The sequence below is a fragment of the Microcaecilia unicolor genome, chromosome 4, assembly GCF_901765095.1.
Source record: "Microcaecilia unicolor chromosome 4, aMicUni1.1, whole genome shotgun sequence".
Taxonomy (NCBI): Eukaryota; Metazoa; Chordata; class Amphibia; order Gymnophiona; family Siphonopidae; genus Microcaecilia; species Microcaecilia unicolor.
Window position 1 is genome coordinate 168,344,219 of NC_044034.1, and position 127,088 is coordinate 168,471,306.

Below are 127,088 nucleotides of genomic sequence, written 5' to 3' on the forward strand. Positions count from 1 at the left end.
CTACCATTAGTAACTAGGGAAAAAAATCTCTCTCAGTCCGATTTGAGGTTATCGGAAACGGACGACATCTTAATTCATTTGTTTTACTTCCTTCGTTCCTCATTGAGAAAGAAATGCTGTAAAGATGAAAGATGGAAAAAAAACAGTATGTATGAGAAATAGTCTAAAGACCACAAATGTTATTTTATTGTTGTTAGTGTATAGTTTTCTTGAGCTTAACTAAGCAGGTATCTGAATACAATCATCAACAGCAATGAAACCTACACAGAGCAGTGGGCCAAGCGGTGAAAAGCTTTGTAAAGCCATCCGCTTCCCAGACCTATGAAAGGAGAGCACCCGGAAATGTGGAGGTGTAATAATATTGCAAATTCAATAATTGTCACATTCCTCCATGTTTGTGTTTGTTTTCTCACTGCAGCTTTTCTATGTCTTCTGCAGCTTGCTTGTTTACTATGTTTCTGCAATTTCCCGTGTCTAGTGTTTTTACAATATGGGACAAAATTCTATAGCCCTGACGTTGAAGAGGCAACGCAGAACAATTCCATCCCTATGGCAAAAAATGTTGAAAATAATTTCTGTGGAAAATTAGCATAAATAAATCATAGTGATTTTTTTTAACAATACTTCAGTGATTTGCTAATAAACCAAATTGATAAAAGCAGGACTTACTGTGGCTGCTGCTGATGACTTGGATTAAATATTCTTACTGTGGTGCTGTTAAGTGAAAAATGACAGATTAAAACTCAGTTGGGTCAGAGAATGGGAACTAGAACAGCTATAAAATAAAGAGTTTGACTAACTTGGAGTTCATTAGGACTTTATGGGTTTGGGATTTAGGGAAAAACAAGCATTGTGGTATTTCGGTCTTGTTAGTTTCTTTTTCTCCTGCAGCTGAAGCTAAGAAAAATGGGTACTCCCTTCCACAATCAGACTAGGTGCAGATGATCTCAGTAACTCCAATGTTGCTGTAACGGACTAGGAGACAGACTGCTGAAGACATAGTTAAGGAATGATAGAATAAGCAGGGTTGATAGTTATTGGAAATGTACAAACGGGGTGAGCAATGAGCAGATGGATAATTACTGTATTATTGGAAGCATAGACAACTTAGGTTGAGGAATGATAGGAGGGAGAAATTCATAATTCATGTGGATTTAAGTTCTTGCCTTTCCAAATCTGAGCTCAAAGGGAGTTACAATCAAGTACAGGAGCTATTTCTGTGCTCCAGAGAGCTTATTATCCAAGTTTGTTCCTGAGACAATGGAGGTTTATGTGGCTTTACCCAAGGCTACAAAGAGGATCAATGGGAGAAACAGGAATTGAGCCTTGGCCTCCCTTGCTCCCAATTCAGTCTAATAAACAATTTGTTTAGTAGTAGTTTTCTTATATTGTGTGTAGAGACCCATACTATTATTTCTAAGGAATATATTTCACATAATGAGCAACTTCAATGAATTTAGCTAGCATGTTTTACTAAATAGTGTAACCATTGGGATTAATGGAACTGTTTGTGTGATTGTAAATACCTAGTGTACCTGAATGTAACACAGCTTGATCTACTGCTGAAAAAGGTGTCAGGTCAGCCTAATCCAAATCAATAAAATTGAGGAAAAAAGATCTCCGATGCTTTCAAACAGCCAATTCTTTGAACTCTGGCTTTTATGGATTCAAATGTCCATCACTGGTCGTAAAAAGCCTCCCCTATTATAGAACAGCAGTATTTCATAATTTTCGACTGTTCCTTAATGTCTTCTCAGAACTTCAGTATATATTGGCATTCAATAGGAAGGCTAGATATTCGTTATGATTAAAAGAGATTGTCATTCAATCCAAGTAATATTTGTAATTGTTCAAGCTTAGATTCTCTAGATATATTCTATATTTTCTAGTGATGAACCATGCAACCATTGGACTTTGTTGTTCTTAAGTGTTGCTGAGTTGGTGTCAACTCATGGTGACCCTGTGGATAGTTGTCCTGAACTGGGTTCCATCTTTATTCAGGCAGCAAATTGTTAATAGAGTGGCATCCAAAGTTGCTGTTATTGTTTTGATCCATTGCATTTATGGTCTTCTTCTTTTGGACATTAGACCAGTATTGATTAATAGGATATATAATGATGTCCTAAGAAGACATTAAGGGATTAGTTAAAAATGAATGAGATACTGGTATTTTATAATAAATGAGGTCTGCCTTCACTAGAAAGACTATATATTCAATATGGTTTAAACGTCTGTGGTTAAAACAAAATCCCAGGCTGGACCACATTTTTGTGAGTGGAGTGATAAGTATAATGGTCCCTTAAGCCCAAGGCCTCCCAGCATCAGCTGGTCCCGTCCCTGCATCTGTTCCCAGACACTGCAGAAGCACCTAATTGCTGGATCATTGCTGTCATTCTATACCTGGGGTGTGTCCCCATCAAGAGAAAAAGGGGGTTATATATGAAACCCAAAATGGTTTGTAAAACATTTGGAATTTTTCTTAGACTTTTAGAGCAGTGGTTCTTAAACCTTTCTGGGGCACACCAAGATAGTTTGGTTTTCAGAACATCTAAAATAAATATGCATGAGATTGTATTTAATGGGAAGGGAACTAGGACTTGATATACTGCCTTTCTGTGGTAGTTTACAACTACATTCAAAGCGGTTTACATACAGGTACTTATTTTGTACCTGGGGCAATGGAGGGTTAAGTGGCTTGCCCACAGTCACAAGGAGCTGCAGTGGGAATCAAAACTCAGTTCCCCAGGATCAAAGTCTGCTGCACTAACCACTAGGCTACTCCTCCACTGGAGGCAGTACATGCAAATCTCTCTCATGCATATTCACTGTAGCTATCTGGAACATCTAGACAACTGGAAGTCCCTCAGCACAAGCTTGGCACCACTGTTCCAGGGGCGTAGCTACGGGTGGGCCTGGCGAGGATACCGTAACAGCATTATACTGACCTGAGGCAGGAGGTTTTGGCCTCTGAAAGCTCACTGAAAAGGGTGTTAGGCTATTAAATAAATTTTCTGAAATCTGATGCACTGAAAAGCAGCACTTTACCCTGTGTGACAAATGCATCTGATTAGCGTGACTAAATTTTGCTGGGGGAGGGGGGTAGAGAGAAAATTTTGTGCCCACCCACTTTGGGTTCAGGCCCATCCAAAATTGGCAGTATGGCTATGCCACTGCACTGTTCTAGAGGTTTCATAAAGTCTCAAGTGTTAGCATCCCTGCTCTAAAGTTTCCTAAATTCGGCAGTCAGCATCTGAGTCAGGTTTTATTAATACTAATTCCTGTTTCAAACAGGTAAGCAAAATGTTTCTCATCTGTGTATGAGGAAACTTTACCCTGTAGTTTTTGAGTACAGTTACCGGAAATACAAACATATTTTGCAGTGATAACTAAGAAATACACAGTACTTTTCAACAGCTCAGTGTTCTGAATACAGATGTTTCTATCTGATCTCTGGGAAACCCAATTAGTGCAGCAGGGATTTGATCCTGGTGAACTGGGTTCAGTTCCCATTGCAGCTCCTTGTGACTCTGGTCAAGTCACTTAACCCTCCACTGTCCCAGGTACAAAATAAGTACCCGTATATAATATGTAAACTGATTTGATTGTAACCACAGAAATGCGATATATCAAGGCCCATCCCCTTTCCCTTCTATAGAAAAACAGAGGGTGTGCAAAGTGCTTTTCCAATTGGGATTAATTGGGTTTCCATTTCAAAATGTTATAGTAGGAAAGATATTTACTGCTTCTGCAGCAAGCAGTATCATTCTGCTATCTCTTGGTTATGTCATTTGTGCATGGAGCAGTATTGCACTTGTCCTTCTGGGGCCTTTCAGTTTCTATCTTATTCTATCTTATTGGCACACTCACGGAAGAAATATCTGGATTCATAGAGGGAATTCTGAAACCTCTCGTACACAAAACTAACAGCTTCATACAAGACACCACAGACTTTCTGAATAAATTGAAAAATATCAAGCAACTACCACCTAACACCCTTCTGGTCACGATGGATGTAGAATCACTATACAGCAACATTCCACATGCGGATGGCATAGCTGCATGTGGAAGACTCCTAAAAAAATCCACACTGGACCATCAATACTCACCAGAAACTATTACAAAATTAATCAAATTCATCTTAACTCACAACTACTTTCACTTTAACAATGATATCTATCTGCAAATAATGGGCACTGCGATGGGCACCAGGACAGCACCCCAATATGCCAACCTTTTTATGGCTGAGCTGGAAGAGACATTTCTGCATACACACCAGACCAAACCTCTAAAATACTACCGGTACTTCGATGACATTTTTATGATTTGGACGGAGGGTGAAGAAACTCTGAAACAATTTTATTCTGCATTCAATACATACCATCCTACAATCAGATTCAAAATTGACTACTCCCCAGAAAAAGTCAATTTTTTGGACACCATGGTCTCAATCAGTGATGGCTGTATACAAACATCTATATACAAGAAACCCACAGACAGATGTAGCTACCTCCACAACTCCAGCTTCCATCCTTCACATACAAAAAGATCCATCATTTACAGCCAAGCCACAAGATACCACCGTATCTGCTCTAACCCAGGGGACAGAGACAGACACCTTAAAACCCTGACTGAATCCTTCAAACAGAAGGGCTACAACCCCAAAATAATCTCCAAGAATATTGCCTCCTCCCTCAAAACACCCAGGGAGAATCTGCTACAGTACAAAAAGAAAAAATCCACAGACAGAATCCCGCTTGTAGTGACATACAATCCAGAGCTGGAAAAACTGAGGAAAATCATAAGAGATCTACAACCTATACTCCAGGAGGATGAATTACTGAAAGAGATATTCCCATCCCCACCAGTACTGGCCTTCCGACAGCCTCCCAATTTAAAACACAAGCTAATCAGAAGTAAACTTCCTTCACAGACTGAAAAGGAACAGAAGGGCACACTTCCCTGTAATTTATCCAGTTGCAAACTATGCCAAAATATTTCACAGGACCCAAAGTCATCCACAAAGGAAAGATATTCAACATAAAGGGATCTTTCACTTGCTCATCTTCCAATGTGGTATATATCATTCAGTGTAAAAAATGTAACGAAGGATGCTATATTGGAGAAACAGGCCAGATGCTTAAGACAAGATTCAATTACATAGACATCATATGAACAATACTGGTGCCAGCAGGGTTCCCACGCCTGTTGGTCAACATTTTACAGGACCAGGACACTGTACCAGTGATTTCACAGTGAGAATCCTCAAAGGTAACTTTAAAACCATACAAGAATGTAAGACCTTTGAAGTCAGAATGATTGAATATTTTAACACCCAACAGAAAGGACTTAACAAGGATCTGGGGTTCCTAGCCCATTATAAACCATAAAGCTGTATGTCTCTGTTGATCACCCTCCCCTCACCTATCCACACCCACCCTGTTAGAATATCAATGATATGCTTTGATGTCCCCATGCATACTTCCTACCCACCCCCCTCCTCCCACCCTGTCAGACTGTCATAGTAATGCTTGAATGTTTTCACTTATATACACTGTCAGCCAGCACATTTGCTTATTTCCGATCTGAGGAAGAAGAGCAACCTTCGAAAGCTAATCAAGAAATGTATTAAGTTATGTCCAATAAAAAAGGTATCATCTTATTTTCTTTTCCATGTTTTATTTTGTTTGATTTCTATTGATAACCTTAAGAGTGGACTAACACGGCTACCACACTCCTCTATCTTATTCTTGAATCGTTGCTTACCCAGAATTCAGTAACTCACCTCTGACTTCAAGTTTACACTCAACTTCAGCTTCCCCATGCTCATTCACAGCTTTACAGGTGTAAGTGCCTCCATCAAAGGGGCTGGGCTTCCGGATCTCCAGGGTCACCACCCCCTGTTTGCTAAACATGCGATACTTAGCTTCTCTCGAAAGATCCATTTTATTCTTATACCAGAAGATTCTTGGCTGTGGAATGTGGACAAGACCACAGGTTTAGCAGGGGGAACTATGCTCCTAGACTGGCATGGTGGGAAGCTTCTGTTGCTAAAGCTGGGGCACATAATTCAATCTTTAGCACAAAATTCACTGTAGCTATCTGGAACATCTAGACAACTGGAAGTCCCTCAGCACAAGCTCCGAGTCTGCTCGTTCCCTCCCTGCTGCTCCCTCTGCCCCGGAACAGCAGGGAGGGAATGAGCGGACTCGCTAACAGGCACGCGGCCCCCCCCCCCCCCCAGCGGCGTGCACCCGGGGCGGACCGCCCCCACTGCCCCCCCCTTGGTACACCACTGTATTATTCAATACATATTTTTGATATTGCTCGACTCTTTTTGCTTAATTTGATTATATTATACTTTGTTTTTTTTACCCTAGGGTTTTATGTTGGACATATTGTAGCATGTGCTTCTTTTATTTATCATTTTTATTATCTTTTTTGATTTTAAATAAGGGCATTATTAGTCACACATTTCTTATGATATTATGTATCTTATATAAATGTTATGGACTACAAAGTAATTTATATATTTAATTTATTTTTATTTATTTATAAATTGATTATATCTCTCTGATTGTATGCATACTGTAACATTTATTTTATTATTCTGATGTTTTATGCTATCAGCTTATATTGTCATGGTTTATTATTATTATGGGGTTTTGTTTTATTATCATAGTGTTTTGTGTGATCAGCCTAGCTTTTGTTTTTTATTTATTATATGTGTTTTTAATTGTTATATTATTGTCTGATTTGTTTTGTAGCCCCTGATGCAGCCCAGTTGGACGAAACATGACCTGTGTCGGGCTTGCTATTTTAGATTACCTATTTTCCATTAAATTTTGGTTTTATCTGCACTGATCTGCTTTGTTGTTTTCCAAATCTGGTGCTTACACATGTAATTACTGGTAATTAATATATACAAGCTGCTGAGTGATGCCACTCTTATTCTGAGCACATTGCTTCATAAAATGAATGTTCCCAGTGCACTTATAGGGAAATAGACATCTATTTCCTGGTATGTTTATATGTATTTTTACAAAAGGCTCAACATTCAGCATAGTCTTTTATAAAATACTGGGGGAATTGTGACTGTTCTGACCCAGAGGTCTCTATTCCTACTTTGATGCCCTATACAAAATAGGGCTTCAGGTTTTCAGGTTACCTGTATGTCTGTATATAAGAATATAAAATTTAGAAACACATATATTGGAGGGAAATCTATAAACACTGCTCAAAATTCAGCACTGGAAAAAAATCAGCGCTAAGTGTGATTCTGTAAAGAGTGTGCACCCTTTATAGAATTCTGCTTAGCACCAATTCCTGTGTCTAACTTTAGGTACCAGTCTTACACATACTGCAACATGGTGGTGTAAATGCTGGCATCCAAGTTAGGTACACTGAGGCCATATTCTATAAGTACGTGTGCAACTTTCTGGAATGCCCATGGCCACTCTCCTGTTTGATTTACATGCTAGTACAGTTAGGCACCATTCCTTATACACTAACGCACAGCCAGATGTGTGCACAAAATTTATAGAGTGCCAATTAACTTCAATAATTGGTATTTAGCACCCAATTAGTGACAGTTAAGGGCTTGTGACTCAATTAATTTGGGCATGCATTTTGAATACATGTGTAAATTTGAGTGTGCAAATCTGAGTGCAATATATGAAGGTGGTATTATATATTCACATGCACAATACAGCAGCAGAATTGGGTCTCCTTGTGTAACTTAAGATTCTTGCACAAAATGCAGCTCAGGTGGGATCTTCTGTATCTTAGTGCTCTCGTGTATTATGTAGCTTAAAGTGAAGACTAGTCACGTACCTTGGGACATCCACGTACAGCACAGCTCAGAGTGACATTATATCCTGACACCACTGATCGGTCCACTAGTGGGTGGGTGAACTTTGGTGACTCTGCAAAGTTGTGCTCTGTATAGTTAGGTGGTTTATAGATCATTCCTGAAGATCAAAATGAGAGATCAATGAATTTGTTAAAAAAACACCTTCTTCACTGGAAAAGTGCAGATTCAAGAATATAGCTGTCATATGCATTCATCCAGAAGGAAACCAAACATACTTTCATGTTCCTGAACTGCTTTGCTTTGTACCTTATTCATATACACACTGAGCTTTATATTCAAAAGTGTTCAAAAGCACTTAAATATTCAGTGGTGCTGCCAACTGAATCCATGCTTTTGTAAAAATAATTTGCATGGATTTGAATGGATAATTTTCGCCATATAAACTGTTAGATGGACAAGACTTATCCATCTAAAAGGGGCTGGGATTTGGCAGGGCCGCTGAGAGAGGGGAGTGTGTGTGTGTGTGGGGGGGGGGGAGCAAAATTCCCTAGGCCTCCAAGGGGGGCCTGGCGCCGGGGTCTCTCTCTCTCTCTCTCATTCTCTACTGCTCCTGATGGGACCCGAGTGATTGTGTCTCGAGGAGCAGGAGAGAGAAAACTCTGGCACCGGCTGGGGAAGACCCGGAGAAGCAGACGCTGCAGGTCTTCCTCCAGTGCTCCTCTTCTGCCCATTGCTTTTCTTCTCAGGCGCGCATGCTCGGTTTTGAAACCGAGCATGCCCTTAGAGAAAAAGCAGCCGCAGGGGCAGGCAATCAGCAGAGTGAAGAGTTGGAGCTGGAGGAAGATGTCTTCAGCTGGCGGGGCCTCGGGATCCCTGCCAGCCAAAGTATTTGAAATTTTGATTTGCGGCAGTGATCGGGGGGGGGGGGGGGGGGAGCAGCAATCTGGGGGAGGTGGCAGTGGCAATGATCATGGGGGTGTGGGGCCCTATCTTGGGCCTGGCAGTGGCAATTCAGTCTCTCGCTGGCCCTGGGATTTGGGTCATTCCAGGGGTGGTGCCACTTGTTGGGCAGACTGGAAAACTCTTTTTATTGGAAAAAACTAAAAACAAATAACATACAAATCAAAAACAAGCCCCTAGCTATACACGGTCCTCCTATCTATGTACACCCCCTCCCCCTCCTCAATAGTACAGTGGATCTGTTTATTAGAAAGACCAAAGAAAAAACCGGACATGCAAATCAAACCCCAGGCTCCTAGCTAGACATGGTCTGCCTATCTATGTACACCCCCTCCTCAATAATACAATGGATCAACCCCCCCCCCCCGACCCCCCACAACCCCTTCAGACAACTGGAACACAATCCCCTGGGAAGCATGTCCCCTCATGGCGGCTTAAGCCTCACGTGTCTCCACCACCTCGAAGCCACCCCCACCCCTTTTTCTACCCTTTCCCACTTCGCCGCTTCCTGCACCGCCCTTACCACATCCCAGCTGACTACCTCCGCCGGCCGGACCTCCTGGTACAGGGACACCCTGCAGCGCGCCATCCAGAGGCAGTACCGCAATATCACCGAAATCAGAAAGCGTGTTACCGGATCCCCGCGTCCCTCTCCACCCTCTGGGCCATACACCCAGTCCGCATAGCTGTAGTTGCGGAAACTGGGGATCTGCAGCAACGAGGAAACCCGGTCAGAGACCTGGACTGTAAATGGGCACCTCACCAGGAAATGCTCCATCGTCTCTTCAGTTCCAGCACATTCCTCCCGTGGGCACCCTCTATCCCGCACATTGCGATATTTCAAATTTCCTCGGACGTACAGTCTACCGTGAAAGGACAGCCACGCCAGGTCTTTATACTTCACCGGGATGCGGTTCGAAGCAATCAACCGTAACCCCTGCTGCATCCGTGGGGCCGGTGCGTCCCTCAGCGCCAGAGGAGCTGAGAACACCTGCGCCCGTACTCTGTCCATCCAGACCCCCCGTTGTCCTGCCTTCACCTCCCCCACCGTCAGCCCCCACACCCTCACCAATTTCACTAGGGTCTTGCAATAACTCACCCCCCCCGGAGCCCCCCTTCGCAGTGCCACTACCCTCCCCCCCTCCCGCCATAGGTCCCAATATCTCGGCCACCACTGCAGGACACTCCTAGCCCACCCCGGTGGCTCCCGCCCTACCGCCCTCCCCAGATTGAACTGCAGGAACAAAGCGCTGAAAAACAGGACTGGGTTTATCATGCCCACCCCCCCTCCCTCCTAGGCAGATAGGTAACATTCCGTTTACCGGATTCGTCCTGTTTGCCCCAGAGCAGCCGGAAGAACACCCCATACAAGGCTGTGTACCGGCTCTCCGGCAGCAGGCAGATGTAACTGACGAACAGAAACAAAGGAACTAAGTGTGCCTTGATGAGCTGTACCCCGCTCCCCCATGGTCATTTTCCACCCCTTCCATCTATCCACCCTCCCCTTCACTTCTTGGAGACACCTATCCCAGTTGTAGAGCCTATAATCCCCCTTCTCGAAGTATATTCCCAAGACCCGTATACGTTCCACAGCTGTAGGAAACCTACCTCCCAACTCAAATTGCAGCCCCTGATCCCCAACCCACAGGCTATTGGACTTTGAAAATTGACCTGCGACGCTGTTGCCTGCGAGTATTCCTGGATCAGGTTCTGCAATCTACCTCCCTCCCTCTGGTCCGCTACCCACACTGTAACGTCATCTGCATACGCCACGACCCTTAACTGGTTATTGTCCCCCACCTCCACCCCTTCCAGCCCCTCCGCCCCCCCCTTCTCCAGCCGTCTTATAAAAGGGTCGATGGCGTATGCATACAACAGCGGGCTGAGTGGGCACCCCTGTCGGACCCCCTCCCCCACCTCAAACCCCTGCCCTCTCCACCCGTTAACCAGGGGAAAACACCCCGCATGCCGATAGAGTAGCTGTAATTGCTCTATCCAACCCTTCGGAAACCCATAGCGCTCCAGAATGCTCCATAGGACACCCCACTGCACTCTATCAAACGCTTTTTCCTGGTCGAGTGTTACCAACAGCCTACCATGCCCTCCCACTCTACTGCGTTCTACCCCCTCCCGCACCCACGCTGCAGCTTCCAAGACCCCTCTCCCTTTAACCCCACATGCTTGCGAGGCTGCTAGCAAATCCCCAGACACCTGCCTCATTCTCTGGAATAGCATTCGCGCAAAGATTTTTCGATCCGTATTAAGCAGTGCTATAGGCCGCCAGTTGGCCAGCATCGCCGGGTCCTTCCCCTTACTTAGTAGGATAAGAGCCGCCTCTGTCAAGGAACTAGGCAAGGAACCCTCCAACTGGGCTGCCCCCCATACCCTCACCAGGATCGGCACCAGCTGCTCCTTAAAGGCCTGGTAGAACTCAGTTGTTAGCCCATCCGGCCCCGGCGAGGTCTTCCTGTGGAGCGCCCCGATGGCTTCCTCCACCTCCTGTTCTGTCCACGGGTTCAAGAGGGCCTGAAGCTGGGGTCCCCCGTGACCTATCCCCGGGGTTCCTTCCACATAACACTCCATCTGCTCCATATCAATCTGCTGGGCTGAAAGGAACGCCGCAAAGTGGTCCCTCACTGCCCCCAGAATCCCCTCCTTGGTGTCCTGCAGGACCCCCTGTGCATCCCGCACCCCCTCCATCACCCTGCGCGCCCTCCGCTCCCGGCAGCATGCGAAGGGGTCCGGGCTACACATTTTCCCGAAGTCCCGCTCATACCCCAAGGAGGTGTAGCGGTTTGTACTGTACCTGCTCCAGGAGTGCTTGGAGATCATGTATTTCTTCCTCCCTCCCCCCTTGTGAAATCAATGTGTCCCTCTTTTTCTTTATTGCCATGCCCAACTTTGTCCTTTCCCTCCCCTCCCTTCTCGCCTGTCTGAGAAAGAATCCCCGCGTTCGTCTTTTCACTGTATCCCACCACTCCCCCAATGACTGAAATGCCCCCTGCACTGACACCTGATCTTCCAAAAAACCGGCGGTACTTCCTCCCGCACCTGCTCGCTACCTAACCACTTTAAATTTAGTTGCCATAACCCCTCCCTGGCCTCTGCGCTGCCGCCCCCCCACCTGAAGGAGGACCATGTGGTGGTCTGAAAAGTCCACGTCCACGGTTCGTGGACCCCCCAGACAAACCCCCTTCTTTACCAGGAATCTATCGATTCTACTTTTACACTGCCCTCGAAAGAACGTGAACCCCTCCTGTTCCTCACAGAAGGCCACATGCGCGTCTACCAGCTCCGCCTCCCGCATGATCCCTGCCAGCCTCACCCCGTCATAGCCCACCTGTACCGATCGTCCCCCACTATCCTTTTTCCGCAATATGGTGTTAAATCTCCCCCCCAGACTACTTGGCGCGAAGTGTATAGGTAGGGCTTGATCTTCCCAAAGAGGAGCACCCTTTCCTTCTTGCTTTGGGGCCCGTACACATTCACCACCCTCAGTGCTCTATCCTCCCAAATCGCATCCACAACAAGACATCTCCCCACCCCCAGCTCCACCACTCGCTGAATATTCACCCGGTGGGACTTAAATAAGATCCCCACCCCACCATACCTCTCCCCCGCCAACCCCCACACCGAGGGACCCCACTTCCAGGCCCGCCTTGCCCGCCTGATCACCTCAATGGACCGCAGCCGAGTCTCCTGGAGCAGGAAGCAATCTGCTTGGACCCTCGCGAACCAGTCATACGCTAAACCCTGCTTCTTCGGAGAGGCGATGCTGGCCACATTCAGCGTGGCAAATGTCAACACTAAGCCTGCCATCCTCATTGCGAGTCACGGGTCTGCTCACTCCCAACTTCTTTCCTTATCTCCTGGGATACCCCCTTCTTACCCTGAAGCAGGTCCTCTGCTATGCGGTCTACATCATCCCCTGCCAGATCCCCCTCCCCCCCCCGCAGCCGTCCTGTCTGCACCTTACCCCCCCCTCCCCTTTCTTCCTTCCTTTCTTCTTTGCTCTATCCGGACCCACCCCCTGATCCCTCCCTCTCCCCTCTTCACCCCCGCCCCCTACCTCCTCCTCCGAGTCCTCCACCTCCCCCAAGTCCTCCAAGTCCTCCAGATCCTCCTCTAGCTCCACTCTGTCCCCCCAAGCCTGCACTTGGGCCTTCACCACCTGCCCGGCCCCCTCAGCTTTCCTCTTACTCCCCTTTCCCCTCCCTCCCTCCCTTCCCTCTTCCTCCTCCCTCACCCCTCCCCTCCCCCAGAGCCTTCCCGCCCTTCTTCCTACCACCAGTACCCTCCTCCAGTGCTTCCTCATATTTCCGTTGCCCTCCCCAATCCCCCCTGCCGCCCCCTCTTCCTCCATTAACTCCACCTCTTCTCCTTCCCCCTGTTCTTCCTCCTCCCTCCAACCTCCCTATCCTCCTCCTCCTCCTCCAACACCTGAAATCTGTTCCCCCCCCTCTTCCCCTGCAGCGACCCCTCCCTGCCCACCCCTACTTTCCCCCCCCTCCGAAACTTCCCTTTCCTCTGTGGCACTTGTACCCACTCCCCCTCTCCCCCCTGCTCCACTCCTGACCCAGCCCCCTGCCGCCCCCCCTCCTGCATCCCCTCCTTCTCCCCCCCTTGCCCCTCCCTGCCTATCACCCCCTGCCCTATCCCCTCCTCCATTACCCCCCCTCCACGTCCCTTCCCCCACATATCCCACTCGTTATGGGCCGCCCTAGGGCAGTTCCGATATGCATGGCCTAACCCGCCGCAGAGGTTGCACCTGATCGCGGTGCAGTCCTCTGTGGCATGCTGATCCCCGCATCTTCCACACTTTACCACTGGGCATGACATGCTGAAGTGCCTAAACGAACCACATCTGAAGCACTGCCGCGGCTGCCCCTTGTAAAAGCACAGTATCCGTTTCACGACCGATAAAGGCAGCCGAAGGAATGTGCTGGACCACATGGCTCTCCTGTCCTCAATTTGACCAGGCTCCCCAACCTCCTGCCCAAACCCTGCTTGGATCCGGTAACTTTGCAAGTGGGGATCTCAGCTCCGCGTACCTTCTGTAGCCAGTAGGCTAAATCTGCCCCAGAGATAGACTCATTTCTCACGAGCAGGGTGATCTGCACCAGGTCCGGCTTGCTGACTGGAATGGCCCTGAGGTCCCGCCACTCCCCCTTTCCCCTCACCCCCCTCGTACCTTTCCCAGAATATTTCCATCCCACTCTGGTCATGAAGCTCAAGTCATATTCTGGGATGTTGATGTGGTGTATACACGCGTAAAAGTCCTCGGGTATAAACCCCATCCCCATCACCAGCCTCAAGACCCGATCCTGGAGGGCATTGCCCCCTCCCCTATCCATTTCAGCTGTACCACATTTCGCCGCTTAGGCAGCTGTCCACCCCTGTCCCCGCTCCCCCCCAACCCCTCCCTGGGCCCTCAAAACCACCCGATCTCCCCCCCTCCCTCCTTCCCCCTCCCTGGACTACTTGCCGCAAAGGACTTGGACCCCAGCCCCCACCGCCCCCCCCTCCACACTTGTTCCAGCCCTTCCCTCTGCCTCCCCCCCGTCTGTCCCTCTGCCCCTCCCCTCATCCCTCTCCCTTCCTCAATATCCACCGCCCCCTCCCCCTCCCGTTGTCCCCGTCCCCTTCCCTCTCAGACAACATCAGCAACGTCCATATCAGTTTCTGCGGCTTGGGCTGCCTCCAACTGATTGTCCTGCCATCACCACTTCCTGGAACGTCCCTGCTCGTCCCTGCCACTGCAGGCCCAGCCTCTGGGCTAATCGCCTCCTCTCCTCTGTCTCCTGGCGATACTCTGGCACCTGCCCAGTCAGGTCTGCAGCTGGCGATAACCAGACTCCCTGCTCGCTCTGCCCCCGAACTCCCTCCAACCTCCGGCACCAGGGCGAAGCCTCCGAACTCCGCCGCTCCCCTTGGCTCCTCGCTCCCAGCCGTCCTGCTGGCAGGTCCTGCTCCACCACCCGCTGCACATCTGTTAGACTTGCCATGTCCACTTCTGTAGTCAACGAAAAGTCTCTCAACATCGGGTTACTTCCCCCTTGCTTCTGGTGCAGTCCCCTCCTGCGTTCTCTCCCAATGGCTGGCGCTTCCCGGGGGCATGGCTTGTCTGTTCCTGATTCCGCCACAGGGCTGTCTTGGTTAGCACCCCCGATTTCACCTCTTGTAATGGGACAGCTGGTCAAATGAGCCTCCCACTGCTGCTGCCCGCTCCTATTCCCTCTCTCCGACCCCTCTCCTGTAACCGCCAGCTACTCCATGCTCAGGGAAGACCTCCCCTGCTCCCGGACTTCGTGGGCGGGCTTCTCCAGATGCCATGCTGCTTCGGTTTCCACTTCAGTCATTGCAGACCCGGCCAAAAATACCGGAGTCTGCCTCTGCTGACCCTTTTCCAACAGGGCCTCCTTCACGGCAACTGTCTCTGCTGTTTGCACAACTGCAGGTAAGCCCTCTGAGACTTCGACCACCACCTCTGTAGAAAACAGGCTGCTACCTGCGTCTCCCTCTGCTGCCTCCATTATCTGGAGTTTTGAAAAGTTACTGAGTTCTGTCCTCCCCTCCACAGGTAGGATCTCTACTCCAGCCCCCACCTCAGAGCCATGTCCTGCCGCTGCCTCCTTATCCTCTGGCTGCTGGGTAAGTGCTCTAGACTGTGTTGCCAACTGTCTCATGTATTTTAAAGTGGGGTCACCTCTGAACCCAGACAACTCTTTTGAGTCTAATGCTGCTGAAGACACTGAAGCTTGCTGCAACTGTAGTGTTCCTGAACCCCCAGACTGAGGTATTGAAGCCATCCTTTCTCGGTTAACAGAGAGCTCCCTCAAAGGATTCACAGAGCCCTTTTTTAAACAGTTCAACAAGTGTTCTTTTTTCCCCAACAACTTTGATATCCGGGCTTCCTCTTTAACATACATTTGTCTGTGCTCCGCTGGGGCAAATTTACACATAGTTCTTGCCATTTTCAGACGTTTTCCTAGCTCCACTACTTCTTTTTCCACCAGCTTAATTCGTCTTACAATATTTACCACACTACTTGCTGGATCATCAGGGTCATAGCTCACTTCAAGGAACTCCTCATCTGACGATCCATTCTCCTCACTCTCACTCTCAGCTGCCTCCAGCAAAGGCTTCTGGCAAACTTCCATCGCCTCTTCCTTCTCCCTTCCTTGGAAGCGCCCTTCTGGGGCCTGTACTATCTTCCTCCCCCCTCCACTGTCTTCTCGCTTACCTTCCGCAAGCTGGGCCATGGAGGGGGAAATGCTCTGGTGGCCTCCACTGGGCTGCTTCTCCCTTCGGTCCACTGGACTTCCTTTCCCTTCTCCCGGTAGTCAAACCAGGGAGAGAGCCACTCCTTTCGGCCTTCTGGTCCCGGGCCCCAGGAGGCCCCATAGCCTGGGACTTTCCTGAGGCCTTCTCCCCAGGGACCCTCCTCATCTTTGGGGAGGGAGCTAGGTCTCACTCCCTTTCCACTGGAAGTCAGCAGAGCTCACTAAAACACCTCCTTCCTCCTCAGCAGACTGGATGGACCGTGCGGGTCTTTTTCTGCCGTCATCTACTATGTTACTATGTTACTAAATAACTTATTCGTTTAAGTGCAGAAATAGCAGGTATAACTTCAAACATCTAACTTGGATATTTCAATATACATATATATTCAGTGTTGCTGCCTAAATGGAAAGCACTGCTGAATATACTTATAATTTGAAATGATATTTTCAATTTATATGTTCACTATATTGACCTAATTGAATTTAGCATGTAAACACACCCTTAAATTTTATTCTCATAATATACGTATTGTATATTTGGCCATATGAACAGGAAGTGTATCAAACTTAGGGGTCCTTTTACTAAGCAGCAGTAAACACTAACATTTGCTTACCGTGTGGGAAAATGCATTACCACGGGGTGACCTCTGGCGTCCCATGGTAGTGTTGGTATCTGCACATGCAACCCATGCGCTAAAAATACTTTCCTTTATATATATATATATATATATATATATATATATATATATATATATATATATATATATATTATTAGGATTTATTTACCGCCTTTTGAAGGAATTCACTCAAGGCAGTGTACAGCAAGAATTAGTCAAACATAACCAATAGACAGTTACAGCAGTAAAAATATTCAAACAACACAAAGTATAGCATAGTATGCTACATTACAATGCCAACATAATACGCAATAAACATTTTAACAGACATCATAATGTATAAGCAAAGTTGGAACATAAGATAGAGATATATGTATAGGAAGTTTTAGAATGTTCTGAGGATTCTATGAGGTTGGATGTAAGATATTTTATTTATTTTTGTTACATTTGTACCCCCACGCTTTCCCAGTCATGGCAGGCTCAATGCGGTGGGAATTGAACTCAGTTCCCCAGGACCAAAGTCTACCACCCTAACCACTAGGCCACTCCTCCACTCCACGGAAAAAAACATCTAGACTTCTAAAAGAGTAGGCTCCAAGAGCAGCCCACTAGTAAAACCAAAATGTTATGGCTAGGCAGTGGCGTAGGAAGGGGGGGGTGGTCCGCCCCGGGTGCACGCCGCTGGGGGGTGTCGGCTCCGTGCTGGTGCACTGCCCTTTCTGCCCCGGAACAGGTTACTTCCTGTTCCGGGACAGAGAGAGCAGTGAACCAGGCAGCGCGGAGCCGACACACCCAGCAACGTGCAGTCGGGGCGGATCGGCCCTCCCGCCCATCCCTCGCCCCAGGTATGCGCTCGGGGGGGGGGGGGGTGCGCTCAAGCGGGAGGAGGGTGCGCCGTGCTGCACCCGGGGGGGGGGGGGTGCGCAGCGACGACCCGCCCCGGGTGTCAGCTCCCCTCGCTACGGCTCTGTGGCTAGGATCAACTTTAACCACTTTTCCTAGTAAAGTAGGAATCTTTCTCTCCCTATTGAATCCACATTAAACATTCTGGGTGTAACTATAGATGCCACACTGTCTCTGGAACCTCAGGTTAAACTTTTAAGAAGAAAAATCTTTTGGGAGCCCAATTTTGTACAATTAGATATTTCAAAAGCAATAATAGAAGCCTGTATAATCACCTAGTTAGATTAATGTAATGTGATCTTTGCAGGTTGCCCTGAGAAAATAAGAAAATAGCTACAGATAAGCAAAATGTTTCAGCTAGATTTATCTTCAATGCAAGTAAATTTGATTCAGCTGCCCCATTGCTAAAGTCCTTACGTTGGTTGCCAATACAAGCTCATTCATTATTTAAATTGTGTTTGCTGGTGTTTAGAATTTTTTATGGTTTGGCACCATCTTATCCTAGCTTCTAGCTTTCTTGTCGTTGCCATGTAGGACACAATTGACGGGCATAATCAAAAGGGAGGCCCAAGTTTTTCTGAGGACGTCCTCGCAGAATGTCCACATGAAGGGGCGAGGAAACCCATATTATCGAAACAAGATGGACGTCCATCTTTCTTTTCGATAATACGGTCGGGGACGCACAATTCTGGAAATGTAGGTTGACCTTAGAGATGGTCATCCTTAGACTTGGTTGTTTCTGATTTTTGGCGATAATGGAAACTGAGGATGCCCATCTCAGAAACAACCAAATCCAAGCCATTTGGTCGTGGGAGGAGCCAGCATTCATAGTGCACTGGTCTCCCTCACATGCCAGGGGGTGAAGGGGGGCACCTAGATGTGGGTACAGTGGGTTTCTGGTGGGTTTTGGAGGGCTCACATTTACCACCACAAGTGTAACAGGTAGGGGGGGATGGGCCTGGGTCTGCCTGTCTGACGTGCACTGCACCTACTAAAACTGCTCCAGGGACCTGCATATTGCTGCAATGGACCTGAGTATGATATTTGAGGCTGGCAAAAAATATTTTTAAAATTCTTTTTGAGGGTGGGAGGGGGTTAGTGACCACTGGGAAGTAAGGGAGGTCATCTTCGATTCCCTCCGGTGGTCATCTAGTCAGTTCGGGCACCTTTTCGTGGCTTGGTTGTAACAAAAAAGGACCAAGTAAAGTCGTCCAAGTGCTCGTCAGGGACGCCCTTCTTTTTTCGATTATGGGTCAAGGACACCCATATGTTAGGCATGCTCAAGTCCCGTCTTCGCTATGCCTCCGATACGCCCCTGGGAACTTTGGTCGTCCCCGCGACAGAAAGCAGTTGGGGATGCCCAAAATCGGCTTTCCATTATACCGATTTGGGCGACCTTGTGAGAAGGATGCCCATCTTGCGATTTGTGTCAAAAGATGGGCGTCCTTCTCTTTTGAAAATAAGCCTGAATGTAATCAACTGACTTTGCATTTTCCTTCTGCACCAAATATCAAACACAAAATTTGTTTTCTTAAAAGTGATGAAGATTTTGGAACTCCTTACTCTTAACTCTTAGATCAATTTCTGATAATATGAGCTTCAGAAAACAGCTAAAACTTACTTGTTTAAATGATAAGTTGATAATTAATCTTCTCTTTAATTTAATTTTATCTCACTTGGTTTACTTTCTTTAATGTATTTCCCAGGAATCTGCCTGCTTGGTCTTATTGTAAACTGCATTGAACCACTTGTTCTGTCATTTTGTGGTACATAAGTTATTATATTATATGGGGGATTCCTGGAGAGTAGATGTGTAGGAGGCCCCTGCTCTGTTGGGGATTTGTCCTTGCAAGTGATTTGTGGAAGCTGAAGGGACACAATGGATCAATATATCTGAAAAGTAGGGGGGGGGGGGATAACAGTCAATGTTCCCTCTACGGTGCACAGGAGTCCATCTGCATTCCTACCATCAGGAGTGGTGCAAAAGTATCACAGTTTCAATCACAGGGGTCAAGCAGATCCCCTGGGAGTCCCAAAGGACTTGTCTACCATTCCTGACTGAAATTATATTTCTATACCTTTCCCGATGGCAGGAATGGGTGGAGGAATCCCATGCACCTTAGAGGGAACATTGCCAGCAGTCAAGTGGAAGAGTTTTGGATCAACCAGAAAAAGATAGAGGATCTAAGGAATCAGATTCATAATATATTTAGGTATCGTAGGGAGAGTAGAAGCCTGGAAGTTATTTCTGTCATCTAGGATTATGGGAGTTTAGCCATGAGGGAAAATCCCAAAATGAAGTTGTTTTGCTATTTTAATGAACAACCATGTTAGACACAACACTTTATTGCAGATCATTACCCTCTACCAAGTTTTGCCAGAGGAAACAGTTTTGGAACAACAAGCTCTGGTGGTGTTAAACTGCAAAACTGATCCCTAGTCCCGTGGGCCTTGAAGAAATTGTATTTCCCTAGTGGAGAAACCAAGGAGCTGGCCAGTGCTCTGGAGTGCCCCCAAGTCTCCTTGTGTAACTTGAGATTCTTGCACAAAATGCAGCTCAGATGGGGTCTTCTGTACCTTAGAGCTCTTTTTTTTTTTGTTACATTTGTACCCCGTGCTTTCCCACTCATGGCAGGCTCAATACGGCTTAGATGGGGCAATGGAGGGTTAAGTGACTTGTCCAGAGTCACAAGGAGCTGCCTGTGCCTGAAGTGGGAATTAAACTCAGTTCCTCAGGACCAAAGTCCACCACCCTAACCACTAGGCCACTCCTGTATTACATTATCTTACAGCAAAGAGAAGTCAAGGGAGTGAAATATCTATAGAAATTTTATTGTCCTTAGATTTAAATGATTTTGAACCTCTGTTACCAAACCATGCTAGTGGCCTTTTATGAGCTAGAGGCTGACATTTCTTTTGTTTATGGGAAGCATCTTTTCATCCACATTTGCAACATGTCTCATAGTATTTGGAAGAATGGATAATCCCTTTACGTCCAGAAATGGAGTTGTATCATCTCAATGACTGCTATTGGTTGTTCCACATCTACAGTAAATTAACTTGTGATAACTATGCAGCATGCATTTGCTTATTAATAAACCCATGGCAAGAAAGAAATTTTGTTTAGAATAAAGGTTAAGACTTGCTCCCCTATTTACTAAGTAGCACGGCAATGCCGACACAGTCCATTCAAAGTGAATGGGTTGTGTCAGCATTAGTGCATGGCAGCTGCAAGCGCGGCTTAGTAAACAGGGGGTTGGTTACATAATCAGGCCTTTTTACTGCCGTCTATTGTTGTATGATCTGTACTTGTTAATTTAGGGTGGGAGTGGATGGGTTATTTTTTTTTTATCTATTACTTTACTGATTGTATTTATATGGTTGACTGTTTTATTGTAATTTGCTTCAGGAGGTATGTAATCAAATCAAATAAAAATACAAAATTTGATGGGCTTGATGAATTTCAGTTTAGTTGTTTTCATGGTGAAAAGACTCTGAAATGCACATTGATTACATTACACTGTCCCATTTATTACATGGAGGTGGAGGTGGTAAACTCTATTTCTTATGCAGACTACAGCAGAAAGCTCAGAGGTTGGTAAGGAGAAAATAGTTGCTCTATATGGAAAAAGGTCCAGCTCTAGTTCTTTAATGGATTTTGGGGTTTCTTTCTGTGTGATGCGTTTCTATTTCTGGTGTGTAAATGCCTATTGACCAGAAAGATGGTATATAATATTCAGACTTTGAAAATTAGCTCTGAATAAAGGAAGGATGCTGCTTCCTGTATGGATCCATTTATGGAACAATCTATAAAGCTAATCTATCACCCCATCTTCCTATTTGTCTATCTCTACTGAGTGTTTTTTTAATCACTGTTCTCTCACCTGTTTTTTTCTTTTGTTATTATTTATGCAATTTTTCAACAACAATTTACAAGATATCAAGAAATAAAAATACAGGAGAAATATCCAATTAAAATAAGAAACAATCATGAAGATCTCCTATGTCCACATTATAGGTGGAAGAACCAAAAATGAAGAAACCAAATCTTATTCTAGAATAGAGCTATAGCACACACAGAGCCCACCCCACTAAAGAAATAAAAAATTGCTCAATTACCCCCTCCCTCCACACACCTGTCTTTTGGATGTATGCACTGTTCTTAGCAGTTGTAGGAGACTCGCTTAGGCCACACATGTTCTCACTGAAGACACGGAAAAAGTATTCATTGCCCATTATCAGCTCTGACGCAATGCAGTGTGTGCGCCGATAATGATCGTAAACTGTGAACCACTCCTGTAATGAGAATAAAGATGTGAAAGAGAAATCAATTTAAAAGGAGCCTGGCTGACAGAGCCACACTTACTTCCAGTCTCTGTATATCTGTCTCTCCCCTTCTCTCTCCTGCTCTCTGTCTATGTCTCCATTTTTTCCTCATCTTATTCCTGCTTTCTCTGGTCTCTTCTGCTCTTTGTATGTCTGTCTCTCCTGCTGCCTGTCTATCTCTCCCATTCTTTGTCTCCTGCTTTCTGTACCTCTCTGTCTCTCTATAGTTGGGGTTCCAGTCAAGTTTTCAGGATATCCACAATGAATATGCTTGAGATAAATTTGCATGTGCTACCTCTATTGTATGCAAATCTATCTCATGCATATTAACTGTGAGTAACCTGAAACCTGACTGACTGGTGTGTCCCAAGGATTAGGTTGAGAACCCTTGTCTACAGCAGTCCAATATATATTGTTTTCCTCTCTGCCAGAGCTGACTTAACCATTAGGCAGACAAGGTGGTTCACTAGGGTAGTACCTTCTGGGTGGTGGCAAAGAGCAGTATATTCAAAGCAAAATAATAGGACCTGACAGACACCAAGGAATCAGCCCATACCTGTCAGATTGCCTAGGGGTGGAGGGAGTTTGTGATGCTGTTATTGAGATGACATCAGAATTTGAATATTCTTTTGTTATGGTAAGCAGTAAGAGGGAATGTCATATTTTGCTGTGAGTCAATTGTTGGGGGGAGATTATGGTGCTCATTTTCATAGTAGCCTATGTAACTTTGTAAGTCTATGTGCTTTGAAAATGAGCCTCCATGTGTACAGAATTGGAGGTGCAAGATTTCTGATCCATATAGTTCTGGATCTCAAACTACACTGCCACATCATTTTGTAAAATAGCTTTAAGAGTCTTTTTGCTGATGGGTTGAAGCTGTCCAGTTGCTTCTTTCTTGCATGGAAGGCCTTCAAGTTTCATAAACTTTCAGATGCAGTAAGTGTGAGACCCAGATACGTACATTATCTTTGATGTGTTGTATTTCTTGGATATGTAGGAAAAGCAACATTTGGAAGGTTGTGATGTAGATGTATGCCAATAGGCAGGTATAAATTAAATAAATGAAATTAAATAAAACATAGGGACTAGTCATCCGCACACAAAGGGCATTTAATCTTAGCCCTCTTAGTATCCTGAAATTAAGTCAACAATTTCTTCACAGTACTGGAGAGATCCAACTGCTGATGTTAGATTATATTCTTGTTTCACTCCCTCCTTGCTGAAGTTGTGTGCAAATTGGTCTTCTTTACCTTCATCTAATAGGTAAATACATAGATTTAATCATACATGGCCCCCTAATGACAATGTGTAGTACTTTGAGGTGAAGGTCTCCAGGAAACTCCAGGACTCAGTTTTCCTCATTTTATTTTCAGTGTCTGTAAGGTTAAGAGGCGGACTATGATACCCTTATGTGCCGTGGGACTGACACGGATCCCTCTACAAACATTGGAATTAGTGGCACCCCCAGATTTGTAACCTTGGTGCATTATGTCTTCTGACCATGTCTCAGCAAAATCCCCAGATGGCAGAATTCTGTTAATTTTACAGAGGATTCCTGGACCTGCCCAGTAGATTATTAGCTTTTCATTCAGTGTCCTGTCACTCCTGTAAGAATTAAAGATACTGCATACTGGGTCAGCACAGCATCCTGTCTCTGACAGTGGTCAGTCTGGGTTACTTGGAAGTACCTAGCAGATCCTAATAGGAAAGTCAGTTCCACATTGTTCACTCATTTTCTGTCTCTCTCTTTCCCCATCTCCCCACTTTTTTTTTCCCTTCCTTCCTTTTTATTTTCCCATTCTTCTCTCTACCCTCTCTCATTCTCCCTTCAGTCTGCTTTTATCTCACCATAGTTTTTTATCAGCCTTCTGGATGGTGTAACCAGTGATTTTGGAGTTTCCATCATCTTGGGGTGGGGTCCACTCCAGGGCCACATTAAACCCCCAAACCTCTACAATTTCACTGTCTGAGGAGGTCCGGGCTTGTCTGCCAAGAAAACAAATGATATATCACTCATAAAATGCCTGGTAAATTTAACCCTTACTCTAACCTAGGGCTTCTCAAACCTGTCCTACGGTCCCCGCAGCCAGCCAGGTGTTTAGGAGATCCACAATGAATATGCTTGAGATAGAATGGAAGCAATGCATGCAGATGTTTCTCATGCGGATTCACTATCCCCAGGACAGGTTTGAGAAGCCGTAATTTAATCCAACCCAATCCATCCCTCTGGGAGAGGACAGCATTCCTAGGGATACAGAAAATCCTATATAATAAAACTCACCCTCAACGTTCTGAGGACACTGACGTCACTGTCAGGTCCTCCGGGCACTTCCTTCCGGTTCGAAGCCTTCATGGTGGTGAAGCCACCAAAAACACTGTGTTAGGACCCGCCCTCGCGTCAAACGTGATGACGTCGAGGGCGGAGCAATGGCGTCAGTGGCTTGCCGAGGTCCGCAACAATGGCGGTCAGTGCCTTCAGAACGCCGAAGGGGTGAGTAGGGAGGGGGGGAGGTTCGGAAGGAAACCGTGCTAGCGCCCATTTCATTTGCGCAAGAATGGGCATCTTTTACTAGTGTCAGAATAAAAGGCAACTGCTAAGGTTTATCAAAATCATAACAGAATTGTTATACCAGTGCAAAGATTCAACTCTGTGCTTGTGAGATCCTTGCTGCTATAATCTTTCTAGTAGTTGCACCACTAGCCTCGAAGAATAATGTAATTCTAGTCTAGGATTTACATTCTCTGCTCCTGAACACAGAGGAAAACGTGTGCCAGCACTCCTTCAGCTCTAAGGAAGCATCACACCAGGACTCATTCTCAGGGTTAAAAACTGAAGATAGTGCATACAAATTTATCTCATGTACATTCATTGTAGATAGCCTGAGAACTTGACTGGCTGGGGTGTCCAAAGGACTGGGTTGAGAACCCCTGTCACAGAGAAAACCTGGTGCCAAGACTCACACATGCTTTCCACCCCCCAAAATAGACAAAACCTTGTCCTAAGACTCACATTCCCAACCCCTGAGATAAGGGGAAACCGAGCCTAGAAGCAGCACCAGGGCTCATGCACTCCACCTCTGAGCTCAGAGAAAACCTCATGTTAGGACACTCGCTTCCAACCCCTTACCCACAATTCGAATGGTGACTGACGCTGTGTCATCCATATTCTCTATCTGTATCTTCATATCATACTTCCCAGAGTCACGACGCTCAGCTTTACGAATAAAAAAGATGGTGTCCATGTCACTGTTCCTGATTCCCACCTGTTTGGGATCTATTGGACCTCCATCTTTTGTCCAAGTGACCTGAGGCCTTGGTTTTCCCTGCAAGAGAACATCACAGATATTTGTGGTGCTTTTCTACATTTTATCCTTTGGCAATTTCTGACAGTCCCCATCCCCAGACAGCTCGAGTAGTTCAGTGAATTTTACCAAAGCAGAGAAATGGAGGGCCACATCCTTTAAGACAAAATACTGACTTCTTCCCTCCTTTCCTGGGTACACTTTGGAGCGTGATCAGCCTCAACAGATACCGTGTTTCCCTGAAAATAAGACACTGTCTTATATTAATTTTGCCCCCCAAAATGCACTAGGTCTTATTTTCAGGGGCTGTCTTATTTTCGGGGAAACATCGGGGTTGGATCGGGGTTAGGCCCGCCCGCCCTCCGTCGCTCCCGGAACTAACCTTAAACGCCTCCTTTCACCTTCGCAGCAAGCAGCAGCAGGGCAGGCCACTCCTTCCTTCCATGTCCCGCCCTCGCCTGACATAACGTCCACGAGGGCGGGGCACGGAAGGAAGGAGAGGTCTGCCCTGCTGCTGCTTGCTGCGAAGGTGAAAGGTGGCATTTAAGGTTAGTTCCGGGACCGACGGAGGGTGGGTGGTGGGGGGGGCCGCCTGGGGGCAGCCTTGTCCGGCTCTCGGCGGCCCTGCTTTCAAACAAAAATTTGCTAGGTCTTACTTTCGGGGGAGGCCTTATATCTAGCAATTCAGGAAAACCTCTACTAGGTCTTATTTTCGGGGGATGTCTTACTTTCGGGGAAACAGGGTAGGAAGGTCAAATGGCTTGAACTACTGGGCTGGCCCAGCACAAATAAATTCTAATAAATCAATACATTGTATCTTTTAATTCATACACACCCAACATGCAACATGTAGAAAGCAACATCCAGCATATACTCAGAGAGTAATTTATAACAGGTTGCTTGGTCAATAGGGTGGGAAGGCATCAATTTTTAGTCTATTCCATAAGGACACAGATACCTATAGAATATTAGCACAGATCCTATAGAAATTGCCCCTAGATGAAGGTGTGGACACTATGCCTGCTTGCAAAAAGGTGGCGTGGAGGAGTGGCCTAGTGGTTAGGGTGGTGGACTTTGGTCCTGGGGAACTGAGGAACTGAGTTCCATTCCCACTTCAGGCACAGGCAGCTCCTTATGACTCTGGGCAAGTCACTTAACCCTCCATTGCCCCATGTAAGTCACATTGAGCCTGCCATGAGTGGGAAAGCGCGGGGTACAAATGTAACAAAAATAAATAAAATAAATGTATGTATGTGTAATAGGTATTATTATTATTATTAGCATTTGTATAGCGCTACCAGACGCACGCAGCGCTGAACACCTGATACAAAGAGACAGTCCCTGCTCAAAAGAGCTTACAATCTAAGTATTTTATAGAAAATGAACATGAATTATGACTCTGCCCACAATCCACCTAAACGCTATCTTTGAGCATGCCAACTGTGCACTTACATGCTGGTTTGTTTTACATGTGAAAATAGTTTCTAAAATTAGCATCACAGTGTGCAACACACCCAGAAACATACATTCTAGAACACACAATGCACTCGTGAATATGCAGGAGCATGCAGTGTAGGATTCACTTGCAGGCAGAGGAAAAACAAGACTGGATCATGTACCTGGAATGGAATAATGTTCACTGTCCCCTACTCTCTTTACTAACTTCTGTCTCAAGTAACGAGGCAGCCAGATCTTAGGATGTTCTAAGAAAAAGCAGAAAACTTATGAATCCCTTCAACTCATGTCCTGTACTGCAGCAGGAGTGAGACGTATGAATTCATGCAGCTCCAAAAACTACACTGCAGTAGGGACCAAGACATGTGAATTTATGCTGTTCCATGTGCTACACTGCCACATGGAGGGAGATGTATGAATTCATGCAGTTCCACATACTACACTGCAGCACAGAGTGAGATCTGTGAATTCATGCAGTTCCATGTGCTTCTCTGCAACATGATCAGAAGAGTGGAATCACTCTCATTAGTGACACAGTTGTGTGCATGGAAATAGAATTTAACAAACGAGGAACAGAGAGAGAGAAGCATGGAATTGCTCTCATAAAAGCACTTGGTCCGGCGAAAAAATGTGGAATCACTTGTTAGTGACCAGTTAGGGGAGAGGTGTGCAATTTCTCTAAACATGACTGTCAGCAATCGTAGGTAGGATTATAGGTATGAGATCTCTTGTGAGTGGCCTGACTGGGATGGCAGTGTAGGATTCCTCTCAGTGACTGGATAGGATCAGAGATGTAGGATCTCTTTGGATAGTGACTGGACAGAGGGAGCAGTATAGGATCTCTCAGCCAGCAGCGTAGAAAGGATGAAGTGTTATGGTAGAGAAGTGAAGCACTCACGTATTATTTCACGAATTGTTATGGCTTCTTTGAGTAGTGTGGTTCACTGCTTCCTGCTGCGTTCACAGCTCGGATGCGGAAATTCAACTTTTCACCTGTGTTCAGGTCACGGATCTGTACTGAGGTGCGATCTGTCAGTTCTTGCAGAGCTGGAACCCACTCAGAGGCTGCACAAAACAACAGATCATTGGAAATAAATAGATGTTGTTCAGGAGGAATGGTCTCTGAGGTGCCTGTAGCAGTGCAAGAGTTATTCCTGGAAGGATGTTTCATATATTTTTATTACCACTCAGCAGATTGTTGAATTGTCTAGGTCTGAAATTATATTGTACATAGATGATATTCAATTTCTGATTGAAATTGATAAATCAGTAGAGGATGCGTTTCAAATGCTAAGACTTTACTTGAATGCAGTGAATCAATGGCTACACAGAAGTCACTTAAAACTCAGCATTACAAAAAAACCAAATACTTTTATTGACTAGTCATCAGTGTGAAGATGTATCTGGATATTTTGTGTTAAAGGGCTTAACTGTTTCCTACTATTAATACAATCTGGAATTTACGGGTTATTTTTTGATTCTTCTCTATCTATGAAACCACAAGTTACTAAAATGGTAAGGAAAGTATTTTTCAAGCTGAAGTGATCGGAAGATTATGCTCTCCAATATTAGGTTGGTTGTTCAAGGTGTGGTAAAATGCCATGCTTCGACTACTGTAATGGTTTATTGGTGGCATAGGCGCCAACTTCATGGGTACTGTGGGTGCTCGAGCACCCCCAATATTTGAAACCCATCAGTCATCCAACGGCACATCCAAAGTTCCCGTTCCAACGTCCCCAGCCCGACTTACCCGCCCTCTCTCCATCAACAGCCCTCCTTGCCTTCCTGCCATCCAGCCAGCACTTAAAACTCATTTTACCTGAAGAAGTCGTGATGGCAGTGAAAGAAGCAGAGCAGAGCAGGCTCACCTTCAGCCTTCCCCTTCCCTCTCAGCGTCCCGCCCTTGCAGAAACAGGAAATGAGGGCGGGACGCTGAGAGGGAAGGGGAAGGTGAAGGCGAGCTTGCTCTGCTTTCACTGCTGACACGACTTCTTCAGGTAAAATGAGTTTTAAGCGCTGGCTGGGCGGCAGGAAGGCAAGGAGGGCTGTTCAGGGAGAAGATGGCAGGTAGGGTGTTGGGCTGGGGGGTGGAACTGGAACTCGGGGGGCATGTGGGGTTTGGGGCGTCACTGGACATGGAGGGGAGGGCATGGGAGAGAGGAGAAATCACTGGACATGGATGGGAGGAGAGGGCAGAGGAGAATCGCTGGACATGGATGAGAGGGAGGGGGAGAGAGGAGAAATTGCTAGACATGGAGGGGAGAGCAGGGGAGAGAGGAGAATTGCTGGATATGGATGGGGAGAAGGCAGGGGAGAGAGGAGAGTTGCTGGACATGAATGGATGGAGGGGAGGGCAGGGGAGAGAGGAGAGTTGCTGTACATGGATGCAGGGGAGGGCAGGAGAAATGCTGGATGGAGGAGAGGGAAGACAGGAAGGACATGCACATGGATGGAGGGGAGGGGAGAGAGGAGAAATGCTGGACATGGAGTGAAGGAAAGACAGAGGAAGTAGATGCACATGGAGGGGAGAGGAGAAATGGTGGACATTGATGGAGGGGAGGGAAGACAGGAGGAGATGTACATGGATGGAGGGAAGAGAGGAGAAATGGTGGACATGGATGGAGGGGAGGGAAGAGAGGAAGTGAGATGAACATGGATAGAGGGGAGGAGAGAGAGGAAAATGGTGGACATGGATGGAGGAGAGGGAAGAGAGAGGAAGGAGATGCATATGGATGGAAGGGAGTGAAGAAAGTGGAAGGAGATGCATACTGACGGAGATGAGGGAAAGGGAAAACACTACACATGGATGGAGAAAATAGATGCTGGATGGAAAGGGGGAAGAGAGGAGGCAGATGCTGGATGGAAAGGGGAGAGAGAGAGAGGGTAGACGCTGATGGAAAGGGGGAGAGAGAGAGTTGATTGAAAAGAAGAAACAAGAGACTGGGACCAACACAAATAGAAACAGTAAACGGCCAGACCACAAGGTAGGAAAAAATTAATTTTATTTTAGTTTAGGATAAAGTAGTGTGGTAGCTGTGTTAATAAATACAGAAAATGGAAGTAAGGTGATCTCTTTATTGGACTAATTTTAATACATTTTTGACTAATGTTTGGAGACCACCCTCCTTTCTCATGTCAGAACAGAATACTATCCTGACCTAAGGAAAGAAGTTTTGGCCTTTGAAAGCTAATTGAAAAATGTATTTAGTCCAATAAAATGATATTATCATATTTCCATTTTTTTTTTTTTATTTGTATTTGTTAACCTATAGTATAGTGATTGAAAAATGTCAGTTTTTGAAATTTGCATCTCTTTATTTGCACAGTACAGGGGGACTGAGGGGCGGACTGTTCAGGGAAGAAGTCCTGGTGCAGGTTGCAGGCAGCCTACGAGTGGCGCTGCCACTGCCCAGGTGAAGACTGCAGCAGACAGGATTTTAAGGTACGGTGGGGTGGGGGGGAGGGAAACACACTGCCCGTAACAAATAAATAAATAAATAAAATTTCAGCACTCCCAATCATTTTGAAAAGTTCGCTCCTATGATTGGTGGGACTGAATAAAAATGTGTTGAAAGTTTTACAAATAGTTCAAAACACTGCAGCAAGAATTGTCTTAGGTTTTTCACGGTATTGCAACATCAGACCTGTACTGAAAGAATTTAATTGGTTTCCGATAGAACAACGAATTATATTCAAAATCTTATTATTGGTGTTTAAGGTGCTAAATAATCTGGTTTCTCCCATCATTGCTACAACATTGTGAATTTATCATCCTAACAGGACACTTAGGGCTTCTTTTACAAAGCCGCACTAGCGATTCCCATGCTGCAAATGAGAGGAAGCCCATAGGAACTGAATGGGCTTCCTCTCATTTGTTGCACTGAGAATCAGTAGCGTGGCTTTGTAAAAGAGGCTCTTAGGTCATCTAACTTGAATCTACTGGAAAGACTATATATTAAAATCATTAAAGTTGAAGAAAATGGGTCTAAGATGAATGTTTTTTGGACAGAATGAGCTAAATGTCCCAATTCTGACTTGGACATTTTTTCAAAACTGACATCCACATGTTTGACTCAGAAGGGGATAGGTGCTCAAGAACCTTTGTTACCCCCAAAAGACAGAATGTCACTCAAGAAGGATCCCACACACAGGCAGAGGAAGAGTGTGCAATATTATAGTGCTTATTCAAGACAGAATACTACCTCAAAGCCTAGTACTTGTTTTGCACATAAGTTCAGTAAAGAGCAGTGGCCAACTGAGGTGGGGGCCTCAGACGGCAGTCTTTATGGAGCGGCATTGTTCCCCTTTCCTTCCTCAACTCCTCTCCCCAGCCTACATTCTTTTTTGTTTTTCAAACGTCATCGTTGGCAGCAATCCCCATACACTGCTCTGCCACCGGCAAGGATGTTTCCTCTGTACTGTGGGCCACCTCTCCGACATAATTTCCTGTTTCCTTGGAGGTGGGCCACAGTACAGAGGAGATGCTGGTGCCAGCGGCAGGACAGTTTAAGGGGATCACTGCTGATGCCTTTTGAAAACAACAGCAAAAAAAAAGATGGTAGGCTTGGGGAGGGGGATTGAGGAAGGAAGGAAGGATGGAAGGGGGGGGGAGATGCCAGACTGTGACCAGAATGGGGAGGAGTTGGCAGAGAGAGAGTGTGGAAAGATATTGGACTTGGGGGGGGGGGGAGTGCGATGCCAGGGGGGGAGGGGTGCCATCTCATCCTGCCTCAGCGGCAGACTGCCTTAGGCCACCCCTGGTAAACAGAGTTGAAGCAATTAATATCCATCTTTGAGTTATTCTGTTGAGGGTCTTCTAAGCCAGGATCTTGAAGGCAAAATTCTTCTCCTCAGAGAAAACCTGCTATGCTGGAGAAGAATGTGTATACTGAGAGTAAAGTGGAGAGAGGACTGAGCAGAAATAAGTACTCTGTTGAGGCCCTGGGTTGCAATTCCAGCAATGGACCACTGTCTTAATGAGGACAAAGTTTAATATATATTTACAGGATCACTCTAGGAGGGGTAGCATTGGGATGGTCATCATTGAGTTTAATGATCAAAATTGCAGGGGGAGAAGGAAGCAAAAGGCTTGAAAATTACATGAGGTTGCGCATGGCTGAAAAGTTGCTTAGAGCATCTCATATTCTTGCACCAGCCCTGGGCGGATGCTTGGGATGCCTTTCTGTATTGAAGAAGGAGGAGGTCTGTGTGAGCAATATTTTTTGTGGTTTTGATTTGTGTGTTTCTACAGGTGAGTCTGAGAAAGAGACACACACATTGAGAACTTGTACTCACATCCCTCCTTACAGTACTCCACGCTATAGCCATCCAGCCCCACAGCTCCAATGCGTTCTGGGGGTCTCCACTTCAGGGTGATGCTGGTGTCAGAAATATCTTCCACAGTCAGGTTAGTTGGTTCACTTGGTGGAGCTAAACAAGTGATATACATTAGTACCTTCAGCAGGCCAAAGCAATCACAAATACAGTCAGGGGTTAGCAGCAGAGCAGGGCTGACAGCATGAACAATGATCACATCAGCAAGGGTAGGGTGAAAGAAACAGCTGAGAGTTAGGAAGGGTTCCTGCAACCCTAGCAGATATAAAGCTGAACCTCAAAAGCCCCACTCTAAATTAAACTGGCTATTTGACCAAACATGTGCAGACTCATCTAAAACCTGCCCTACGGTTTTGTGTAAGCCACATTGAGCCTACAACTAGTGGGAAAATGTGGGCTATAAATGTGTTAAATAAATAAATAAATAAAAACTATTCATTGTGGATAGTCTGAAAACTGATCTGAGGTGTAAAGTGAGCATATCACAATGAAAGTATCTGATCATTCAGAGTTTCATGTAATCCTACTTCTTGTCCTTCCTTCTTTTCTATGAGCACATCTTAGTCGGACGAGTCGGAGAAACTTATTGACTTCACGGTAAACCTGGAGGACGTAATGGGGCACTTCAGCAAACTGAAGAGTAGCAAATCTCCTGGACCGGATGGTATTCATCCTAGAGTACTGATAGAACTGAAAAATGAGCTTGCGGAGCTACTGCTAGTGATATGCAATTTATCCTTAAAATCGAGCGTGGTACCGGAAGATTGGAGGGTGGCCAATGTAACACCCATTTTTAAAAAGGTTCCAGGGGAGATCTGGGAAATTATAGACCGGTGAGTCTGACGTCAGTGGGGGAAAATGGTTGAGGCTATTAAAAAACAAAATTACAGAGCACATCCGAGTACATGGATTACTGAGACCGAGTCAGCACGGCTTTTGGGTGGGGAAATCTTGCCTGACCAATTTACTTCAATTCTTTGAAGGAGTAAACAAACATGTGGACAAAGGGGAACCGGTTGATATTGTGTATCTGGATTTTCAAAAGGCGTTTGACAAGGTACCACATGAAAGGCTACAGAGGAAATTGGAGGGTCATGGGATAAGAGGAAAAGTCCTATTGTGGATTAAAAACTGGTTGAAGGATAGGAAACAGAGAGTGGGGTTAAATGGGCAGTATTCACAATGGAGAAGGGTAGTTAGTGGGGTTCCTCAGGGGTCTGTGCTAGGACCGCTGCTTTTTAATATTTATAAATAACTTAGAGATGGGAGTAACTAGCGAGGTAATTAAATTTGCTGATGACACAAAGTTATTCAAAGTCGTTAACTCGCGACAGGATTGTGAAAAATTACAGAAGGACCTTACGAGACTGGGAGACTGGGCGGCTAGATGGCAGATGACATTTAATGTGAACAATTGCAAGGTGATGCATGTGGGAAAAAAGAACCCGAATTATAGTACATCATACAAGGTTCCATGTTAGGAGTTACAGACCAAGAAAGGGATCTGGGTGTTGTCGTCGATAATACACTGAAACCTTCTGCTCAGTGTGCTGCTGTGGCTCGGAAAGCGAATAGAATGTTGGGTATTATTAGGAAAGGTATGGAAAACAGGTGTGAGGATGTTATAATGCCGTTATATCGCTCCATGGTGCGACCACACCTTGAGTATTGTGTTCAATTCTGGTCGCCGCATCTCAAGAAAGATATAGTGGAACTGGAAAAGGTGCAGCGAAGGGCGACTAAAATGATAGCGGGGATGAGACGACTTCCCTATGAAGAAAGACTAAGGAAGCTAGGGCTTTTCAGCTTGGCGAAGAGACGGCTGAGGGGAGACATGATAGAGGTATATAAAATAATGAGTGGAGTGGAACAGGTGGATGTGAAGCGTCTGTTCACGCTTTCCAAAAATACTAGGACTAGGGGGCATGCGATGAAACTACAGTGTAGTAAATTTAAAACAAATCGGAGAAAATGTTTCTTCACCCAACGAGTAATTAAACTCTGGAATTCGTTGCCGGAGAGCATGGTGAAGGCGGTTAGCTTGGCTGAGTTTAAAAAGGGGTTAGACGGTTTCCTAAAGGACAAGTCCATAAACCGCTACTAAATGGACTTGGGAAAAATCCAAAATCCCAGGAATAACATGTATAGAATGTTTGTACATTTGGGAAGCTTGCCAGGTGCCCTTGGCCTGGATTGGCCGCTGTCGTGGATAGGATGCTGGGCTCGATGGACCCTTGGTCTTTTCCCAGTGTGGCATTACTTATGTACATATGTCTTTACGTGCAGGGCCCTCACAAGGGATAGGCAAGCTCTCCATCTTTCTTGAAAAATCCATTCTCCTTCACCCTTACCCAGCAGGTTTCAGGAAGGGCCATAGTATAGAAATGCTACTGGTTATCCATGACATAATCAGGACTGCTCTGGATTAATACACCTTGTAGTGGTAGTGGTGGTTTCCCTGGACCTTCCTTCAGCATTTGATCTTGCAGATCACAATCTCCTTCTCAAATGGTTACACACATTATTGGCATCACTGGTACAGTTTTTAAATGGTGTCATAATTATCTCTCTAACAGAAATCAGCTGACTCACTGACATTCTCTTCTATCTTTCTTCTGCAATCACGGGTTCCACAAGGTTTAATTTTGGCACCCAGTCTCATCAATATCTTTCTTGCCCCACTTCTTACACTAATCCAATCCAACAACTGCATACCATTCTGCTATGCAGACATTCAGATTCTTTACCATTTTAGTTCTGATCACTCAGACCTCTCTGATCTCATGTAAGTTTCTACCTGGCTATGTGATCATCTCCTGTTCCTTAACACAAGTAAATATGAGGCTATTCACTTCCCAAATCCCTATGCAGTTACTACATTCCCCTCTCATTGAGAGCCATCCTCTATCTGTTAGAGACTCTATCAAAATTCTTTATGTAATCTTTGACAGCCATCTCACCTTCAAACTTCAGATTGGCTCTATTCTTCGCATTCCCTTTTGTTCTTCACCATATTTGTGCTGTCAGATCCATCCTCTCTTCTTCTGCCATTTGTTCCCTTCTTCTCAGTCTAAGTAATTCCCCACCTCAACTATTGCAACTCACTTTATGTAGGCCTGCTGCTCTACTCTCTTAAATGACTCAAACTCATTCAGTCTACCGCTGTTCGCTTGCTTTGTAAATCCAAACCTTTGGACTAATTACCCTGCTTCTTTGCTCTGAACACTGGCTACCACTTTCCTCACACATTCAATTTAAAATCTTAATCTTAGTATTCAAGGGCCATCTCTCCTCGCTCCTGATTACATGATCTGTTTGTTCACCCCCCCCCCCACTCCTGCCCCCGTACCAACACAGGACAACTTGCGCTTCCACCACCATCAGTCATCTGACTTAATATCAACTGTGCCTCTGCCATCAGCTATGTGGGTCCTAAACTTTGGAATGCTCTCATTCCAACTTCGCCTCAAAGCCTCCTAGCTCAGATTCAAGATTACACTCAAACTCATCCTATTCACTCAAGCATTGCCTAAAGTCCAATAAAGAGTCCCAAAATTTCTTCACGGCTACACTTTTCACTGCTATCTCTTCTGAATTTCCCCTCCCTTTCTATGTCTATTTCCATTACCTATCATCTTTCCTGGGCTTTGCCTTAGCCAAGCTTTACTTTAGTAGATTATTGTAAACTGCATAGAAACCAGAAATAGCCCTTTTGGCATAGCAAGACTTTTAAGTAAGTAAGTAAGTAAGTAAGTAAGTAAGTAAGTAAGTAAATAGATATCCAGCTTCATGCTGCCCACTAGACTAGAGTCATTGTGCAAGTCTGCAAGCACAAGATCACGGTGCTAAAAGTAACTTTTGCCATGGTCATCATTTAGTTAATGTGAGCCCAGACTCTGTAGACTGTTAGGATAAGGAGAGATGGGTAGAATAACACAGCCAGTGAGACTAGACTGTAATACTACCAGAACTAACCACACAACACAACCAAAGAGAACAGACTGGTAATATTATCACAACTAAACACATACAACCAATGAGAGCAGACTGGTGATATTATCACAACTAAACACAAAACATCCAATGAAATCAGATTACTGATACTACCAGAACTAACCACACAACACAGCCAATGAGAGCAGACTAATGATGTTATCACAACTAACCACTCAACACATCCAACCGCTCTGAAAGGTTTCTCGAGGGTGATCAATCAAGTATAAAATAAATCTGGAAACGGAAACTTGCAATGAAATCAGATTATGGATATTATCAGAACTAACCACACAACACAGCCAATGAGAGCAGACTGGTGAAATTATCACACCTAATCACACAACACAGCCAATGAGAGCAGACTAATGATATTATCACAGTCAACCACAAAACACATCCAATGAAACCAAACAAATAATTTTATCAGAACTAACCATGTAACACAGCCGATGAGACCAGACGGATAATATTATTACAGCTATTTCAATTCCCACATTAATGTAGTTTATTTATTTACAGCATTTATATCCCACAATTTTCCACCCATGGGCAGGTCCAATGTGGCTTGCAACAATCTACATAAAAACACAGCATGTCAGGGGTCAAACAATTAATGTCCTAGAAGTATAATGGGGAAAAAGGCAAAGTGAGGTAAAGTAAAAGAGAAACAGCAGCGGTGAGTAATGTGACACCGGGGTAAGACAGATCAGAAGGTAGAGATGCCTGGCAGGAGTGAGGCATACGCTTTGCCAAATAGAAAGGTCTTGAGGTGCTTTTTGAAAGTAGGGTGATCAGTAGTAAGTTTCACCAGTTTAGGCAGTTCATTCCAGAGATGAGCACTAGAGTAGGAGAAAGTTGATGCAAAGGTGCTTTTGTATTTAAGTTCATTATATACTGGGTAATGGAGGTTTAAACCAGCTAATAAAACTGTTTCATTTAAAAATAAGCCAAGCAACAGTGAAAATCCTGTTTCAAGTCACATTTTTACTGCTTTTCTTTTTCCCCCTTTTTGCTCTCTCTCTCTCTTTATATAAAGCATTTGAGACCAGTGGCATAGCCAAGGGTGGGCCTGGGTGGGCCCAGGCCCACCCACTTTGAGCTCAGGCCCACTCAGTAGCAACACACCTATGATGTGGCTGGCAGGGATCCCCAAGCTCCACCAGCCGAAAACTCCCAACAACTGTCCCTCCTGCATACCTTGTAAATAGAAGATCTTGGCTTGCAGCGAGCAGCGACTGATACATACTGTTCACACCAGCCCCACAGCCTTCCCTTTGATGTATTCCTGCCTATATGGAAACAGGAAGTTGCATCAGAGAGAAGGCTGTGGAGTCAACATGAGCAGTGTGTATTAGTTGCTGTTAGCTGCCGGTGAAAATCTGTTATTTAAAAGGTATGCAGGGAAGGGGGGATGTTTGAGAGACCATATCACATGCAGAGAGAGAGCGGGAGAGATGAAATCACTCGTGGGACAGGGTGGAATTCTGCCCACCTATCTTGGACCCAGGCTCCACCCAAATTGGGTGTCTGGCTATGCCCCTGTTTGAGACTACTCCACTGCGCTTTGCTTGTTGGGAAGCTGTTGGGATCAAATATTTATACCAACATTTTAATGGAAGAGAGGAAGGTTAAACCATTTGCGGACTTGCAGTTATCCTATTCTCTGCCTAATGCTGAGTGCTTTGCATATTCCAGCTTGTCATTATGTCTGAAGTTTGCCATGGAGGATTTATGGAGATTGTACAAGAGACTGTTATAAAGGCTTTGACACTGGGCTCTCAGAATCGAGTTCCCTTGGCTTTCCATCATAAATACCTCCAGTACCTCCTTGGAAAAGCTCGACTATGACCCATCTGGCCAGGTGATGGTCGGAGGACTTATCGTTTGAGCTTTCTGGAGCTCAGCTGCAAGTCAGTGTTCAGAGCACTCAACAGAGACTAAGCAGTGCATCTCTTTGGGATCTGCAGTACTGCTTTGCTCTCCGCCTGTGCATCTCACTGGTCCGGGCACACAAAGCAGCCTTTAATATGACTGGCATCTGTTCCAAATGTAACCATATTCCTGCAGCTCTTGAACACATGTTCTGGACTTGTCTGCTTATTCAATTTTGGAGTCAGGTGCTGTGCAATGTCTCAGTGCAGTGGGGCCCTTACTATTCCACAGCATCCTTCTTTGTTGTTTGCAGCATCCAGACTTTCTAGATTCCTCCCACAAGGCCTCAGAGGGTAATGTCATTTGGACCTGATGGTGAAGCGGGCCATTCTACTTTATTGGAGAGAAGCCATGGCCCCCATTTGGGCGACTTGGAGAGTCAATATGATCTCTTTGCTTTCAGTGGAGCACTTGGGGGTTCAAGACATTTATCTGTGTAAGGGAGTGATTCCAGAGGATCTGGAGCAGTTTTTGGCTACTTTGCAACCTGTAGCCCATAGCAGACTACTGAATAAGCGGAGTGTGCAGTTGTAGTTATGGGGGAGGGAGGGGGGTTTGCCAATTACATGACTAATTTTGGGTGTTGACCATGTTTGCTGGGATTATTAGATGAAAAGTTTGACAGTTTGGATGTGTGTTTTTGGTTTACTCTCAATAAAAATTATTAAACATAAAGCATTTGAACTGTTAGTTTTCTGCTTCTTCTCCTCTGGTGCATTTTGCTTCTTTGCTCCATTTCCAAAGCCCTGAACATTGTGAGACCCTCTATATTCTTTTGCGGGTCATCTCGTTGACTTCTGGTAGTGAATCCTTCAGCCCTGTGGGTACCTGAGCTGCCTAGGTTGGTCATGCTGTCTACACCTGAGATGCTTAGACACTCTGCTGCTGATCATTCACAGCACACGCCCTGCCAGGGACCGAAAATGATCTGATTGCTGGACACAGAACAGCACTCGGAGGGGCACTGGCCTGTGCGTATCCCAAACCCCTGCACTAGACTTGCAGTTACAATTGACTATGAATGATTTGAAAATCTCCTATTCCTCCTTTCAGGACTATCTTATGTTACATCAACTAAGTGGGCTCAGCCCCACAAGATTTCAATTTTCTCCATAATCAGAAACATCACATTCAGAAACCTATCGGGCACATATGATCCGGTAAGTTATCAGGATTTTGATTTAGGGGACAAAAAGCAAGGGATAATGATATCATTCTTGAATGTTATCAGGTCTTTCTCAGGCTATATTTTATGTAGGAATTCAGTTTTGGCACCATATAAGGTACATAAGTACATAAGCACGCCATGCTGGGAAAAGACCAAATGTCCATCAAGCCCCAGCACTCTGTCTCTGACAGCGGCCCAATCCAGGCCCCAAGAACCCTGGCAAAACCCCCAAATCAATGGATTTTTTCCTTCAGGAATCTGTCCAGACCCCCTTTAAATTCAGCAAGGCCAGCTGCCGTCACTACCTTCTCCGGCAATGAGTTCCAGAGTCTAACCACGCGCTGAGTAAAGAAAAAACTTTCTCTGATTTGTTTTAAACCTACCACATTCTAATTTCATCTCAGAAAATCATCCAAATGTTTGCAGGTTACAAAGAATGACCCTCAGATTAACAAAGGGGCACAAGGACTGGTGTCCAGACTATGGTTATATACATTAGAAAAAAAAAGGCAATCAAAGGGAATTTAATTACATTGTACAAATTTATCAGTGAATCCCTTAACAGGTGTCATACATAATGGGACCGATGAGGGTAACCTTGCATTAAAGCCATGTGCTAAAGCTCAGTGCAGTTCCTAAAGCAAATATAAAACATAATTTTGCTTCCCAGTTCCATGGCCAAAGAATATGCAAGTAAGCTGCACACAGAAAATGTGTACAAAGTTTTAATGCACACCCATAGGTGCATATGCTGGAATGCTCTTCTGTGCAATAAATATTAATACTCATTCTAAGCAGAAATATTATTGGATTATATTATACTGTCAGCAATCCAGACTGAATTAAATTTGTGCCTAGCTTTCGAGATTTATGTTCCCTTCATTAGGTCAGTGAAACATGATCTAGGCATTAAAGCTTTCTGGATATATTCCAGAGGAGAAAGAAATTGGCAGTGGTTAACATGATTATACTCGTAGGCAGTGTTTCCCAAGTTGGTCCTGGGTTTTCAGGATATCCACAATGAATATGTATGAGATTGATTTGCCTATATGGCCTCCATTGTATGCAAATATCTTTTCATGCATATTCATGTGGGATATCTTGAAAACCTGACTGGCAAGAGGGTTCTTCAGGACCAGCATGTGAAAACACTGCTCTAGGGAGCAGTTCAACCAGGGAATTAATTTGTTCACTATATTTAGGGTCAGAAAATAATTAGTTTACTGAACTGAGAACTGAGTGAAGATGCATAATGCATTTAAAAAATATTTGTTTCTATTGTAAAAAGAAGACATTTGTTAGATAGACGCATTTGTTAGGTGGTAGAGGAAGGTGGATCTTTTTTTAACTTAACTAGGAGGTAATGGTGCTCTCCTAGGGGACATTTATTGGCCATATAATGATGTACCATTTTTCCTCAGGTGCTCTATTACCCTTCTAGATCTTCATCTGAGTCATGGTTGCTCTGTCGATAAGAGTGTGGAATAGTTTGGAATGTTGGTAATTGTGTAATGAACGAGCCCATCCTGAAACTCACCGATTGGCACGAAAGGCAATGAAGGCTGACTGGGTCGAGACATGCCAATGGCATTCACAGCATAAACTCTCAATCTCATAAACCACTCCTTCAATCATTCGCTTTGCCTCTGTAAGAGAGCTCAGTTAGGAGATCAAAGTTGAGGCGCCATCCATCTATAGCTCTTCTTTTTCTTTCTCTCCATGATGTAACCTGCATATGGAAAGGTCAACAAAGGTCACTGGAAGACACCAGGAGTGAATTGATTGAATGAAATTAGCACAGTACTGACAATATAAAGATAAACTTGAGGGTACCCCCAAAGACAGAGCTTTGTCTCTTTGGTAAGTCCCAGGTTCTTCTATCAGGCTACAAGCACAACCATCAAACATCTTGACCCCATGAGCTTAAAAGTGAGATTTCATCTGTTGGATTAGCTGGAATGAGATCTAGCTCTTTGGTGTAGATAGTATAGGATCAAGCCCAGTTCCTTGATGTTGATTAAGCAGGATGCAGTTTTGTTTCTGATGAAGAGAATATGGGAACGTGTCTCTCTAATGGGGATGTGACTTGTTTATCAGACATGGACAGAACAGGATGGAGTCCTGTCTTTGATGGGATCGAGAGAAGAATTTGACCTGTCCCTCTCCGACTGATGGGATTACACTTGCTTGGAATGGAAGGATTGTCTTGCTCATATGATAGGATGATGTCTGAGATGAGAGTAGTGAGATTGAATCTATTTTTGGAGAACAGAAATGGACACATTCATCTGTTTGTGATAGAATATAATTTGTTTTCTCTGGTATGAATGGGGATAGATTTCTAAGTAGATGGGATGGGTCTGGAATTTGTTTCTCTTCATGTAGATATGGGAGGGGTGGCTGTTGTTTCTCTGATAGGGATGGGATGGATAACTTCTACCTTCCAGATGTGAAAGAGGCACCATGCTGTGGTTGGTCTCTGATAAGGATAGAGTGGAATAAGTTACAGATTCTCACTTACAGAGATTAGATCACCAATAGGCAAGAATGGTGTCTCTTTCCTTGATATACATAAGGCAGGATGGGAGTCTTTCTAATGACAGTACAGAAAGGCAGAGTCAGTCTCTTTGATATGATGGGATGGATGGAAAGAGTCTTGATATGGGCAGGGCAGCATGGAGTATATACTGAAGTTTATGTGGATGAGAGTTGTCTCTTTGATATAGGATGGAGTAGTATTGGAGTCTATTTTTTTTCATGTGGATGGGCTCTGTTCCTTTGATGTAGATGGGGTAGGATGCATCTTAGTATCAAAAACTCACAAAAGTATTTTCAATGACTGTCACCCAGAATTTTTTGGCCTCCATCATATTTTGGTGGCTCCCCACTGTACAGTGCAGTAATCTTCTCCTATGTTCAGGATCACAGGAGCCTCTGGAGGATCAGGAACATCTGGAACCAACATATACAGAGAAGACAGTTGTGACAAATCATAGCTGTAGAGAGAAAAGATCACTATAGTCCTGGATCTGATAATTATACATGATACATCTTTCTCATCAAGTGACGTGTGAGTCTGATGCATCGATTGCACAGGGATTTCGCTTAATTTAATTTGATCATCATGTCTATTCCGCCTCCTTTAGACATCAAGCTCAAGATGGATCACAGAATAAATAAATTCCATATTACAAGTCATACAAATGCAATATAAAGTAAAACAAAAAATATAAAAGTTAAATTAATCCTGCCAAAATGACATAGAACTGCCAAAAGTAAGCATTGATAATCCTTCCATAAAGAATTTAAAAACTTTAATTGAAATAGGCTAAACCGTATTCAATACAATTTTTTGAAATAAATATGCATTTACTAAAATCCCCAAAATCATATAAGTAGTTTCCTGCCTGATCAGAGAAGGGAGATCATTCCATTCTTTTATTTTCCAGAAGGCTATTCTATCTGATGTTTTCTTAAAATGATAGCTGCTAGAAGGAGGAAATATTAATTTATTTAACTGTGCAGTCCTTGTTGATCTAATGCACACATGTAATGGAAACATGTTAAAGCTTTGCCTTAAACAAAATACAAGCTTCAGTTGACAATTAATGTAGTTGAATTAAAAATGATGTGGCCGTCTCCCAGCTGCATTCCCTTAAAACACAACTTTTGTAAAACCCCAAGTCTCTTTAGCACTTTCTTTGGTAAACTCAGACATCAAGGACTAGATTCAGCAAATGGCACCCAAATTTGGGCACTGAAAAAAATGGGTGCTGAGCACTGTTCTATAAATGACACTCTGAGTTGGGCATCCTTTATAGTTAAAGCAATTTTTTACTGAGTGATGACAAAAATCCAAGACAACACTAAACAGCAAAAGGTACAACAGTGTACATGACTGCAAACAAGACATAACAAAAGCACTCATTTATAAGAATAACCCTCCCCCCCAAAGAGAAACTCTCCCACCACCTCTCCCTCCTCCCATCCTTCAATTTTGGGTGTGAAGATTTATACCAACTGAAACCTGGTGTAAATCCTCATGCCCAAATTAGGCATGGATCTCCCATATTCTCTAATACTGTGAACATCTTAAGTGACCACCCCGACCCACCCATGTCCCTCTAATGGCCACACCCCTTTCAGCTGAGTGCTGAAAAATGTGTGTTTGCATCTTTACAGAATAGCAAGACATTTATGTAAATTCAAATTATTGCCATCTAGCTGCAATAATTATTATCACCCAATTATTGGTGCTAATTGGCTTCATTACTCGATTAAACTGTGTGTACAAATTGGGCACATGCACAAATTTGCATACACAATTTTGAGCACCATTATGAATTTGGGGGCAAATGTTACAATAGCCCAAAGTGGTAGTATCATCCATACTTAACAAGTCTTTAATTTGTCTAATAAGCCAAAGTTTTGTAAAATATTTTCTTCACTGTATATCAACATGGATTTCCATGTTTAAGCAGAATCAAGTGTGACCCCCCCTCTCTGATTTTTCAACACTCAGCAAGATGAATCTCACACACATAACTTATGGATTAACACTAGATAAAATTTTATCTTTTTGTGCATTCCAAAGCAAAATTCATCTTACATGGGTTCAGCATCAAGTGGTTCATACTATCTACTGAATACAGCAAATCAAAGTTATGGTCCAAAGAACTTGACAGGGAACCAGGTTAACAATATAATCTGCATAAGAATAAAACAATATGCCTAACTCCTGTCAATCCCTCCCAAAATGTACTCAAGAAAAGGTTTATTAAATTACTAAGGGACACCGAAGAAGCCTGGGGAGCTCCCATCCCAAACATCCAGGAAGAACTGACCTCCTGCTCCACTTTACTCTGCATGCATGTATGATTTTTTCAGAAAGCCAGAGAAGCATTCCTATAATGCTTAGTTCACTTAATTAAATTGAAGATGGATGACCAACCTATCTTACATTAAAATCGCCTGTCCCCCTTACAATGACTTTGACAGTGATATCTGCCTGTGTCTTCTCCTGCTGGGTTCTGCACCACTACAGTGTATGTGCCTTCGTCTTGCTTCTCAGCTCCTTCAATGATGAAGACACAGTGGTCTTTGAATGTTTCCACGCGAACTCTTCCTTCTAGCTCTGAGATCACCTAAGTACAGTAACACAGAGATGAAATGGAAATGGTGCTAGCTATAGCTCGACTCTGAAGTCTATCAAACAAGAGAAACAAGTCTCTAGCATTCCTGTGCTAAACTGCTGCCACCTTGAGCTGCTTCCTGCTCTATAATCTGTCTTCTCTTGTAGAAACCTAGTACATGGAGAACAGAAAAAAGGAAAGAAGAGGGCAGGCCAGAAGTAGGCGAAGGACTACAGGGGTTTTGCTGGATCAGTCCTAGCAAAGAAGGTCCCAAAAACACACAGGCAAGTGGTCCGTAAGATCCAGGCAGCAAAAAAGAAGAGCAGACTCCTGTGATAAAATAAACAGAATTTATTATATGTAGATAAATATAAAACAAACACTCACTTTCTTCTAACCACCCAGCTATGGCCATGTTTCGCCCTTTCAAGGCCCTGCATCAGGGGCTTAACATAAAACCAGCAGGAGCAAATCTGTTTTATTTTATCAAGTGAGTCTGCTCTTATTTTTTTTTACAGTCCTAGCAAAGGCAGGAGTGCACTGGGAAATAAGCAAGCAGTGAAGAGGTAGAAAAATATTACTGTTTTTGAAATGGTGTTTATATGTGTGTGTGCATATGTGGTCTGTGTCTTTTACCAAGTGTGCCTAATTGCAAGTGATGTAGGCAATCTGTGTATGCATGTGTCTGTTGGTGCAAGTGATCTGTGAGCGCAAGGGCACAGAACACCTTTTAGTTACCTGATGCTGTGTGGGGGCAAAATGATGAACAAACCATGATCCCAGTGGCCCACCCCATTCCACTGCCTATATGTATGGCTCCATGATGGAGGCTATCTGTGTATGTGTATGTCCGTGATGCAGGATAGTCTGTGTGTATATGCATTCATGATGAATGTGGTCTGGGTTTAAAAGCAGAGGGTTATGGATTACCTGTGGGTACTTTTATCTGGGAAAATGAGAGCAATCTACCCAAGTAAATCACTAGCTGATTAAAAACCCTGAAAACTGCCCTCTATGGGGGTCACCTTTGCAAAGCGTTTTCCAGGTCTAAAGCATTCTTTTCATGTGAAAACTGGCTCATGCAAAACTATGAATATGGTGTTTCTAGAGGTCGTAGCCTAGATGGATCAAGGTTAGTTTTACAAAGTATGAATGTGATTACAAAACATAGGGGGACAATTTGTATGTGGGCGCCTTCATTTAGTGCCTCAATGTGAGCGGTGAGAGCCTAATCTATAATAGCGCCTGGGCACCCAGACTCTGTTCTAAAATACTAGTGAACCTGGTATTGGCATCATTACATTTATGTGCCGTCATAGAGCTGGTGTAACTATGGGTGCCTAAATATGGCAGGAACTGGGAGCCCTGCCCAGTAGCGAACCAAGGGTGGGGTGGTGGGGGCAGTCTGCCCCAGGGCGCAGGCAGCAAAGGGGTGTTGCGAGCAGGTGCACGGCTGTCAGCTCTGCCGATTCGCCTGTCCCCCTCTAACATTACTTCTTGTTGCGGGGCAGAGGACCGACAGAACCGACAGAACCGACAGCTGCGCACCTGTTCTGCGCACCTTTTAGCTTGGAGAAAACAAGGAAAGGTCAGATGATGCACCTCAGGGTGGTGACACACTGGGGGGGGGGGGGGGGGGAACGGCAACCTGTCCTGGGCGGCAAACAAGCTAGTAGCGCCACTGGTCCTGCCCATTACCCTGATATGCTCTGCCCATGCGTATCCCTCCCTTGCATTTATGTGCTATGCCACTTACATGCACCCTGCAAGCACTTAGGCATGTAGTGTATGTTTACCCACAACTGTGCTAGTATAGTATCTGAAGGCGACGAAACAGTGTGACAAGCGATGGCCGTAGCTAGAAGGTTGCTAGGATGTATAGAGAGAGGTGTGACCAGCAGAAGAAAAGAGATTTTGATGCCCCTGTACAAGTCGTTGGTGAGGCCACATCTGGAGTATTGTGTTCAGTTTTGGAGGCCGTATCTTGCTAAGGATGTAAAAGAATTGAAGCGGTGCAAAGAAAAGCTACGAAAATGGTATGGATTTGTGTTACAAGACGTATGTGGAGAGACTTGCACACCTGAACATGTATATCCTGGAGGAGAGGAGAAACAGGGGTGATATGATACAGACGTTCAAATATTTGAAAGGTATAAATCTGCAAATGAACCTTTTCTGGAGATGGGAAGGTGGTAAAACGAAAGGACATGAAATGAGATTGAAGGGGGGCAGACTCAAGAAAAATGTCAGGAAGTATTTTTTCACGGACGAGAGTGGTGGATACTTGGAATGCCCTCCTGTGGGAGGTGGTGGAGATGAAAACGGTAACGGAATTAAAAAATGCGTGGGATAAACATAAAGGAATCCTGTTCAGAAGGAATGGATCCTCAGAAGCTTAGCCCGAGTTTGGGTGGCAGAGCCGGTGGGGGGAGGCGGGGCTGGTGGTTGGGAGGTGGGCCTTGTTCTGGGCAGACTTCTACGGTCTGTGCCCTGAAAATGGCAGAAACAAATCAAGGTCAGGTGTACACATAAAGTAGCACATATGAGTTTAAATTGTTGGCCAGACTAGATGGACCGTGCAGGTCTTTTTCTGCCGTCATCTACTATGTTACGTGGGCAAGGGATGAGTAAATGCAGGCACCCAGTTATAGAACTGCCCTTATAGGGTACATGCACACCTGGGGCTCCTTCTGGAAGCCTATTTTATAAAATAGGACTCAGCCACCTTTTAATAAAATGTATGTCAAGGTCAAAGTAGAGATCAATTTATTTTCATATACTGCAAAGTCATAACAGGAGATCTAAGTGGTTTAAAACAGTGTTTCTCAAGTTGGTCCTGGAATACACCCCTGCAAGTCAGGTTTTCAGGATATCCACAATGAATATGTATGTGATTCATTTGCATACACTGCTTCCATTGTATGTAAATCTGTTTCATGCATATTTATTGTGTGGATATCCTGAAAACTTGACTGGCAGGGGAGTATTCCAGGACAGACTTGGAAAACACTGGTTTACAATACAACAAATAAAATGGGGGAGGGGGGGGAAGCAAAAGAAAAAGACAAAACAAGACAAAAGACATGGAAGGAAAATACAACAGGAAAATAAGATTACAATCTATTCCAAAAAGGGAAAAGACAGGATGGAAAAAACAGCTGTCGGCTAAAAGTTTAGGGCCCAAATTATGTAAACTGAAATTAAGGAAAAGCCTGCATTAAAAATGAGACTTAAGGATTTCTTTTTGAAAGTCTGGAAAGAGGGCTCTGTCCTAAGGAAAAAGAGGAAGATTGTTTTAGAATGTAGGGGTGATAACACTAAATCAAGTTTGTCTAAGAGCATCAAGCCAAATATGGTGATGGGAGGGAACAGTGTTGGCAAGGAGAATGGTTTTTGGAGCATTGTTGTAAACCACTGTGATATCTCACTGAAGGATGGTATAGAATGTATTCAATAAACACAAACATATATGGGATAAATACTTAATACACAGAGCTATTAATCATGACAGAGAATGTGTGGTTACCTGTACGTGTTTATTTCTGTGTGGTGTAGTGTGTAGATGTGTTAATTTTTTGTGATCTGGACTTCTCTTTCTGGTAGGTTGTATGTTTATTTTTGTGTAGTTCATTGTGCGGTATGTATATGTACTTCTATTGTGTGTGTGTGTGTGTTTCTGTGTATAGTATGTGTGAGTGCATTTGTTTTCTTCTCTGTGTTGGATGTTGTATATAGAGGCCCGTAAGAATTTCAGAGGCCTCTAGTAGCTCTACCTTATTGGACTTTTACTTATAATAACCCTACACAGAGCCACCGAGAGACCCAGCCGGGCCCGGTGCAGGACCAGACCACTGTACCCCCCTCACTCGGGCCACCGCCGTCACTGCCTCACTGCCTCACTGCCCCCCACACTTGGACTGCCACCGCCCACCCCCTTACTGACTGCTACTGTCCTCTGCTCCTTTCTGCGCATGCCGCCCAGGACCTGGATGATTGCATTAATGCAATATTGCGTTAATACAATCATCTTGGTCCTGGGGGCATACAGCAAGAGCAGGAGAGAGACCAACCTCTTTTGAAGACAGACATTGTCCCGGAAGCAGGCAGGAAGAAGTTTGCCTGCACCAGGCCTGGGGCCCCCTTGGATGTCGGGCCTGGGAAATTTTGCCCCCCCCCCCCCCTCAGCGGCCCTGACCGTACAGTTTCTGGAGCAAGGTGCTGGCTCTCCTTCCAGGGATTGACAATGGTAGGCGAAGATAAATCTTGTAGGGAAACTATGCTGGTATAAAAACCCAGCACAATTCCATTCCTTTGTCTTTGGCTCCTGCTTCCCTAGCCATTGCACCACTACTGTAAAGGACAGAGGGACTCTGGCTGACATACCCACTGTATCTGGAGGTTGCAGTAACAGAGCCTATAAAACTGCTGCACTTGCCACAGGTGGAAGCTGAAATGGGAACCAACCCACCCCAGGTCATTCCAAGGAGAAAAGGAGAAGTGCTGAAAGATCAAGCCTGAGGAACAGGAAGAGACCAGAGAAGATTGCCCAGAGATCTACAAGGATAAAGAAACTCAGTAGCAGAGTCCTATCTGGGGAAGTATACACCAGAAAAAGACATTCAGCACTATTTAACTGACCAGGAACTGCTCCTGGTTGGTTAAATAGCATGTAACCCAATGAGCGCTAATATTTAGCTCGAGATAGCCAGTTATCTTTGCTGAGCATTAACGCTTAGCACATAGGGCTAGATTCTATATATGGCACCTGAAAATTTTGCATGGAAAAAAATAACACCTAGGAGTATTCTGCAAAGCATGCCTATATTTTATAGACTACACCTAAATTTCCCTGAGGTTTATAGAATATGTCGAGCACCCGTCCATGTGGCTAAATTTAGTCGCGGGCAATTACACCAAGTAAAATTTGGTGTAAATGCTGATGCCTAAATAAGGCACGGACCGGGTGTATTCTATAACAACGTGCATAGATTTTAGAAACGCCCACGACCCACCCATTCCACGCTCATAGCCATGCCTCCTTTTCAACTATGTGACTTAGAATTTACACACATCACGTTATAAAATATGGATAGACTGTTGTGCTTGTAAATTATAATTAATGCCAATTAGTGTCAATAACTGCTTGTTAATTGGCAATTATCAGTGCTGATTGACTTGTTAACTAATTAAGTTGCATGCACAAATCCAGAATACAATTGGATTTGTGCGTGCAACTTTGCCCACGTTATACAGAATCCAGGGGATAGTGCCTAACTGGCTATACTGCGCAATATAATTGGCTAGTCACAAATGTTCAGCACTTCACCGGCTAAGTGTAGCACCCAAATCATACTGCCTAAATAGCAGTCCTATGTTTGGCCACAATAAACTTAACTGGCCAGCGTTGAATATTAACTTGGCCAGTAAGTTTAAGGCAGCCAATAAACCTGGATATTCAATGCCATTCACCAGAAATGGCCTTCATTGAATATCTGGCCTCAGCATACTTAGCCAGTCTGCCTCCTGTGGGCTGAATATCAGCCAAATTGTGTCTAAAGGCTCAGGGAACTCTGAAGAAACTTTCAAAGAATGGACAGAAAAACTTCCCTCTGGGCTGTGGTGTAGCCACAGGGGGGCCTTGGAGGCCTGGGCTGCCTGACTTTGGGCTTGGCCTCTCCAAACTGCAGTACCCTTAATGGCTGGCGGGGATGCCGAAGCCCTGACTTCTGATGAAGTCTGTAGCCTGAACCTCCCATGGTGTGAGGAAGTTAGTGGCATGCTTTCTAGCTGCTGACGCTGGCCCTCCTTGTGCATACTTAATTTGTGTGCATGAACTGGGCATGTGTGAGGAGTGCTGTTGGCAGCTGGAAAGCATGCCACTGACATCTTCAAACCAGGGGAGGTTTGGGGTGTGGAGCTCTTCAGCTGGTGGGCTTGGGAATCCCCACCAGCAAAGGTAACATTTTTAATGGTAGGGGGGGGGGGGGGAGAGGAGAGAGATCATAGAGGAATGTTCAGTTCCCCAGTCCACCTCAGGGCCTCCAAAACATGGGCTGCTGGCTTTGTCCCTGCTCTGGGGAAGGACCCCTAGAGAGAGCAAAACTCTAGAGGGGCTTTTATCAGAAACCTCTATTCAGACTGAGTATCCATAAGGAAACCTAAGATAGACTGCATGTGTTGGAAACCATTTTTCTACCTTTGCCGGTATATAGTTGATGCAGTGAAATTGTGTGGTGTACTTTTGTTTCTGTGGTTCTGTACATTATTCATAATTTGATGTTGCTGCAACATGAGTTTCAGTAATATAAAGGCAATGCATAAGCCAGGAACTTACTTTATTACTGCTACTCAGACTGTCCTCTTTACTTGGATCTGAAGGGTCTCCACATCTGGACACTGCACTTCCACCCTATATCAGTAAAATATGATTGAGATTGAGCGGAGAAGAGCAGACCAATTGAGTCAGGCTCTGAGGTGCAGAGGCATGAGGAAGGTGTGACAGATGAACATGGACGACACGAGTGATGGAAAGAGGCTGATAGGTGGGTGAGGGTGACAGAGAACTGTGATGGACAGATAGGACTGCGATACCACAAAATGTTAAATTTCAGAGAAGAGTAACTGACAGATGCTAGAGTGCATTGTGTGTAGTGAAATAAAGTGTCATTACTAGAGCAAGATGGAGCTAAGTGACTAGAGAGAGACAAAAAAGTGGTGGAGGTGTGCGCTTGAGATCAGAATGAGAGGGGTAAGATGAAAAAATGTGACCACGGTAACACAGAGACATGTGATGGGGTAAAATTGGGGGACACAGTTTGGATATGCTACAGACATTTGATCGAGGAGAAGATGGAGAAGAGTGACTGCAATCAGATAAAGGTGACTAGTTGGTAAGGATAAGGTGAAAAGATGTGTTTAGTGCAAGATGAAAACAGTGATTGGACTGTGGATGCAGTCCTGAGGTAAGATGGAAAGGTGTGGTTGGAGTAAATTGAAGACATGGGTTTGAGATTAAGTAGGAAAGGTGTGGCAGGGGAAGGGTGGAGATAATTAAATTACCATGATCATTAAAGTTGCTTAATAATAATGCAATTGTTAGTCTTACATGGTTTGAGCTTTCTATATTTTGGGAAAATTGTGATCATTTTTTGATAATTCTTCTGGCAGTTTGGAATTTTGGGGTAACTAAAGCGTTATCAGATCCATCAGAGTTAAAGAAAAAAAAACGATTCAGCAGAACAGCAATCCCTGGAACTCTGAGGCCCTGGATCTTCTGAGAAAAGCCTGTAGAAGAGCTGAGAGATTATGGAGAAAGTCCAAGGACCAGTCTCATTACACGCTTTGGTGCTCTAATATTAGGAAATATAAGAATGCATTATCACTGGCTAAAGTTGACTATTATGATCAGAAGATACAGCAATCAGATAACTCTTTAAAAAGAATTATTCAAGATTTTTAACAAGCTAATGTGTACAGATACTATTGTCTCTGTTCCTCGGAGCTTACAACTATCTGCGGATAGTTTAGCTAATTTATTTCAGATTAAAGTAAATAGAATTAGACAAAGTTTTAATCTAAGTTCAGGGGATTGCGTTGAGTTTTGCCTTATGGCACCTGTCAAGGTCATTAATCTTCCTGGAGATAGATTCTGGGATTGTTTTTCTATGATTTCTTTTGATACTGTTACTAATTTATTGAAAATGCTCTTTAAGAAGTCTTGTGGTCTGGATAATTGCCCATATTATTTATTGCAGACAGTTCCTGCAAACATACCTCACTGTTTACTAAGCCACATGGCAATGCCGACGCAGCTCATTCAAAATGAATGGGCTGTGTTGGTATTAGCGCATGGCAGCCACAAGTATGGCTTAGTAAACAGGAGGGTTAGTGTCATGGCTGACAGTGTTGATTAGTTCATTACTGGCTGTTACCCTGACTTCATCTCAGAGGTAATTCTTACACCTATACCAAAATCATTTGGCACTGATTTGACCATAGTTTTATTTATTTATTTGTATTTTGCTCACACCTTTTTCAGTAGTAGCTCAAGGTGAGTTACAGGTACACTGGGTATTTCTCTGTCCTAGGAGGGCTCACAATCTAATTTTGTACCAGAGGCAACGGAGGGTTAAGTGATTTGTCCAAGATCACAAGGAGTAGCAGTGGGATTTGAACCGGCCACTTCTGGATATCAAGATTGGTGCTCTAACCATTAGGCCACTCCTCCACTCCTTTATATTACCATTCAGCCCTAAATGGGGACAGATCTCCCAACACCACCAGTTACTAAGTTATTCTAACCTATACTGAGATTCTGTACCACTATGCTCACCACTCTGTCCTATACATCTCTGCTACAACACGCCCAGTTGTCTCACTTCTACTTCTCTGTCACCCTGCAGCTTACCCTCACACTCATGTTATACTGTGCCCCATTTCTCCATTTTAAATTTGCTGCCAAACCTTCACATTCCAGGTACATCATGCCCCACCTCCGCAGTCTACACTAACTTCTCTCTCTCTGTGCAACACCATGCCCCACTTCTCCATACATCACACACAGCCCTGCATACCAAGCACACTGCTGTTGACTGTATGTTTCCTGTAACCTAAAAGGGTGGGGATCAGCTGCATATTCAGTTCCCTATTCCCAGCCCTAAGACCCTAGCAGCTGGCAGTTATGGGAAGGCTCAAAGTTTCCGTTGTTATAGTTGATAATGATAGGTCGGTAGCAGCATAGGCGGTCAGTGGCCCACCTGTCTGGGGAGGCTAAAAGGGGTGGGGTCAGGGATAGTACCAGGGGCGGTCCCTACAACCATAATTGTCTGACAACACACAGAATAAAGAGTAAGAAAAAGAGGAGGGAAGATGTTGGATCAGTGTGCAGAGATGCTAGGGGTAGTCTATTCCAAAGTGTGAAAAGTACCTCCTAATAAGTGAGATTCAAGATTAGCAGTGAGGGTTTTCTTGCAGTGCTTTGGTGTATACAATTTGTCATGGTGGAAAAGAGACTGAGTCCTAAGGAAAGGTTGCTGATTATTGACAAGCAATGCCTTCATGTGCATGTAAAAATAGATTTATATATCATAAATGATATATCATATTTTAAACTCAATTATTTCAAGCGCTTACCAACAACACTAAACCACATGCACATCTATGGAAAAAATCAGCATCAGATCCTGCAAAATATTCTAGAACTGTGTCTGACGTTATGACAAATTAAAATAAATTAAAGTGTTGATGTCACCTCAGTAAGGCCAACACACAATCCCTCCACTGCAAAACACTATGCACAAACTTGTGCAAACACACATTCAGATCCTTACTGTACCATAACAGCACTAACTCCCAGGATTCAAAGAGCAACAACCTTATGCATGAAAAGGCAGCTGTAAATATTACACTGGGTAGGCCCTAATACATCAATACACCACCCAATGAGAAAACAGAACAAACAGGACCGCAACAAGATTTCTACATAGATACATGCTAGCAGAATACCGCACCTTGGTCACATATGCAAAACACAGACAGACCCTCAACAATATGAAACTAGGAACCACAGATCAGTAATAGGGATATGAAAGCAAAAACACTGAACTGGAAACCTCATGAAATCACACTCTGCATACAGCAATACTACAGACATAGAAACTAAAATCCAAACGATCAGAATGCACATTTTTAAAAACTACTATAACAAAACAGCGAGGATGACCTAGAAAGGATGAGTGCAAAAAACTTGTAGTGGACATTAATAAAGCACATTTTGTTCAACTAGAAGTACATTTCAAAGTGCAAACATCCAATGATTGCAAAACTGTGGTCTCAATAGGAAGACTAAACATGGTGGAGGCAGGGCCCAGCATTGTTATCACCCACACATTGTGTGCTCCCTGGCACAGGGACAGCCACCAAACAGCGCATTTGCTTCATTTGCTCTATTGAAGTTCATGAACGTGTGACATCGAGATTTTCAATTGGAATATATGAATCTTAACGCTGACATTTTTGCTGAAATACAGCCATGTTGAGTCTCTGATCTCCAATTGAGACCCTGTTCTGCAATCATTGGATGTTTGCACTTTATGACCACATGATTGTGGACTTATGTGCATTAATAAAGAACAAATTTTCAACTAAAAGTTTTTGGCTTTCATCCTTGGATTACCCTGACTCTAAGTCATCCACCCTGTTTTTTTCATATTGATTTTGTGATGACTTTGTTCTTCTTGTTTTGTCTACATTTTCAAAAGCTAACATATTCCAATTAATAAATTCTAAATAAAATACTTTTTCTACCATTGTCTAAGCATTTCATTTTTCTATTTATTTTAGTCCCAGGGTCTCTTTCCAGTTTTTCTGTTTTTTTTTCCTGTCTTTGCAGGGTCTTCTGCCCATTTGACATTTCCTCTCTCTCCATGTCAACCATTCTTCTTCCATCTGCATCCCTAGCTGTCCTGTCCAGTATCTCCCCTCTGTGTCCCTGTCCCTATCCCTTCCTAAGTTCAGAAACTGCCCTCTTAGTGTTCTTATCCTCTCCTATGTTCAGCATTTCCCCTTTGTGTGCCTACCTTGACCTGTCCTGCATTTCCCCCGTGTCCCTCTCCCTCTCCCTGTGATCAGCAATTTGCCCCTGTGTCCCTAATTCCCCCACTCTCCATGTACAGCATTGCCCCTGTGTGTCCCTATCCCCTCTCTGACCAGCATTGCCCTACTGTGTCCCTGTCCCTATGCTCCCTGCCTGCTCAGCATCTCTTTTCTGTTTCTGTGACTCTACACTTTCTCCTGCATCCCCTACTCTGGGGCCAATGTCTCTCCCTCTCAATTTCCACCACCCCTTCACAGTCCAGTATTTCTCCCTCCTGCATCCAGTGTCTCTCCCCCTCTTTTCCATCTAGCATCGTTTTGCCTCTGTTTCCTTCCCCCAGTCCATCTCTCTCTCTCTTTTTCTCTCTCCCCCCCCCCCCCCCCCCCGCTGGGCAACCTGACTCCACTCTCCCTCCTAAGTTCAGCACCTCTTCCAATCTGTCCCTCCTCCTACTCTTGGGCCAGTGTCTGTCCCTCTCTCTTCCATTCAATCCAGCATCTTTCCCTGTCTCTTCTCCCCTAGTCCAGCCTTTTTTCCTGTCTCTTCTCCACCCCGGTCCATCAGAGCAGCACTTGCATATCTCTCTCTCCCTCGCCCTCCCACCCACCCTGTTTCCAGTCTCTCCCTAGTCCCAGTCTCCCCTCCCCCTCCCCCCAAAGAAGCAGTTCCACACTGGCCTGCAATGTGCAGTGCTACTGGTAGCAGTTTGCACTCTAGTGATTGCAGCAGATCTGCTTCGAGGACTTAGCCTTCTTCTTCTGATGTGTCCTGTCCTTGTGGAAGCAGGAAGTTGCACCAAAGGAGGCGAGACGTATCATGGGGGAAGGCCGCGTCCCAGAGGCAGGCCAGTTGCGATCGTTAGAGTGTCGACCATTACAGTGTGTGAGAGTTGGGGGTGGGGGAGGGAACACAGCAGTGCAGAAATCCAAAGAAGATGACAGGTCTCACAGGGTGCAGCACTAATGGATTCTTGCTCTATCTTTCCTGTTGTGTTGTGCTGCATGGTACCGTGAGGAGGCTTGCCAGGTCTGCTTGCGGCTGGGGAGGCTTAGCCTCCCCAAGCCTCTTATACTGGGTGCTTATGGGTAGCAGGTATTCCCTGGCTAGCCAAATTGTTGGAGTTTATAGTTTGTCAACAATTTCATGACTTTATCTTTACTAATGACTCGTCACATTATTCTCAGCATGGATTTTGCTTATTGCACAGTACAGAATCATTATTACTGATTTTGACTACTGAGATTAAGGATATTTTTAATAGGGGTGGACAGGTAATTCTCTTACAGTTTGATATATCAGCGGCCTTTGGATGCCATAGACCACTCACTGATGCTTTACATGCTTAGAGAACTAGGTGTTTCTGGTAAGGTGATTTGAGGAATTTCTGAGGAAAAGATCATAAGATTCTGAAGTATGGGACTGTTTCAGCATCTTGGTCGCCTGGTTGTGGGTTCCCACATAGGTTACCTCTCTCCCCCTTATTATTTAATGTTTATATGAAACTGCTAGGCGATATTCTGACTTCTCTAGGTATTCGAGCCATGTCTTAGGCTGATGACATATTCCTTCTTTGTCTTGCACTGGACACTTTTAGAATACTAGAGAAATGTTGATTAAGAATATTTTTTTAGTTGATTCCTGAGCTGATAAGATTTTTAAAAAACTTAATAGACAGAAGACTAAGGGGCCCTTTTACTACGCTGTGGTAAAAGGAGCCTTATGGTGTTCTCGGTGCATGGATTTGCTGTGCACGGAGGCCCCTTTTACCACAGCGGGGTTTTTGTGAAAAAAAGGAAGTGGCAATTATCAGTGCTGATTGGCTTGTTACATAATTAAATTGTGTGTACAAATCCAGAATATTACAGGATTTACATGCGCAATTTCAGTTAAGCTATATGGAATCACGGGGGTAACGGGAAATCTGGATGTAATGGTCCCTAACTGTAGTACTGGAAAATCATATAGGTCAAATTTCAGAAGGTTTCTCTGCTGATTGGCTAAAATTGTTCATCCCAATTCACAGCGGTGCAGAAATCTAGCCACTCAATGGGCCACAGCCCACCCAGGGCTAGCCGCGATTATGCCCCTGCCTGGAGCAGGCTTTTGATTTAGCCCATCAGTGCTCTTGTACTCACTTCCTAAATTTAGGTGGACAAGTCCAACTTCACCAATAGCTGGCTTACAATATATAGATGGACAAATTTTGTTGTGATAGTTTTAGGAAAATTTTTTAGCTGCAAATAAGGAGGCAGATTTATGAATGTGCAGGATTTCTCATGTTCGTAAAATTCTGTTACTGGGATGGCTGAAGAAAGTTTACTTGTTCTTTTTGCAAAAATGGCCTATTTTTTCTAAATTGGAGCAGCTCCTAGGGGGGATTCTATAAATGGCGCTCAAAAATGGGCACCGGAAAATTTTGGCACTAAGTGCTATGCTGAAAAGTGTGCGTGCCCTTTATAGAATAGTGCTTAGTATTGGTTTCTGCACTCAACTTTGAGCACCAGACTTAACGCCTGCCAAAAACTGGTATAAATCCTGGTGCCCAAGCTGGGCACAGAGATCCATTATTCTATAACACTGCATGCATCTTTTTGGAATGTCCATGACCTACCCATGCCCTCCCATGGCCACACCCCTTTTTGAGTTGCACACTATGGGATTTAGACACCCAGTGTTATAGAATGGCACAAAGCCAATGTGCACAAATCCAAATTGATGCCAATTAACATCAATTATTGATTGTTAGCATCCAAATATTGATGGTTCACAGCTTTATAGCCAGTTACATTGTGTGTGTATTTCGGCAATGTGTCTAAATTTGGCCACCCAAATCTGAATGCTATATATAGAATTGGGGGTGGGGGGAAGGGGTAGTGGGCTTTGTGCAAATGATTACTACCAAGCAGATCTGGAATTTGCAAATGTTTTTGCATAAGTGGGCTATAATTGAAAGAACCATGAAACAGAGAATTTTTTACATTTGGGGGTGTTTTATGTTTTTTTTTATTTTTTAATTTACTCTCTTTTGCAAAAAGAATTTAACAATTTAGTACATCAGTTAGGTTCTGTGAAAAATTCAACTAAAGCTAACTGGATCAAATTATCTGGTTATCATTGCTGCTCAATAGCTTACTGAAAATTGATTCCATGCCTCTTAGCTATATTTCACCACCAGATAGTCACGGCTTCAAACTGTAATTACAGTTCTTTGCTGGAAACCCACCTCCTTCCTGCTGCTGACCATGGTTTCTGAACACACTGCTTTATTACCTTATCTCCTTTATTCCAGACCACAGTGGGTGCTGGATCTCCAGAGATGGGCACTTCCAGACGCAGCTTATTTCCAGCCACCACAGTAATAACATCATCTGTCTTTGACATGCAGTCCAGGTTAATCTTTGGAGGTTCTGCAGAGGGAGAAGGTAGAGAATATTTAAATATTAACCCCCAAATTCTATAAATGGTGCCTTAAGTTGTGCGCACTAATTTGGCCACACGGCAAATTGCACGCACAACTTAATTAACAAGTCAATCAGTGCCGATAATTGATACTTAACCAATTAGCAGCACTAATTGGCTTTAATTAGAATTTACACGCACAACTTTCTAGGTGTATTCTATAACACAGTGCACGTAAATTGTAATGCACACGGTCAAAACGGGGCATGGTCATGGGTGTGGAATGGGCGGATTGTGGGTGTTTCAAAAAAATTATGCGCACTAATATAGAATACACCTGATCTGCGCCTAACTTACGCATAGGTATTTAGACCTGGTTTAGGTGGCCTAAGTGGGTACACCTAAATTTTAGTCACAAGAATGGTGCGTGAGCATATTCTATAAACTACGCCAGCATCATACAACCTTGTAAATGTAATTGAATCAATGTAATCTCTAACAACTGTTAAATGTAAGCCACATTGAACCAAAACTCATTTTTTGATAATTGTGGGATACAAGTATGAATGAATGACTGACTGAATGAATAAATAAATAAATAAATAAATAAATAAATAAATACCTAACTTTAGGCATAGTTTATAGAACCACGCTAACCACGTGGTTTTACAGCACCAATTTTAAGGCACCATATATAGTAGGTTTTCTCTGTTTCTGGAGGGCTCACCATACAATATAAAGGGGTTTAGATAGGATTTGTACCTGGGTCCCTTTATGTGAAGTCCTCTGCACTACGCTGTCCCTCTGTACTGCTAGGATGTCTGTGTGGCCAGATTACTAAGAATGCTGCCAGACAGAAGTCTCTATGGCTTGTTTTTCTTCATTTTTCCCTGGACCTTTTTTCCCCCCAAAAATGGTACAGATGGACATGTTGAGCATGAAAACATCTAACTCAAAGCCATAATCGAACCAGAAATGTAGACGTTTTTCTGGTTCGATTATGGCTGTGAGCTAGACATTTTTTTGAGACGTTTTAGGCAAAAGTCTCAATTCGGACCTAGACATATTGAAAATGCCCCTCTATCTCTCTAGTGCAACATCATCCCTTTGCCATCTATCTCTATTATGTTTCCTCTCTTTTTTTTTAATCATCTACCATCTCTATTCTCTCTCAGTCATTGCTCTATCATTGCTATTCTCTGTCATCTATCTACTTTGTCTATATCTATTCCCATCTGCCTCTATCATATCTATCTTTCTATTATTTACTGATCTATCAGTTTCTCTATGATATTTTACCATCTCTCTTTAAGTCCATCATCTATGTATGATCTATCAGTTTCTTTATTATTTATTGTCTGTCTACATCTGAATGTCTCTGTCTACATCTCTCTCTAATCTAGTAGCTATTTGCACTTACATATGACCACTCAAGTACACACATCACACCTATGCATTTGTGTACACTGAAATAGACAGATGAGCATATTCTCACTATAAGAGACATATACATGACACTTCATTGCATGCAAATAAAATAGGATCTTGGATTTGTTACCATGTCTTGGAACAAAATCAATCTTCACCTCTGGAAAAGAAGAAGAATTTCACTAATCAGATCTGAGACAGAACTATCAATATCACAAAAAGCACTCAAAGACACTAGTGACTCAAGGAACGTTCACAGATCTACCAATGGCTCAGAGGGCACCTGGAGATACACCAGTGACTCAAAGGTCATTCAGAGACCTGCCAATGTCTAAGGAGTCACTCAAAGGTCTACACATTGTCCAGAGATTACTCAGAAACAAGCCAAAAGAAAGTTTCCAGCAGAAAGATCATATATATTGGGAGGTTTTTGGCAACAGGCTCACAGGTATTGGTGGGTTCCCAGGTCAGAGTTTACAGGAACAGAGTTATCAGTTATAGGAGGATCACTAGCTTAGGGCTTATATGGATCCCAGAGCTTATAGAGACTAACACATTTGATAGGGACTCTAGATGTCATACACTCACCCATAAACTTGAGTTTGGCAGAGAGGTTGAAGGCAAATCCATCAGGGATGAAAGAGTAATCCCCTTCATCGTTAGGTGTGACATCATCAATAGTCAGTTTGTGAATTCTGAAAAATAAAATGTAACATCTCCTTTGACCTCTGTGAAGAATAAGAGGCAACCCTCAAGATTCCTCAAAAGACCTATTAGTGACAGCTCAGGCTTTACTCAGATGCATCTTTCCTGATGAGAAAATATAATAATGTCTTCAAAGTTTAGGCCTATTAAAAAAATGTATTATAGGCCAGAACGGCTTTTCAAAATAGGGTGGAAGAAGTCTTCAAATTGCATAAAATGTGTGGAAACAGTACAGACTTTCTTGGTGTGGCAATGTGAGTCTAAATATATAGATATTAGATTAGAATGATATTGCATTAATCATTAATAAAAGATTTACAGTGCAAAAATTCCTGTTACTCTAAGCATGATACAGTTCATAGTAGTGGGAAGGAGGAAGAATGTCAAGAAGGATTATCAAAGATTGTAATTAGATCTTGGTTTACTTTGTTTTGTTGCTGTAAAGCTCTGTAAAGGTACAAATACATTCAAATTACAAAATATAAAAATAAAGAGTATTAAAGGTGAGCTGTTAGCAAGCAACATTCATCTCCTCCATCAAAAAACATACCTTCGCTTCCTCTGACACTGCAGTCCCACGCAAAGAGCAATACAGCTCCAGAAGAGGATATCTCTCAGATTTTGAGAGGGGAAAGGAGAGGAGAGGCTGATGTGTTGCTCGATTTAAGCGGACACATGAGCTGACTGCTCTATACAGCTCCAAAACAGAGGAAATCAAAGCCAGAGTGGGTTTTGCTGGGCACTGCTGACCACTCAAAACTTGCCTGAAATATCTGACAATCAGTCAACTATTCCACAATTCTCCATCTTTTCAGGGCTAAGAAGGCATAAAGCTCACCCACCTATGCCAGACAAAACAGTAAGAGGCCAGGCCACAATGTTGGTCCTGACGCTGCATGAGTTACAAACACTGAAAGACGTGGAGGGGCATAATTGAATGGGGTGCCCATGTTTTCCTGAGGGCGTCCTCGCAGGACGTCCCTGCGAAGGGCGGGGAAACCTGTATTATCGAAACAAGATGGGCGGCCATCTTTCGTTTCAATAATACGGTCGGGGACGCCCAAATCTCCACATTTAGGTCGACCTTAGAGATGGTCGACATAAATGTTGAGATGGTCGTCCCCGGTTTTCGGCGATAATGTAAACCGAGGACGCCCATCTCAAAAACGCCCAAATCCAACTCATTTGGTTGTGGAAGGAACCAGCATTTGTACTGCACTGGTCCCCCTGACATGCCAGTACCCAAACCAGGCACCCTAGGGGGCACTGCAGTGGACTAACTGATACACTAACTGAATGGAAAAAAGCCCTTCCCTTACCGATCCCTTAGCGATTTGGAAAGGAACGGGCATGCAAGAAGGAAATCACATGCAAATGAGCTGCTCACTGCTAGCTCATTTGCACGCGATTTATTTTCTTCCTAAGGATGGGAAGCCAGTGCAGAGCAGCAAGCGTTATGCATGGCTGCTCTGCGCATGCCAAAGATGGCTTCATACATGCAGACAAGCTGCATGTATAATAGCCGTCTACAACCTTAAATAAATTGCCGTCTATAACCTTAAAAAAAGATATGTCCAGGTGAAAATGTCCAAGTGCTTGTCAGGGATGTCTTTTATTTTTTTTTGAGTATGGGTGAAGGACTTCCAAATTTTAGGCACCTTTGCTATGCCTCTGTCCCTGTGACAGGCAGTTGAGGGTGTCCCAAATGTGGATGTTTCTGTGAGAAGGACATCCATGCCTTTGTTAAGCCTCTGACATCCCTTTATTTGGATTTTGGATCACAAGTAGCAGCAGTGGGATTTGAACCAGCCACCTCTGGATTGCAAGACCAGTGCTCTAACCACTAGGCCACTCCTCCACTCCACTCCCTTGAAATTTGGCCGACCCTGTGTGTGTGTGTGGGAGGGGGGAGGGCAGTTCAGGATGTCCAAAATGTTTGAAAGAATGACGTCCATGCCTTTGCTATGCCTCCGCTGACACACACACCTCCCCCCACCAGGGACCTGCATACTGCTGCAATGGACCTGAGGATGATATTTGAGGCTGGCAAAAAAAGTTTTAAAATTGTTTTTTACAGGGTGGGAGGGGGTTATTCACCACTGGAAGAGTCAGGGGAGGTCATCCCCTATTCCCTCCGGTGGTCATCTGGTCAGTTCGGACACCTTTTTGAGGCTTGGTCGTAACAAAAAATGGACCAAGTAAAGTCGGCCAAGTGCTCGTCAGGGACGCCCTTCTTTTTTCCATTATCACTCGAGGATGTCCATCTGTTAGGCACGCCCCAGTCCCACCTTCACTATGCCTCCGACACGCCCCCGGGAACTTTGGTTGTCCCCGCGATGGGAAGCAGTTGGGGATGCCCAAAATCGGCTTTCGATTATGCAGATTTGGGTGACCCTGAGAGAAGGACGCCCATCTCCCGATTTGTGTCGAAAGATGGGCGCCCTTCTCTTTCGAAAATAAGCCTGATAATGACTTTGCAGTTCAAGGCTATTAAAGGGGTCAAGAGAGAGTTAGAAAACCTAACTGCTCAGTTTCCCGTATTGTAACAGCGAATCATTGATCTTGATAACAAAACAGCAAAGCTTTAGATAGTGGTGCAGCTTATGGAAATGAATGCTTCTGCCATTCAGAAAGTGCAATTAGACATCAAAGACCCTTCCAACTGTAATGGAAGTAACAAGGTTCAAATACTTGTCATCCCTGAAGGAGCAAACAGGTCAAACATGATGGAATTCTTGGAAAGTTTGCTCCTGGCCCTGGGCCTTCTCAATTCTACTTTTGCTGGACCACTGGAAAGCAAAAGGACTCAATGCGTCCCCTATCATCTGATTTCTAACATTTTAAATTTTGTTATATAACCTGGTTGGAGATCGCAATGATTACCATCTCTCTTCATATTTTCTTATCCTGTTATACATAGCTTAGTGAATTCAACAGATGTTTCCCTCCTTCAGCTTTTACCTTACAACCTCTCAAATTCCAAAGCTTCTATCTCCGCCTCCATCTTTTTCTCCTCCAGCTTTTTCTTTCACCTCCCTTTGTCTTTCTCCCACCCTCAGGAATATGCCTGAATTTAACACTGGCTTCCAGTGTTTCTACTTAAGAAGAAATATTCCATGTATTGATAATCCAAAGAGTGTTGCCTTCAGTGCAAGAGCATGAAGATGTTCTGGGCAGAAGACAAAAACTTTTTTAAGATGAAGGAGATGTGGTTAATTCTGTGCATGTGGCAAGGGTTGTGATGTGTACAGCAGAAAGGATGCAGTAGTAGTTTAGAGGGTGAAAGTAGCACATCAGAGAAGTATTTAGTGTGAGAAGACAGCAAGAAGTCTGGGACTCACCTGCCGATATGACTAATCGTTATTCTATCATTGGGGATCACTTCCACACCATTTTTAACCCAGATGCCCTTCACATTTTCATCTGAGACTTCACACTTGAAGACAGCCTGTTCACGAGCTTTCACAGTCAGATCTGCTATATTCTGTAGAACTTCCAGCTTCTTCTCTGTATTCAGAAAAACAAACATCATCAGCTGCTATACCGACTTATATTACTACCACTATATACTATATATCTCTCATCCACTACACACAGATTTATATCACTCACTGCTGGTATACAGATCTCTCTCATAGCAGGTATATGAATCACTGGTGGTACAAAGACTTCTATCACTCACTGTATACAGATCTCTGGCACTGCTGTTATATAGATCTCTCACATAGATCTTATTATGAGCTTTGGTCAGCCACTGTATACAGGCTGCAACATAGACGTTGGCACTGCTGCTGCATGGACCTTTGTCACCCAGTTCTATCTCTGATGGCATATGAATCTCTCATAGATGGCACATGGACCTCTGTTATAACCTGTGTACAGACCTGAGTCACAGTTACCTCACAGACCTGTATCACAGCCATTACATGGATCTAATAACAAGTTGCATATACAGAGACCAATAGATCTTCTAGCAGAGATGATCAGGGTCTCTAGACATTTGGGATTCTCTGTCCTGTTTCTTCCTTTTCCTGTCTAGTATGTTATTCACCCTCCCACCTTCAAAGCTCCTCACCTTGCACCAGAAGCTCTGCGACTGACTCCCCACCATTGGTTTTCACAGTATAATGCCCGCAATCCTCCTTAGTGGTGTTATTAATTATAAGATAATGTTTCTTCCCATCCTTCTTGAACCGATACTTGAAGGTCTCCTCCCGAGTTAGTTCTACTCCATCCTTCTCCCTGAAAGTCAACCAGCAATGTTTTCCATGTCATTATTTCATCTTTTAACACAAAGGAGACAAAAATGTTAGGGAGAAGAAAGGTGTCAAAAAAGCTCCTGAAGGAGAGGATTTGAGAGAAGTATGATAAGAGAGGAGACCTCAAAGAGTTCTGAGAGAGGGGACCTCAGAGAGGAACTTGGGAAGAAGAGCTATGAGAAAGGAGGTTTAAGAGAAGATTAGTATGAGAGGAGTTGTGGAAGGGGGCACTTAAGAGAGGAGTTCTGAGAGAGGGTACCCAAGAGAGGAGCTATCAGAGAGAAGTTCTGAAAGAGGGTGCCCAAGAGAGGAGATGTGAGAGAGGGTTCATGAGAGAGGGGATCTTAGAAAGGTGATCTGATAGGGTTTTTTTTTTTAAATGAAGGTAAAAGGTAATAGGATTTGATGAACTATCTTTCTGTGGTACAATCAAAGTGGTTTACATTTATTATATGAAGGGAATCTAAGAGAGGGGCTCTGGGAGAAAAAATAATGAACTTATTTGCTTGGTTTTATATACCTGGAAACCAAGGCATGTGATGGGATATCACAGTTGTAAAGAATATGCACCTCTTGCACCATTTTGTCAGTTTTCTAAAATTTGGTGGACTCTAATGTCATTTCCAAGAGAAATGCAGACACATCCTTCCTTTCCTACCCAGCTTTTGCTGCAAGATCTTGGGATTGACACGTGGGTTGAGAACTCTCTTAGGGTTCATATAAACCAGCAAAAATACTCGGGAGCTCTGAGCCAGATCTGCTGCACTGTTGAGTTATTTTACATCTTTGAGTTCTCCACGGAGATGGCACTGCAAGCCCATTGGAACACATCCTACCTTCAGTACTGCTACGCTATTTCTGCTGCTGCTGGATTTGTGATTGTGTTACCTCCGTACCTTGTAGCACAAATTTTTTTTTTTATAAGTAATAAACAGAAAAAGATATTCTGTCATTCTTCTAGCTCCTTTAAATCCATTTTTCCTGCTCATAGTGGATGCCATGCAGCACTGTGTACATGTATAAACTCAACCTACAAACTTTCAGGAAAGGGGTAAAACATATGCTGTTCCCAACATAATGCCACCATCTTCTAATTGACCTATATCTCGCTCTTCTGTATTTGCATACTACTATTGATTATTTCTATAGTAATACTAGACTTTCACAGTGCTGTACACATTATATACAAGAAAAAGATCTAGGTGTTGTTGTAGTTAATACGCTGAAATCTTCTGCTCAGTGCGTAGCGATGGCCAAAAAAAGCAAACAGGATGCTAGAAATTATTAGGAAAGGGGTGGTGAATAAGACCGAAAATACTATAATGCCTTTGAAATCATTCCATGGTGCATCCGCACCTTGAGTATTGCGTTCAGTTCTGGTCACCATATCTCAAAAAAGTTATAGCAGAATTAAAAAAGGTTCAAAGACGAGTGACCAAAATGATACAGGGGATGGAACTCCTCTCGTATGAGGAAAGGCTAAAGAGGTTAGGGCTCTTCAGCTTGGAAAAGAGATGGATGAGGGGGGATGTGATTGAGGTCTACAAAATCCTGAGTGCTGTTGGACGAGTAGAAGTAGATCGATTCTTACTGTTCCAAAGTAGAAAGATTAGGGGACACTCGAGGAAGTTACATGGAATTCTTTTAAAACAAATAGGAGGAAATATTTTTTCACTCAATGAATAGTTAAGCTTGGAACTCTTTCCTGGAGGATGTGGCAACAGCAGTTAGTGTAAGGTTTGGACAAATTCCTGGAGGAAAAGTCCATAATCTGCTATTGAGACAGACATGGGAAGCAACTGCTTGCCCTGGGATTTGTAGTATGGAGTGTTGCCACGATTTGGGTTTCTGCCAAGTAATAGTGATCTGGCTTGGCCACTGTTGTGAAAACAGGATACTGGCTAGATGGACCATTGGTCTGACCCAGTATGGCTACTCTTAGGTACTTCTTTGTCCCTAGAGGGCTCACAATCTAAGGTTTTTGTACCTGTGGCAATGGAGGGTTGAGTGACCTTGCCCAAGGTCATAAGAGATACAGTGGAATCAAATCCAGGTTGCCACAGTCACTGCACTAACCATTAGGCTACTCCTCCACACAACTGCCTCTACTTCTCTATTGTATATATTATATTTGATGTAGTCCATACCCATCTGAACTGGATTAACTGCTCACACCTCTTTACTGTATCCTTTTTTGAAAAATTTACATTGGCTCCCCTGTAAAGCCACGGTGGAATATAAACTTCAGACTCTGATCATTTGAAAAAGACATTTAACACAACTATACTTGGAAAAGGAGCAGAACTCTGGGAATTCTCTGCCTCTGGGAACTAGATTGACAATGGACTATATGAGGTTTTGATGCTCAGTGAAAACTTGACTTTTTCAGAAATACTTGGATATTGATTTCTGTCCTTGGGAACTGAATTATGTCTGGATCTTGTATTGTTATATTTTGAATTGATTGTATCTGGATCATGTAGAAATCATCAGGCCTTTTTATTTGATTGTATCTCTTTTAGATTGATTGTTCTCCGCCTAGAACTTAATGGTGAAGCGGATTATAAATGCTGAAGTTAAATTAAATTGTATCAAGCTTCTCTGTACTCTGTCTAACATCTTGACAGAATGTCACCAAATCCTCCTCCTATTGTATTAACACTTTTCTCTGTACTCTTTACATCATTTTGTATTGTACTAATGTTCTCATTACTCTGTATACCATCTTGAATGAGGTTTCACTCAAGAAGGAGACATATAAAACATTACATACATACATAAATAAATACATTATATATTTCCAATTGTGAAATGTATGCTCAGCTGCAGCTGTCCTTTCCAGTACCAGCACATTTTATGAGCACTCACACCCAGTGTTCAGATTGTAATGTGAAACTAATGGTTGTTCACAGGTGCTCAATGCTGTCCCTGCTCCAAATAATAAGTGTGAAAACACGATATGTGTACACTGACTCCTGACAGTAAACATCCAGCACACACCACAGAGCCAATACTGTTTCACTAGAAAGCCAGGCTCAGATCCAGAGCAGAGACTGAGCTAAAACACTGCAGATGTTCAGACAGTTGGAGTAGCAACGGGGAGGGTGTTCACCAACAAAATAAAATGCTGAACTCAGTTTTTGTGCATAAACAAACTATAATTGATCGATTCGGATTTTGGCTCTTGCCTTTTAAGTTGTAGCTCAAGGTGAGTTTGTTCAGCTACAGTAGGTATTAATGTCCAATCCTTGTCTTTTGATTTTCCCTAGTTGGGCTTTAATAAAAGACCAGAAGGGACCTTTGCTCCAGATCACAAGACCTTGGACAGACCCTTTGCCATAGGGCTTAGAATATAAGTGTTGGGCGGGGTTGTAAGGGGGTTTGTTCACCAGCTCCTGGTGATGTAGCACACTTAGTAGTTTTCCTTTCCCTGTATTCTTTTCTTTCCTATTGTTTATTGGTGTTCTTTTTGTATACATTTTTGATTTTATGTATTGTACTCTGCTTTGGTGGATTTGTCTTTTAAAGCAATTAATCAAATAAACAGAACTTGAACTTGTCTAGAAAGTAATAGAAATTTCAGGGGGAATTCATATCCAAGCTCAAGGACAAAAATTGAATCAACCAACTTCTTATCATTTCTATAGCACTTCTAGATGTATGCGGTGCTGTACATATTATATGCAGGTACTTTTTTTGTCCCTAATGGGCTCACAAATCTAAGGGTTTTTTTTTTAACCTGGGGTAATGGAGAGTTTAGGGCTTCTTTTAGAAAGCCAGGCTACCGATTCTAGGTGTGGCAAATGAGAGTAAGCCCATTCAATTTCTATGGGCTTCCTCTCATTTGCTGTGCGGAAATCACTAGTTCGGCTTTATAAAAGAAGCCCTAAGTGACTTGCCCTGGGCTATAAAGAGCTGTAGGGGGAACTGAATTCAGTTCCTCAGGATCCCAACCCACTGCACTAAACATTAGGCTATTCCAAGAAACTGGGCCTCCCCCTACCCCAAGTAGGATCTAGAAACTGAATCATTTTAGACTTGCTTTCTTAGCCTACTGTCTGCTGAGACCTGATCAGTGGCATTCCTGACAGTGAAGGCTTTGTTGTTAATTTCCAGTCCTAGTCAATGGTCAGTGTAATACCAGCATCATTGGTTTCAGAGCCAAGAGTTCCTACCTTATTGCTTCTACCGTATTCTCTGAAAATGGCTCTCACTTGGTTATTTAGTTATTTCAACAGCATCTGTAACAGAAAGAGAAAGGTCTTACCATTTCACAAGTGCTCCATCTTCTGAAACCTCACATTCAAACTCTGCTCTGTCTCCCACCGTCACCAACTGGTCCTCCAAGGGGCGAGTCACCAGGATAGGGGGCTCTGAGAAGGAACACAGTCTGTGGTTACATCTTTATCTCTCCTCTGCCTCAGCCTCCTTTACCTCACCTGACATTGTGTTAGGCATCGATTGCAAAGCCAAAGAGACAATATAGGGCTCTCCAAACCAATGGTTATATTTTCAAGTAAAGAAGAAATCACTAATAATGGAGGATTTAGTCATTTCTTTTGGATTCTAGAATCAGAATGTTAACATGTGACTAGTTTCCTACGCATGTGGAATTTCACCAGTGGCCCTGGTCCTATATCTGAAGATTCTGATTCATAGTTGTAGTAATCACCATATAGCTGTGGCACTCTCACTCATGAATGTGACCTTACCTGGACTCCTCACCTTAAATGAGTGTGGCCCCTCATTTAAGGATGCACTCATAGGAATTGCAAAGTGTCCCTTCACTAAAGGTTTTGATTCTTGGTCTATGAATGGCCCTTTCCTCAGCCGTGGTTCTTGCTCATCATAGGTATAGCCCCCTTCCAGGGTTATAGCCCTTTAAAAATATCTGTAGTTCCTATAAGTAAATCCCACTCTAATAATGGTTGATGAAAGGATGATAGAGCATGGAGGGCTTGTTGATAATGCTGGAGAAGAATGGAATGGTGATAGGGATGTGGAGGTGTAGTAGACAGTAGCATAGTGGTGGGGGTGAACTACTAGGCCTCATGGTAACCTACCTCTTACAAAGAGTTCAGTGATGCTCTTCTCATCACCAATGACACACTGGTAGGCTGCATCTTCGGCAAGGGAGCAATGGTTAATTGTCAAAATCCGCTTGTTGCCAATACTCTCAAAAATGTATCTAAAAAAAGAATATTTCAGCAGTGTCATTCACTACTCTTTATAGACAGAAGGCAAAAAGTGGTCCCAACCCAATTCCTCAGTCATCTGGGGAGGGATACAAAAGACTTTCAGATGGCACTCCTCTTTCATTATGAAACAGAGGCAATTTTGGAACAGCAGAACCTCACTATTGTAAGACAAACTTGGAAGTTTTGAATAATGCCCATTCCCCAGTGTGGGGCAGGGAGATCTCTGGGACAGCAGTTCCTTCATCCTTCCCCAATGTGGGGCCAAAGATTCTGACAATAGCAGCCTTCTAGTGTGAAAAAGGAGGATTAAAAATGACTTACTTGCTGAAGAGATGTTCAATAACATCCAATCCAAATCCACAGTAGGCAGAGAAACAAAAATAGAATAGAAAAAACAACAACAATGATGTTATTTACAAGGGGCAAATGTTGAAAACTGTTGTGAAATTTTGCAGTATGTTTGTGAATCAAGCCACTGACAACCATTATCTCATAATAAACTCATCATAAGCAGGATCTCATACCAAACTCATCAAAACCAATATTGCAGAATGCACTCCTTAAATCCATAGCTAACATCTCATCAACACATCATACCAGCTTATTTTATTTAAAACATCTTAATCAATATCCTATAACACTTAATAGCCACAATTTCATATCAAACATATCACACGTCCACTCATAGCTGATGTCTAATAAGCAGAACACTACCACATTCAAGCCTAGTCTGAAGGCACATTTTACCAGCCACAATATAAATCACTCTTTCCTCTGTGATCTTTAATCACCTCTGCTCTCATAAGTCCCCCTCGCCCCCCATTTAATCCCTTTGGGCAGAGACTTCCTGCCAATCTTAATGTTATCTTATTTTTGTCATATCTATATTTGCTTTGTTCAACAACTCATATATTATTAGCACTATATAAACTATAATAGTAGTAGTAACACATTGTCACCAACACCTCATAATCAACTTATAACAAACACAGCAGCCAAAATAAGGCCAGCCTTAATGGACATGCATCTTGTTTTAGTTTAAGAATGTTCCATACTTTTCTGTATCCTTCAGTTAAACTGACTTGATTTTGTCTTTCTCACCTTCTCTCAAGTAGCTTTTTTCCTTCCTTTCTTTGTTGCTATTTACCTGCCACTCACTTGGATCTCCTGTCCATTCTTCAACCACTTCACCTCTGCATCAGGGTTGGCAAGCTCCACGACTAGCTTGATCTTCTGGCCCTTATCCACCTGATAAGCTGGGTCTAACTTCTTGAGAAAGGCTGAATACACAAAACACTGTCTTACCAAAATGGTTAAGGAAGTAATGTTTTGACCCATGTGTCATTTCTTCTCTTGCTGTGGGGATGCAGTCTCTCTTTTTCTATGGCTGTGCCTGCCTTTTTTCTTCCCTTTTTGTGTTCATATTGATTTTCTTCATTCTCTCTTCCCTTTTTATTTCCTTCTGCACTCTTTTCTATTTCTCTCTATTTCATTTTATCTGTTTTTCCTAATTTCTCTTTCTGTTCTCTTTTTGCAGTTCTCTGCATAAGGAGCACACAGAATGACAGTTCACACCGGTACTCCATCCCCTCACCTCTTCTAAATGGTCACCTAGCTTGAAATGTCATTCACAACAGCCTTGCCGTGACCCTGACCATCCAGTGCTTGCCATCTCTGACAGTCTAGCCCTTGCCTCTTTCAAAGATATACCCTGTGCCTTGGTACCATCTCTCTCCCTCTAGTTACGGCCTGTATATGTGAAGCAGATTACTCATCCTAGGCTGGAGACCCAGTTCTCTCATTGAAAGTATCAAAGTAATATAAAAAACAGTCTTAAATGGTAGAGAGAGGGGTCCTGATGCCACCCCATAGCAAGAAGGCCTGCAACTCATGCACTTTAGCTGTTTAAGATGTAACATTTGATATTATCCCTCTCTCTTTCTCTCATTGCAACTGGCCACAATGGTGATTTTCTGCCGGGTTTTGCTAAGCTGCTGACTTGGAACTCTTAACTTAACTAGCTCAATCTAGCTTTTATCCACTTGATAAATTAGCCCTTTCCCGGTCTTGCTCCTACTTTCCAGCTTTCCTCTTCTTCTTACCCCGTCACCCTCCTGTGAGCATTGATGGGTTTGATTTCTGTTGCTGCTGCTGCTCAATTATTAGCTATAGATGAGCTGAGGAAAGGGAGGAAGCTGGAAGAGAATGAAGAATGAGGGGTGGAAGAGCTGGGGTACTGTGCCATGTTAGGCTCAGCTTCATTTTCTTCATTGGAACTCCCCCACTGGCCCAGACCTGGTATCCTTATTTAATTTTTTTTTTAATTACCATTGACCATGTAAAAATTGATAACTGGCATCAAACCTGTGCTTTTCTTTTCCTCTTTTTTTCATCTTCTTGAGGCGCTTCAGCATGCCCCGCAGGTCTGTGATACCATACTGGAAAGCTATCTTCTCATACTCTGAGGCAGGAGCTTTGCGAAGGATTTCCCAAACATCGATGTCAGGTGCTGTTTCAGTCTTCACCTCCCTGCATCCAAAATGAAGTAGTTGAGGATATTGAAGAAGAAAGGAAGGAAGTTCTGGATTCAAACTCCCTTAATGCAAGTGTGGAGAGATTTGGTTTGATTTAGCATAAGAAGACAGGATGGGATAGGATCTAGGATAAAACTAGAAATCTCTTTTATAAGGATAGGGTCCTGCATCCCAACATTGATCATTTAGAAGTGAGGCAATACTGTGAGGATGAATCTTGGAGGCTCCACTATATCTCCAGATGTATCTTCATATAGATGCTTCCCAGAATTCAAAGATAAACATGTAAAAGCCTAAGACATTTGATAGAAACAGAAAAGCGAAAAGCTACTTTTGACTCTATATTAGATGGGTACTACTAAGACTTCAGAAATGGTATGTTCTAGTTTAAAGGACTTCATGGATTCTCTAAGGGGTTTATAATTTTTGACTCTGCTTATCTATTTTCCCTTCTATGGCATTCTAGTTTCTGTGCTGAACCACACAACCATTGGTCTCCTAAATATAGTAATGATCACCACTGAAGATACTGGGAAAGACAGGGAGCTTTTAATTCTAGGGAGTTAAACATTTTTTAGGGAGATAAGGCTTGCAAGAATGGGACATACATATATTAGAGGTTGAATCTCATAGACATGTAAAGAAAAGGGGAGAGAGAAAGAGGGGAAGAAAAAGGGACTGGTATAAGCTTACCTATGTACACTACGCAGGAAACTGCTGGACTTGCAAATGCATCAAAGAGGCATTCAGAAAAACATGCAGCAGCAGCAGCAACAGTATAAGCAGGAAACACAGCACAGATTAATGCACTGAAATTGTCATCATTATCATTACCAAGGACAAGAAGTACAACACATGCGAATGCATTGCAAGAATCATCATGATTCATGAACATCCCCATTATTAGCAGCAAAGAGAAAAATAAACACTGCAAGGCAAGTTCCTGGAATGCAAAGATCACCATAATACACATCATCTACCATATCTTTGCCATCAGCATCATCTCATTACTGTGAGCAATGTATTACAATAGCAGCAGCAGCAGCAGCAGCAGCACAGGCAAGCAAGGGGCAAGATACATTATTCAATATAAGAGCCAGCATCATCAACAAAGGCAAAACAAAGAGCAAGCAAGATTATTGCAAGGTTATCACAATACAGGCAAGAGGTAGAGCAAGTCAAATTACTGAAATGCTATCATCCAGTTTATTACACCACAGGCAAAAGACACAGCAAATCAGATTACTGTAAGGTTATCACACCAGAAGCAAGAGACAGAGCAAGCCAGATTACTGTAACACTATCATCAAGGTTATCACACCACAGACAACAGGCAGAGCAAGCAAATTATTGCAAGGTTATCATACCACAGGCAAGAGGCCAGATTACTGCAAGGTTATCATCAAGATGATTATATCACAGACAAGAGCAGAAAACACCAGATTACTGCAACTCTGTCATCAAGGTTATCATATCACAGGCAAGAGTCAGAGCAAGTGAGATTCGTACACAGAAGGGTTTCCATTTCTATCACCATTACTTAAGGCATGAAACCCAGCAAGGCAGGATAATACAACAGAAATATCATCAGTATTATTATATTAATTGTCATGGAGTTAAAAGATTTATTTCATGTTGATCAGCCTGAATTTGGGCCTCAGGAGAAAAATTATTACTACAGTCATTAGTCATACTCTTCATTCTCTTTACTACTGGAGATGAGAAATACAAAAAAGGTTCTTGCTTTTCACTAGTATCATTTTTCAGAGGGCAACCATGTCATTTAATTGTCAATAGACCTTTTCTGAAACGCTGATTGATGTTTTCAACAGATGTGAGAGAACTAAAATTAGTCATTGCATCCTTTAAGATAAATGTCTCCTGAACTACCACTTCTGATTGTCTGTCAACTGTCCCCTCCTGTTCAGTGTCTTTTTCACCATGACACGGTCTAAGCTACCATCCCTCTTTCCTATTCATCTGCTGGGAGATACAGAAAAAATATTGCACAAATGATTCTAAACTCTTGAGAACTGTGACTTTCATTCCCACCCTCTACCCCTTTCAGTGTCTTGCTTTCCTATTTCATGCACAATACGCTGATAAGAGAAGACAGTCTTACTCTCTGCCCCAGGCATCATAATTGAAGTAAGCACCGGATTCATACAGTAGATGGATAAAAGAAACAGGTGAAAAAGTAAAAAGAAACATAGAAAGAGATAGAAAAGGAACAAGAAGGAAAGGAATATGTTCAAAAGAAAAAAAAATGAAAATGAAAAGGAAATAAAATAAAGAAGTGTCAGTATGTATGATTGTAGAAATACTGGACAAGAATGTTACAGTTCCTCAAATTTGTAGGGAATGATGAAGGAGTGCCGGCTAGGAGGAGAGCTGAATGTGAGGGGAGTTGCAGAAAAAGGTGAAGAAGTGCAAGCTCTGGAAAAGCAATAGGGAATGTTGGGGGAATGCTGGCTGCTGGGGGGAGCTGTAAGGAATAGTGGAGAAGTGCAGATTGTAGGGAGAACCGTCGGGAATGGTAGATGATCTTTGGCTATAGGGAGGAGCTGTAGGGAATGGTGGAGGAGTGCTGGCTGTTGAGGGAGCAATAGGGAATGGTTGAGGAGCACTGGTTGCAGAAAGGAACTGTAGGGCATAGTGGAGGAGGAACTCTAAGGAATAGTGCAGGAACGCTTTCTGTAGGGGGGAGCTGGAGGGAATGGTAAAGGAGTGCAGGCTGTAGGGGGGATCTGGAGGAGCACTAGCTGTGGGGGAGTTGTAGGGAATGGTGGAGGAGCACTGGCTGTGGAGAGGAGCTGTAGGGAATAGGGAAAGGTGAAGGAGCACAGGCTGTAGGGGAGAGCTGTGGGGAATGGTGGGTGATCTCTGGCTGTAGGAGGGTAGCTGTAGGGAATGGTAGAGATGTTCTGGCTATAGGGAATGATGGAGGAGTGCTGGATTATGGAGAGAAGTTGTAGGATGTGATGGAGGTGCACTAGCTGTAGGGAATGGGGAAGGAACACTGATTGTGGGGAAGCTGTAGGGAATGGTGGAAGTGCATTTACTTTGAAAGAAGCCATAGGAAGCAATGATGAAATGCTGATATGGGATACTGATAACCGAACACCACCACTCACCTTTTCTTCAATAAGGCACTAAAGTCTAGTTCCCCTGCCTCTTCATGAGCATCTCCACTGCAGACAGAAAGAGCACCAATTAGTTGGTAAGGTGGATATGATAGGATGATCAGCTTTCTAATGTTATTTTTTACAGCATTTGGAGACCAATGTTTCTACTAATCTGAGCAGGAGCTATTTGACTTCCTTGGAGCTGCTTCAGCTGTCTTACAGTTTGCACTGTGCAGAACCAGCAGGTCCCTCAAGACTATGGGGTTTAGTTCAAACTGCAAAGCAGCCAAAGTTCTTTTAGTGGTGTAGAAGGGAGTCATAGGTTTCCCAAGCTGGTTAACAGGAACATTGCTTGGGACATATAATAAATTCCTAGGGAAATCATTGGATTGGATATATTGTTTCAATAATTAAAACAATCCCAAAGGATCACTTTCCTTTCCTCACACAGGACAATTGGTTACCCTAAAATAAGAGTGTTCCCCCATTTATTTATTTATTAGGATTTATTTATCGCCTTTTTGAAGGAATTCACTCAAGGTGGTGTAGAGTAAGAGTAAATCAACATGAGCAATACACTACTACAGCAGTAAAAATATTCAAATAGCAATACAAGTATGGCATAATATACTACTTACAATGTCAACACAATACGTAATAGAACATTTTAATTGACAGTGCAGGGTTGCCAGCGAGTTGGCTCAGTAGAAATGTTCAGAGCCTGGGTTTGACTCCTGGTTCACCTTTGAGCTGGGAATATGCAGAAGTTGCATTTATGGCCCCTACTAGTGAAAAGAACAGTCTCAGCCATTTCATAACAGTGCCATCTACTGGTTGGCCTTAGGATGCATGCAGATTGACTCTAAAGGGAATGTGGTCTATGGTCTGTAGCCATCACTATAATGGTTAGGCTAATGGGATATTATAAAAATAAAAGAAACTCCCAGAATAAAGGTTCATGGTATCATAGTCCAGTAGGGGTTGGTTCTGATTGAATGGAATCTCGGGGAACCTGCAGAGACCAAAATACAACTGAATAAAGATTATTTATCTGCCAAAATCACTTAAACTTGCTATCTTTGTAGTCATGATATGAAACCACAGAGAAGGGAAATTTATCTGGACCACCGGAAGGTGGTGATTGTCCCCATGGAGTTGAGAGAGACAGTGACTGAGCCAAAAGTGGGAGGTAGTGGTAGAGGGATAGTGGAAAAATAGGATCCTGTTGTAGGTTTATAGGTATGCAGAAATGTTTGTGACATTCTTAGAAACTTCACAGACACATTTAGCAGGAACAGGCAGAATCCAGCATGGACTCTTATCATCACACTGAACAACAAAATTTAGAGGCATATTGCAAACCCAGAGTTCATCAAGCCCCATTATTTCCTGAACCAGAGCAGGGTTTAGGAGAACCATTTGGTGGGCATTTTGCTCTTTCAACAAAGTCAGAACTTTCAGAAAGTCCAGCAAGGTTGATAAAGTATCAGTTCAGGATTATAAATACATATGCTGGTCTTGTGTCTCCAACACAACAGGAAGATTCTAGGAATTCCTGATTAATTCAGGTTGTCATCGAGAACAGATCTATATTCCTTGCATGTAAAGCCCCAGAGATATGCATGAGAGAGCTCAATGCTTTGCATGCTGTGATGTGAGTCCTGTGATCTGGTGTGACTTCTCACACTCACTCATGCTGGAGAGAACGCCATGCATTATTGTGAACCTCACCTGTTATGTGTGTTACATATGATCAGGCTCTAAGCCCATGGTTGAGAAAAAGCAGTGCATTTTGGCAGTGATGTAGTGACGGGAGACAGACTCTTTATTTCCCCAGAATTCAGTTGTTATAAAAAGCTTGACAAAGTCAGTCAGAACTTTTATAAACAACCATTCTGGCAGATAGAGTAGAAGGGAGGTGGAGGGAAAGGATGGCATTAAACAGGTGCGTAAAGGTCTCTTAAATTCAAGACAATCTCTCTGTGCAAGTTCAGCGTACCCCAGGTACCAGGATCCCTTGCTTTGTGACTACAACATTAACATGGGCCTCTCTCCTACCAGCACTGAGAGCAGTGGCGTAGCCAAGGGTGGGCTTGGGGTGGGCCCAGGCCCACCCACTTTGTGCTCAGGCCCACCCAGTAGCAGCACACCTATGATGAGGCTGGCAGGGATTCCCAAGCCCCACCAGCTGAAAACTCCCAACAACTCTCTCTCCTGCATACCTTGTAAATAGCAGATCTTTGCCTGCAGCGAGCAGCAACTGATACATGCTGTGGGGCCAACATGAGTAGTGTGTATTAGTTGCCGCTCGCTGCTGGTGAAAATCTGCTATTTAAAAGGTATGCGGGGGTGGGGGAATGCTTGAGAGACCATATGGTATGCAGGTGAGAGAGGGAGAGACCAAATCACTTGTAGGACAAGGAGGAGTTTCTGCCCACCCATCTTGGGCCCAGGCCCACCCAAAATTGGGTGTCTGACTACGCCCCTGACTGAGAGATTACTTGAAGACTTGGGAGAAATGCTTTGACAAACCCCCAACTACCTGAAGCAGAAAGAGGTCTTCCGTTTAAATCCTCCCATCAGACTCCTAAGTAGCATATACAAACAAACAGTTTTATCAGCACACTGTGGTTCTTTTCCTCCTCCCTAGGCGTACAATCAACTCTGCCCTTGACAGACATGTACAACTGTACCTCCTTCCCTGGATATACACAATATTCTGGTCCCCCAGATATAACACAGCACGCTGTCCTTCATCCAGCTATCCATAGCTCTTCCTCTTGCTCTCATCCCTAAGATGTACCCAGCTATTTTTCCTCTCCCAGATATTTGCTGTTCTCCCCTTCTCTCTTATCCTTCAGACATTCACAGCTGTTCTTCCCCTCCCCAAATACTGGCATATCTCTTTCCCTTTTGGCTCCCAGATTTCACCAGCTTTCCTCCTCCCTCAGATATAAACAGCCCTCCATAGTCCTACTGGCACCTTCTGTGTCTTTTCCCCCAGATATAAACTGGTCTGCCTCCTCTCTGAAGTATGCAAATTCATTTTTCAGATGTGCACAGCCTTCCCTCCTCCTTCAAATATGCTTGGGCATTCCCCTCTCCAGAAAGCATCATCCCTATCTGTTTCTGACAGAGGCAGAGGAATCTTGGATTTTAGTCCCATTCTGAACTCCATTTTATGACATATGGTACTCACGTGCGTCGGAAAGTAGAGAGAATATCACATCTCAGTTCCTACAGACTCTGTCACAGGAAGGAGGCAACACAGGGAAAGAGAGAAGGATAAAGAGGAGAAAAAAGAGAACAAGGAAGGATACAGACAGAGAGTGAGGAGAGAAGAGAAGGATAAGAAAAGAAAGAGAAAAGGAGATACAGTGAAATGTGAGAAAGAGGGAAAAGATACAGAAAACGGGAGTGTGAGTGCAAAAAGGGGAGGTCAAGCAAAGAAAATGGGAATTAGGAGATGTGGGAAAAGAAGATATAGTAAAAGAAGGGAGAGATACAGTGAGGCACAGAAAAAAAGAGAGAAACATAAGAAAGAAGAGAGAGACAGAGAGAAGAATATGAAATTATAGATAGTGTGGATTCAACTCTGTAAATGGCACCAAAAATAAAATGCATGCTAAGCGCTATTCTATAAACGGTGCTTAGCGCCGGGATCCATGCCCAACTGAACGCTAATGTAAATCCCCACACCCAAATTAGGTGCAGATCCCCGAATTCTATAACATTGTGTGCAAATCCTAAAAATGCTTTTGATGCATCCATGCCCTTCCCATGGCCATGCCCCCTTTTTAGATCTGCATGGAAAAATGTATGGACACATCTTTATAGAATAGCGACTATAAAGATGTGCAAGTAAATTCTAATGATTACCGATTAACGCCGATAATGGGCTCGTTAAGCAATTAAATTGCATGCACAATTTGGGCAATTTTGAGCGTTATATATAAGGGGATGTATGTGGAGAGGAAGAGAGGATGATGGGTATTAAAAGACATCCCTCATTTTATCATTTCACAAGCCTGCTTGTGCTTGTAGTTAGTTTTAAAATAAACACTGCTAAGCCAATAGTCCGCTGACACCGTCTCTATGTTCGATTCAGCATCAGCACTTGCTATCTGTATAGTGACACTGAATATATGTGTAGTGGTGACTGAGCAGGTGCTTATTTGTTTAATTTAGTCCAGGTCCTCAGGAAGCCAGAGTTAAATGTCTAACTTATCTATTTACCCCCTAATTCTATAATCTAGTATGCCCGTTCTTGCGCTTAGTGCACAAAATTGCACGTGCTAGTTACAGAGTAGTGCAAGTTATGTGCACAACTTAATTGTTAACTTAGGCTCTAACAATCAATAATTGGCTATAATTGGACTTACAGTAATTGGCACTAATTTTCAGATACATGCACAAATGCACTTAGTCGGTATTCTATTCTTTGGCACATAATTCCTTCAGCGCTCAGTTGGTAGATGGTGTGCTTTCGGGAGGGGCACGGGGCGGATCAGGGGTGTGTCCAGCCATTACGTGTGCAGGTTATGGAATATTATCAGATACATGCCTAACTGTCAGCAATTAGGTGCAGGCATTTACACCAGCCACTGAGCTAGCGCTAAGTACTCACGCCTAAATTTAGGTGTATAACTGCAGACTTTGACAACTATTCTATAACAGAAATTATACACGCAATAGCTGATATAGAATTCACTATCCCAACAGGGCCGGCTCAGTCTGTGGACCAGGTGAGGCACTGGCCTAGGGCACCAGTGATAAAGGGCCCCAAAATCCCACCCTGGTCTACCTTCAAATTTCCAGAGGGATAGGTACTGGACTGGGATTTTGGTACGGGTTATCATCAGTGCCCTGAGCCAGTTCCTTATCTGGTTCAGTGGGAGGGGGAGACTTGAGAGAGAGGAGGAGATACTGGATCACAGAGGGAGGGGAGAAGGAGAGAGATATGAGATTGTGGGGGAGGAGGTGCCAAAGCAAAGTTGGCTCAGGGCGCCACAGTCCTTGAGCCGGCCCTGCATCCCAGCACCTAATTTCAGGTGACATTTTGAGTATTACCCCCTTGGTGGCTGAATATCGTTATCAGGATAAATGGCCAACCAGGGCCTATCTGAAAAATTTCATTTCAGAGTGCCCCAGCTGTATCCAGATATTTCATGGGTGGAACGTGGACATCTGCCTCATTGTACAAATAAAGGATGATATTCAGCCACTATCCTTCTAGCGATTTGGATAGAATTCGAAGATAGCTATCCGGATGTCACTGCTATCCACATAGATAATGCAGATCACCACTGAATACTCCTATTCAGCGATGCAGCTTTCCTCATATAGAGGCACTGAATTCACATGGACAACTTAAATACCACAGCCAGTGTTTAAAACAAATGCTGACTGAGGCATGTGAATATTGACCCATCAGTTTTTAGGGCTACCTCCACGCAACCCCCCAACCTGGCCCATAATTATTCAGATAATGTCAGACCATTTAGCAATTAAAGCAGCCCAATACTATCCATGTCATTTAAAAAATAAATATGCAGATAGGAGAGTTATGCATTGGCCACCCACCAGCCAATGCATAACTCTCCTTGAATACTGGGCCCTATAATATTATTTACAGGAATACTGGCAAATTTATCTCATCAAAAATAAATACTAAATAAAAAGAATAAGAAACTTCTCTTTGTAATGGTGTTGCTAGTAGCTGTTTGTGTCACAGTGGGAAGTTTGGTCTCCTTCCCCCATAAAACCCTGGCACTAATTTGGAATTTCTCTGCTATGGTGTGATGGCCCAGGCAGCTCACGCCCTCATTAGAAAGGAGATCCTATACTAGCTCTGATTAGGACTGTGTACTCAGGCCGGTACAGCTGCTGTGGTATTTGCCTCTAGAGAAAAGGAGGGATTTACTGTACCCTGTTCAACCACCAGGGACTTTCCAACTCCCATTAACCCTTTGGCACCTGATAGTACATTTATCTGTCTCTGATTTAAAGAAAGTTCTGATATAAAGGGTTATGAGGAATAAGACCGTACACTAGTGACTATTATTAAGTAAGCAGAATTTTAAGTTTGAACCTCAGAAATCCTATTGGTTGGAAAATGGAATTGACTTGGCAGAATGTTTAATTCTTTTATTCTTAGTCTCAAAGTATCAAAAAATGTGTAAAGAAATTAGTTCCCTTATAAAATGAGAATAAAAGTTAGAACTATTGATTAAAAATGCTGGAATAAGTAATTCTGATATCAAAATGTCCCTGGAAATGCCTTCCTCTAATCCAGCTAAAAGTGGGCATGCTATGGACCTTTCTGCATTCTTTTTGTTCAATTGAATTATGCAATTTTTGGTCATTTTTCCAGATTAAATCTCTATTTACCTGCATAGTTAGTTTTGAAAATTGTTCTCTTTGTGGCATTTAATAGTGTGACATATCAACCAGAGCTTTCAAGAGGCTATGCATTCAGGTTTAGAGAGGATATGGCAGCAAAGACTGGAGCTCTATGATGTGGGTGGGTCAAAATTCAACACCACCTACATACAGGTGATTCAAATAACTAATTAAGGAACTATACAAGCAGTTCAAACCAAAGCAAGAATGGTCAGGGAGGAGGAAAGCTGCCATTAAGCACAAGGAATCCTAATAAGGTCTTCTGAGAGGGTTAAACAGCTTGAATTATTACACACAGCATGCAAGCTGCTGCTCAGAATCACAGTTACAAATGAATTTTGCTCATTTCTTTCATTCACTTGAATAAGTGAGTCCTGTAAAGGGACTGACTGGTTCCATGTACACACAAAAGAGACTTGTAGCTAACATTACATAGAAGGAGTGCATGTCTTATTGATTGTCCCAGGAAAGTGCTAGCATCCTATTAGGTGCCTGGTATCCGCAGATGCTACAATCTAGATACAGAAATCAGCCACAGTTGGGACATTGGTTATATTAATGTACTTGTATATAATATGTAAGCCGCATTGAGCCTGCCATGAGTGGGAAAGCGTGGGGTACAAATGTAACAAAAATAAAAAAATAAAATTATTCAACATCTTCTAGAAGTGAAAGGGCTTTCTACCTAGGACTGATCCTTTTCAATATTCAGCTAGTATCAGTAATACCAGAGGCAGCTGCAGATCTCTATTTACATACCATGGACATTGAGGTTGAAGTTGCAGCTGTCAAAACTGTCTTTGGTGCTCACTTCACACCTGTAGCCACCAGCATAAGTCATTTTTGCCTTAATGATCTGGATCTCAAAGGTGTAAACCTGAGAGAGAGAGAGAGAGAGAGAGAGAGGAGAGAGACAGAGAGAGAGAGAAACATACATATAGATTAATAATTAATAATCATTTAGGAGGGAATTCTATCAATAGCGCTCAAAGTTAGACACCAGGATGATCTATGCTAAACTCTGCATGAAGTGTCCTTCTTAGAATACTAGATTAGCGCGGATCTCATGTCTACCTTTGTGTGCCACCCTTATGCCTGCTGAAACCTGGTGTAAATTCTGGTGCGCAACTAACGGCAGTTGGGTATGTAAGTGACCCTGTTTAATAACATTGTTCCTGATTTCTGGAAACACCCCTGACCCTCCCATGCCCCTCCTAGGGCCACACCCCCTTTTAAGTTCTGCACTATAAAATTTAAGCACACATTTTATAGAATAGGGCCCAGGGCAGATCTGCGCATAAACCAAATTAGTGCCAATTAACTCCAATTATTGATTGTTAATAGCTGATTAACTAATTAGTTTGCGCACAAATCTGGGATCTGTGCCCGAATTTGGGTGCCCACATTTTGGCAACCTGTATCAAGTCTGGGGGGTTTTGACTTATAAACTGAGACTGAAAGAGGAGCTGGCCTGGTGGCTCTAGCAACAAGCTCAAGTCATTGCCATGTGGAAGGTCCTAATCCATGAGTCAGTTCTTCAGCACCCCCGGTGGACTGGTGCTGGGGATGCTATGGAGGCATCATTCACAGTTCTCAAGGGGATGGAGTCATGGCCCTGTGATTGCAGTGTTCCAGAAAGAACCCTGGTGCTTTGACCATGACTAAGAACCATCACTGCAATGACGAGACTAGCCCAGATGGGAGTAAAAAATGTGGGAAAAATCCAGAGTTACTGAGAATGAAGAGTCAGATCCCAGCCTTGGTTCTGCATGAGCTGGAAGTACAAAGGTCAAAAATAATCCAGAACCAGAAAGGGAGGCAGAGGCAAAGAAAGGGAAACCAAGTAGGAGAGGGGAGAGTTATAGTGAAAGAGACAGAAGGCAAAATTGATGACAGCTAACAAGAGAGAGAGAGAGAGAGAGAGAGAGAGAGAGAGAGAGAGAGAGTAGGACAAAAATAAGAAAGTAAGAAAGAAAAAAAAGAGGTAAGGCAAGAAGAGGAAGGAATGAAACAGATAATAGAAGATGGTGTCGGAGGGGGGGGGGGGGGGAGGGGGTGTTGGAGGATTGGTTGGGACTGTTCTCTGGTCCTTGCTTTTTAGTACCTTGGTGTTGCGATCAAAGGACTCCTGTAACTGGAGGTGTTTCCCCACTTTAGTGGAAAGATCCATCCATTTTCCCTTGAACCATTTTACTGTTGGCTTCTTTAGTAAGTTTGTACCCACTACTTTGGCTGTGAATGTGATGTTTTCACCTGGAAATTGGGGAAAAGAATGTGCAAGATATGGGCACAGATTGTATAGTGCTGTAGCATTTCGCTGAACAGTATAATTACACAGAAGTACATCAACACATGGCCAGGCAAAAAAACACATTTAAATATATACTAGCTTACCTCAGTGTCAAATTCCTGAGTGGGTAAACTAACCTAGAACCCAACAGTTACCACCCAGGAAAAATGGTGACACTGTTTGTTATCTTCTGCTACTGTTGTTCAGTACCTTTATAGTGAAAAGGAAGGATAAGACTAAAGTCTTCCCCTCTGATGATTTTTGGTGCTGGGCTTATGGATATGTTTCAACTGTGGAAAAGGAATGTTCTTGACATTGAACTGAGTGTGGCTACGGTCCTGCCACCATCACCAGTGCATGTATTTAGCCTAGATCAGATATTCTCAACTGTCCTTGAGACACATGAACTTGGCAAGTTTTCAGGATACCTGCAATGAATATGCATGAGATAGATTTGTATAGAATGCAGGTCGTACATCTAAATTTATCTCATGCATATTCTGAAAACCTTACTGGCCAGATGTGTCCAGAGGACTGGGTCAAGAATGATTGGCCTAGATGTTCTTCTGCCACATAGGACCTTTTGGCTGATAAAAATGCTCTGTCAAGAGCTCATGGATTGAGTTGGGTGTTGCTCATGAATTGAATTGGGGACACTCTGTCATGTGCTCATGGATTGTTGGTGTTGTTGAGCATTCTTTGGGCTAGCAGCAGTCAAGGGAGTTGTCATTGGCAGGAGCAGTTTTGACTGCAGAACTGTCTGCTTCAAAGGTATCTGAAAATTCTGGATATTTGTTTGAGGTCCAAAAGGTAGCTGGTGAATCAACTGTCAACTTAGACCATGAGTCCACTAAGGGCAAAGTACCAGTATATATGTAAACTGATTTGATTATACCACTGAAAGGCAACACATCAAATACATGACCCATACCCAATTTAACATGGAAAACTGGTTTAGGGAAGGGATTTTGGATTTAGCTAACACCTTTTTCAGGAGTAGCTCAAGGCAAGTTAATTTTAGGTATTTTTGTTACTGCAGGGCTAACCTTTGGGATCCTTTTACAAAGGCGTGCTGAAAAATGGCTTGCAGTAGTGTAGGTGCGGGTTTTGGGAACATGCTGATCCATTTTTTAGCGCGCCTGTAAAAAATGCCTGGGTTTTTTTTGCCGAAAATGGACGTGTGGCAAAATCAAAACTGCACTCTGTCCATTTTGGGTCTGAGACCTTAGTGCCAGCCATTGACCTAGCGGTAAAGAATCTGGGTGGTAATGACCTACATGCATGAAATGCCACTTGGCACACGCCCGTTATGTATGCCAGAAAATAAAAAAATATTTTTCAGACACGCGTAGCGGACGCGCTCTAAAATTGAAATTACCACAAGGGCCATGCGGTAACCGGGCGGTGACTCCAATTTGGCTCGCATTAGGCGCATGTAGGCACCTACGCAGCTTAGTAAAAGGACCTCTAAGTTTGCACCTGAGGCAATGGATGATTAAATGAGTTGCCTAAGATCTCAAAGTACCATAGTGGGATTTCAACTTGGCGTCCCTGGTTTGCACTCTACTGCTCTAACCATTAGGCTCCTCCAACAAACACTGGTTCCTAAAGATAGTACTTTGGATAAATCTTCAGTTGATCTGAATGTTCAGAGGCAAACACAGAGGAACTCAAAGGGGGAGGGGGGAGTGCAGAGCTTGGTAGTTTGTATTTGGTGTGGATGAACAGACTAGAAAGACTGTATGGAGAGTCTGCTAAAGAGACAAATTCAATTTTGGTTCAAGATAATAGGGCCTCTTTTACAAAACCGTGTTAGTGATTCCTGCATGGCAAATGAGAGGAAGCCCATAGGAATTGAATTGGCTTTCTCTTATTTACCATGCAGGAATCGCTAGTGTGGCTTTGTAAAAGAAACCCCTAGTAACAAGAAAATATGGAAACTTCCTTGATATATAGGAATAGAGGAGCCATAAATTTCCCTATGGTTAAGAATCACCTCTTGAGATTTTAAAAATGTCTATGCATTTAAAAAAAACTGAGCGGGAGTTGGGGTTAGCATGGCTGCAGTGGCCATCAGTGGAGGACCTCTTCTGCTGGTGGAGATCTCTGCCAGCCATAATAAGAGATGGTGCCACAAGTTTAAGCCTAGCTGAATACAAAGTGGTGGACCAAGGCCCTCCAGGACCCCCTTGGCTATGCCACTGGTTTCAGGGTCCCACAATAAGTGAGGGGTGACTGGCAGGCAAGAGAAGAGGGTTTATGGTCTGTCTCTTGTAGCAAACTCCAGGCATCAGAATGGTGCAGTTTATAGGGGCTCAAAGCATGCTCACTTTTGCCAGTACCGATGGCCCCTACCACTCTTTATTTACATACTTCCTGTTTTAAAGGGCTAGCACAGAGATAGAAAGGAGAGGGAATGGTGGGAGCAGCAGTACTGCACATGGTTTATGCCATATAGTCTATTGCATTACATTACATTATATAGCTAGACTGCCTGACCCATAAGATCTAGGCGGTTTACAACAAGATAAAAACTAAAAACCAGACAAACCTCGGGAATTACAATTATACCATCTAATAAATAAAAAAGAAAATTAACTGACAAATCTTCTAAAAAGAATAGAGACTTCAGAAAACTATCACAACTATTCCAATCATCTAATTTTAAAGCCAACGAATTTCACATCTTAGGAGCCTGAAATATCATCAATTGTTTAAATAGGCCAAATCTTTTTATTCCCTTGGGAGAGGGAACTGCAAAAGGGGAGGAATAATATGATCTTCTGTTTCTTCTAAAATCTTTAAACTCTACTTGTGCTATTAAATAACTTGGACAGTCTTCAGTTAAAATTGTAAACAAAATACATGTGAATTTTAATAAAACCCTAGCCTCTGTCAGCAACTAATGCAATTGTAAGTAAAATTGAGTAATATGTCATGTTTACACAAAGAAAAAATTAATCTCACAGCTGTATTTTGTTAGATTGCAATCTATGTGGGAAGAAGGTTGGAAAGTGCTGTAAATATGAATGGGGGTAGAGGGGAAGAAAGAGATGTGAGGGAGAGTGGAAAGGAGATCTGAGGTAGGGAAAAGAGAGAATTGACAGGGTAGAATGTGAGAAGGAAGAAGAGATGGACACTGGAGGAGAAAGATGAGAGATGGGATAGAGGGAGGGAGAAAGAAAAAGAGATGACAAGAAGGTGAAAGGTGAGAAGGGTGTGTGGAGAAAGAGAAGAAATGCAATCAGAGACCAAGAAAATGTGGCAGAAAAATATAGCAATTGTCTTAATTGCCCATTAAACTTTGTTTAATACAAAATATGGATCAGTTTAAAAAAACTCTAAAATCTCATTTATTTCTTCAGGCTTTTGGTTCCTTTGATGTATGATATTATTTTAATACCATGTAAATTTAGGGGTATGTATACTAAGGCGCATTAGCGTTTTTAATGCGCCTTTAAAGCTAAGGCGCTTAAATGCTAACATGCCAATACATTCCTATAGGCGTGTTAGTGTTTGATGTGTGTTAGCATTTAATGCGCATTAAAAATGCTAATATGCCTTTGTAGACACAGGTGTTAATTTGCTGTATGTTTTTTTAAAATAGTAATATAGTAATATTTGTATAGTTTGCTGAGCAAATTAAATAATTTTTATTGTTATGTCCTATTATATTTTGTATATGGCTTGTTCCCTGCTTAGACTTCTAAAGATGTGGTGGGTTATAAATAAAGTTTTATTATTATTATTATTGATATTATTATTATTATTATTAATTGTATTGGATGCCAGTGGCTCAATTAAAAAGAATTTTCAAGTGCTCAGTAATATGCTGTCTGTAGATATTACACTTTATGAACTTCAGAGGGAGGCTCTCTTTTCCACACTCCACAGTATATGTGCTGAGATGAACAATACGGTACATTTGAGAGACTGAGATAATTTCCAACATGCCCTGGCAGTGAGGTTCATTTTTGGAGATGTTAACCTCTAGGATGCTAAACTGATCACCGGAGTTTGGACTTACCCACAGTGACCTCTCCATCCTGAGGCCGGAGAACAAAGAGCCCAATACTGTCCTGAGGTTTACTTGTGTCTGGTACAACTGAACAAAGAAGAAGATTTAGTATCTACATCATTAGAATCTTCCCGACCCTTTTCCCAACTCCTTTTTCTCACCTCTGTCTCCTCTTAAATTACTGCACTGTTCCTCTCCTGCTTAGCTCTGTCTCACTTGATTCATTTATATCCCTCTCTCAGTGACCTCACTGCTGTACACACTACCTGCACCCCTTTAACACATCTCTGCCAACCACTGACTCCCCAGATCAACCTTACACTGACATCTATTGCTTATGTTTGACTTATTCTTGCTGTACAATGCGTTGAGTGAATTCCTTCAAAAAGGCGGTCAATAATTCCTAATAAATAAATAAAATGCAATCCATGATTGAGGCCACTATTCTTCAAACAATACCCTGATCCCAAACTTCATCCTTACATTGACTCAAATGCTCTGTTGCCTTCTGTTCTTTATTATTTCTTCCGGCTCCACCCCCATCGTTTCACTTTCTTAGCATTGATTTTACTTTCCACTTTTGCCACCCTGTAGCTCAGTAAATCCTTTAAGGTTGCCAACAAGTCAGATTTTCAAGCTATCCCCAATGAATATGTATGAGAGAGATTTGCATGCATACTACTTCCATCTATGAGGATATCCTGAATACCTGACCTGTTGGTGAATCTCAAGGACTGGGAACGAAGACCATTGCCCTTGCCCCTTCTAGCTTAATGATCTGATCTTACTCTACCTTCTGTCTTCTTGACTTCCTCTTGAGGGAGGGCTGCTGGAACATCTGAAGGAGCTGTGGCAGAAGGAGTATCAAGAGACTGAACAGCCTCTGCCTTTTCTGGAAATGCAAATGAAGTTATAAAGCAGATTTTACTAGCTATGGTATTATGATAAATACCAGTATAGAAGAATGATGTCCCTCGAAATGTGTGTGCACATGTAAGAAAAAGGGAGAAACAAAAACAGGTGTCTACTGAAATTAATGGACAACACATGAGTAGTAGAGCAGAGGACTCATCATTATAATGCTGAAAAGGACACTGACCTGCCTCTTTAACTTTAAGTTCAAATTTGACTTTGGAGCTGCCCGCAATGACTGCATAAACCACATCATCCTCTTTAAGCACATTGTTGATAGTCAGGGAATGCTTGGTGCCTTCAGATGTGATAATGTACTTTTCACTAGAAGAAATGTCTGCACCATCTCTCTGCCATTTCACCTTCACAGCATCTTTGTCAGTTTCAGCCTCAAACACAGCAGTATCTCCTGCTGTCACCTCCACCGATTTTGGTTTCTTGCTGAAAGCTGAAACTAAAATACAAGAGATCCTGTAGCCATATGCAGTAACAGTTCTATCTACATATAAATCAAAATCATGTGTGGTGATATTAACTACATTTGGATGTAATCTAATAACAGTATAATGTGTCAGTGCTTCTCAGCTCTCTACTGGAGGCATGGACCTAGGCAGTTGAGTTTTCAAGATTACAGATTTGCATACAAGCGGCCTACATTATATTCCATTTTTTTTCTCATGCATACTCATTGTGGATATCCTGTAGGTGTGCCTCCAGGGGAGAACTAAGAAGCACTGTCATACACAAAATAATACTCAAATATCTCTACATTTGCTCCCTAACATTAGTACCCCACACTGTGGTCTTTACCACAATTGCCTATATACAAAGCTAAAACCAAACTGAGATGTATTAAAAGGTACATCTTATGGGGTCAGTTTGATGACCTGGTGGCAGTACCGTGGACTGACATGCAGAAGACCTAGGCTCAAGTCCCAAACCTGGCCTTTACCTCTCACTCCAATCGAGGCTGGGAATGCAAGTATGGCAATGTTCACCCCCTCCCCTTCCATCAGGAAAGAATTTCAGTTATACAACACTGTTACTCAGCAAGCATACACAGGATATATGAGCACTGGGCTCCAGATGGAGCAATAGTCATGACCCCTGAACTGGATAAAAGAAGCAGGCCAGCCTGCCTGACCTTTAGGAAGTCATCTTGAGGGGCAACTGCAGCCATTAAGAAACAATTATTGATGTTAATTGGCACTAATTTGGATTTGCGCACCATGCCCATATTCTCTTGCATGTAACCCAAAAGGGGGCATGGCCATGGGAGGTGCATGAGTGAGTCAGGGCTTTCAAAAGAAGTACACACAAGTGTTATAGAAATTTAGGGGATACAAATGCTACAAATAAATAAATAAATAAAATTTACACCAGGTTTCAGCTGGCGTAAGTCCTCGTGCCTAAAGGTGGGTGCAGGAATCCCTGCTAGGCACTAGTCTAAAAATGGTGTTCATCCCCGAATGCACTTTATAGAATAGCACTGAAGGCTGATTTTTCCCAGTGCCTATTTTTCAGTGCCATTCACTGAATCTGGCCCTTAGTGACTTCTCCAGTGAAATACCAACTCATTCATTTACTCACTCACTATTTATTAACTCAGGGGGTCTTTCACAAAGGCACGGTAGCGTTTTTAGCACAAGCTATGCTAGAGATGCCCATAAGAATATATGGGCTTCTCTAGCCTTTAGAGCATGTTTAAACTTCTCGTATTGACCTTTAACTGCATCCACTCTGCAGCCCCCCATTACCTCTCCACTCTCACCTCTCCCTACATTCCTCCCCGTGAACTCCGCCCACTGGACAAATCTCTCTTGTCATCCCCCTTCTCCTCCACTGCTAACTCCAGGCTTTGCTCCTTTTCTCTCATGGCACCTTATGCCTGGAATAGACTTCCTGGACCTATACGTCTAGCTCCATCTCTACCTGTTTTCAAATCTATGCTGAAAACCCACCTTTTCACTGCTGCTTTTTAGCTCCCATTACTTCCCTCACCCGTAACTGTCTTGTCTGTCTGTATTATTTAGATTGTAAGCTCTTTTGAGCAGGGACTGTCTCTTTATATCAGGTGTTCAGCGCTGCATGCGTCTGGTAGCGCTATACAAATGCTAATAATAATAATAATAATTTTTAGTGTGCACCAAAAATGCTACCATGCCTTTGTAAAAGGCCCACTCACTGATTTATTAATTCACTCACTCAGATACTCACTGCTCTGTTATGAACTCACAGATGTAACCATTTGCTTACACATTCGAGTTATGCACCTGCCCCTCATTCCCTCACTCACTCTTTATTCACATACTTATGTTTCTTCATATATTATTTTAGAAGAGAAGTTTCAAAATGATTTACGTGGATATGTAGCATCTTATCCATGTAATAATATATGCACTTCTAGCCATATTTACCGTAGGAGAAACATTGCTGGGGACTTGTTTTGGACTGAATCAGATAATGTCTATGAAAATAAAGCAGGTAGACATGAAAGTACAATCTGCATAGACATTACATGCACAAAAAGCATATGGAAAAGACCACAAGTACTTTGTACTCTGGCAAGCCTCAAAAGGAAGGTACACATGTGCTCTCTCTTTCAAACTCCAGGCAGGGTCTGCAGGTAAAAAGTACAGGTGGACTTCTCTTAACACAGGCAGTCTGAAATTTGTTCTCTTAAAGGACATGAAAAAAATAGTGTAGAGTTTTTTTTTTAAACTTTATTTTTATAAGGCAAATTCAACAATACAATATAAAAGAGAAAAGAATATGGAAGAAAATTATACAATCAGAATAACATGTCAAAGAGAGGTTCTGCTCAGAGCTACACCTTGTTAATATAAATCAATCAGAGACATGGAACGCCTTATTAACCCATCCTCCAATCAGTCAAAAGCAAAGAAAAAACCCACCACAATAACATAATTAGATGAACTTATCTGACAAAATGGCCTCTACTGGACAGGATCAAAATAAACATAATTCTAGCCTTGAAAAGAAATCAAACATTTACAAGGATAACAAAGAGAGAAAAAAAAAAGCACCAAGAACTAATACATGAAGTTTAAGTTGAAGAAGTAAATGTCTATGCAGTTGTGTCATCTGGAAAACTGATACCACATGTCTACAGAACAAAATATCCTTTTATTTAGGGGGGGGGGGGGGGGGGGGGGGGGGGGGAATTTGCTTTAAGTATCTTAATTTTCTTAACCTGAGTTTCAAAGGACACCAGCAGAGTCACTCTGGTGGAGACAGTATTCTTATTTAGCTGTTATGAAAGCTACAATGTTGATATGATAAATGGTTAACTTTCACATACGTTTGCTCATCAGATATTATTATTATTATTTAGAACTGTGCACTAGTACAGGAAAAGAGCACATCACAGAGTAGTTCAGGAATCAATCAGGGAGGGGCATGTAAAAGGCAATTCTATAACTAAGCACCAGCGGTTATTGCCCCTTGCATGCTTAAAAGTAGAGGAAATGAACACTTACATGTGCGAGTGTCCTAAGCTATATTCTATAAGGGCATGCATAGGTGCTATGTGGGTAATTCTCTATAGATGACCTAGACTTAGGTACAAGATGATGTGCTCTAAGCACATATGCTAATTTGGCAACTGCACATGCGATTGCCATTATAGAATTAGTAGCATAGAGGCCCACAGTTAGGTCTTACTTCAGGCATGAGCATTTACATTAGCTTAATGGCTGGTATAATTGTTCGCACCTAAATGTAGGCAGCTATGCACATAACTACATGTATTCTATAACCTGTCCATGTAAGTGCTAGGCACACCCCCAACCTGTCCAGGTCACTTGCAGATCCACACCCACCTTGCAGTTGCATGTTATGGATTGCATGTGTGCACTTTTTGTAGAATATCAACTAGAAACCTAGAAACATGACGGCAGATAAAGGCCATATGACCCATCCAGTCGGCCCATCCTCTGTAACCAGGGCTGTGCCAAGGGTCTGTGGCGCCCCCCTGCAGAAGGTCAGTTGGCGCCCTCCCCCGCAGACAAACAGTTGGCGCGTGTGCGCGCCCCCTCCCCCCTGTGAAAATGATCGCTGCCCTCCCATCCATGCTCCTCTCTCCCCTGCCCTCCCGCTTCCATGTCCCAACTGCCCGCCCTCTTCTTCCCCCCCAAGATCCCTTTTAAATTTACCTCGGTCCGGCAGCGAAGGCGCAGCGTCAGTGAAGGAGGCGGGCAGGCGGCGCTCCCGACGTCTCTACTAGTCTTCCCTTCGCTCAATGTCCCGCCTTCTTCTGACATCATTTCCTTGACGTCAGAAGAAGGCGGAACACTGAACGAAGGGAAGACTAGTAGAGACGTCGGGAGTGCCGCCTCCTTCACTGACGCTGCGCCTTCGCTGCCGGACAGAGGTAAATTTAAAAGGGATCTTGTTGGGGGGGAGGAGAGGGCGGGCAGTTGGGACATGGGAGCTGGAGGGCGAGGTAAGCATGGTGTGGTGGGGCGCCCCCCAGAGGACGGCGCCCTCCTGCCATGCTTACCTCGCTTACCGTGTTGGCATGGCCCTGTCTGTAACCCCTAGGCAGTTATGGGCATAATTGCTAATTAGTGCCAATAAATAGCACTTACATCTAATTATTGCTTGTTAACATCAATTAACAGTTCATTATTACATTATGCCTGTAACTGACACTATTCTGTAACTTGTGCACCAGTGTGCTTGCTAAGCATAAAAAAGGGGCATGCAAGTTATAAAATTAGGGTGATATTGTGTAACTTGGGGTCATACACATGAGGCCCCCCTCCTTCACCCTGAGAGCATGCTCGATTTTCACACATGGGCAAAACAGGGGCATAGCCAGACTTTGTGGGAGGGGGGTCCAGAGCCCGAGGTGAAGGGGGACTTTTTAGCCCTCTCCCCCCCCCCGGCGCCGCCGACCCCCCCGCCCGCCACTGCCAACTTTCACCGCCCCCCTGCCACCGCCGCAACCCTCTCGACCCCCCTTCCCACCGTCAACCCTCTCCCGCCATGTACCTTTGCTGGCGGGGGACCCCAACCCCCGCCAGCCAAGGTCCTCTTCTCGGCTGCGTGGTATTGCTGACCCCCCACCACCGTCGCAACCCTCTTGACCCCCCTTCCTGCCGCCAACCCTTTCCCGCTGCGTACCTTTGCTGGCGGGGGACCCCATCCCCCACCAGCTGAAGTCCTCTTCTCGGCCGTGCGGCGTTGCTGAATGATCTGATCAAGTTTGAATCTGTTTCTGTGCATGCATCTGATGTCCTGCACTTACAACGTGCAGGACGTCAGACGCAAGCACAGAAACTTGATCAGATCATTCAGCAAGCAACGCTACGCTGCCGAGGAGAGAACTTCGGCTGGCGGGGGTTGGGGTCCCCGCCAGCAAAGGTACGTGACGGCGGCGGGGGAGGTTGGCGGCGGGAAGGGGGGGTCAAGAGGGTCACGGCAGGGGGGTCCAGGGCCAAATCTACAGGGACCCAGGCCCCCGTGGCCCCATGGTAGCTATGCCCCTGAGGCAAAAGCTGAGTGTGTTCAGGAGGGGAGATGACAGCTTGGTGGCAATGGGTGGAAAGTGTTGGCAGCTGTAGCAAGTAAGGAAGTCACTTGTTCTGGCCACTGGAGGACATCTTCAGATAGTGGGGCTTGGGGATCCATGCCAGCTCAGGTATTTATTTTATTCTTTGGAATCACTGCAGGAGCACAAAGTATGTGTATGTGTGTGTGTGGGGGGGGGGGGGGGGGCTGAATTGTGTGCCCACCCAGTTTGGGCGCAGGCTCACCCAAAATACTATGTCTGGCTTTGCCACTGCTGCCATAGTACCTCTAGATAAAAAGTGATCCAAACCAAGCAACTAACGTCAATTCCAGGGCCAGAACTGGAAGCCATCATAAAGGAAGGGATGGAGCAGAGGGGATTAATTAATTTGAATGGGCAAAGAAGCCACAAGCCCCTTTAGACTAAACCAGACAGCAGGGTTTTTAAGTGAACTGCTTTGTGGTATGCTGTCAAAAGGCAATCAAGTGAATCTTTTAATAAACTATACTAAACTTAGCAGCACACTTGACATGGGAGCTATGATTGATGCTATTTATCTGGACTTTGTAAAAGCTTTTGAAAGATTGATTTTCAAGTTACAGAAAACAGGTTTTAGAGATGATATTTGTGAGTAGAAAAGTAATTGGCTGAAAGGAAAGGTCCAATGGGGCATTTTAATACTTTGATAAGTAGGACCCACCGGGATTTGTGTTTGAACTATTAATAAATATTTTATCAATGTTCTGTAAGAAGGATTAAATCATTTTTGTAGTTGAAGCCAAACTCTGTCAGACTTTAAATATACAGCATGATATTGATGTTATAGAGAAATACGTATAGCCTGAGCAAATGGGCAGACAGTGATAGATGAGTGTGGACAAAAACAAGGTAATATACTTCGGACACAAGAATAAATAAGTACAAGATATTTAAAGGGGGGCAAATCATGTCAGTACTAACCAAGAAAAGATTGTGGCACACAAAATAATACACTGGCTATGTCTGTGCAAAACCAAAGAAGCCTCAGCCAAGCTGGGTGCAAATTGGCATCCGTTAAATAGAGGTGGAAGCCAGTCGCAAAGATGTCATCCCTTCTACAGTGTGTTGATGTAAAGAAGAAAGAATTTCACAGATGATTTTTTTTCACTGCCTACTGTAACCAGCTAAAGCAACCAACTATGGGAAATCTTTCAAGTTAAGGATAAATGGATTTCACTGCCTTCAGTGGTAATAAATAGAAATAAAATGAATCAACAAAAAAAGAAGATAAAATAATATCTTTTTTATTGGACTATCTTAATACATTTTTGACTAGCTTTCAAAGGCAATACCTTCTTCTTTGGGTCAGATATGAGCAAATGATGGCAAATATTAGAACATACAAATAAAACATAAGAGCATTCCAATAACAGGGGTGGGGGGAGGGGTTATGTACTGGAAGTGGAGAAATATTAGAACAGTGTGCTAAGAGAGATAGTCCTGGGTACAACACTAAGGGGGGGGGGGGGGGCTATCAGCTTTGGTTATCATTAAGTTAGGTTATTTTGTCACTAATGTGCTATTTTAGGACAGTTACTTAATTACTAATAACTGGGGTTAACAATAAATTAATGTGTCTTAACAGTAGTCTCCATTGATAACTCTTCTCCACCCCCAAGGGACGCAATTATCAATGTAGGCTACCATTAAGATCTGTAGTAAAATAATTCATCTTATCGGTAGTTCACATTGATAACTTCCCCCTTTAAAGAAAAAAGAAATGTATCTCGAAATCAAAATCACTGCTATATATAATAAAAGTGAGCCAAGTATAAGACAAACAAACCATTGTGACATCACTGATGAGGCTGGCTCTTAGGTATTGGTGGAATGAGGCATTATGACATCACAAAGAGGGGCATAATCGAACGGGGACGACCATCTCTAAGGGTGCCCATCTCTAAGGACGTCCCGGGAAAGGGGCGGGGAAACCGCTATTATCAAAACAAGATGGGCAACCATCTTTCGTTTCAATAATACGGTCGGGGACGCCCAAATCTCAACATTTAGGTCGACCTTAGAGATGGTCAAACTTAGAGATGGTCGTCCCCGGTTTTCGGCGATAATGGAAACCAAGGATGCCCATCTCAAAAACTACCAAATCCAAGGCATTTGGTCGTGGGAGGAGCCAGCATTCATAGTGCACTGGTCCCCCTCACATGCCAGGGCACCCTAGGGGGCACTGCAGTGGACTTCACAAATTGCTTCCAGGTGTATAGCTCCCTTACCTTTGGTACTGAGCCCCCCCAACCCCCCAACCCCACTCCCCACAACTGTACACCACTACCATAGCCCTAAGGGGTGAAGGGGGGCACCTACATGTGGGTACAGTGGGTTTCGGGTGGGTTTTGAAGGGCTCCCATTTACCACCACAAGTGTAACAGGTAGGGGGGGATGGCCTGGGTCCGCCTGCCTGAAGTGCACTGCACCCACTAAAACTGCTCCAGGGACCTGCATACTGCTGTGATGGAGCTGGGTATGACATTTGAGGCTGGCAAAAAATTTTTTTTTACGGTGGGAGGAGGTTAGTGACCACTTGGGGAGTAAGGGGAGGTCATCCCCGATTCCCTCTGGTGGTCATCTGGTCAGTTTGGTCCCCTTTTTGAGGCTTGGTCGTGAAAAAAAATGGTCCAAGTCGACCGAATGCTCGTCAGGGACGCCCTTTTTTTTTCCATTATCGGCCGAGGACGCCCATCTCTTAAGCACGCCCCAGTCCCACCTTCGCTACGCCTCTGACACGCCCCATGACCTTTGGTCGTCCCCGCGACGGACTGCAGTTGAGGACGCCCAAAATCAACTTTCGATTATGCCAATTTGGGCGACCCTGAGAGAAGGATGCCAATCTCCCAATTTGTGTCGGAAGATGGCCGCCCTTCTCTTTTGAAAATGCCCCTGTTTGTCAGCTCTGGTTACAGAGATTGAAACTCTTCACACTGAGTGGGGAAGTTATCAATGTGGGCTACTATTAAGACATGTTATTTTACTGTGAACCCGTCTTAACAGTAGCCCACATTGATAATTTCTCCTATAAAGAAATCTGTTAGTTAAATAGTGGGAGGTTGAATGGTCTCAGTTACTCATCAACTGACTCATAACTTTACTTACTCACCTATGCAGCCTCTCATAGTTAGATTTACCTAAAGGTGCTACTCCGTTACTGTGTACTAATACACACTAACATGCATGAGTTACTGCAGGTCCCATTTGTATACAATGAGAACTATTTACTAATAATGCACATTAATGACAATAGTGTGTTAACCAGGGGCGTAGCCAGACTTCAGCGGGAGGGGAGTCCAGAGTCCGAGGTGAGGGGGCACATTTTAGCCCCCCCCCGGCACCGCCAACCCCCCGCCATTGCCGACCCCCCCCCCCGCCACCACCACCAACAACTTTGACCCCCCCCCGCCGCTGACCCTCCCGACCCCCCTCCCTCCGCCAACCCTCCCCCGCTGCCGCCGTCGCCTACCTTTGCTTGTGGGGGACCCCAACCCCCACCAGCCTACATCAGACTCAGAAACAGAACGAAGCCTTGCGTTGGAAGAAGAGGACCTCAGCTGGCGGGGGTTGGGGTCCCCCCCCAGCAAAGGTAGGCGATGGCGGGTTGGCGGCGGGAGGTGGGGTCGAGAGGGTTGGCGGCAGGGGGGTCCAGGGCCAAATCTACGGGGGCCCAGGCCCCCGTGGCCCCACGTAGCTACACAACTGGTGTTAACACAGTAGTGCACTTTAATAAAATCTAGTCCACAGTCATTAATTTTGATGCTCTCATTCTTCTTTTCCCTCACAATTTGATGAATTTTTCTTAATCATCTTTTCAGTATTGCCCTTTTGCTACTGTGGTATGTAAAGTAACAATCAACCAGTCATACTGAGATGTGCAGGTTTTAGTTCTTGCTGTAATGACTTTTAATGGAAATCTTGCTACAGATGTTTCTGCCCAGCCTGGTTGCTGATGATGCCAACCATTCTGGAATGGGAATGAAAGTGTTTACTTAAAATACCTGAAATTCCTCCTTATAAACTCCTCCCTGGCAGAAGATAGGCTTGCTGCTAGAAGCTTAGAGGGCACTCACTGACCTTCAGCTACAAGGGAATGATTTGAAAGACTCAGCCCAATTTTACTGGGGAGCGGGACTTTGTTTAAGCATCTTAATATTTCTTTCTGTTTGCTTGCCAAGTTCTCCTGAATGAGAACAATTCAAAATATAGAATACAGAGTCCATTAAGAAAACATACAAAATAAATGAACTGTCAGAGACTAGTCACATAAACCATTCAAAGGATCCACAAAAAAACAGGAGCCAACTAGAACACTACTCACCCAGGAACCAGGAGTCACGACAGTGTACAGATTCAACTCAGACAGTTGCCAGTAACCATTACTGATACTAGGATTGTTTTATCACATTAACAAATTCCCTACATGTATACCTTCCTTATATTTCCCTGTCCTTCATATTGTCTTCCTCCCCTCTTTTCTCTTTTTCTTTTCCACATTGTCAATTCTCATCCTCTCCCAAATTGTCATAACCCTCTCCTTCTCTCACTTGCTCTCTCACTTTCTTTGCCATCACTTTTCACCTCACATCTCCTCTCCTGTTTTACTCCATTCTTAGGTTTCCTGCTTTAGCTCCTCACCTGCTTTCTTTGCAGGCTCCGGCATCCTGGTTCTGCCTCACGCCTCACTTCTTACACGTCAAGGACAAGCTTCCAGCGATGCTTTAAACCAAATCCTGAACTGAGCTGGAATGATCTGGAATAGCTTACAGATGCTCTTAAAGAAAGAGAGAGAGAGACAGCCTCCACCCCCTCACTTCATCTCACTCTCTGTCACCACCACAACCTTATCACTGAAAGGCTTACTTGACAGAATATATCATCCAGGATAAATATAGTATTATGAGACTCCATCCTCTCCAAGCTCTGATTCCCTATTACCTACCCTTTTCACATCTGTCTCCCCCAAATTGCTCATTCTTTTCCAATTCTGGTCTCACCTCTTTCCATTCCCCCTCCCCCACCCAATTCCTTCCAGTTCTTCACCCTCTGCCCATAATATAGGCAGTTGAGGTCCACTGGACCAGCATTTTTTAGTGGGTTCTGCTGCCAAGGAAGGTTGGGGATACTTGCTCAGTGGAGGCCCGGTGAGCACAGGGAGACTGTGTCCATCTAAGCCCAGTTGCTGAGAGTGTGTTGGTAAAGCACAGTGACCCACACCTAAGAAACCTACCTCCATTTTGGTGATATCTTCAGTAGCTGCTGGACCAGTGCTTTTTAGCAAGCTCTGGTGCAGCACATGGCTATGCGGACACAGCCAAAGGGGCATGAATGGCCCCTTTAAAATCACTGAGGGCCTGAAATTTTGCCTCCTTTTTTTACCTTTTAGGAAAAGGGGTGACAAGATCAGTGGCAGCTATATCTATTCCATCAGTGACTCTGTATATAAGTATACTTCATGCTGCTCTTCCAGTTATTAAATGACTACTCGGATACTTAGGGTGTCTTTTACTAAGGCGTGCTCACATGTTTAGTGTGTGCTAAAATTGTGGGTGTGCTAAACGTTAGAGAGGCCCATGGGAATGCATGGGCATCTCTAACATTTAGCGCACCAACAATTTTAGCGCACGCCAAAAACGTGAGCGTGCCTTAGTAAAAGACCCTCTTAATTCCTCTGCCAAATCTCTTGTCTCTTTCTCACTGATTGAAAGAATTCCACTTCCTCCTCCTGCAGTACATGGATTTAAGGACCCAGACTCCTTGAGTTTGGGTGGGCCTCATCTATTTGCTTCTCTCTCCAGAAAGGTGGTATATCCAGTGAGTAATAAACATATTATCTAGTGGAGGGATTATCTAATGGAGGGATTGCCCTGAAGGAGCTCTGGACAAGGGACATCACAGGATATATCCCTTATGATATATTGTGTGTGTGGGGGGGGGGGGGGGAGTACTGGGGAGGTGGTAACCTTAATTGAAACTATGTTGGGCTCTCTGGTGGGTCAAGCTTTAATTTTCTCCAAAGGAAAGAGTGGCAAAGCTGAAGAATCAGGATCAGCATCTTTCCTTTGTTGAAAGTCACTTAGGGGTGGGGTAGACTGTTAGTACTGCAGCTATTAAGGATAGCTTGGTCATTCATGGAAACTGGAGGCTACTGAAAAGACTGTCAGATCAAAAATCTATGATTTTTTAATTTTCCTATTTTCAGGCTGCTATGGAATTGTTATATAATAGCTAATTTGTACTATATTTCCTCTAATTTTTGTATTATGAATTCCAGTGAGGGTGAACTGGATGTGGTTGTTTCTGCTGATAATATTGATTTATTATCTGATAAAGAAAAGCTAATAAATTAACTTTATCAGCAGAAACAACTACATCCAGTTCACCCTTGCTGGAATTCATAATACAAAAATTAGAGGAAAGACACTTCAAAATTAGCTATTACCACTAGGTCCACCCTCCTTATTACTTTTGCACAGGCTTTTGATAAAAAGAGGGAATATTTCAAGAGTGATCAGCTCAATTTTTGTGGTCAGAAGACTTGTATTTTCCCTAATACAGTAATTCTAAAGTCGCACAGTTATGTTGGAAGAATTTTCTTTTGTTAAAGGAGTGGCCACTTGCAATGGAAGCAACTTTTGTGTTTGAGGTTTCCTTGTAAGTGCCTGGTCATCTAATAAGTATAAGTATAAGTATAAGTATAAGAATAAGTATGAGATACATTTTCACAGATACGGTTCAGTCAGAAGAATTTGTGTGTGCTAAGACCCCAGATGCTCAGTAATTCTTGAGGGGGGGGGCCCTTTTACTAAGGCTTGTAGGTGCCTACGCCTGCCCAACACATGTCAGTTTTGAGCTACTGCCTGGCTACCGCATGGTCTTTGGGATAATTTCATTTTTGATGCACATCCGCTATGTGTGCGGGAAAATATTTTTATTTTCTGGCGCGGGGCAGTAATCGGCATTTTACGCGCATAGACCATTACCACCCTGTTACTGCGTGAGACCTTACTGCTAGGTCAATGGCTGGCAGTAAGGTCTCAGACCAAAAATGGACAGGCAGCAATTTTCATTTTGCCGCGCATCCATTTTCGGCAAAGTTTTTAAAAAGGCATTTTTTACAGGTGTACTGAAAAATGATTCTGCGCACACCCAAAACACGCATCTGCACTACCGCCGGCCATTTTTCAGCGCGCCTTTGTAATAGGGCCCCTTAATTTTGTAATTCTTTTTTCTGTAGAAGAGGAGGCTTTTTGCAGTCTGAAGCTAATTATGTATGGGCCTGAGAACGATAGAACCTTTGGTTTCTTGTTTCTTTTTCCTTTAAACAGTTTTTCTTCTGAGTTATAGACAGTGTACCCCATTTTAAGGATTCTATGGAATGGATGTACAGTAATACCTCAGTTTTCATCGATAATCCATCCGAAAACAATCGGCGAAATCCGAAACTGACGATAACCGAGGCAATTGATATTAGCACTCGCAATTAATTAAAAAAAGCACAAAAACACTGGTAAGCAATGGAATTGTTTGGCTACATACGCGGGGCAATGCTCACACAACGAGAAACAACGCCACACTGAGCCCTTTATTTTCGCAAAATTAGCAGCGAGATCACATGGGCACGCTGACGAAATCCGAGACAAATTTTTCACGAAAAAAATTGACAAAAACCGAAACCGACGATAACCGAAGTCAACGAAAACCAAATTATTACTGTATATTTTCCTTGTTATTTGCTTACACAGGGGCCCTTTTTATGAAGCCACGGTAGACCTAACATGGGCCTACTGCACGGTAAAAGGGCACTACCGTGGGATGCGCTAGGGTGTCCCGCAGTAGTTTGGGTACCAGTGTGTGCCACTCCTGCTGTAAAAAATGTTTTTTATTTTTTCCTGCAGGAGGCATGTCTGGGGGCAGAAAGTAGGCATACCTGTGCTAATCAGGTAGCATGGGCATGTGCTACCCAATTAGCACAGGAGTAGCGTGGGAGCCTTTACAGCCACCTAAATAGGTAGGTGTAAGGGCTCCTGGCAATAATGGCCACACACTAATGAGGAAATTAGCACATGGCCATTTTAAAAAGCTGAGTACAGCCTTTTTTCAGCTGCACTAGGAAGTGGCTGGAACGTGCTGCAAACCCACGTGCTAATCGCAGTGCCGGACACTTTCTGGCATGCCTTAGTAAAAGAACACCACACTATTGTTGTATATTACATTTTATTTGTTTTGTTGCTTTTTCATTAATGATGAACTAAGAAATAAATTTAAAAAATGAAACAAAAATATGCAGACAAAAACTGAACTGGAAACTGAAGTTGGAGTCTGCCTGCAGTACAGTAGAGAAATAGAAGCAGAAATGCATACACCCTTGTATTGTGCAAAATACAAAGATATCAGAAATGCTACATATTCAGATTCCCAAAGCTGGCATCTTCAAATCACTAAAACAAATGTAAACATATTTTTCCACCACAGCCTCTGTGGCCCATATGCCCCACATTTTGCAACAGCTGGGATGTGCTGGCTGAAGCATGAGCATCCACATTCTCACATGGGCTTGCCGAGACTGGCACAAGACACTGCTTCTTCTGGGGGGTTGAGGTGGGGGTGGGGGTGGCAGTTGCACTATTTATATGTATGTTTGGGATGTGCAGAGCCTGGGCTCTTTCATTAATACTTCAGGATCATGAGTCAAATTTAGCAGGCAATGGAAAAAGTGCTGGAACTCCATACCACTGAGTACTTCCTAAAAAAAACCCCTTGCTGCTAGATTCTTATGCCTGTGTTTACAAAGGCACGCTAAAGGTGCACGTTAAACGCTAATGCACGTCAAATGCTAATGTGCCTATAGGAATGTATTGGTGCATTAGCGTTTAACGCACCTTAACTTTAAAGGCACGTTAAAAATGCTAATGCGCCTTAGTAAACATACCCCTTATTTTGAAATGTATTAATTTGTTCTCTTGTATTTGTCCTGTAGCCCATGCAGCAGCCATGTTGGAAATTATCCCCCAGATTCTATATATGGTGCCTATACAACATAATTGGCTGATGAGCCATTAATGAGCAATAATTGGATGCTAGCAACCAATTGTGGATGTTAATTGGCACCAATTGGATTTGTGTACACAGTGCAATCCAAAAGGGAGCATAGCCATGGGAAGGGCATGAGCGTGTCAGGGGTGCTCTGAAAAGTCGCACGCATTTTTACTGAATAATGGGTCAGCACGCCCAACTTGGGTGCCAGCATTTACACCAGGTTTCAGCAGGCATAAGTCTGGCACCCAAAGTTAGAGCATAGGAATTGGTGCTAAGTGTGATTCCATAAAGGGAATGCGCCATTTACAGAATCACACTTAGTGTCGATCTTTTCCAGCACCCATTTTAGAGCACCATTTATAGAATCTGTCCCTATATACGCACTAATACCTGACTGATTTCTGCATTCTGCAAGTTGTTATGATATGATATGAGTTTTATAGCCCACCAACTCCCAAAATAATGGTTCAAAGTGGGTTACGATATTCAATTTAAAAAACAAACCAGAAATAATCATGATAACAGGACTAATAGTAAACTTTTTGAAAGAGGTAGGTCTTCAAGCTTTTACAGAAGGACCGATATGATGGGGTTTTTCTAAGAGAAATAGTTAAAGAGCTTCACAGCTTAACTGCCTGATAAGGAAAGGATAGTTCCAAGGACTTCTTATATTTAACCCCCACTAAAGATGGAAAATAAAGGAGTCAAGACATCCCTGCTGTAGAAGAAGATGGTAACAGAGGGAAAGAAAAAAATTTACCAAGTATTCTGGACTAGATCCATCGAATATTTTATAAATCGAACAGGCAAGTGTTATAAGTGATATATGCTAATCTGGTCACTCTCAGGGTCTGCAGTGACCAGAAGCACATTTCTCCTGTATATAGGATGTTGTTATTTACCTTTGTGGGCACTATACTGAAGCACAGCTATCTTTTTCTTAGTAAGAATTAGTAAGAGGGAGTAAGAGAATCCTTTTATATTTTTTAAATTATTGCATTGCATTTTTGAACTTGTTTGTACTTTCCTGTGTAGACATTAACCCTTGTCTGCAGTATTCCTGCCTCTGTCAGCTGTGTGCTCAGAGTCTGGTTAACCGTTTGACTGCAGTATTTTGCCTGCCTCTGGCAGCTGAGTGTTTGGAGCAGTCTTTCCCTTATGACTGTTTTAATTTTTTTTGCTATCACTACCCTCGCTATTACTGTGTACTGCTCTTTCTGAGCGGGGTGCGTCTTAGGCCCGGCTCTCAATTTTTTTTGCTGGCTTTTCCCTCTCCTGTCTGCTGGGGGTCTTTGCTCTCTGTATCCATATTTCTCAGTCCCTCATTTCCTTTGTGTGCTGTGGGGTACAGCCTGACGTGTTTTCTATAGTTACCTCTCTTAGTTCATTTTTCCCTTGTGTCCTTAGCGAGCACTTAGTGTATTGGTGCTCTAGTCCCCGTGGGGACCCCTCGTTTTTTCTTTCTCCCTTCCCTGGGTTTGAGTCAGGTCCGGTTAGGCTGTGAGGCCCGTATGACTGTATTCTGAGCAAGTGGGTTCCCGATAGGCCGTGAGGCCCGCCTGAATGCCCTATCTTCCCCTTTTTGGTAGTGCAAGTTGGTCGCGTGTGTGTGTATGTGGAGGGCTTGGTAGCTGTGGTGGTGTATAGTACCTGTTCGGTCCATCCTAGGCCTTTGCTTAAAAGCTATACTAGGCCTCGGCCTAGGCTCAAGGGCTCATGACCTGCCTGACATGTAATAGCAACAATATCCAAGTTTTCTTCAAACATCAAGGCCTGCAAGTCTTGAACCTTTTTACCTAGACTACGAGCATTTGTGCTCATTGCTTTCCATGTGCTTAGTGAGTTTAGGTGGTTTTCTATATTTAGATGACCTTTCCCTCTGCCATCATGTTTATTTTAGGGGTGACTTTCTGAATTCCCTTGTTTCCTTTTGTCACCCCCACCTTCTAATTTAAATGTCTAGAAACATACTGTCTGAATTTCTCCCCAAGAATCCTTTTTCCCATCACAGAAAGATGTAGCCCATCATTACAGTATAGCCTGTTATTTTTTCCACATATTACCCCATGCTCCTATGTATCTAAAACCTTCTTCTTTACACCAAGACTCAAACCACTTATTGAAATCCACTGTTTTGCGTAGTCTTTCTTCTCCCTTCCCCCATGTGGGAATTACTTCAGAAAAAGCCACAGTTCGAACCAAAGATTTCAGTCCCTCTCCAAGCTTCTGGAACGCTCTCTGTGCTGTAAACTTGCTATTGTTGGCCAGGTCATTTGTCCCCAGGTGAATTACAACATCAGTATTTGAAGCCTTGCTCTCTTCTCGGATCACTTTCAGTATTTGGTCAGTACACCTGGTAGCTGAAGATCTTGGAAGGCATATCACTAGGTTGGAACCCTTGAACTGTGTTCCTAAGTTAATGCCTCTGATAATGGAGTCTCAGAACATTAAGAGTTTTCTGCTTTTCACCAATCTGTCATTGTTTGGGGGATGTTTCTTGGGTTGTGCTACTTTCATTGCCTCTGCTTCTTTTTTCAGCATCATAATGAAGCAGTGCAGCAAAAGAATTTGACAGGGGCAAAGGTTGGGAGGGTGAGTGCTTCTGTGTTACAGATCTTAGTCTACCAGAGCCTACTGTGACCCATCTATTCCTCTGTTGTTTCATTCTCTGTGGCAATGGTGGTGGTAAAGGCTGGGAATTGAGTAATCCTGGATGCTTTTTTAGTTGTAGCTAATTCCTTCTTGAGTTTGTTGATCTTACCTTTCAAAGCTGATATTTGGAGACAGATAGGACAAACTCTACGGTTCCAGATAGTTTGCCTTGGGATTAAAGCAGAACATGTATTGCACTGAATGAAGGTCATATGATGTGATTCACAAGTGTGGAAGGGTGAACTATGATAGGGGATAACAATGAGTAGGATTGACCAATTATGGTGTAATGAAGACACTTGTCCCTTCAAACATGCGTGGGATAAACATAAAGGAATCCTGTTCAGAAGGAATGTATCATTTATTTTATTTTTGTTACATTTTTACCCCGTGCTTTCCCACTCATGGCAGGCTCAATGCGGTGGGCAATGGAGGGTTAAGTGACTTACCCAGAGTCACAAGGAGCTGCCTGGGCCGGGAATCGAACTCAGTTCCTCAGGACCAAAGTCCACCACCCTAACCACTAGGCCACGCCTCCACTTAGCCAAGTTTAGGTGGCAGAGCCGGTGGTGGGAGGCGGGGATAGTGGTTGGGAGGCGGGGATAGTGCTGGGCAGACTTATACGGTCTGTGCCAGAGCCGGTGGTGGGAGGCGGGGCTGGTTGGGAGGCGGGGATAGTGCTGGGCAGACTTATACGGTCTGTGCCAGAGACAGTGGTGGGAGGCGGGGCTGGTGGTTGGGAGGCGGAGATAGTGCTGGGCAGACTTATACGGTCTGTGCCAGAGCTGGTGGTGGGAGGTGGGACTGGTAGTTGGGAGGCGGGGATAGTGCTGGGCAGACTTATACGGTCTGTGCCAGAGCTGGTGTTGGGAGGCGGGACTGGTAGTTGGGAGGTGGGGATAGTGCTGGGCAGACTTATACGGTCTGTGCCAGAGACAGTGGTGGGAGGCGAGGCTGGTGGTTGGGAGGCGGAGATAGTGCTGGGCAGACTTATATGGTCTGTGCCAGAGCTGGTGGTGGGAGGTGGGACTGGTAGTTGGGAGGCGGGGATAGTGCTGGACAGACTTATACGGTCTGTGCCAGAGCTGGTGGTGGGAGGCGGGGCTGGTGGTTGGGAGGCGGGGATAGTGCTGGCCAGACTTATACGGCCTGTGCCCTGAAGAGGCCAGGTACAAATAAAAAGTAGCACATATGAATTTATCTTGTTGGGCAGACTGGATGGACCGTGCAGGTCTTTTTCTGCCGTCATCTCCTATGTTACTATGATTGTCCTATATAAAGGGAGTTCACCTAGGAGTGGGTGGGAGAGTGGTGGGTGGGTGGGTGGGACTATAGAGTCAGACCTTCTGTAAGTGAAAAGACAGGTTATTTTTAAAAATAAGATAGAATAGAAGCAGGTAGAGTCAGCAGTTTATCAGGAAGATATTAAGAAACAGGTACAATCAAACAAAGTGAGAAAATGCCCAGCATAGCTCAGACAGCTCACAAGGTAAACTTAAGTTCTGTTTTTTCCTTTTACCACACAGCTGTATACAAATTGCTCCTCCTCCAGAGATATACAGTCTATGAGTCACCAGACGCTATGCAACCAAATTGAATGAATTAAGTCTCTGGCACTGAAGATTCAAAATATAATTCTAAGCTCTACAAGGCTATAAAAACCCTCTAGTAATACTCCAGTATTCCTCTAGTAGCACCCAGTGACATTCCAGTCACCCTTCATTATCATTTATTGACAAATGACATCTATTAGCCTTTCTGTATTACAGAGTGATACTCAGGTAACCCATCAGTAACACTCAGTGGTACTCTAGTAACATCCAAAATCTCATTGGGAACATTGCACTAACACATTGGTCCCACCAACTACCATTTCAGAGCACTCCCATAATGCTCAGTACTGAGGATGTAGCAATTGACCTTTTGATATGTTCAGATAATGTTGCTATATTTGGCAAATGACCAAATAAAGAGAAAGTCAAGAACTTCAGAACATAAGAATAGCCATGTTGGGTGCTATGAGTGCTTGAGCACCACCAATATTGAAACAATTTCTTTATATGTTTCCATGGAGGGGTTATTTCCATTGGGCCTAGCACCCCCAATAATTTTGAAAAGTTGGCTCCTATGGGTCAGAATGATGGTCCATCTAGCCCAGTATCCTGCTTCCAACAGTGGCCAATCCTGGTCACAAGTACCTGACAGAATCCCAAATAGTAGCAAGATTCCATGATACCAATCCCAGGGCAAGCAGTGGTTTCCCCCAAGTCTATCTCAGTAGCAAACTATGGACTTTTCCTTCAGAAACTCCTCCAAACCTCTTTTAAACCCAGATATGCTAATGGCTGTAACCACATCCTCCAGTAATGAGTTCCAGAGCTTGATTATTCATTGAGTGAATATTTCCTCCTATTTGTTTTAAAAGTGTTATCTTGTAACTTCATTGAATGTCCTCTAGTCTTTGTATTTTTTGAAAGAATAAACAATGAATTCATGTTTACCCATTCTACACAACTCAGGATTTTGTAGACCTCAGTCATATTCCCCCTGAGCCGTCTCTTCTCCAAGCTAAGGAGCTGTAACCTCTTAAACCTTTTCTCATAAGAGAGGAGTTCCATCCCTTTTATAAATTTGGTCCCTCGTCTTTGAACCTTTTCTAATCCGCTATATCTTTTTTGAGATATGGTGACCAGAATTGCATGCAATAGTCCAGGTGAGGTCGCACCATGGAGCGATACAGAGGCATTATAATATTCTTTATCTTATTTTCTATCCCTTTCCTAATAATTCCTAGCATCCTGTTTGCTTTTTTTGGCCACCACCACACACTGGGCAGACGATTTCAGCGTATTGTCTACAATGACATCTATATACCCTAACCTCAGTAACCAGCAGTATCCTAGAAAATCTCACATATAGCCCCAATAACCCACCAGTAAACTACAATTAGAGTCCATTAATGCAATAATAACATCCCATTAAGCCTTTCATTCATCTCTCAGTAATGCTCCTTTTAGCTGCTGAAGTCAGCTGCTGTCTTCTTGCTGTGATGTCAAAGTGACCACGTCACAAATTGTGCAGAATGAAGACTGGTTGGTGTCCTTTGGGTTCAGCCTTGTTTTGCTTGTCTATTGCAAGCAATCTCACTCAGAGGCATAATAGATCAGTATATAGTGAATAGAATGCATGTTCATAAAATGATCACCTGCAGGCTTATTTGCGAAAGAGAAGGGCACCCATCTTTAGACACAAATCGCAAGATGGGCGTCCTTCTCACAGGGTCGCCCAAATCAGCACAATCGAAAGCCGATTTTGGACATCCTCAACTGCTTTCCATTGCGGGGACGACCAAAGTTCACAGGGGCATGTCGGAGGTATAGCAAAGGCGGGACTGGGGCATGCCTAATACATGGGCATCCTCGACTGATAATGGAAAAAAGAAGGGTGTCCCTGACGAACACTTGGACAACTTTACCTGGTCCTTTTTTTCTTACGACCAAGCCACAAAAATGTGCCCTAAATGACCAGATGACAACCGGAGGGAATCGGGGATGAACTCCCGTTACTCCCCCAGTGGTCACTAACCCCCTCCCACCCTCAAAAAGAATTTTAAAAATATTTTTTCCAGTCTCTATGCTAGCCTCAAATATCATACCCAGCTCCATGACAGCAGTATGCAGATCCCTGGAGCAGTTTTAGTGGGTGCAGTGCCCTTCAGGCAGGTAGACCCAGGCCCATCCCCCCTACCTGTTACACTTGTGATGGTAGATGTGAGCCCTTCAAAACCCACTGTACCCACATGTAGGTGCCCCCCTTCACCCATAAGGGCTATGGTAGTGGTGTACAGTTGTGGGGAGTGGGTTTTGGGGGGGAGGGTTGGGGGCTCAGCACACAAGGTAAGGGAGCTATGCACCTGGGAGCAATTTCTGAAGTTCATTGCAGTGCCCTCTTGGCATGTGAGTAGGACCACTGCACTACGAATGCTGGCTCCTCACATGACCAAAGGGCTTGGATTTGGTCATTTCTGAGATGGGCGTCCTCGGTTTCCATTATTGACAAAAATCGGGGATGACCATCTCTAAGGACGACCATCTCTAAGGTCAATCTAAATTTCGCGATTTGGGTGTCCCCGACTGTATTATCAAAACGAAAGATGGACGCCCATCTTGTCTCGATAATACAGGCTTCCCCGCCTCTTCACCAGGAAGTCCTGCGAGGACGTCCTCAGGAAAACTTGGGCACTCCTTTCGATTATGCCCCTCCTGGTCTTTTAGAGAGTCAGTTGATGATACATACACAAACGCATACAAAGCAAGAAATTATGTGCATAGAAATGAATATGCTATAAAACAATATGTATGAATGTATTACATATCATTGTTGTCATAGTCAATGTGAACAGACTTTCAGATCCCATTAGGCAAAGTGCTTAGAGCCATTCCTGACTTAAGCTTCACTATATTTAGCTCCTGTGCTTTTCCAGTTCCTAATGGAAATATACTGTATGCAGCAGTTGGGTTCTGGCTGAAGAACATACAGATATTAGTACTATTCCCATGTGGACAAGACTCATACCTGACCTTCCAGGCACAGCGCACAGGCTGAACAGATCTTAAGCTCTAGATAGCAATTTATCAGTTACCTCCATTATCTTCATCTATATCTACTGTTGAAAAAGGTATGAGTAAATCTAAATAAATAAAAATTATAAAAGAACTGTCAGTCCTTCTCAGAGGTTGTTATTGTGTGCCACTGTACATCCCTTCTTAAGAGTGCATGTGGAAATGTTCATCTCAAGTAACAGTTACTGCAGTTAAACACTCTTGCAAAGCCTGCCTGATTGAACATCCCTGACTTTCAGGTTTGTGATCTGTGGTTCTCCCAGTTCCTGATCTGATGTCCTCCAACCTTGTTTCTGGACTATGGGCCTGCCTTGTCCATGGTTTTCAGCACTTACATCTGTTCCCTTAATCTTTGGCATGTAGACCATTTGGAGGGACATAATCGAAAGGGGCGCCCAAGTTTTCCTGAGGACGTCCTCGCAGGACTTCCCAGCAAAGAGGCGGGGAAACCCGTACTATTGAAACAAGATGGGCGTCCATCTTTCGTTTCGATAATACAGTTGTGGATGCCCAAATCGCGAAATTTAGGTTGACCTTAGAGATAGTCATCCTTAGAGATGGTCGTCCCCGATTTTCGGCGATAATGGAAACCGAGGACGCCCATCTCAGAAACGACCAAATCCAAGCCCTTTGGTCATGTGAAGAGCCAGCATTCGTAGTGCACTGGTCCCCCTCACATGCCAATACACCAACCAGGCACCCTAGAGGGCACTGCAGTGGACTTCAGAAATTGCTCCCAGGTGCATAGCTCCCTTACCTTGTGTGCTGAGCCCCCAACCCCCTCCCCCCAAAACCCACTCCCCACAACTGTACACCACCACCACCATAGCCCTTATGGGTGAAGGGGGCACCTACATGTAGGTACAGTGGGTTTTGAAGGGCTCACGTTTACCATTACAAGTGTAACAGGTAGGGAGGGATGGGCCTGGATCCGCCTGCCTGAAGTGCACTACACCCACTAAAACTGCTCCAGGGACCTGCATACTGCTGTCATGGAGCTGGGCATGATATTTCAGGCTGGCATAGAGGCTGTAAAATATATTAAAAACAATTTTTTTTGAGGGTGGGAGGGGGTTAGTGAGCACTGGGGGAGTAACGGGAGTTCATCCCCGATTCCCTCCGGTGGTCATCTGGTCATTTAGGGCACATTTTTGTGGCAAAAGGACCAGGTAAAGTCGTCTAAGTGTTCGTCAGGGATGCCCTTTTTTTTTCATTATCGGTCGAGGACGCCCATGTGTTAGGCACGCCCCAGTCCCGCCTTCACTACGCCTCTGACATGCCCCTGTGAACTTTGGTCGTCCCTGCGATGGAAAGCAGTTGAGGACGCCCAAAATCGGCTTTCGATTATGCCAATTTGGGCGACCCTGTGAGAAGGACGCCCATCTTGCGATTTGAGTAATCTCTCCCATTTTATTAAACAGATTTAAGATACATCCCTTTGAAAAAACTTGAAAATGTGAAATGTGGCTCCACGTTGGGGATAAAGACGGAGAGCCGGTTGTTTTATTCACTGCACATTGATCACGGGTGATCTGGAGACGTTGCAGACCGCACACTCACCAGAAAATAGCCAAGATAAGTGCCAACATAATTACATCTTTTACATTCCAGCAGTGAGCATCTCACGCTGTTAGAATCGGAAGGCAAGGAGGGTGAGGGCTATGATGTGTGGCGGCTGTAGTTCCAATCCAGATTCATTGGTTTAAAGGACACAACAACACTACTGAGCACTGCAAATTAAAAATAAAAAAAGTATTTACTGGTGTAATTGTTGAAATAGCGTAATTACCGACACCAGTTTGGTTTACTTGATACCCTTATATTTTCACTGACTATCTATAATAGATACACACACAATCATCACACACATGGATATATGGTATGTTGCATGCAGCTCTCAGGCCCAAATTGTGATGCAACCAAAGATCAAACATTTCCTTCTTTTATTCTCTAATGGTTGAACGTTTATAACATATGTTAAAATGGTCAAGCCCATAAAGCTTTGTTCGAATTGAGGAGTTTTATGAAGGGGATCAGTGACACCCAGTGGCAGGTTAGATGAATCCCAGTTTGGCAATGTGTTCTGTATAGATTTTGGTATGGTGGGCATTGGAAATAAAGCAGGGTTTCCCAGTTCTGTCCTGGCAACCCTACAGAAAGCTGAGTTTTCCCAGTATGTGCAATTTATTTCATGAATATTCATTGGGAATGCGGATAAGTGGAATTTATTTGAGGAGTTCTCTTTATAATATTGGATAAAAATTCATGGAGACCACTTACGTAGTAGCTTTTTATAATTTGGGCTCTCTATGTCAATGGAAAAATGTATTCAAAACAACCTGTATGTCAATTTTAATTGTTTGTGGAACATATAGGAAACCTTTTACTAAGCTGTGGTAAGCACTAATGCGTCCTTACTGCAGATTAAAATCCACTACCGGGGGGATGCGCTCGCTCAGACATCCTGCATTAGTTTTTGGATCAGCGTGCACATGTTAGCGCAGACCACTTTTTAGCTCAGCTTAGTAAACGGACCCCGTAATATAACATAGTAACAAAGTAAATGATGGCAGATAAAGACCTGAACGGTCCATCCAGTCTGCCCAACAAGATAAACTCATTTAACATGGTATGTGATACTTTATATGTATACTCAAGTTTGATTTGCCCTTGCCATTCTCAGGGCATACACCGTAGAAGTCTGCCCAGCACTGTTCTTGTACTAAAGGTTCTGAAGCTAACATCAAAGCCCCTTAAAATTTACACTCCAGCCCATCCATATCTATTCAGTCACAATCAGGGCACAGACCGTAGAAGTCTGCTTAGTACTGGTTTTGCTTCCCAATTATCGGTGTTGCCACCCAATCTCTGCTAAGATTCCGTGAATCCATTCCTTCTAAACAGAATTCCTTTGTGTTTATCCCACGCATGTTTGAATTCCATTACTGTTTTCATCTCCACCACCTCCCGCAGGAGGGCATTCCATGTAACCACCACCCTTTCCATCCTGAGTCTGCCCCCCTTCAACCTCAATTCATGTCCTCTATTTCTACACCTTCTCATCTCCGGAAAAGGTTTGTTTGCGGATTAATACCTTTCAAATATTTGAATGTCTGTATCATGTCACTCCTGTTTCTCCTTTCCTCCAAGATATACATTTTCAGGTTGACAAGTCTCTCCTTGTATGGTTTGCAATGCAAATCCCATACCATTTTTGTAGCTTTTCTTTGCACCACTTCCAGTCTTTTTACATCTTTAGCACAATACGGCCTCCAAAACTGAACACAATTCTCCAAGTGGGGCCTCACCAATGACTTGTAGAGGGGCATCAACACCTCCTCTCTTCTGCTGGTTATACCCCTCTCTATGCAGCCTAGCATCCTTCTGGTCACAGCTTTCGCCTTGTCACATTGTTTCTTCACCTTCAGATCCTCGGACACCAACACTCCAAGGTCTCTCTCCTGAGTCGAGCTTACTAATCTCTCCTCTCCTATTTGGTATCTCTCTTTTGGGTTTCTGCACCCCAAGTGCATCACTCTGCACTTCCTCACATTCAATTTTAACTAAATAACACCAATCTGGGAAGTTTACTTTCTAAAATTATCTGAGCCCTTAAGTATATATATATTTTTTAATTTAAAATTTTTTTTTATTTACAGCAGTTTAAATTTACGAGTAATAAAATAAACTTGTCATGAAATACAGAGAAAGTGATATAAAGAAAATTATTACAATCAAGGTAATTCAGTTCACTCTTTCTTAAACCACAAATTGAGGGGGAGTGGGATAAGACAAGGAGATGATATTGAAAAAAAATTACAAAAGAAAATGACTTAAACCTGAATATTCCCACTAATTATTCATTTAAATCATTAGCCCGCATCGGTCCACTGGATAGGCTCTTCATATCCAAAAAGGTGCGCAGTTGATTCAGTTCATAGAAAACATATTTATTGCCCAGGAAACATATCAAACACTTGCATGGATATGCTAACAAAAAGGATGCACCTAGTTTCCTTGTTTCCTCTCTTAATGCCAGAAATTTTCTATCTTGCGTAGCCTTAGTCACGTCTGGAAAAATCCATATTCTTTGACCACAAAAAGGTAATGAAGCGAACTTGAAGTATAATCTCATCACTGAGTTCAAGTCCTGCTCAAATACAAATTAAGCGCTCCTCGAATAGATACTTCTGACAATGAATCTTCCAGCAACGCAAACAAATCTTGATTCTCTGATCCAATTCCCATTGATTGAGGCAATTCCCACCATTTACAGGTTCCACTGCCTTTTGAGCAGGAGTTGTTAAATAATATATTTTATTACATGGGGAAATAGCTGATAAAGGAATCTTCAAATTTTCCGTTAAATATTTTTTAAAGAAATCTGTAGGAGTCATTCCATAAGTATATATTTTTATAATTAATCTAGCTCAGTGTTCTTTTATCAAATCCAATTAATTCAAATTAATTTAAATTAAGTGATATATGCTCAGTTCTAACAAATTCACACCATTACATCCCCAGGGGAATATTTGGTGGAATCATAGGAACCATCATCGCACAAAGAAGTGTTCCATTTTCAAATAAACTATGTACGATACTCTCTGTTTTCTTATGCTCAATCGAGAACAAAGCGATTATATCTTATTATCAACTAATCTAGATAAATCAAAGTAAATAACTCATTAGCTAATCCCTGCTAGTATTTCATATATACCCTTTATTATTTTAACACTAGTAAAAAAGGCCTGTTTCTGACACAAATGAAACGGGCGCTAGCAAGGTTTTCCTCGGAGTCTATATGTTTGAGAGAGTGTATGTGAGAGTGACTGTGTGAGAGAGAGAGAGAGACAGGAATGTGTGTGTGTGTGACATATAGTGAGAGTGTGTGTGTGAGAATGAGAGTGGGTGTCGGCATCAGGGGCCCCTCCCTCTCCTTCCCCCCTCCCAGTTCGAGGGTTTCCCCCTCTCCCTCCGCCATTCAGGGTCCTTGATCCCCCTCTACCTCCCACGTTCTGGGTCCCAGGGCCCCTCCCACCCACATTCTGGGACCCTGGGCCCCTTCCTCCCCCTCCCCCATCCATCCCTTCCTTCCACCCCCCCCCCTCCCTCTCCTTTTAAAAAGGTTGCTGTGACTCTGAAGCCTTCATCAGACTTCTAGCATCAAACAGCACAGCAGCTCTGGGAGTGTGCATTTTTGATCGCTGTAGAGTCTTCAGCTCGGGTCATTTAAAATAAAAGTAAAGAAAAAGAAAAGAAAATCTCCCAGCTCCGCAGCTGTGGGGCCGCACGATGGCCGAGAAGCTGCACCGGGGGTGGGATCCTCCGGCGCTTGCAAGTTCTGCACCGCCGTGGAAACAGCTGATGTTCTGGTTCTGGCGGTTCTTTCTCCTTCACCTGGTTCGGTGGAGCCTTTGGGTGCGTCAGCGGCGGTCTGGTCTTCGTGCTGCTCTGATTCGTGTCACGCTGCTGTTTTTGCAGGAATGGCGGCCATTTTGTCAACCCTTCAAAGCGTTTTTTTTTAAATACGTAGGAGTTCACGTTGACTCGCGCCGCTGTTCTCTGATTGGACACAGTCATTGATGATGCTTGTGGGAACAGGAGCACGAATGCTTCAATGTTTTTGTCCATGCTGCCAGCTTCAGAATGTTGCAGGTGGGTTTTATTATATAGGATATGAACAAATACCTTTCCCACATGTACACTTAATGATTTTATATTGTATATAACATCAAATGGTTTGCTATCTCTCAATGAATATACTCATAGAAAAGATCTACATGTACTTAGATATATGTGTGTGTACATATAAAGAGGAAGGATGGCTTCTGAGTTACTACATAAAATGAATATGATAATTGGTGAACAAATGACATTAACAAACACTCCTTGATATGCTCAGTTTCCTATGTCTTATATTTAGTCCTATTTCAGATCTCACATCATTTACTCCCTTTAAACTTATTCAATACCACCTTTCCCTGTGATGTACCATGGTTTTACATGCCCTATAATACCGTGATTATTCCCACCACTTGTGCTCCTACTATTGTCCCCTTGACTCTGGCCAAGTTTCGCAATGTTTTATCAAACGGAGACCTATACATAAACATAAAATTAAATAAATTCTCTGATTCAATGTCAAATAACACACATACTTGATATATTGAATTCCTTTTTCTTTACTTACTAACTACATGGACAATGCCTTTCGCCAGACACCCCGATGGGATCTTAAAGCCTGCCCTCTAAGGACGTTCTGCGTGATGTATCATTTATTCTCCTGCCTTTTAAATTCAGGGCTAATCCATCACATGACTTAGCTTCTCATTAGCAATTCACATCTATTTCACATCTCGGTTCAGCCCATAAGGTTGAACCGCACCCCAAGAGAAAATCAATCTTTGTTCTTTATGGCACAAAACATCACTAATGGAGCTACCCCGTTCCATATTTACTTGCAAAACACTGTATATTTCAAATCCGATATCATATGATTGTTATCCCTCCAGTGAGCCACCAATGGCACTTCTGGTTTTGCTGTTTTTATATTGCTAATCTCCACTGTGGACCTTGATCTTATGCACTGCCTGGCCTATATATACCAAGCCGCATGGACACCATATACAATAAACCACTGCTGAAGAACTGCAGCCTGTCCTGGATTTTAAGTGGAAATACCAGGAACTGTGAGGTATTAATATTTTATTGCCTTCCTTTACATACTCACAATACATACAAATCCCACATTTGTAATGTCCAGTTTCTCCTTCCACTTTGCTTACTGGAGACGATAACAACTCCCCCCAGTTTCTACTTCTACTGTATGCAAATCTGGGTAAACTATTTAAAGGGGGATGCACTCCCAACACATGCCAGTACTTGTGAATCAAGGTTCGTATACTGTGCGCCATCGTTGAAAAATGAAGCACACACACCATTGATGGATCTGTTTGACAAGATTTAGTTGCCAATAACCACCATCTGTCAGCATGTTTTGCCCTCTTTAAAGCTCTTTTCACTACCTGGTTGGGATAACCCTGTTGTTGAAATCTGTAAGCCATATTGCTAGGATGGTGCATAAATTGTTCCTCAGATGAACACAATCTTCTCATACGAAGAAATTGTCCAACTGGGATGTTATCTCTTATTTGTCTTGGGTGGTGACTACAGTAATGCAACATCATATTTTGGTCGGTTGCTTTTCTATATGCTGTACTAACTAGCTCTTGGTTTACACGACTAATGGTGATGTCCAGAAAGCTTATAGACATATAATCCCACTGTCTAGTGAATTTGATGTGACTATCTACTTGATTAATGTAGTCCACAAATTGCTGGAATTCACATTCAGATCCTTGCCATATAATCAGAATATCGTCTATAAAGCGTTTCCACATCATCACTTTCCCCATAAAACAACTCCCGTATATAAATTGTTCCTCAAAATTAGACATGATGATTATATTGTTGATAATATTGATATTCAAATACAAAATAATTATTTTCTATAACCAGTTTACTCATATCATTCAAAAGATCCAATTTCTTGGCTGATATATGTGCTTGTGATAAGTATTGATTAATGATCTCTAAAGCCCCTTGTTGAGGTATATTCGTGTACAGTGCTGTGATATCCAAAGAAGCTAATATTACAGGAACCTTTTGTTGTACACGAATATCCATCAACATTTGCCTCAAATGGGTTGAGTCTCTTATATACAATGGTGCCATTTCTACAAAAGGTTTCAAATAGTAATCTATATATTGAGAAAGCGGCTCTAGCACTGAACTCCATCCCAAAACTATGGGACGGCCGGGGGGATTTTGAATGGATTTATGTATTTTTGGAACAAAGTATATATATATGGAATTTTGGGCTAGGATTGATATAGATATTTATATTCTTTATATGACAGTGTACCTGCTCTATTTGCTTCAATCAGTAATGTTGCCACTTGCGCCTGTATGTTCAGTGTAGGGTCATCTGCTAGACAAACATAATAACTAGTTTGAGACAGTTGAGCATAAGCTTCTTTCAAATACTGCTCTTTATCTTGAATTACTATAGCTCCTCCCTTGTCTGCTCGTTTTATGACAAGGAAGGAGTCCTCCATAAGATCCCTTAAAGCAGAGCACTGCATGCCAATTAAATTGGAACAAGTGTGTTTTTTATTTCTTTCCAAATGACTCAAATCCCGCATAACCAGCCTCTCAAATGCCTGAATTGAGGTGTTCGGGACTCCGGCAGGAACCCATGTTGACTATAACTTCCCTTTTAAAGGGAACGTATCTCCCAATTCTGATGAATGATAATCTCAGAAATAAACACTCAATTTGAGAAGATGAAAAAATCTATATAAACTTTGTCATGTCTCAAAGGAATCATAGGGAGTAGATGGCACAAAAGATAATCCCAATTGTAATATTGACAATTGCTCATCTGTTAAATTTTTATTTTTATTTGAAAATGGAACACTTCTTTGTACGATGATGGTTCCTATGATTCCACCAAATATTCCCCTAGGGATGTAATGGTGTAAATTTTTTAGAACTGAGCACATATCACTTAATTTAAATTAACTTGAATTAATTGGATTTGATAAAAGAACATTGAACTAGATTAAATATTAAATTTTAACTGCCAGATCCTCGACCATTCTTCTAACATTTGGAGATCCCTTCTCATTGTTTCTACTCCCTCCAGATCTTTGTGTCATCCACAAAAAGGCAAACCTTTCCTTCCAACCCTTCAGCAATATCTCCCACAAATATATTAAACAGAATCGGCCCCAGCACTGACCCCTGAGGAACTCCACTGTTCACCTTCCTTTCCTCCGAACGGATTCTATTTACCACTACCCTCTGCCATCTGTTGGTCAACCAGTTTCCTATCCAATTCACCACTTTTGGTCCTAAGCTCAGCCCTTTCAGCTTATTCATGAGTCTTCTGTGGGGGACCATATCAAAGGCTTTGCTGAAATCCAAGTAGATTACATCTAGCACACCAAGTCAAAGAAGTCAATAAGATTTGTTTGGCAGGATTTTCCTTTGGTAAAACCATGTAGCCTCAGGTCCTGTAACCCGTTGGCCTCTAGAAAGTTAACTATCCTTTCTTTCAGCAGTGACTCCATTATTTCCTACCATCAATGTGAGACTTAACCGGTCTATAGTTTCCCACTTCTTTCCTGTCTCCACTTTTGTGAAGAGGGACCACATCCACTCATCTCCAATCTCACAGAACCTCTCCTGTCTCTAAAGATCTATTAAATAAATCTTTAAGAGGTCCCACCAGGACCTCTCTGAGCCCCCTCAGTACCCTGGAAATTATCCCACCCAGCCCCATAGCTTTGTCCACCTTCAGATTCTCAAGCTGTTTATAAAGTAGGATACATCATCATGGATTTGAGATTATGTACTGAATATTATCTACAGTATATTACAGAAGAACTCTTGGTGGTGAACACTATTATGAATTTTTCAGAAAAACAACAGTAGATTGAAATGTAAGCACAAGTCCAGTCCAAGTGGGCATTTTACCACATGGGAGTCCTTTACGCTTGTTTGGACAAGAAAATAGTTACTGATGCCCTGTGGAAAAAAATGGAAAATGAAGAATTAAAAATCAAATATAAAAATTAAAAAGTATGTTTATTGATGTGATGCGATGATGTGTCCTACTTTTTGACATAAAGATAAAATTTGTCAAAGCATCCTCTCCAAGGCATGCATAGAAGAAGGAAACCCGCTTGCAGCCATGCCCAGATATTCTGAGGTGGACCTCTTGTTCTTGGGACCCTTAAATTATATTTATGTTCATTACTGACTTTCTATACTGCCATTTGCGAAGCATCAGAGCAGTTTACAATCAAAAACATAAGTAAATACTATATCACAGTAAACAATACAGACAACAGAAGGATGAAAAATAGAGAAAAATAGAAAAAGAAGAAGCAGCACTTTCCTGTTCCCATATCCCACTGAGATTATATACCTAGCAACATCCAAAACCTGAGAGAAGACATAAGCTTAAGGTCTCTTTTAAATTTAGATGGATCTGATGGGCATGGAGTTCCACTAGGCAGTAAAAGACAGACTGGCATGCACCTTGCAACCAAGCTCAGATAGATGCCAATACAACCAGTAAATTATCACTCTGAGAATGAAGGGGTCTGAGGGGAATATAGGTATCAACTCCCTTTCTTCTTTTCCCATAACTCACACATTAAATCTTTCCCCACACCTTTCATCAGCACCCTCTACCTCAGGATGATCTCCCCACCAATCCCTTAACTCATACAACACCCTCTCTAGCACCATACTGTGACCTCACCTTTAAGGATAAAAGTATATCCTACTGTACCCAGCTGTTTACCTCAAATATACTCCAGCAAAATGGAGGTAAAGGTCCAAATATTTTCACTAGCCTTGCCTTCCTTTTTCTAAAATAGGAGGGGAATAAATCTAAAATAAGTAACTCAGTCAAGCAAATGTTTTATCTTTAAAATTAAATAAATTTATTCAAAACTATTAATTTAACAACAAATTTCTACTATATTTGACAATGTCTTTGTTTCTCCACAGACTACCAACCCCTTTCAGTTCTGAACACAACAGAAACCTATCAGATAAGTTTCAATTTTAAAATAAGCAAAAATTTATATGTAAACATGCATTTAACATCAGTAGCTTATTTTAAAATCCCTCTAATTTATAAGAATTGGTTCTTTGTGTTTGTTTACTTTTCAGGTTCTTCATCAAACGAGCGGGTAAGTATTAAATATATGGGTTTCTTTTTTTGTTTTTGTCCCTCTAGTTAGTTTCTTGTGTGTCAGTCCCCTACGTACTTGTATAGTGAAATCAGATAACTTAGCTATTTCTTCCAGCTCTCTCATATTTCTTCAGGTCTTCACCTTTCATTTATTGTTGGGTACCTTATTCGTGGTGACAACAGGAACCAGGTCCGGGGTACCTACTACGCTGAACTTTAAAAACTAAAAAAAACCTAAACCCTAATTCAATTATTAAAGTAATCTTATTAGATAACTCTAGAATTACTTCCCTATCTAGTTTTCCCCAGAAAAAAAAATGTATAATTGTTTAACCTTATTCTATCCTTCCCACAAATAATTTTCAAAAGGATTTTTAGAAGTCTCAGTATAACTCTTTCACTTACAGAACTACTGAGATTGGTATACAAATTCAGAGACTTTAAAGTCTACTCCAACAGAGCAGCCCACAGCTGCTGTAAAGTCCACTGTATTTTAAAATCAATTTAATTACTTTTTCTTTTCAAAGTAGTTTATTCTGAGGTTCTGCAAAAGTTTTCCAATTAATAGTGTCTCACAGAACCCACTTTAGAATGACAAACTTAAATGTGCACAGCAGATGACACATTATTCATAAATACTCAAGTGTGACAAATGATTAGCTGAACAAGCCAGCCCAGCTTATCAAACTGTTAATAATATTGTTTGATAAATTAAATTATTTTATTATTAGAACAGCAGCTTTTCCATACAGCTCTCAACTACAACTCTAAAAGCCTTAAAAGATGCGGGAGGCTTTTTAAATTAATTAATTAATTCAGTCACATTTCTCAACACACATACAGTTCTTTAAAATCACATAATCCGTTTTAAAACAGACTTTTCCTCACAGCTGACCAGAGACCATTAACACAGGTCTATTCAGCATCAAACCTACCTCCCAACTGCCTAAACAAACAGTTTAGAACCTTTACCATGTCATAACAGAACACGAGCCCAGCACGAGCCCCTGCACTAACAAAGTACACTAAACAACTCCAAAACACAAATTTTACAATAAATTATAACATTTTAACATTATACAGCATTTAATTAACATTTAAACATTTTTTCATACCTTTTTAAAGTCCTGGAGTGCTTTATTTTTAGTTTTCTTTCCAGCACGTGCCCGCTGCACAGCTCTGCCATCTGTCAGCTGTCTCTCCTTCCTTGAGGCACCCCTGCAGCGTGTGCCATCTAACCGCACGCCCACCTGCAGCCCACTTGCTTTCCGGGTCACTGCCCCCAGCAGCCTCAGGTAATTTTATTTTAACCCCTAGGGGTTACAATACCTTACCACAAGGTATTCTCTTTGCCCATCCCCTCCCACCACTCATTGTGGCATGGTATTAGGGGGAAGGGAGTGCTGCTGCTTGGCCTCTGCTATCTGGGGGTGTAGCTTCACATTCTAAATGAAGAGGGACAGTGTGCTCCTCAATTTGATACTTGACTCCCAAGCCCTCAGTAATGGTAAATGAATAAAGAGTCATAAATGCTGTTCTGCTCCTTTCTTCCTCTTTGGTACAGCCCAGATCAGCACGGAGAGGAAGCAACTGGAACAGAAATTGCAGCTAGTGGCCATCACCAGGGGCGTTGAATATGGTCCACATCATAGTATCATTTGCACACCCAACTTGAAATAACGGAATTCAAACATGCGTGGGATAAACATAAAGGAATCCTGTGCAGAAGGAATGGATCCTCAGGAGCTTAGCCTAGAATGGGTGGCAGAGCTGGTGGTTGGGAGGCGGGGCTAGTGCTGGGCAGACTTATGCGGTCTGTGCCGGGGCTGGTGGTTGGGCGGTGGGGATAGTGCTGGGCAGACTTATACGGTCTGTGCCAGAGCCGGTGGTGGGAGGCAGGGATAGTGCTGGACAGACTTATACGGTCTGTGCCAGAGCTGGTGGTGGGAGGCGGGACTGGTAGTTGGGAGGCGAGGATAGTGCTGGGCAGACTTGTATGGTCTGTGCACTGAAGAGGACAGTACAAATAAAAAAGTAGCACATATGAATTTATCTTCTTGGGCAGACTGGATGGGCCGTGCAGGTCTTTTTCTGTCGTCATCTACTATGTCTACTATGTTTAGTCCTCTAAGACAAGTTATGAAAGGTTCATTGGGCCACCAGAAGTCACAACAGATTCCTCTGTGTCACCTACAGCAGTGTTTCCCAAGTCCAGTCCTGGAGTACACCTTGCCAGTCAGGTTTTCAGGATATTCACAATGAATATGCATGAGCTTAATTTGCATACATTGCCTCCATTATATCTCTTTCATGCATATTCATTGTGGATATCCTGAAAACGTGACTTGCAAGGGGTACTCCAGGACCGGACTTGGGAAAAACTGCCCTACAGTGCTGGGTGCTCATCACACAGTGGATTCAACGTCTTTAAATGACCTTTACTAGTGGCAATAATAATGATGGTAAATGTCCATGGGTAGAAGCTTAAGCAGTAGATGCAAACCTCAAAGTCAGATGCGGACAATGACTGTGCAGGTAAAAGCCTGGATGGTAGTCCTTGGCTTCAGGAACACGGGGAGGAGAATGGGTAATAGGTGCCTGCTCTGAAGGCAGGAGCAAGGGTCGTAAGTGATGGTTGTGTGGGCAGGAGTATGGGCAGTAGATGGTGATTGTGCAAGCAGAAGAATGGGTGGCAGAAATCAGCCTCCAGGATAGAAGGATGGTCGATAGGCAATGGGTGTATGGGTAATGGCATGGGCAGTGGATGCTGCTCATGCCAGAGTGCCCTATGCTATGCTAATGGTGCATAGAAATGCAAATAACTCTTAAACGGGAATTAATTTTATAAAATAGGCTTACATATATCATTACATTCCTCATCGATAGCTACAATCTTTTCTGTGCAAAACATGAAGCACACTGTGAAAAAAAAGATCAGCACACCATGGATTATGAAAAAAAAGGTTTATTAAGCTTCCTGACTTTCTCTCATAGGATAAATTTATAATAGGCTCCTAAGTTATGAGGCAGGTGCTCACATAAGTTACATCGATTTTTAAAGGAAAAGTATGTGTGACTGAAGATGCCTTAGGGTGATAAGTTAGATAAGTGCAGGACTCTATTATGACAAGTATGCCCTATTGGCCATTTTTTCAGTAAAAATAAAATATTTGAAAAAGAAAAATTGATCCAATAAAATAAAGAACAATAAGGCAGGTTACGGAGGTTTTTGGCCAATGATTATACGAATGTCTGTTGCGACTTCAATCATCTATAATGGATAAAAGTTCACAAATAGTTTCTGAGGTCTTTTCCTCCTTTTTTTAATAATTTAAAATATAATCAAAGTTTTTTGTTAAGCACTGCATTCATTCAAATCTTTTTTAGGAATTAGCACATAACTTGATATGTTTTCCGAATAAATTGGGGTGATTGGTGATTTGGGTTAAATAACTTGCCTAAGATCACAAGGAGCCACAGTGGGAAATGAACCCAGTTCCCTGGGTTCTCAGCCCACTGAGTTAACTATTAAGTCACTTCTGCACAATTTGGACTTATTTGGATTCTGGAGCATTCTACCATAGAAGTTACAGGAAGCTCTTATATGTGTTTTTGCAGCATAGAGATGCAGTTTCGAGAGAGGGGGCGTGGCTAGAGGCAAGATGGTGTCCTAGCTTGCTCAGCAAACGCTCGGGGCTTTTGTTGGCATTTTCTTCTATTTCGTATTTCTTCCTCTGTAATGCCTCATACAAAAAGGAAGGGGACGACTAAGGGATTGCCGCCGATATCCCTAACATCTTCCCCTATCCAACAAACGCTCGATCGTTACGTGAGAAGCTTACCCCTGGAAACCGGCTTAGCGAGCCCTGCGTTGATTGACGATGGAGGAGTGTCACCAATCTTGGGGCCAGACACCACCCTTTCGCCACCGGAGCTGAATCCACCTCCTTGTCCTGCTGGGTCTAGAGTGGAGATAGTGGACCAGACTGCGACCGGAGATGTCGGCAGCGTGGGCCTACTCGGCGGTACCTCCCCAGGACTAGCAGAGGGAAACAACCTGAATGAAGAATCTCCACACGGGGTTACACTAGCGGCTATTTGGAAAGCAGTCCAGGGATTAACTGTGGAAGTTGCAAAATCAACTAAAGAAATGTCCACAATTGTGAGTAAACTGACATCTTTGTCTGATTCGTTTGATAACTTTAAAAAAGATACTACAAATCAGATTAATCAAGTTAAAGAAGAAATTTGCACCGTGAAATCAACAGTAGATGCCTTGGTTAAAGATAAGATGATAACTGCTCGCAGAATAGAGCAAATAGAAAACTTTAACTGACGTCTTACACTCAGACTTCTCAATTTTCGATTACAAAAGTCTTCATTTTTAGTGGGAGAGCTCAGATTTTTCCAGATGTTTCTAAATGGACTTAGGATAGGAAAAAAACAATTCTTGGCTCTCAGATAGGAAGTGTTATCACTGGGGGCAAGATTTGTATTGCGTTTTCCTTGAAAATGTTTGATTTGGATTAACAAAGTGCAATATGTTTTTATGAACCATTCCAACTGTAATTATTTCTAGAGTCTAAAGGTGTTCTGCCCTCTCACAGTTTAAACCAGAGCACAGAACAACACTAAAGACTCAGAATTCTTGAACCAAAATCTTCTTTAATGCAGTAATTAAAGAAGGAAAAATAACTTACAGTTCACATGTGCTGGAGAAGAGTTTTTGCCTTGCAAACTGGGAGTCTATTCTCCACCATCTCTCTTTCCATACAAGAGAGAAGCTGTGAGTAATTTAACAACACATTGAAAATAATGCTGTTTATACTTTTACACTGGTAAAATCTTGATAGCGTCACAGTAGATTGAAGGGGGTCATACAGCCAGTGGCGTTCCTAGGGGGGCTGACACCCGGGGCGGATCGCCGATGCGCCCCGCCCCCTGGGTGCAGCGCCCCCCCGGAACAGCATGACGCCCCCCCGGCGAAAGAATCCCTGATTCCCCGGCGAAAGAACCCCTGGGTGCATGCCGCTGGCGGGGGGGGGGGGGGCAAAGGGAGCATGAAAATAAAGAGCTGACAGGCGCACGGCACCCCCCCAGCGGCCTGCACCCAGGGCGGACTGCCCCCACCAACCCCCTCCCTTGGTACGCCACTGCATACAGCATAGGCAATGTCAGGTTACAGAGGAGATATGCTGCAGACCAACTCCCACAGACCTGATAGAGAGAGAAGGGGGACAACTAGCCCAGCATGCATAGAGAATAAGGCAAGCCAACAGAAAAAAATCCCCAAAGACACAGGGAGCTGGATATGTGCACTGAAAGAGCCCATCACAGGGAACCACAG

The 127,088-nt window shown here is 43.3% G+C and overlaps 1 protein-coding gene across 1 annotated transcript; it reads right to left on the bottom strand.

Annotated features, from left to right (window-relative positions):
- Positions 1 to 703: 703 nt before the first annotated feature.
- MYBPC3 (myosin binding protein C, cardiac) lies at positions 704 to 99,320 on the bottom strand. Its single transcript, XM_030202438.1, has 23 exons — positions 99,296 to 99,320; positions 89,270 to 89,536; positions 88,964 to 89,062; positions 88,180 to 88,257; positions 83,967 to 84,115; positions 82,622 to 82,739; positions 70,949 to 71,081; positions 69,667 to 69,791; positions 68,871 to 68,976; positions 64,420 to 64,586; positions 63,686 to 63,851; positions 60,228 to 60,334; positions 58,083 to 58,219; positions 44,071 to 44,230; positions 31,952 to 32,086; positions 27,621 to 27,721; positions 25,050 to 25,222; positions 23,748 to 23,885; positions 23,345 to 23,504; positions 21,710 to 21,869; positions 7,831 to 7,967; positions 5,783 to 5,969; positions 704 to 714 (listed from the first exon to the last, which is right to left on the bottom strand). The coding sequence occupies exons 1-23, from the start codon at positions 99,318 to 99,320 to the stop codon at positions 704 to 706; spliced, it is 3,039 nt and encodes a 1,012-aa protein (XP_030058298.1).
- Positions 99,321 to 127,088: the final 27,768 nt, after the last annotated feature.

Excerpts from the sequence above, each read along its gene's own strand:
- MYBPC3 (XM_030202438.1), bottom strand. The coding sequence starts at position 99,320 with ATGCCGGAGCCTGCAAAGAAAGCAG. Across the intron at positions 88,258-88,963 it reads GGAAGTCAAGAAGACAGAAG|TTGTACCAGACACAAGTAAA; the intron begins GTAGAGTAAGAT and ends TTCTTTGTTCAG. Across the intron at positions 68,977-69,666 it reads CACTGAACTCTTTGTAAGAG|AGCCCCCTATCCTGGTGACT; the intron begins GTAGGTTACCAT and ends GTTCCTTCTCAG.